General features: G+C 43.0%; 1 protein-coding gene across 2 annotated transcripts; it reads right to left on the bottom strand.

Moving 5' to 3' along the window:
* Nucleotides 1-24,195: 24,195 nt before the first annotated feature.
* LRRC1 (leucine rich repeat containing 1) lies at nucleotides 24,196-143,317 on the bottom strand. 2 transcript variants are annotated; one of them, XM_077811583.1, is made up of 14 exons: nucleotides 142,986-143,317; nucleotides 123,393-123,510; nucleotides 81,883-81,961; nucleotides 77,283-77,372; nucleotides 56,349-56,405; nucleotides 54,582-54,645; nucleotides 53,347-53,421; nucleotides 51,344-51,488; nucleotides 47,426-47,544; nucleotides 42,768-42,851; nucleotides 31,833-31,948; nucleotides 30,832-31,004; nucleotides 27,947-28,083; nucleotides 24,196-25,418 (listed from the first exon to the last, which is right to left on the bottom strand). In XM_077811583.1, exons 1-14 carry the CDS (start codon nucleotides 143,142-143,144, stop codon nucleotides 25,260-25,262), a joined length of 1,575 nt encoding a protein of 524 aa, XP_077667709.1. In that variant the 5' UTR covers nucleotides 143,145-143,317; the 3' UTR covers nucleotides 24,196-25,259. The 2 variants fall into 2 exon arrangements, with proteins under 2 accessions (XP_077667709.1, XP_077667710.1); XM_077811584.1 differs by lacking the exon at nucleotides 42,768-42,851.
* Nucleotides 143,318-144,179: the final 862 nt, after the last annotated feature.

Below are 144,179 nucleotides of genomic sequence, written 5' to 3'. Positions count from 1 at the left end.
ATAAACACAGGTGTAGGTCTCTGACCCCATTTAAAAGCTGAACAGCAGCTCCTTAAACACACACACAATGTTGAAAACACTTTTTCAGCATGACCAGAAAAAGTCCATTTTCCCAAATGAGTGCAAGTTGAAAGATGTAAACAGAGAATATTATGACTGAATGTGGATAGGTCTCAGTCAGTTACAAAAAGAGAGAGCTTCATTTCACCCTCACTGCTGGTGGTGCTGCTGTCACACACATATGGAAAGTGAGTAGGTTGTCCTCCATACAGGTTAAATTTCAATCTGTAACTTGGAAGGGAAGATAAGCCTGGAAGATGTAAGTGCAAGGTAGTCTGCGTTCCCTATTTGTATTTTCTTCTTTGGTACAATAAGTTTCATAGCATCAGTTTTTTAGGTTGAACTTTATGCTCAGGCCATAAATGGTGATAAATAAGGGAATTGGAGGCAAAAGCACATTAGGAATCCAGGATCTTTTTCACATTCATAAGCTTTTTCATCACCGGGGATCTTTTGCATATGCAAAATATGCATAAATAATTTAATTCCACCTTAAGCAGTTTTTTTCTATACACACACATTTAGGATCGCTGAGGTAGAGCTACACGGGCAGTTCCAGAGAAAAAGAGCTCACCATTCTATCAGGACTGTGCAATGTTCCCTCACGATCGATCACCAGAATGCGTTGCAAAGAGCCACAAAGTAAAACATAGCCAATGAAATCTTTGTGCCGGTGTGCTGATGTGAATGCAAGCCTTAACTTCTTCATCGCTTTTTATAAATCACTCCTCTTCCATAAAAGTTTTCAATGCAAAAATAGATCAATAAATAAATAATGCAGAGATGTAGGTCATGAACCTGAGTAAAGTAAGAATGGAGGGTGCTGCATGGAGAACAGGGAGTGTTCAGCATCTTGCAGGCTCAAAACCCAAAGACTGCAAGCTCCCTGGAGCACAGAACCATGTCTTTCTCCACATTGAACAAAACCAAGCATACAACCGGAGTACACAATGCTGTCCATTCTTAGTTATACTAATGACATGCATCCAGAAAAGATGCATCAAGATGTCTCTTGATGGTGTTGTATTATAATTGAATATTCGTTAGCACTTGAATCTTTCAACAGCCCCCATTTATTGACCAAATAGAATATATGTCTTTCTCTGAGACAGAGCCACCTGTTGGCACAATACTAGTATTAATACAGCAATTTTTGCTTTCCAAGCATTTTACAAACAATAGCTAACTTTATGACACCCAGGTAAGATAATCATTCACATCCCTATTTTACAAAGAGAAGAAACTCAGGCACACCAAGGTGACATGGCAAACCTAATGTGCCTAATATCAAATATGAATTTAAGTGCCTAACTTTTAGACCATAACCTCTGAAATTTTTGAAATAATCCAAGAGTAGAATTGGATACCCTGGTTCCTAATTTTGTATTCAGAACTTTTTAAAGAAGTGTTTTTAAAATAGCAAAGATATTTTGCTTATGGAATATAGTTCCATTCAGGAAATTTAAAATAAATTATTGAAACAAACATTTTTCTCATATCCATCAAAGTTTATTTCATTACAATGCACATAAATACAGTTCCCATTGCATGCCCTTCATCAGCATGTGCACACCACGTTGACGTACAAAACTGCTTTTCTACTTAATGAACAAGAAACAGGTTAGGTGATCCTCCTTTCCCCTGCAGAGGCTCTTAATCTCTGCCTCCTACCCTGTGCTGTCTTCATATGCAATCTCTAAGGATAAGATTATGTCACTGAGGTCATGGAAGTCACAAATTCTGCGACTTCCAGAGACCTCCGTAACATTTTTCGCCTCAGCCGTTGCAGCCAGTGGGTGGGTGGGGACCCAGAGCGCCGAGCTGCCGTGGGCATTGGTGGGGACCTGGGACTCCCACCTACCACCCCGGAGCGCCAAGCCACTGTGGGAAGCAGGTACTGCTTCCCTCCCACCTGGCTCTCATCCCTCTTCCCTTGGGCTTCAGTCATTCCCCATCAGCCCCCCCACCCCATTTTTAGTAAAAGTCACAGACAGGTCATGGGCTTTAGTGAATCTTTATTTATTGCCCAGGACCAATCCTTGACTTTAACTGAAAATAACTCTCAAAATCTTAACTTTAGCAATCCATATGGAACAGTATTTTTTGTCACACCCTTGTGTGTTAAGAGGACAAGCTATCCTCATGAGGGCACAAATAAAATGGTGTGCAGATATTAAAAAAAAAAATCTCTTTAATAAATCCTCTATAGGAATGAGTTTTCCACAGGCAAAAAGGTTTGCAAGTACCACATATCGCTATAAATCATCCGTGCAAAACAACAAAAAAATCCTAATCAATTACTCAAAAGAGAAGAATGGCTGATCTACTCATTTACATTTTAAGATTAAAGAGAAACAATCTTCATAGCAGTAGGCTAATTACATTGTATTTTGACTTGCAGAAGGAATGTTAACATGGCAGAATTTTCAGATGTGTAGAACTTGCAAAATGAAGCACATTTTGTTATCCATAACCTAGCTCATAAAGCCCAAATTTCACATTCCAACCTGCTTGTTCCCTGTTTTTAAAATAAGTTTATTTATATTTTAAAATATTTTTTAAAAATTGTGAAAATATGGTACTGGTTTTAGTTTTGCAAGGTGTTTTCCTAGAGTAGACTTCCTTGCCATTTTATGTATACAGTGCATGTAGCATTCTAACCAACCAAAAAGGATTGTACATTAATATAGCTCTTTTAAAGAGAGAAAGATTTCAAAGTGCTTTACAATCACAGATTTTTTTAAAAGTGCACAAATCTCTTAACCTGAACAGCACACACATCAACATTACTAAATCCACCAATATTCTCAGGAACAGGAAGAGGCTATTTCCAACAGATACTGAAGTTTCACAAGGTAGGCAGAATGTAATCACTCAAACTGGAATTTTGATTAGGTTCACAGGGTTAATGCTCCTACACTTACAAAAAAACAATAACCCAAAATGGCCACAAGATCATTAATCACCACAGATGATCAAGACTTCCAGGTTGGCATCTCATCCAGAAGATGGCAAACACCAACAGTGTTTTGCTCCCTACCCCATGGCTCAGCATCCAGCATCAGAAAGTCCTTCGGTTCTGATTAAGGCGACAGCCACACCAGTTCTACGGGTACCTTAGAGCTTATTGACTCAGTTTTTGCACCTATTTCAGTAAACGAATAGATGAACTGAAAATCTCCTATTGTGGATGCAGTTATACCAGCATAAAGGTGGTGTTTATCCTAAAGATGTTTATGCCAGTCTAATTGAGTCCACATTCTAGACTAGAGTTGTCCTGATTTAGTTATATCGGTGCAAAAGCTATGTGTAGACCAATGATCAGATCCTAAAAAAATAAAAAAAGTGCTGAAACACACTTCCAGTAGTCACTCGTAGGCAACAGAACCAGAAGTACCAGAGGCTAGAATGCAAAAAAGGCCGGAACGGAGTTCTGTGATTACTCAAGCCCTGGTGTAGACCAGCCCAGAGGGTTCCCTCAGTACCCTCCTATCAAAGTGACAATGCAGCCTAATCAGACCTAGGTTGTAAGTTGTGAAAGAATCATAGCACAAGATGGTATTGTTATTGGCTTGGTTCACATCAACCAGCCACACTAAGAACTGCAGGAAATGATTCACTCAACTCTGGTAAACATTAATATCTCCCTTTTTGCGATGGAAGAATGGAGGCAGAGAAGTTCAATGCTTTGCCCTTAGGGACAAAACTAGTTAATGGTAGAGATGGGAACAGAACAGGAGAGTGCAGATTTCTAGTCATCTGCTTTACTAGTAGAGAACACTTCCCATGACTGTTCAAATACTATGGTGAGGAGCCTAATAAAGGACAGCCCCAAAATAACAGCTGTTGTACTCTCATGTTGTAGGAAAGAGTAGCCTTAACTGAACATGTACATCCACAGTATTCCACTTACAGAACATGGCATCAAAGCTTACACATGTTGCCTGACCCTTTTTAAGGTTAATAATGTTTGAATTAATGGCCAATTGATCTGACTGTGATAAGGTTCTTCCTCCAGAATTGGGCTACACAGAACACACACTACGGAGTTCACTATTTTGTGGGGAATTTCGGGGTGGATGACAAAGACTACACTGAAAGCAAAGTAAAACCTTAGGTATCTTTACTAAAATAATGGATAAAGCTAGAAAAGACCCAAGCCACATAACCTCAGTGTTGTATTATCTCTATCTTGTTATCTGTGGTATCATTCTATGCATAAGCTCTTAGAATTACATACTCACACCCTTTGTTGAGGACCGAGTGGTAGGAGACAAAAGGACCAGCACGGTCTTTGGCATGCCACAGTGTCCAATGGTCCAAATTCCTCAATGAGTTGAAGGGTCAAACAGTAGAAAGAGCAGACAGCAATGGAAAAAACCCAGGAAAGATCAAGCCCCAGACCACATGGTGACTGTCCTGTTATAGGGCCCGAGCATCATCTTCTCATGCTCAGTCCTCCATGCCCATATTTAGCCTTTTCACCCACATAATACTGAGGTGTACTTATTCTATAGTAGGTTAGCATATTGATACGTGTAACTGCCATATCAGCTCCTGATCATACCCATCACTCTTTACTTAAGTGGATTTGCAGTTATTACTTCCATGTTCCTTGCGGTAGCACTTACTGAAACATGCTAACTCCTACCATTGAGCAAGCTCTTCTTAGTTCCCAAAATCTAAAGGTAACCACTAATCTATGCCAAGGGTTATGGCCAATTTAACCACACTTATACTAACTTATGCTTCAGCTAATATCTTACAGGAAACAGACCTGTAGGTTTCTTGTGTTACGGCTGAATATAATGAAAGCAGCTAAATATAATGAAGGCCAGGCAGTGAATATAATAGGCAAGCTTGCCCTATAGCTACACACAAAAAATCTCACAGTGCATCCGTGAGATCACAGCTGTGAAAATACAACCACACTTTGCACTACAAATACCTCAAGTGGTTGAAAAAAAATCTGTTATTGTACAAAGACCACAGAAAATATACTATTGAGAAATGTAGAATGCATTTGGTGCTCACACATGGGACTACTGAACTTAATAGGTTGAGCCTAACAAACTCCTTACCCCTATGACTACACATGAGCAGAATGGCAGTATTGAAATGTTAATATTAATCCACACCGCCATCTTGGTCAATTGGTCTCGTCAAAAGTTGGTATGGCAACCCCCATTTTTTCAGTTCTCTGTGTGTGTGTGTGTACACACACACACACACACACACACTTTCATGGGCTAAAGCCCACTTCATCAGATGCATGCAGTGGAAAATACAGTAGGAAGATATAGATATGCATGCTGCATGCATCTGATGAAGTGGGCTTTACCCACAAAAGCTTACGCTCAAATAAATTTGTTGGTCTCTAAGGTGCCACAAGTACTCCTCGTTCTTTCTGCTGATACAGACTAACACGGCTACCACTCTGAAACCTGGTTTTCCTTAGTTATGTATTCAGCTAATTTATGATAGAGGAAAACTGTTACAGGCACTAGTGTAAGAAATTAGACCCAGCATCAACTTGGTTTTCCTTTCTATTAAATGTAAATAATACTTACCAGCTATACTTTACAGTGGTGGTGTTAGGAGAAAAACACTATGTAAAGGGATGGCCATTGAACAGTTAGCATTTGCTATCTCCTATTTAAAGCACAGATTGTTCTCAGACAAGTGTAGTAACTTAGCAAATGCTGACTTTGTAATGGTGTCACTGTAATTCTTATTAGCTCCAGGTTCTGTGAGACTGGTTTCTGCCAGTCATGTCATCTCTTATGATATAAAACAGTCTGTGGACCCAGTGTCCATAAATTCAAGCTGACTTTTGCCATTTCTTAACTGTTTTGAAAGGCAAATTACTACGAAGGAAAAGCAGTAAGTTTTCAAATCACCATTTACAGCAGCTCTTGTATCATCAGCCACACTGTAGGCAGCTGTAACATAGCATTCACTAGCCCAGACAGTCTGCCGTCTCTGCTACCTTTCCAAACGTCCTCATCCCCAATAGTCTACATTGCTGCACTCTGTGGTGTGGTAAAATCCCAACCTGCTGCACAAAAGGTTTTAACAGGGCCCCTAACAAGACAACAGTTCCATTAGAAATTTTACCTTCCAGGGTAACAAACATGTCTAATACTCTTGCAGCCATGCTCTGGATTCTCACTAATGAAAGATTAGGGAAAGCCAGGCTGTCAGTAAACATTCAAGGAGATAGACAAAGTGAGACCAGAGTCCTAACTGCAGCCTAAAGTTACATTCCCTTCCACAGTGACTTCACTCTGGAGACAATGTCCAAGTGATTTGGAGTAAATCTACACTGCAATGTAAGCCCAGGGTTTGTGGGACTTGAACCACAGGCTCAGTGTTTGTCAGCCCAGGCTTGAGCAGTGACACTGAGTATGCAGGCTGCTACCCACAGCCTATAATAAAAATTGCATTGGGTCATAAACTGGAAATCCCTCCTATTTGTATATTAACAACAGATGGAGTCAGAAACTTACCAGGCTCTGGGGCTGCTTCTACAGTGGTTTCTGCGGCCGGCAGGCTGCCTCGGGGAGAGTGTCATAAAACAGCTCCTTCCTCAAGTATGGACCTGGGTTATGCTACAGCTTCTGTGGAGGCAAAGCCTCTTAGTGGACTGGCATGACCACCAAAGTCACTTCGCTAGCCTGATCCAGCAGCTGCCTACTCTCCCTCCAGTACTATATTAGAGTCAGGGTCAGAAGGTCACCATCCTGGCTGATCAGGCTACCATGAACCGCTCTTGGCTCAGTGCTCAGCGTAGTGCCCAGCAGTAGCCAAAGTTCTCAAAAAAGAGGCTGGATGATGACAAGTTCCTAGAGTGATGGTTCTCATTCCTGGCTTTCTATTAGCTGCTCTTGAGCCACTTACTCTGGTCCCCAATGCTGCCAATTTATCCACGATTTCTTGGTACACGTCATTTTTGGTACACTTACTGACGTTGAACATCTTGCTTTGCCTCATACCAGAGATTTATCAGAATCTGACTGCGGTCCCATGCCCAGGTAGTAGCATGCTTGGCAAAGGACTTCTTGTCTGTGGCCATAGCTAATGCAGGAAACGGTTCATTCTGTTTGTAGCTCAGTGGTCAGAATAAAATGGAAGGGTTAAGCACCAAGCTGCTGTACTCAGTGATGAGCTGCCAAAATCTTAGCAACTGGTTCCCTCCTCACCCCACGAGGGGGTTGTGGCCCACCCCTGCCCCCCGGGACTCCTGACCCATCCAACCCCCTGCATTCCTCGATGCCCCCCCCCCCGGGACCCCCGCCCCATCCACCCCCCTCCCCATCCCCTGACTTCCCCCAGAACCGGGAAGGAGGGTCTCGTGGGCCACCGTAGTGGGTGCCCACTGCGCCACGCCCTTAAGAGCCAGAGGGACCTGCCGGGGGGTGAGGTGGGGAGTCCTGGTGTTGTTTACTTGGGGCAGCTCCCAGGTAGCATCCGGCAGGTCCCTCTGGCTCCTAGGGGCTTGGTAGCGCAGCTGAGGGCGGGAGTGGCCCCTCCCCCCACTGATCACATCCAAAGTGGCACCTTAGGCACCGACTCCGTGGATGCTCCGCAGCTGGAGCACCCACAGGAAAAATTTGGTGGGTGCAGAGCCCCCACTGGCAGCTCCCCGTCCCGCTCCCGGCCCCAACTCATCTCCGCTCTGCCTCCGCCCCGAATACACCGCCCTGCTCTGCTTCTCCGCCCCGGCTTCCCACGAATCAGCTGTTCACGCAGGAAGCCTGAAAGGGCTGAGAAGCAGGCAGCGGCTTTGCGCTCAGGCCCAGGGAGGCGGAGGCAAGCTGGGGCGGGGAGCGGTTCTCCTGCAAGCCCCCCCGGGGTTATCTGCTGCGGCACCGGCAGCCCACCTCGAGCCCCCCCACCCCAGCTCACCTCCACTCTACCTCTGCCTCCCTGGGCCTGAGCACGAAGCTGCCACTTGCTTCTCAGCCCTCCCCAGCTTCCTGCGCGAAGAGCTGATTCAGCCCTGGAGCACCCACGGAGTTCATGCCTAAGGCGCCACTTTTGGCTGGTTGTTAAATTTAGAAGCCCTTTTAGAAAGGGCTTCTAAATTTAACAACCGGTTCCAGCGAACCGGTGCGAACCAGCTCCAGCTCACCACTGACTGTACTTGAATTACTGAGGTTGCTTCTGTTTCGTAGGAGTTGATTGGCTATTCTTGGGATAGAAAGGAAAGGAAAGGAACAGTGGCCCATGGGATAGTATTGGTGGACTCTCAGGACTTGAGTCCGGGGAGACTGACCCAAACTACATTCACACTGCAAAACGAATGAGAGTCCAATAGAACCTGGCTTGGATTCACCCCCAGATCCTAGGGGCTGGGTTATGCCAACTTATTGGCCTGAGTCAGACAGATTTGTGTGTAGATGGAAGGGAGTTTGGCGTGAGCCTGAACCTTTGAAGGAGTGTTGGACAAGACCCAAATTACAGCCCAACGTTTTCTTTTACGCTAGTAACATCTGCTGGGAGAGCAATACAGCGGTGCACAGACAATCCAGGAAGTTTTTGGAAAGTGTTGGGGACAACTTCCTGGTGCAAGTGCTGGAGGAACCAACGAGGGGCCGTGCTCCTCTTGACCTGCTGCTCACAAACAGGGAAGAATTGGTAAGGGAAGTAGAAGTGGGTGGCAACCTGGGCAGCAGTGACCATGAGATGGTTGAGTTCAGGATCCTGACAAAAGGAAGAAAGGAGCAGCAGAATACGGACACTGGACTTCAGAAAAGCAGACTTTGACTCCCTCGGGGAACTGATGGGCAGGATCCCCTGGGAGACTAATAGGAGGAGGAAAGGAATCCAGGAGAGCTGGCTGTATTTTAAAGAAGCCTTATTGAGGGCGCAGGAACAAACCATCCCGATGTGCAGAAAGAATAGAAAATATGGCAGGCAACGAGCTTGGCTTAACAGAGAAATCTTCGGTGAGCTTAAAACACAAAAAGGAAGTTTACGAGAAGTGGAAATTTGAACAGATGACTAGGGAGAAGTATAAACATATTGCTTGAGCACGCAGGGGTGAAATCAGGAAGGCCAAAGCACAACTGGAGTTGCAGCTAGCAAGGGATGTGAAGGGTAACAAGAAGGGTTTCTACAGATATGTTAGCAACAAGAAGGCGGTCAGGGAAAAGTATGGGACCCTTACTGAATGGGGGAGGCAACCTAGTGACAGATGACGTGGAAAAAGCTGAAGTACACAATGCCTTTTTTGCATCAGTCTTCACAGACAAGGTCAGCTCCCAGACTGCTGCACTGGGCAGCACAATGCAGGGAGGAGGTGAGCAGCCATCAGTGGTGAAAGAACAGGTTAAGGACTATTTAGAAAAGCTGGACATGCACAAGTCCATGGGGCTGGATGCAGTGCATCCAAGGGTGCTGAGGGAGTTGGCTGATGTGATTGCAGAGCCATTGGCCATTATCTTTGAAAACTTGCGGCGATCGGGAGAGGTCCCGGACGACTGGAAAAAGTCAAATAGAGTGCCCATCTTTAAAAAAGGGAAGAAGGAGAATCCAGGGAACTACAGACCAGTCAGCCTCACCTCAGCCTCACCCCTGGAAAAATCATGGAGCAGGTCCTCAAGGAATCCATTTTGAAGCACTTGGAGGAGAGGAAGGTGATCAAGAACAGTCAACATGGATTCATCAAGGGCAAGTCATGCCTGACCAACCTGATTGCCTTCTATGATGAGATAACTGTCTCTGTGGATATGGGGAAAGCGGTGGACGTAATATACCTTGACTTTAGCAAAGTTTTTGATACGGTCTCCCACAGTATTCTTGCCAGCATGTTAAAAAGGTATGGATTGGATGAATGGACTATAAAAGGTGGATAGAAAGCTGGTTAGATCATTGGGTTCAACGGGTAGGGCTCAATGGCTCAATGTCTCGTTGGCAGCCAGTATCAAGCGGCGTGCCCCAGGGGTCGGTCCTGGGGCCGGTTTTGTTCAGCTTCGTTAATGATCTGGATGATGAGATGGATTGCACCCTCAGCAAGTTTGCGGATGACTCTAAGCTGGGGGAGGGGGGAAGAGGTAGATATACTGGAGGGTAGGGATGGGGTCCAGAGTGACCTAGACAAATTGGAGGATTGGGCCAAAAGAAATCTGATGAGGCTTAACAAGGACAAATGCAGAGTCCTGTACTTAGGACAGAAGAATCCCATGCACCACTACAGACTGGGGACCTACTGGCTAAACAGCAGTTCTGCCAAAAAGGATCTGTGGATTACAGTAGACGAGAAGATGGATATGAGTCAGTGTGCCCTTGTTGCCAAGGAGGCTAATGGCATATTGAGCTACATTAGTAGGAGCATTGCCAGCAGATTGAGGGAAGTGATTATTCCCCTCTATTTGGCACTGGTGAGGCCACATCTGGAGTATTATGTCCAGTTTTGGGCCCCCCCACTACAGAAAGGAGGTGGACAAATTGGAAAGAGTCCAGAGGAGGCAACTAAATTGTTAGGGGGCTGGGGCACATGACTTATGAGGACAGGCTGAGGGAACTGGGCCTACTGAGCCTGCAGAAGAGAAGAGTGAGGGGGGATTTGATAGCAGCCTTCAACTACCTGAAGGGGGGTTCCAAAGAGGATGGAGCTCAGCTGTTCTCAGTGGTGGCAGATGACAGAACAAGGAGCTACGGTCTCAAGTTGCAGTGCGGGAGATCTAGGTTGGATATTAGGAAAAACTATTTCACTGGGAGGGTAGTGAAGCACTGGAATGGGTTACCTAGGGAGGTGGTGGAATCTCCATCCTTGGAAGTTTTTAAGGCCTGGCTTGAAAAAGCCCTGGCTAGGATGATTTAATTGGGGTTGGACTAGATGACCTCCTGAGGTCTCTTCCAACCCTAATCTTCTGTGATTACTCATCCAGAGTCTAGAGACGAAAGAATGTTTTTTAATCAATTGCCAACAGAGGATGGTACAGTCATCACAGGAGACTATGATGTCACTAGTTACCATTTTTGCTTTCCTCCAGTGCAAAAGGTTTATCCTAGAACAGATTTGCTGAGGTTTATCTGGACTCTAGCTATATAGCCTACCATAGTTTCAGATCTTTTGTAATATTTGGATTATCAAAACAATAAAATGGCACCCTATTCAAAGGCTATAGTCAACCCTGCCACAAACTAACAAATAAAATTAAATAGCAACATACCCATGACAAGCAAAATTCTGCCTCCAGCAAAACAGAACGTCTTTACTCCATGTAAACCTAATCCCTATCAAACCCCATTCCCTGTAGCAGACCATGCAAATAAACATGCTTTGAGGGTCAAACCTGGGCTACTTGGGACCAGATCAGACTATGAAATGCATTACCTATGTACTTTATATTGGAACTGGACAAATTATACAGAGTTCATGTTAAATTCTGAAGGAAAAGGAAAGTTACAGTAAGTGTTAACCTGATATACCCAGCATTTTGAGTCTGTAATACTGATTTTGTATAAACCTGACTTGGAGCATTTGAAAAAACCAGTATTGCAACTCACCACTCAGTGGGAAAATGCAAGAAAGCATACCCTACTCAAACCTTTTACTGATGTTTTAGTGATTTAAAATGCATGCAAAGTAATTATAATTATTACAAACATTTAATAATGTTCATAAAAAATGGTTACCTACCTGTAAGTACCTACCTACCTCAAAGTTGCTCTTTGAAATGTGATGAAGATACGATTCTATTTCAGTGCGTTTGCACCCAGTGAACTGAAGCCAGAGAACTTTGCCTAGCAGGATGCATAGGAACAGTGCTCATGAATCCCTCCCCGATCTCATAAGGGCTGCATTGCCCTGACCCCCTCAGTCCTTTCACACCAAACATCAGAAGTCTAGACACTGATGCAGTGGGGATGGAGGGTGGGTGCATCACATCTTGAAAAACAGTTAGGTAACAGTTTTCTCTTCTTCAGGTAGATGCAGGTGTGTAGTCTACTTAGGTGACTCACAAGCAGTACTGGCAGGAGGTGGTGTAACGTCTATTTCAACAAGGACAGCAGGACTCACTCCCAAAGTTTGCATCTGACTTGTAAAAATATGCACTGAGGACCAAGTGGCAACCCTGCAAGCGTCCAATATAGGACTGTCACTCAAACGCAGTCAACATTCCCCAGGCTCTGTTAGAATAAGCTAACACCCTTTGAGGAGATGTAGCCTGGGCTACTTTACGTGCTGTATGCATGAAGCAGGAAGTTATACACCTGGAGATCATCTGTGAAGAGACCCCTTGACGCTTCATTGGGTTTGCATATAAACAAAGAAGATGAGAGCGGAAAAGTTTGGTCATACCTAGATAAAAAGCTAAACATCGTCGGACATTCAATGTGTGAAGACATTGTTCCTCTGGGGTTGAATGTGGCACTTGGTTCGCATGCAAATGGGAAACCACTTTGGATAAAAACTTATGGTGCAGATGCAGGATTGCTTTGTCTCTTTAGAAAATTGCATATAGGGGGTTCCACTATCAAAGCCTACAACTCACCCATCCTCCTTGCACACGTTATTGCCACAAGAAAGGCAGTTTTCTAACACAGAAGGGAGAAAAGCTGTCAGAGCCTCAGAGGCCCTATAGGAGCCACTAGGACAGCATTACGGTCATGCAAATGAATTGTCTCTTTCACTGGCAGGTGGAGACGAGTGACTCTTTTCAAACCCCATGGCAGTGAGGTTCTTGAAAACACCAACTTCCAATGGATGGGCAGATGAAAGGCTGAAAATGCCAACAGGTGAGCTCTCAATGAACTAAGTGTAAGACCAGAAGACTAAACATGTAACACATACTCCAAGATGTTCTGGACGAACTTGCCAGGCTAATGACCATATTGAGAACTGCTTCCACTTGGCCAAAATAGATTGCTCTTGTGGAGGGCTTTTTTCTATTGAGCAAGGCTTGCTGAACCACCTCCAAAATTGCTCCCCCTCATCATTTAACTATGCAGCATCTATGCTGTGAGATGCAGGGAACGGAACACACCAAGATACTGGAGTCAGGCAATCAGGACAAGGAGGAAGGGATATGAGAGGCTGAACCAATAATGCGAGGAGGTTGGAGAACCAACATTGCTCCAGCGTGGCTGGGACAATGAGAATGAGCTTGACACAGTCCAATTTTAGCTTGAGAATGTCCTGCAGGATGATTGGAATTGGAGCAAATACATACAGGAGTGCTGATTCCCAGCTCAAGTGAAAAGGAGACCAAACTGAGACCCCCTTTGGAAGCAAAACAGCTGACGTTTCTTGTTGTCTCTTGTGATGAACAAGTTGATTGTTGGGATGCTCCAAATTGCAAAAATGAACTGCAGGAGACTGGGCTTTAGCAACCTTTTGTGATTCAGGGAGAAATATATGTTGAGGTGATTCACCAGGTGATTCTGGATCCAAGGTAAGTGATTGACCGTGCATCTTCCCCAATGCAAAAAACTGCCAGAGCCTGATCACTTCCTGACACAGCATGCTGGAGCATGCTCTCCAGTCCGTTCACATAAATACATCACCACAGTATTGTCTGTAAGGATGGGTACTGCCTAGTCTCTGGTGTGATCTCAAAGGGGCCGACAGGCAGCATAGATGGCAGGAGGCTCCAGGACATTGATATACAGAGAAGCTTCCAGTTCAGACCATAGGCCTTGAACTTTCAGTGACGCCAGATGCACTCCCCAACGTGTCCAGTCCAGGCTTGATGGAGGAAGTTGGACCAGTCTGTCCAAAAGGATGAGAACTGAGATGACAGACCAACTTCAGCCACATCTGAAGAGGATGCAGGTGCAGCCTGGTATCTTGGACCAGCTTGTGCATGCAGCTATATGCCCTAGCAATCTCAGAGATACTTGGACTGTGGTTGAGAATTGAGAGTGAAACTCCAGATATAGAAGGCAAATTTCCTGGAATTTCTTGGTCAGTAGAAATACTCTCAAATGCTCTCAGGGCCCCAATGGACTTGATTCTTGGAGCTGGAACCAGTGTTGACTTCTTGTCATTTAGGAGGAGACCTGAACGACTGAGTAGTAATGTGAAATGGACATGCCAGAGGACTTCCTCTCTGGACTTGCATCTCAGTAACCAATCGTCCCAATACAGGAAGATATGAATTACCCTTTTCCTGAGGTATGATGTTACCACAGTCATGGCATTTGGTAAAAACCTGGGGACCAAAAGACATGCTGAAAGTCAGCATGGTAAACTGGTAGTGCCGGCCATCTATGACAAACCCGAGGAACCTCCTATGGCTTAGAAAGATTACTACAAGAAAATAAGTGTCCTGCAGGTTGAGGGCAGAAAACTAGTCATGATTAAAGGTTGGAAGGATAGTTGTTAGGTTAGCCATACATGCTGAAATTGTAGTGGTCCAGGACAGCTCTCATCCCTTCCTTGGTCCTGCAGACCAGGAAATACCAATGCTTAGAACCTGCCCCCAGTGCTGCAAGGGAACCTCCTTGCCAGACTTCAGAGTCAGTAGAGACTGAACCTGCTGAAGGAGCAGTTTCATGTGAGACAGGTCCCTGAAGACAGATGGGGTGGGGAGGAAGGATGGAGAGAAACTATCTGGCACAACCTGATGTGACAGTGCTTAGGACCCAGTTCAAGTCAAGTCCCAAACACCACAAAAACAAGCCAACAAGTCCCTGAACAGAGGGGATGGAGGAGAGGCCACCAGTAGCTCAGTCCTGGACACACAAGTCAAAATGGGCACTTACTGGATGCAGGGGGTGGAGGAGAAGGGGGACACGGAGAGCTGGCTGGTTAAGCTCAGAACCAGAAGACCTGCTCCTCTGGGATCTGTGGCCCTTTCAGGAATAGTCCAGCTGCCTTACAGGAAGGTAGGACTGTCCAGAAAAAAATCTGCAGATGGTATTGCTGCTGTTGCTGACCGCTATCATGGCGTCTCTCCATGGCTGGAGTATAGGCTCCGAAAGAACAAAGTAGCTTGAGAGTCTTTTAAAAAAAGAGTGCAAAATTTTGTCAGTTTTCTCTAAAAACAAAACCCAGGCATCAAACTTTAAATCCCCCAATGGTCTGCTGCACACTGGATGCAATGACCAAATCCTGCAGCCATGAGGTCCTCCTCATGGTCACAGCCAATACCATAATTCTGGCTGAGACATTAAACTCTTCTATGGAAGGTTCTGGTAACTTATCCATGATCTTAGACATGGCCACCCAATTGACAAAATCATATTTAGAGAGCAATGCCTACCAGTCTGTGATGTGCATTTTCAGGGAACAGGAGATATAAATATTCCTCTCCATCAAGTCCATCCTTTTGGGCTCTTCATCCTTAGGCATGGACTTATACCTTCTCTGTTGTGCCCTGCCATTTGCCGTAGTTACCACCAAAGAGTTAGGGGCCAGGTGGGAGTAGAAACCCTCAGAACCCTTAATGTGGAAAAAAGTACCGCTTCTCCAAATACTTCACCACAGAAGACAATGAAGCTGGATAATTCCAGAAGGCCTTTGCAGACTTCAAAAGGAGCCTCATTTATTGAGAGGGTTACTCTCCCTGGAGCTAATAATTTGAGAATATTCAACTGTTTATGAGTAATTCTCCTGCAGGAATCTTCCTGGATACCCAAGCCATACACCTCTGGAGGTCTGAATATGGCTTAAAGTCTTCTGGCACAGAGGAAGATGATGATTCTGGCACAGTAGAGTTGTCCAGGTAGGATGAGGTGGTTTGGTGCACGAATGATGGATCCTATTCTTGCACCACAGTGGGAAGAGCCCCAGAGGTCCAGGGTGAAAGGGCTCAGCAGTCACTTGCAGCTGACATGGTTTGGGAGCAGGAGCCACCATCAGCGATCTCATTCTGCAGCGAGGCAAGGAGTAGGACCTCATAGACCAAGGAGCATCCCAAAGATTCCAAGAAGGCCACTGGGCATACAGACAAGGCATTGGTGACCACCAGGCACCAGGCCAAGAGCTCCTGCCTCAGCTGTGGGACAGATGTCAAATCTCGGTACCAATGGTGAGCCAAAGGTTATCTCTGGTGCCTATCTGTTCTGGAGGAGTCTTGGAGATTCTCTGGGGACAATGAGGGAACCAGCCCCAATGGAGCAAACAAATGGTCAGACACTTCTGATGTCCAATATGGGGTAGCATCAGTGCTGAAGAGGAATGGGGGGATTGGCACCTGTGGTACCAAATGAAACACACTCCCATCTGATTCTGGGAGAGGTGCCAGTACCAAGGCTAAGGACAGTACTTAACTCAAAAGGATCTGCTGCCAAGACAACAATGGTGCCAAAGGATGCACCAGCATCAATGGGACCTTTGGTGCCGGACCCTGCATCAGTCTCTACTCTACTGTCTGAGGCCCGGGCGGTGTGAGCTGTGGTGCTGGTGAACCCAAAGCTCTGTGATGCAACCAGAAGGTGACAATGGCACAACATAGGATGAGACAGTAGAAGCCATGGCACCAGAGAACTCCTGAACCAGTGTAGAGTCCAAGACTGAGAGGCAAAACAGGTTTGATGAAGTAAGTGCCCATGCTGCCTAGTATGTCATCAGAGTGGAGGTAGTCAGCGCTGGTGCCAATGTCATTGGTATTGGACTCAACAGACACCTCATGGCCAGAACCAGAGTTGATGGTACAGGCTCTTACCCTATCTTGGGAGTGGTTTTGGGGAGCAGCTGGACGGACTGCTCCATCCTGTGTGCCAGACAGAGTATGGTGCCTGTCAGCACTCCTCTTAGAAAATGCGGTGGAGTCTCCCTGAGTGGTCCTTATTTGTTTTATGGCACCTCTTCCTCATTGTACCAGCAGAGGGAGAATGACTCCTTCCTCTTTGGGGAAATGGCTGAGCCAAAGTGCAGAGTGACATCACTTGAAGGCGACTGCCAATCACACAAGGGCCTCCATCCTCATGGCCTGCTCCAGAAGGTACTGCTTCAGCTGCAAGTGTCTTACCACCTCAGTCCTCTCTGAATGACTTGCAGATGGAGCACAACTCTTTAATGTGTCTGTCACTGAGACACAAGCACCTTGTGAGAGAATCATTGTTGGGGATGGCCTCCCCCCACAATGGACAATGCTGGAACCCTGGTGAGGGCACCACACAGGACAACCAACTACTCTAATACCATACTAAACTTAACCTAATGTACTAACTAGTATACACAAGAAAAAAAATTATCAGAAACTGAGACCAAAAGCAGAGCTCTGACTGTAGCCATGGGCTGAAAGCAGGGACGGAGAGGGTCAGAGCAGTGCTGCCCTTGTATGGCTTGGGGAAGGGCTAGGGCTGTAAGCACCTCTCCTAAAGGTAGTGCTGGGCAAAGTTCTCTGGCCCCAGTCCACTGGATGTGCACACACCTAAGTAGAATACATAGCTGCATCTACTTGAAGAAGAAATTCTATTATTGTTTCTGCCTGCCACCCCCACTCCCCTTTCTGGGCCTGCTAAAGGAAAAAAAACCGATTACTAACCTTCTCGTAACTGTTGTTCTTCGGGATGTGTTGTTCACGTCCATTCCACATTAGGTGTGCGCGCGCCGCGTGCACGAGCTTTGGAAACTTTCTCCCTTAGCGGCTCCCGTCAGGGCCCCTGAGTGGCACCACTGCGCCGTGCATATATACCCCCGCCGGCCTAACCCCCTCCAGGTCCTTCTTGCCAGCGACTCCAACAGAGGGGTAGGAGGGTGGGTGGTGGAATGGACATGAACAATACATCTCAAAGAACAACAATTACGAGAAGGTAAGTAAACGTTTTTTCTTCTTTAAGTGCTTGTTCACGTCCATTCCACCTTAGGTGGATCACAAGCTGATCTCTGGAGGAGGGTAGGAGTCACGAAACAACTGCTCGGAGGACTGCTCTGCCAACTGCTGCGTCCTCTCTGGCCTGCTGGTTGACTGCGTAGTGGGTCGTGAAGGTGTGCTCTGAGGACCAGATGGCTGCTCTGCAGATTTCCTGGATTGGGCCCTGTGTCAGGAAAGCCGTGGAAGTCGCTTGCGCCCTGGTTGAGTGGGCTGTGACCGCCGGGGCCGGAACACCTGCGAGCTCATAGCACGCCTGGATGCAGCTTATAATCCAAGACGAGATCTGCTACGTCAACACCGTGAGGCCTTTCATCCTCTCAGCTACGGCCACGAACAGCTGCGTGGATTTAGGAAAGGGCTTGGTGCGTTCCAAATAGAATGCCAGCGCTTGACGGACATCCAGGGTGTGTAGGCTGAGGTGACTCGGGTCCGTATGGGGTTCTGGAAAAAACACCAGCAGACAAATGTCCTGGCCCAAATGGAATTGCGAGACCACCTTAGGGAGAAACTTGGGGTGCGGTCGGAGCTGCACCTTATCCTTGTGAAACACTGTATATGGTGGCTCAGAGGTGAGAGCCCTCAGCTCAGACACCCTTCTGGCCGAGGTAATGGCCACCAGAAATGCCACCTTCCAGGAAAAGTGGAGGAGGGAGCCGGTAGCGATGGGCTTGAACGGGGGTCCCATGAGCTTAGAGAGGACCAAGTTAAGGTTCCAAAGAGGGACTGCAGGGCATGAGTACGGAAACATCCTCTCCAATCCTTTAAGGAACCATCCCACCACTGGGAGGGAAAACACCGAGCCACCCAAAAACCCCGCATGGAAGGCAGAGATGGCCGCCAGGTGTACTCTGAGTGAGGACGGGGCCAGCCCCTGCTGCTTGAGGTGCAGGAGGTACTTGAGGATGGCTTGCACTGGGGTCTGGAACAGCCGCACCTGTCGGGGCTCACACCAACGCGAGAACCTTTTCCACTTGGCCACATAAGTAGCCCTGGTAGAGGGCTTCCTACTGCCAAGCAGAATCTGCTGCACAGGAAGGGAGCACTGGCTCTCCAAGGCATTTAGCCACAGAGCTTCCATGCTGTCAAGTGTAGTGATTGCAGGTTGGGGTGGAGAAGCCACCCGCCGTCCTGCGTGATGAGGTCCCGGTGTAGGGTCAGGACTACCAGGGCCTCCACTGACAGCTCTAGGAGCGTTGTGTACCAGTGCTGGTGGTGCCACGCCACGGCGATGAGGACCATCGTTGCCCTGTCCCTGTGTACCTTGAGCAGGACCTTGTGTACCAAGGGGAGCAGAGGAAAAGCATACTTCAAGCCCCCTCCCCCCGGGATTGTAAATGCGTCCGTGACTGAGCCCGGGCTGTGGCCCTGGAACTAGCAGAAGTGCGGGCACTGGTTGTTGGCCCTGGTGGCAAACAGGTCTACCCAAGGAAACCCCCACCTGTGGGAGAGCGAAAGTACGACGTCCGCTCTGAGCGTCCACTCGTGCATGCGATATGGATCTGCTGAGGTAGTCCGCCAGCTCGTTTCGCACCCATGGGAGATACGACGCCTAGAGGTGAATGGCGTGGGCTATACAAAAGTCCCAGAGGAGGAGAGCCTCGTGACAAGGCAGCGAGGAACGGACCCCACCCTGCTTGTTTATATAGGACATGGCAGTAGTGTTGTCTGTCAGAACGGTCACGCTGTGACCACTCAGAGTGGCATGAAAGGTCTGGCAGGCTAGACGGACTACCCTGAGCTCCTTCACATTGATATGGAGCGACCACTCTGCTCCGGACCACAAGCCCTGAGGTCCCCCAAGTGAGCCCCCCATCTGTGGTCTGACGCGTCCATCTCCAGCGTCAGGTCCGGTTGTGGGGAGGCAAAGGGGATGCCTTCGCAAACCACAGGCTGGGACTGCCACCACAGCAGGGAGTCCAGCACGTCTCTTGGGGCTGTCACTACCAAGTCCAAGGGGTCCCTGCCTGGGCAGTACACCCGAGCGAGCCACGCCTGCAGAGTCCTGAGTCTCAGTCTGGCATGCCTGACTACGTGCGTGCATACTGCCATGTGGCCCAGCAGCCGCAGGCAGCACCTGGCCATTGCCATTGGAAACTGGTGCAAGGAGGCCACCACTTGCTGGATAGCCCAGAATCAGGACACTGGAATGCTTGCCCTGGCCTGCACCACGTCCAGGGCCGTCCCTATGAATTCCACTTTCTGCATGGGCATGAGAGTGAGCTTGGGGACATTGACCAGGAGCCCTAGCTCACGGAACAATCTCAGGGACGCCTCCACGTGGCCCCGCACTTCGGCTTCAGCTCGACCCCCCAGGAGCCAATTGTAGAGGTACGGGTAAACCCAGATCCCCTGCCTCCGTAAGAAGGCCACCACCACCGCCATGCATTTTGTGAACACCCGTGGGGCCATGGCTAGACCGAATGGGAGAACCGCAAACTGGTAATGTTCTTGGCCCATGGTGAAGCGCAGGAACTGCCGATGTGCTGGGTGGATGGCGAGATGAAAGTATGCGTCCTTCATGTTGAGGGCAGCATACCAGCCTCCCAGATCCAGGGAAGGGTTGATTGTGCCCAGAGAGACCATGCAGAACCGGACCTTGACCAGGAACTTGTTGAGCCTGCGCAGGTCTAAAATGGGATGAAGGCCCCCTTTGGCCTTGGGGATGAGGAAGTACCAGAAGTAGAAACCTTTCCCCCTTAGGCCGTGCGGCACCGCCTCTACTGCCCACGACTCCAGCAGCGAGAGAACCTTGCTCTCTGGGAGATGCTCGTGAGAGGGGTCCCTGAAGGAGGACGGGGAAGGGAGGTGGGAGGGAGGGAAGGAAGAGAATTGCAGCGAGTACCTGTTCCGTACCATGCGTAAGACCCAATGGTCCGACGTAATGCTGGACCATGCTCGGGAGAAACGGACCAGGCGGTTCAGGAAACAAGGAGACAGATCTGGTGACTGGTTTGGTATGCTGTCCTTGAGCGCACCTTCAAAAGCCTGGTTTAGTGCCCGGCTGGGATTTGTGCTCACCATGGTTCTGACCTGGAGCATTATTGTTATTATTGCGCCATCGCCTATTATCCCTGTTATCCTAACCTACGGTAAGGTTCATGCCTATGACGAGGCTGATACTGGCGCTGAGGCGGAGGCTGCAGCTTAAAGGGCTTCCTCTGCGTCACCAGGGTGTGGATACCCAGCGACTTAAGTGTAGCCCTTGAGTCCTTGAGGCTATGCAGCCGCGCGTCTGTCTGGTCCGAAAAGAGCCCAGACCCTTCAAAGGGGAGGTCCTGAAGCGTACTCTGGACCTCAGATGGCAGGCCTGACTCCTGCAGCCACGCAGAGCACCTCATGACCACCCCGCTGCGATTGTTCTGGCCGCCGTGTCTGCTGAATCCAGGGAGGCCTGGAGAGAGGTCTTAGCTACTGCCTTGCCCTCATATACCAGGGCCTGTTGGGAACTCCTGTTGGGAACCTTGCAGGAGGTTGTCCTTAAACTTCCCCACTGCTGCCCAGGAGTTAAAATTATGCCTGTTGAGGATGGCCTGCTGGTTAGCAATCCTCAACTGAAGGCCCCCTGACGAGTACACCTTTCTGCCAAAAAGGTCCAGGCGTTTTGCCTCCTTGGCCTTAGGTGCCAGGGCCTGTTGACCAGGGCGCTCCCTTTCGTTCACCACCGAGACCACCAGGGAGCATGGACTTGGGTGGCAGAACGAGAATTCGTAGCCTTTGACGGGGCAAAGTACTTGCGCTCCACACCTTTGGCCATTGGAGCGCTGGACGCTGGGGTCTGCCATATAGTCTTATAATTCAATTGGATGGTGTTAATGAGTGGGAGCACTATTCTAGATGGACCTTCGGGGCTCAAAATGTCCACCATGGGGTCCTCCTGCTCAACCGTCTCCTCAGCCTGCAACCCCAAGTTCTGGGTGACCCTACGCAGTAACTCCTGGCGGGCTCTGTGGTCTAAGGGTGGAGGGCCAGACACCGCTGTTCCTGCCACCACCTCATCCGGGGATGATGAGGAGGTTAGCAGCTGCTCAGCCCGCTCTGGCTGGTCCTCCTGCTCCCCTTCTCCCATGGGAGGGGCCTCTGGCTCAGGCTGGGATACCTCGGGGTGACACCGGAGTTGGTGCTGGTCTCTCTGATTTATCCTGGGGGGATGCTGGAGGCCTGGATACTGTAGCTTCCGGTGCCGTCGGGCGTCGGTGCGGGGAACGGGACCGCTGCAACGAGTAGCTCGCCCTGGACGGGGCCCCTTGGCACTGTTGATAGGCCCAAGGAGTCCAGAAGGGCCAATGACCTGGCGGCTCCCATTGGGGGTACCACCCCGTCTGAGGGTCCTTGCTGTCCGGAGCACGGTGTGAGTAACTGTAACGGCTGGAGTCGGCGCCGGACTGCAGTGACACTGATTGCAAAGGCCACTGTGGTGCCGATGATCTGTGCTGGCGGGAGGTCAATGAATGGCTCCTAACGGAACGGGAGTGAGACTGGCACCGATATCCCCGGGACCGGCACCGGCGTCTGCGGGAGTCCTCCAGCAAGGGCCGTCTCAACTCCTCCCAGTGCCAGTCTCTAATCGGTGCTGGAGAGCGTCATGACTCTTCCGTTACTTCCTCGCGCCGACCCACTCCTGGTAACGCGACTTCCTTCTGAGCCGTGGGTAACTGGGAGTCCGCAGAGGCAGAGCTCGCCTGGGACCAACTCCGGAGCGATGCCGGGACGGTGTCCTCTAACGGCACACCATTGCCGGCTTACCTCTCGACAGCACCCGTGGCATGGGTGCCGGAGGATTCTCCCTATACAGGAGGGGGCTCGTTGCCAACAGCTCAACGAGGTCCTTTGCAGACTCAAAGGTGCGAGGCGTGGAGGGCTGATCCATTAAATCCTCGAGCCCATCGTCCGCATTGAGCTCACTTAGGCCTGGGCTCGGTGGGACTTGTGGTGCTCAAGCCACAGATGCCAGCGCCGGTACAGTGGCCTTCCCACTCTTATTGGTGCTTCTATGTGGGGAACATCTGCGCCTTCCTTTTGGCTGCGCCATGGAGGACGAGTGGTGCCGGGGCCTAGTCTGGCGCTCTGGGGCCGACAGCTTTCAGTATTTAGCCGGTGCCGGGTCTCCCGACAGCTCCGGGACACTACGCACTGAGGAACCTGGAGCCGGCGTCAGGCGCTCCGGGCCCGGTGGCTGCAATGCGGCTTCCATCAACAACTGCTTTAAACAAAAGTCTCCTTCTTTCTTTGTTCTTGGCTTGAACGCCTTGCAAATCTTACACGGCTCAGTTTAATGTTCTTCCCCCTGGCAATGTAGACACGAGCCGTGGGGTCACTAACTGGCATAGGCTTGCAGCACGTGGCACAAGCCTTCACCCCGTGGGCCTGGAGCGTGTGCTGGAAGCCCCCAAGCACCTAATCATTTAAGTGTCCAGAACAAAGGTATGCTAACTAACTGATAACAGCTATCTATGAGAAAGGCTAAAGGATTGCTCTCATCCGAGAGAGAGAGGTTGTTCCAACGCTGCCACGGACGGCAAGAAGGAACCGGAGGGGGTCGGGCGGCAGGGGTATATATGCACGGCGCACTGGTGCCACTCCCGGCGGAGCCTGCTAAGGGGAAAAGTTTCCGACACTCATGCACGCGACGCGGGCTCACCTAATGTGGAATGGACATGAACAAGCACTCGAAGAAGAACTGAAGTTTACAGTAGCCAGTTTCTTTGGCCTTCAAAATATTCTTGCTAACAATACAAACCCGACAAAGAATTTGCTCGCTGTAAGTTTCTCAAGTCTTCCTGTCAAACATTCAAACGTTTACAAGAAGGTTTAGTTCCAAATGATTATGTGCTGAGAAAGTAACAGGTTTATTTGGATCCAATTTAAGTCTGTTCATTTCAGTTATCGACTTGCATCTGAATGCACTAGGTATATTAAACCTGTGTTCTGAACCTAAAGGCTATTCAGTTGTCTACATGGGATAAGTTAGCAGTCTTGGTCCAGTTCCTAGTGGACACAATCAAAACTGACACCATTGTTTCAAGTCTCAGCAGAAGTGCCAAGAATTTAATATATATGGAGATTGAATTGGTCTGATATGTATGGCACAGTCCAGGAACATTGAGAGTGGCATCATGAGAAACCTTACAATGCAACTGTTCGTGTTGTATTTGCACTGCATTTGAGAGACTACTTTCTCCAACATATGTTAAATCTGGTACTTTCCACAGCATTATATTCAGTTTAACAGAGTTTACTTAACTTAATAAAGCCAGTGTTCACTTATTTAAGATGTAACACAATAAAATGTACAAATAAAGTCAATTCGAATATTTATCATAGCAATTTTAATGATACAATAAAAAGCTACTGAGGCTTTCAGATTTTTATTTTATTGTGGTTTTATATGTAGATATAAAACCGGCAAAGCACTTTAAAAGAATATCACTCTTCTTGTGTCATACATAAAACTAGTTTCATACTGTGCTTCTGAAAGTCTAGTGTGCATTTTGTTCTGTTTATTTTACAAATGGCACATTCAACTTTAAAAGTGGGAGCATGAGTTTCTATTGACTGCAATCCATCATTGCATCCAAAGCAAGAGGTTTCCTTATGATTAAGTTAAAGTGTGAGTGCATTGTGTAATAAACAGTAGCAGTCTGGTCATTTAATCTCAACTCAGCATACAATAAAATAAACAGTTGTGCTTCACAAATTTGAATCCTGTGATAAACATCAGTTTTCCTTCTTTTTGTAATACCCCAAAGGTTAATTACTGCTTGAAATGAACACTTCCAAACAGGCACGATTGTTTTAACCTTGCTCTGCCCAAGGCTTCTGTTTTCTTTTAAGACTGGTCTGACATACAAGACACATTAAGGCACAAGTGGGCAGTACAAACAACAAATGAATACGACTATCCATGAAACTCACGTTCTCTTCCACAAATACTAAAATATGTACCGATTAAGATAAATTTCTTTTTAAAAATGAAATACACCATTTTGTTATGAAACTCCTATACAAAATTTTAAAATTTACACCATCTGAGCTGCCAAAGAGTAAAAATGTATCCATTTTCCACATAAAACTATATTTCTCACCAGCATATCTAACAACTGGGAAGAAGATACCCCAGCACTTAGGAAAAATCATATTTCCCCACATGTAAGACAAAAATATGGCACTACCTATACAGTAGTGTACTCTATTTATTAAAAACAAACTAAACTATTAAAAGTACAATATTGATTTGTAGATTATTGGTTCAATGCCTGGCTGAGATAAGGCACTTTCTTCCAGTGATCAGCACCTTCCACATACAAGGAGATGATGAATCAGGTTCTGGTTAAAAACAAAGGGGTCTGAATGACGTCCCAGAAGACGACAGGAACATTTCAACAGCAGGGGAAGACACAGGAGGTAAAACCTGGAGATGTAACTCTACACAGAAGTGGTCACTCTGTCAATGGCATTAGTGACCTCGTTTTTGTTTGAATCCAGTCCTTTAGCAGCATTCATATCATTCCGTAAATTCTCCACTGTCTTTTTCATGTTCTTTAACTCTCCAGGATGTGGAGTGGCTCGCCTTAGAAGTGTTCTCTAAAAACAAACAGTGGAGTAAACGGTTTTGCTTTTGTCTTTTTGAACCACACACACTTTCAAGGTTTTAGCATTTAATACCAAATATTAGCTATAACATGATTTTTAAAAATCATAATGTTAATTTCAAGATATGTTAATTTCGTAGCTGCTTGTTGATGAAGTCAGTGAAAGAGGTCTTTTTTTGGGGGGGAGGGGGGAACAGACTCTGGGCACATAATTTTCCTAATCTGCCCTATTAATTTGAAATCCACATCAAAAGAAGTTCCCAGTTGTGTGTGTGTGTGTGTGTGTGTGTGTGTGTTTGTTTGTTTGGGGGGGTGGGGGGGGTCATTAAAAAACTATATGGGATTTTCAAAACCGCCGAAGTGATTTAGGAATTAATTCCATTAACCAAACAAAACAGATGCTTTTGAAAAAATCCCACAACACCTCTCTGTGATGTCTCTCTATATGGTCAAGTAAATGTTTGTGTGATGTTCTACTCTCCTTCCATCATCAAGACATGGATTAGATTATGTTTTGCCAAATAGACACTGAACTTGGAGGGAAAGAGAGGGAACATAACAGTTTATTTTCAGTAATTCTGTACCATCTGCTAGAGAAGGATATGTCCTTATGTTGGAATATGTGCAAGGAAAGTTGACAAAAGCTAAATGGAAAGATAATTTACTTGCATAATTTGAATAACCAGTGAATTAGCTTTTAATTTTCTTTTTAAAAAATCTATACCACATTAAGTATAACAGCATGAGTGTGTGTGCAGGTGCATATGTATATAATTTTTAAAAGTAAGTATTTTGTGTACTATTTACATTATTACAGTAGCATTAGTGAACTATAAGGGGCATACATTGGGAATTAACGACTAGCTGAATAAAACACTTTTTTGATTAGATCACAAAATGATTTACATACATATTTTTTTTCCAGTATCAAAAGTCGACTGCTTCAGGGCAGTCTGTAAATCCCCAAGTAATGTCCTGTACTTGAATTTTTAATAGTGTTTCAAAGTGCCTGCTGTTCCGAGTTCATTACAAGTGGTTCAATAAGAAGAGGTAGAAGTTTTAAGAGTTTAGTTAAAGATTCTTATTTCACAACTTTATGTGGTTCAGTTATGAAAAGTGACACCTTATTCAAAACGCAGTTCTGCTGTGTGCTGCCCCAGTCACATATGCTGCCTTCAGTGACCAAATTTAGTTTTACTACTTTTTACTCCAGTTAGCCCTGCACAAATGACACAACTGAAGAAAAGTAAACTAGATTATATTCCCCCTTGTGTATTCACAAAAGTTGCTTACTAAGTTTCCACCAGCTACCCCTGTGGAAACCAATACGAGGCAATCACAGCTGGCACAGATGTCAGGGGGACTAATCTGATCTGCTAAACCCTTTACTCCTGTTTCTGAGAAGGACAGACCCTAGCTTGTCAGATCCCTCGTTCAGTTTACAGAGCAGGTAGTAAGGAAAAAATATATCTGTGCACTTGTAAAATGAGCATATTTGATATGCAAGTGATTGTTAAAAATACTGTCTGTTTCAAAGTCACTCTTCAGAATAAAGCCATACTGCTAGCATGTCTGGAGTGTTATAATTAAGATGTTCTTGAGAGAGTACAGATATGAAAATCCCCATGTTTGGAGATTTTTTAGATTTGTGTTTTAATGCAGGCTCACTTCAAATTAGGCTGAAGGCGAAGACATCAGTATGCCTCTGAAAATATGCATGCAAAATTGGTACTATCAGCAAGTTTTGGGAGACATTTAGAAGTCTGCGGAAAGTTCTTTTGGCGCTAAAAGTCTCAATATTTACAAGTAGCTGCTGTTAGTGAAGCAACGCCATTACAAAAGAATGCTTTATTTCAAAGACCACCTCAAATTTTTTATTTCCAGGGAGTATGAAATGACCATTTAATGGAGGTCTCATAAGTACAGTGACAGATGCTCCCAATAGCCCTTCTTCATTTGAGTTGGAAACAGCATGCACCAATGTGCCACATGCCATCTGATTATGGACACTATGTTGGTATCAATACATATGGTCATGAGATGAAGGAGGGGTAATGAAAGTGGGGGAAAAGACAAACATGATAGTGGGGGTAGAAAACTCAATGTGGACGAATGTCGGAGTGTAATAACTCAAAGTTACTGCCTAAAGGACATAGAGTCCAAGGCTTACACCTTCCACAGAGCAGAAGACCCTACTCCTATCCTGCTTTTGGAAAACTGGAAGGAACCATCCTAAAAAAATAAAGAAAAAACAGACTAAAATTTTCACAGTAAGAGAGTCTTGTTTTAGCAGAACTGAAAGTTGTATTTGATTTAAGCAGATAAACAATACCAAATTTAAAAAGCCTTTTTAAACTACTATAAAACCAATGTTTAACAGCTCTGCTATAAACATAGAAAGTCTGCTACTACTGTTAGAAACTTGGAATGTTTAAGGCAAGATGTAGACAGTTCAAACACTTTTTACTCTTTTGCATTTTAGTCACTACATGTGTAATAGCGTATGTTTGAGAAACGTACCATTTCATTATCCTCTTCATCTTTTTCATCATCTAAAAAGCGGATTGAACTGATTCTGTTTACTGCACGCTCATTCCAGGTTTCATCTGACATTTCAGTTACCAAGCTCTCAAATGCACCACATCGGGGCAGGTTATCTGTTATAATGGAAACAAATAAAGCTGAACCTTCTCAAGAAAGAACATGTTAACATATATTATGAGGACTTTGGGGTTTAATTAATTTCATTTTGCAGGGTTTGTTTTTAGTAATTTTTAACTTTTATGTAGATGTCCAAAAATTGGGTGGGTTTTGGGGCTCTTTGTATATAATATACATTACTAATTACATTACTTGTTACACTGTATCCTACTGTAACAAGTAATCTCTTGGTAATGTTACCTAGTGCACTTTAACTTAGTACTGTTTCAAACAGCACAACATTAAAATGCACTGGGGAACCTTTAGTGCACACCACCACCTCTATACAGGCCAGTTAATGTGCAACATGTTAGTGAATTTTAGACATCACACCCTTGTCTGCATTAGTATTCCATATAGACACGCCCTTAAGTACAAGTAACCATTTCTGACATTTTTCCAATGAAACATTCATTTTTTTGTATTGAGGGTGTTATCAGCTAAAACTGAAAATTAGAAGCCCTAATTATTACCTACTCATCCCATGCAAAAATTCTACTGACCACTCACTTAGTCAAGCAATTTTATTTTTGACAGAAGAGAAAGCAGTTTTTCCATTATCAAGCATTCATCACGAAGGAATATGTAGAGTGTATGTGTTTGGTTAAAACTATAGTTTTGGATTAACTATCTGGCTAAGAAATGAGCCAAAAGGTTTGTAGTAATCAACAGGCAACAATACAACATTTATCAACTCTCTGTCATTGGCTGACATGATGTCATGTTAAACAAGTGGATGAGACAGTGGCTGGTAATCCAAGAAGCTGGACCCACTACACTTATTTTGTTTACGTCAGGACTATGGTCTTGTGTGCCGCCCAGTTTCCTACTGTGACAAAGTTCCTGCTCTATCTTGGTGGGTCTTGCGCTTATTGGTGGATTTGCTCGCCTTGGAGCTTCACGGCAGCCCTCAGCTTGGCCGTTTTTCTGAATTCACAGTCCAGGTCGACTCCTCCTGTGTCTGACCAGGAGTTGGGAGGATTTGGGGGGAACCCGGGCCCACCCTCTACTCCGGGTTCCAGCCCAGGGCCCTGTGGAATGCAGCTGTCTAGAATGCCTCCTGGAACAGCTGTGAGACAGCTACAACTCCCCGGGCTACTTCCCCATGGCCTCCTCCCAACACCTTCTTTATCCTCACCATAGGACCTTCCTCCTGGTGTCTGATAATGCTTATACACCTCAGTCCTCCAACAGTCCGTGTTCTCACTCTCAGCTCCAAGTGTCTCTTGCTCCCAGCTCCTCACACCACAAACTGAAGTGAGCTCCTTTTTAAAACCCAGGTGCCCTGATTAGCCTGCCTTAATTGATTCTAGCAGCTTCTTGATTGGCTGCAGGTGTTCTAATCAGGCTGTCTCAATTGTCTCCAGAAGGTTCCCGATTGTTCTGGAACCTTCCCTGTTACCTTACCCAGGGAAAAGGGACCTACTTAGCCTGGGGCTAATATATCTGCCTTCTACTACTCTCCTATAGCCATCTGGTCCGACCCTATCACACTACCTATCAGTGACACCCCTCCCCCCCCCCCCCCCCCCAAGAGTAGCATGCCTAAACCCCCTTCTCTAACCAGGCTATCTAGGTTCCACTCTTGCCACCCCCAAGCTTTCAAAAATCAGCCAGGTTCTCAAAAATCATGACATGGCTTTTTTGAAAATCATGATTTTTAAGCCAAACAAATAAAATCTTGGTGCTTTTTATTTGCCTTCGGTTTGAGATTTTAGCATTCAGATTTTCAATCTTTGTCTCTGCAACTATGGGCACTAAAGGGTTAGGGGTTTTTTGGTTTTTGCTTTTAAATTAAATAGATTCTCATGTAATCCACGTGCCTCTTGGAGTTGGCCTTTAAGACAGACACCAAATATAGAGAATCACAATAAAATTGTGAGAACCGACAACACTGAGCAATCACCACAGTATCTGAGTACCAATAAATAGCTGTTACTTTTGTGGGCATATCTGACCCTTCAGATATTGGGTTGCCACAGAAGTTCTAAAGACTCAACTGAGTCCCGAAGGGACTAGTTACACATGAGGGAACAAAGCAAAAGAGTTCATAATTTAACTGACCCCACCAATCCCTCACCTATTCTTTTAAGACTGAAATACCAAGTTACTGCACAGTATTTACATTTGAGAGAAAGCCTGTTGACCCCTTTTTGACAGAATGGTGACATTCTAGGGATGATAATGCCTATTTTTTATGACATCTGCTATTAACTCACCTGGATTTTTCGAGTCAAAACTCAATCTTCAGCTTCCAACTCTGTTCCATAGCCACATACACAAGATTGAAAAACATATATCCACTTTGTACACATGTGCTTCACTACCGAGCTCTCATGGATTTGGGGGGTAACAAGATAATTATGCTTGCTTACTTTGTATTTTCGTTAAATAAATTCACACTTATATAACTGATGTAGAGGGGAGGTAAATCAATTTACTTAACAACTTACCCACTGGAGTTAAAATCTTTTGAGACAGTGAATAGTGAAAGGCAAAAGAGAAGCTCTTTAAAGGTGAACAACGAAAATGTTATCCGTTACCAAATATTAACTGTTTTTGTTATGTTTTTTTAAACAAAAGCTAAATAAACTAAAGATAAACTAAAGCTTTTTGTACAATGCTGGGGGGGAAAGATACCAGACAGTAGATTTTTAAGATGACAGTTCTGCTGTACAAGAAATGATTTTCAAAATATACCATACCTTGGCAACTGGGCTCAGAAGGCATTTGAGGAAGTAAAACACATGTTAAAATTTTCTCTCCTGTTTCAGGGTCTGTGTCAGTCTGGAACATCAGCAAAGGTTGGGACTGGTTATCAGACAACCACAAAGCCTTCAGCTTCAAGGAAGTCAGTGACAGAGGAAGATGTATCAGCCTAATTTAAAAAGAAATGGAAAGTCTGAAATTTCAGGCCAGTTTCTAAGAGACTTAATAAATCAACCTGCCCAACTGGACAGCGAACCAGTTGCATACCTGCATATGGTTTGATTTCAAGTAAAAATAAAGATGACTCAGCGAACTGGCTAACCATCTCACTTTATACCTTGTGCCAGGCCTGTTCTACTCAGCTGTTTCTCATTATGCTTAGATGTAATTTGGAGCAGGGAATGTTTTTTCATTGTGTGTGTACAGTGCTCACCATAATGGGGCCCTGGTTCAGGCCTCTACTTGTGCAACAATATAAACAACAAATAAATGAATCCAAAACACCACTGCATGACATGAGATCTGTAAGCCCAGTTTTTATGCTGATAAAAAAGTATAACTTCTGTTGTCTTAACATTTATATGATTAACCTGATTGTCAAACTTCCCATTTAGAAGGATTCACTGGCATTAATGAGTCAATTCACCAGACTTCACCTGAAGCCAAGATCTCTTTGTTTTAATTTAAAGTCAGAAGAACATGAAGTGAAAAAGTTAGACTTTTCTGTTCCTGGCTGAAGAAAACCTGAAAGTCATGATTGGAATCCTATATTTTTATGTGTATTTGTCACAAAGGTAGTTTTGACACACATACATATTGGCAGGGTTTGGAATTACATTTGGCCAGAGAGCAGGAACATATTGCCAATTTCAAAGTATTGTGAAATTCGAGTATAAGCTTTTTTTGCTGCTTCATTCTAAGACATCAAATCTACATGTCTTGACTGAGTATGAAGCAAAACCAGCATGGTAACAGGACACTATAAAATCTCTCTCACCTGTTTCCAGCTACATCCAGGACATGCAGTTCAGTGGCTTGTGAAATCTCAGAGGGAATTCGAGATAATCTGTTGTCACGCACAGAAAAGACATTAAGACTGCAGCACCCCCCAATCTATATTAAAAAGAGAGGAAAACTATTTTTGTTGCAGAACTATATTGTAAGAAAGGCATGTCACATAGATTGCACAAGATGTCACAGCACATTCAAATTATAATGGCTTCAAGTCACAGACTGCAAATTAATAATATTAATGAGATAACAGATCTCTAGACAGTCTCTTTTAGTACTTTCATGAACAATAAGCTTGTAAAACTATAAAGTTCATTATTTAGAAACAAAGAGGTCAAGATTCTGCCTCACCTGTTCCTGCCTTCTGCTGCACAACCAATTATCTCAGCTGCACAGGTCATCTGTATGCATCTCCCAGCAAATGTTAGTTTTTACCCCTCAACTTTTTCTAACCTTATATTTCAGTGTTAACATTCTTGGATCGTTTTTGTACCTCACCAAGCACAACAGAGCTCTGGGCAATATAAAATGTTAAATAAGCCAGTCAGCTCTTAACGTTTGTTGAGATTGCGGTCACTAGAGTCAGCAACTAGCAACAGTGTGAGACAAAGTAATAAACATCTTACAAATAAATGTCTTTGGTATAGCTCAAACAGTGACACCATTGTTTTATTAGAAGTTTCCAAAACTCATCCCTTCTTTCCCATACAAGCTGCCCAATATACTCTAATATCCTCTGCCTCCAGCCTTTTTCCAAATGTGATCATTTAACTCCCTCCATCCTGCCAACTAAGCTTACCTCATCCACAGCACTCCACATGGGTAATATATCCTCTATTCATCACAGATACAAGTTTCTACACCCGGACTTTGATGCAAAATATATTTTCACATAAAATGCATAGTTAAAAATAGCATTAAATTGGTAAAATCCAGCTTCAATGACCTTTGCTCTGGATGGCAACTATTGATAACAAGAGTACTGAGGTTATTGAATTCACCCAGCAGAAAGCTTCTTCAAGCAATTCACTGGTTGTTCTCCTTCAGATGAGAACCTTACTTACCTTGGGTCTGCTAATCTTATATATGTTCACAAGAACAAAAATCCCTCTTACTTAAAAGTATATTTCTTTCCCCTTAATCCAGGTATTAGGCCAAAATATCAGAAGCCTTTTGAAACCCTCAGATCAAGTTGATTTAAAACCTGACTGCATTACTAAAGCAGAAGTTACAGATGTGGATCCTAGTCTAAAAAATAAGACTCTTTCTACACATATATACACACACACAATTTAAGTAGTTTAATAATATTTTATTATTCAATTAATTAATATTCCCTCTCTCAAGTGAACCAATATATAATTGATATTATCCAGGATGCCTCCCCTTTAGCAGCTTTCTCTCCAACATGAAATGTTTTCTATTGTCAGCAACACCACCAACGCCACTCTCTTGCTAAAAGAGTAGGCTCCTTTGTAAAGCAATATGGTTCTTTCATTACAAACAACATTCAAAGTTCTTAAAATCCTTGATTACGGATCTTCAAATTACTTGTGTTAGTACCAACTAGCTATCAGAGCAAGCTCTACCTTGGCCAAAGCTAGAAATTAATAATCAAAAATCCATCTAAAATTAAGCTGTGTGTTGTCTTCAAACAAAATAATATGTTTTGATCATATGCATTTAACCCACTACTCCCTTTCTCCTGGGTTAATAAAGGTTTTAACACATTGGATTAAAAAACCCTAACCAAAACAAAAGCATCCACCACCTTCATCTACATTTACATATATTTTCATGGACAAATGCAGTATTTAACTATACTAGAAATTGGCATTGAAAGCATAAGCAAAAATGTTAAAATTACAATTCTTCTGCTAATTACTTTATTTCACCACCTCTTTGCAGCATCAAGTGACCACTCACTCAAATTGTTAATTAAGTTGTCTTGACAAATTCACAGCATTTGAGGTGCCATCTAGAAAAAAAAAATCAAATCTATTCAGTGTCTAATTGGTGCATCTAATATGAGGAGCTGTGAGGACAACCGCTACAGTTAGTGAATGTTAGATGAGCTGGCAAGTGATGACTCACCATACACAAAGTGTTTGTTTTTCTATGAATGAAGTTTGAGTAATTCAATCTTGGGAGCATGAGGATCTGAACAATTTTGCCAGACAAACAGAAAAAGCCATGCAGTCCTGTTGGGATACCCCACTAAGCTGAAAATTTCTATACTTTGACAATGAAGAATGTGCAGTGGAGCCAGCTGGTTTGAGTCATCATGCATTTAAAGCACTTAAATGAGAGATAATAGAGCAACTGTGGACTGAATAATATTTAAAAGGTTACAAGTTTACCTGACTCAATTTTCCAAGCAGCTAACAATTAAGAAAACACAAGAGACATTCATTTGATTTATTCTTCATCATCTGTACTGGATGGACCATACTATGCTAAAAATGGAGATAAAACATAAATCTCATCTCCCCTAAAGAGCTGCCAAAATTCACATGTGGTTGCTGCTACCTCAATTACTTTAACATGAACTATTCATCAGAACATAGTCTAATAATAAACTCACAAGTCCAGACCATTTGTATTTCAAAATAAAAAATTACACAGACAAAATACTGGAAGCTGTTTATGAAGCAATGTTCTTCCATGGTGGAGATAGCATATATTGAGCAATTAACGTTAAGGGAAAACTTTATGACAGGATAAATGAATCATTTGGAAGATAAGCATTTGCTACTATTTCAAGAAAAGAATGCATCCACCCAGCATTGTAGGAAGACACCAGGACCGAAACACAAAAGCCATTGAGGTAGACTGCATGTACTAAACAGCATATTGAAAGAAAAATATGTCACTGTGACCACTATGAAGTAATGCAATACCAGAACACTGTACTTTACTTGGCTGCACGTCATTAATTGACAAAGAGCCAGGGACTCAGGCCATGCTTTTGTTGGTTTGGCAACATCTATTATGCACAATTTCAAACACATATTCAAACCATTACATGTATACTAAACATACAACAGTTCAGCCCTCATTCCACAAAACGTTTAAGCACATACTTAACTTTAAATATGGACTTCACTGATTTTAATGGGCCTACTCATCCGAGGAAAGTGCACACTTCAGTGCCCTGTTGAATTGGGGCTGCTTACAGTGAGGACATTTTCTAAACTGTCTTTACTAAACTATATGCCATGGAAAGTGCTGATACACAACCAATTTCAAAGTATAGTCTACACACAACTAAACATAACATAAGAAAATATATCTTAGTACGATACAAAAACAAGTTTCTAGGTCTGTTACAACAGCCTTGCATACCAGCCATGTTATATCACGTGTCTGTTTTCCTTTAAAAATTAAAAAAAATAAATAAAAACAAACAAATAAAATCAACCCAGCTGGTCAGATGGCAATTTGTAAGGTTGAATTACATATGTTTAAAATAAGATATCAGAGCCCTACAATTGATAGTTATGCAGTCTACATCTGATAATTGAAAGAAAATTAAGTGTTTAGGATTTAGAAAAATTACATACAAATCATGCACATGCTTATTATTTACATTAAAATGCAAGTGTTCTCGAAAATACACTTCATTGGATAACATGGAAACTCTTCCCTTGGCTTTTTTGGTACAATTTTTTGGTTTTCCTAAGTCTGACTGCTCTTCCAGCAGTGACTGCTCTTCCCTTATCCCACTGTGGATGACCCTTAAACCTCAGACATGGGTGATTCTTTCTACTTCCATGGTTTCAGCTCTCATCTCTATGCGGATAATTCAGCTCAGCCCACCACTGATCTTTCCATCTCTGCCAAACTGCACATTGCCATTTCTCTCCAATGTCTTCTACCAGATGATATTTCACCATTAATTAAAAGCGTAACATGATTGAAGCAAAGCTCTATCTTTTCACACAAAATTCTCCCACTCTTCCTCCTTTCCCGGTCGGTCAATACCACCATCCTTCACCTCACAACTTGGGGATCATCATCTGCAACTTTTATCTCATTCTCAACATATGTTCATGTCTTGCCATGTGTTCCTCCACAATAACGTTCTCTCACCCATGCCCTGATCATTTCCAGTCTTGATTCTTGCAGCCTTTCACTTTCTTGATAACCATGACACCCACTACCTATCCATCCCAAATACAGCCACACCACTTCCTCTTTTGACTTTTCGTGTCTCCAGTGGCTCTCCCATACCCTATTGCATCATGGACTGGTTTTATCCTTTAAGGCCCTGCATCACTCACCTTTTCTTGTTCATTTACTGAATCTTTTTTTGTGCTACTCCTCTGCAAATTTTGCAAACCTCAAGGCTCCATCTGTCTGCTTCTTCTCCTCTCCACTCCTCCCTGGCAACTTGTTATGCCCTTCTTGAAATGGTCTACAAAGCCAGTACCCTCTCCTCATTTATCCTTCCTGGAGGCTCACTTCTTTTCTTTTGAACAATACAGCAGGGGTAAATTAGAGTCATATCAGTTGGGACAGTTTAAAAAGAGATGGAAATAACATGACATAACTCTTACTACCTTTGTTACTTTGCTTGAATGCTGTATCCTTCATCCTAGTCAGTGTATCATCTCTAAATGACTAAACTCTTTGAGGTAGTGCTGCAATATCTACTTAATCTTTTAAAGGAACCAAGGATATCTGGTAGTTGCTTGGTTTCAGAGTAGCAGCCGTGTTAGTCTGTATTCACAAAAAGAAAAGGAGGACTTGTGGCACCTTAGAGACTAACAAATTTATTTGAGCATAAGCTTTCGTGAGCTACAGCTCACTTCATCGGATGCATTCAGTGGAAAATACAGTGAGGAGATTTATATACAGACACAACATGAAACAATGGGTGTTACCATACACACTGTAAGGAGAGTGAGCTATTACCAGCAGGAGAGCGGGGGCAGGAAAGAAAACCTTTTGCAGTGATAATCAAGGTGGGCCATTTCCAGCAGTTAACAAGAACGTCTGAAGAACAGTGGGGTGGGGGGATAAACATGGGGAAATAGTTTTACTTTGTGTAATGACACATCCTCTCCCAGTCTCTATTCAAGCCTAAGTTAATTGTATCCAGTTTGTAAATTCATTCCAATTCAGCAGTCTCTTGCTGTAAGGAGAATGATCACTTTAGATAAGCTATTACCAGCAGGAGAGTGGGGTGGGAGGAGGTATTGTTTCATGGTCTCTGTGTATATAATGTCTTCTGCAGTTTCCACAGTATGCATCCGATGAAGTGAGCTGTAGCTCACGAAAGCTTATGCTCAAATAAATTTGTTAGTCTCTAAGGTGCCACAAGTCCTCCTTTTCTTTTTGCAAATACAGACTAACACGACTGTTACTCTGAAACCTGTCGTTGGAGTCTGTTTTTGAAGTCTTTTTATTGTAATATTGCGACTTTTACGTTAGAAATCGAGTGACCAGAGAGATTGAAGTGTTCTCCGACTGGTTTATGAATGTTATAATTCTTGACATCTAATTTGTGTCCATTTATTCTTTTACATAGAGACTGTCCAGTCTGACCAATGTACATGGCAGAGGGACATTGCTGGCACATGATGACATATATCAGATTGGTAGATGTGCAGGTGAACGAGCCTCTGATAGTGTGGCTGATGTGATTAGGCCCTATGATGGTGTCCCCTGAATAGATATGTGGACACAGTTGGCAACGGGCTTTGTTGCAAGGATAGGTTCCTGGTTAGTGGTTCTGTGGTGTGGTGTGTGGTTGCTGGTGAGTATTTGCTTCAGGTTGGGGGGCTGTCTGTAGTCAAGGACTGGCCTGTCTCCCAAGATTTGTGAGAGTGATGGCTTGTCTTTCAGGATAGGTTGTAGATCCTTGATGATGCGCTGGAGAGGTTTTAGTTGGGGGCTGAAGGTGACGGCTAGTGGCGTTCTGATATTTTCTTTGTTGGGTCTGTCCTGTAGTAGGTGACTTCTGGGTACTCTTCTGGCTCTGCCAATCTGTTTCTTCACTTCCGCAGGTGGGTACTGTAGTTGTAAGAATGCTTGATAGAGATCTTGTAGGAGTTTGTCTCTGTCTGAGGGGTTGGAGCAAATGCGGTTGTATCGTAGAACTTGGCTGTAGACAATGGATCGTGTGGTGTGGTCTGGGTGAAAGCTGGAGGCATGTAGATAGGAATAGCGGTCAGTAGGTTTCCGGTATAGGGTGCTGTTTATGTGACCATCGCTTATTAGCACCGTAGTGTCCAGGAAGTAGATCTTTTGTGTGGACTGGTCCAGGCTGAGGTTGATGGTGGGATGGAAATTGTTGAAATCATGGTGGAATTCCTCAAGGGCTTCTTTTCCATGGCTCCAGACGATGAAGACGTCATCAATATAGTGCAAGTAAAGTAGGGGCATTAGGGGACGAGAGCTGAGGAAGCGTTGTTCTAAGTCAGCCATAAAAATGTTGGCATACTGTGGGTCCATGCGGGTACCCATAGCAGTGCTGCTGGTTTAAGAGCAGCATGGCCTCGAGTGCTGCCATGGCTGGGAAAGGGGAGTGAGCTGAAGAGCAGTGCAAGAGGAAAAGGTGGGCTTCAACTGCAAATTCTGACAAATCATGTAGAGGGAGTCCTGGCTTCAGCTGCCCCAAATTCACTTTCTCTCTTGCCAGTCTCATAAATTCGAGGTGGCTGTGGCTGAAGGGTTAAACTCTACAATTCCAGTTTATGAAATTAAGAAATAATTGAAACTGAATGATGTAAAACGAAAGGCCTTAAAGTAAACACATAACTGTTACCCAAACGAATCCACAGATTTACACCGGAGGTTTTACTTGTTTTGTTATTACAGTTGTCTGGAAAATAGGAATCCCTTCCCACAAAAAAATTTATGTTTTTGGAACAAATTTTAATCCCAAACTGAGAAGGAAAAGTCAAAACTGAGAAATATTTCAAGGGAAGGGATTTTAAAAAAAAACAAAAACAAAAGAAGCTATTTTGGGAGACTCTGAACAGCATTTTCCAGCTTCCCAGTGAAACTGACATAAGCCTTCCAGCCTGGCTTCCAGAGTTCAGTGCACACAGCAGCTGGATGGCTGGGGGAAGGCAGAAAGAGAAACTGACAAGAGCCTTCAACAGGGAAACTGTCCTTTTGATTTCTCCCCCCAAGGGAAAACTGAAGTTTTCCCAGGAAAAATATTGATTTTGCAAAATGGATATTTTCAGTCAGACAGACAATCATTCCAACAAAATTTTTTTGACCAGCTCTACTTATTATGCCAGGTAGTTCTCTGTGTCAGATTTCTGCAGATGTAGGCTCATTAATGAGCACGTAATTACACAATTTAGGATACTTTAAAGTATCCTAAACAGGTGGTTCAGCACACTAGTTTCGCTCATGTTCTAACCGCAGGATGCGATTTAAGATTAGAGTTAGTCACCGAGCAGGTCTTTCAAGTTTAAAGGAATAAACCATTTGTGATCATGAACAAGTTTAAACACATTCAGCTCTTCCTGAAGTTAGAGTTTTGCCACTAGCTTCAATGAGAGCAGAATCATCTTCAAAATACGAATACTGAATACATAACTTGTCAAGCGACTGGAGTATCTGGCAGCCATTCAGTCTTTAACATTTTCACATTATGAATTGCCATCAGGTTCAGAAGAACCTTTGAACCAGAAAGCATCTAAAGAATTATGATGCTAAAGGTTCAGAATAATCTTGAACCATACCATAATTATGTAATAAGGTGTCAATGTCACCTTACTGCAGTAGGGAAAGACTGGTTTTACAAGTGCGTATAGGTATAAGTACATAAATACTTGTTTCACAGGTTTACCCAAACCCCACACCTAAAATAAAGTTTTATTCATACAATTCATAGTTCTGTCAGAGCACTATATTTCATTAAAACAAACAGTTTCTGATATCACAGGTACAAGTTATATCTCTGCTGCAGGGAGACATTCTAGGGGGCCGGAAGGGGAAGAACACATGTGTGTTTAGCAGCTCACACTTGACTACTGACATTTAGAGGTCAGAGACCACCATCTTCCCAATGCCATCCCGACAGCCACCTTGAGTTCAATACACAGAGGGACCAAGTCACCAACGGCAGTTTTTTAAGTGAACGTTCAGACCTCCTTGCTTAACTTCTGTATCAAAATCAGCTTGAGATGGGAATAAATGGGAAAGTGGTAATGAACACAGTACAATCTCACTATTAAGTAGTCACAAGCAGGGTTCTTCCCTTCTCTTACCAAGAAGAATGAATGAAAAGGTCTTCAATATTTGTAACATTGTTTTGTTCAGTAGGGAAATGGACACAATCTTCAGCAAAAGACCAAGCGAATCTCCTCCATGATGAGATTCATCACTGGAGTCATGATCAACATCATCAGTATCCTTGAAGACACTCTTGAGCCTGGGTTGTTTGCATGGCCCATACTGCATGTACCATACCACCTATGAGGCTGGTCAGACTCCTTTTTTCTTTTAGAATTGTAGAACATATGAATCTCCATTCATTCCCCTCCCCGCCCCCCATCCACTTTAACATCATGAATTTGTGCCACAAATAAGAAAAAAAAAACTTACGATTTGCTTAAAGCTAGTGTCTGTGGTTAAGACGGTACTATACTAAGGGAACTGAACTGTTAATTACCCCAAGCACACACAGCATGAGCAGCACAGCAAGCTTCTCCACATGACCCCACGAGTGTTCCATAAGTCTTTTTTGGGGGGAGCAGAATCCAAAAAGGCATTCGTGTTGGCCTGTCTAAGCACAAAGAACTGAGGCAGCCACAGATGCTAATTCACAGCAGTTAGGCTATGGTTTCTGTGACATGTTATTTATGAAAGCAAGTGAAGCAAATGCAATCTACCACGTGGATCCAAGAGTGTAATTTATTTTCCATTTGCTACCATTACCAACTCTGAATTCAAACCACTGACTTTGAGGTGAAAGGCTATAATAGCAATGTGTAATAGAAAGTAACAGACTGCATTTCCTGAAGTTTCAAGGGCTAGCAAATCATGTACAAAGCAAATGCACTTAAGCAGAGTTAGTGTCCCAGAGCATTTTGTTAGTGGTGAAGACATAGATATAAGATTAAAGCCTATCATTCTGATTATAGTGAGCACTAAAACACACAAAAAACCTCGGAAATGTTTAGATAAAAAGCTAATTAAGTGCACACTGCTTTGTAAAGGTGACTATTAAGGGGTTACACATTTTGTAGCTTCTGTAGGCTGAATGCACTGTGCACCCCAAGGTCTCATTTCCTTCCTCCATCCCCACCCCTGTTCCCTGCATGCCACCCTCCCATCCCCCTCTATTTCAGGGACTCCCAGCAACTCCTTCCACTCCCATCCCGTCTGCCACTGCCAGGGGGCTGTGTATGCCCCATTCTCCCCCCAGGCAGAGGCACAGTATGGCCCACCCATGACATTCATCCCTTCCCTCCTTGTCCTCCCTAATGGCATTTCCCACTATGCCCAGATCTCTGTGTGGCTCCCTCATTCCCCCTAACCAGGTCTAGCTTGTCTCACCCCACTCCAGGGTCTGTGGTCCCCTCTTCTCCACTCACCATCTCGGTTTCCCCTGATTCCACACCCACATGCTCAGTTTCCTTCCCACCCCAGGGCCCTGGCTTCCCTCATCACCATTACTCTCATCTTGTAGGTTCCTGATTTGGCCCCCATCCACCCACTTCCTTCAGCCCCATTACCAAATTCACTTCCCCTCCCACACTTATCTCACAATCCCTGCCTGCCCCCGCAACTCTTTTTCCAGGTTCCTACTTCTCCCCCTGCCCCAACTTCCCCATCCACCCCAGGTCTCTGTTTCCATCACCACCACAGTCCCACCCTGGCTGCTTCCCATGACCCCACTCCAGGTTACTCTTCCCCTCTGCAGGTCCTTATTCCTCCCCTCTCCTTCCCCCAACAAACTATCCCTGTAAGGCTCTTATTTCTGCGAGTTCAGACTACAATCTCCCCCTGCAGCAAGCTTAGCTGTTACCTCTAATATGGGTAGGCAGCAGCAGGGGGTAGCAAAGAGGAATTAACACACTGAATCAGTAGCACAGATGGCATTAGAATTCAGGCCACTTAACTCTCTGTCCCATGCTTTAATCACATCACACTGGCTCTCTCTATTATACTCCCTGCCAACCCCAGCAATACCAACCTTTCCAGGTTTTACTGATGAGCTAGACCAACTTCTCAGACCACCATTACATTTAATCCTATTCTACCTTTGTTTTGCTTCATACACTGCTTAAGTTGAGCAAGAAGCCCCAGTGATCACAGCTATAAAACTAGGGTATCGCTAAGCTTAGTATTACATAAATCACTGCTTTAGGTCTGGCTGTTTGATGACACAAGCAGCCTGTAGAGACTTTCATAAAACAAAGATCCCAAAATTGCAGAACCCCAAATAATTTCTTCTCTCTCTCTCTCTCTCTCATATTAAAAAAAAAACAAAACAACAAAAAAAACCCCACCACCCATGTGCTTTCCAACCACAACTTTAAAGATCAGAATTTCTGGTGGTATCGTCATTCTACCTGCAGAAAAAATTACACCTTGGTTTAAGTGCACTGAGTTATAAGCAGACCTTAAAAACCTGTCTTCAAGTAGTGGTGGGTCTGACATGTACAATCAGATAGTTTCTAAGAAACTATTTAGGTCTTGGACCTCTTGTTCCATTATACCAGCCACTCACTAGCAGCCAAACCACCTCTACTTTTGTCCAGGCCTCTGCAATCCTATAGACAAAGCCTTGGTCATAGCCTGTTAGGTAGGAATATTTTCTAGTAATTTAAGTAGAACAAAAGCTGCTTACTACTTCCTACAAGCACCGATATTCACCATTTTTGTTTGTAACAGACTATCTATAATAATGCATATCTATAATCATAATGGTTGACTGCACACAACATACCTCTTTGGGCAAAGATATTAATTTGTTTCTGTCAACATTCAAATTGTTCAGCTTCTTTAGTTTTCCAATGCTCTTCGGCAATTTCTGTTTCAATAGAAAGTGACACATGAACAAGCTTTCTATTATCACAATGTCAAACAAAACTTTACCTCACTTTGAATAGGATCTAGGAGACAGCCCTTTTTGTAATAAAAAAGTTTACATATAAAGGACTAATTCTATTCATAGTCACAACTGTGCAACTCCACTGATTTCAGTGGCGTTCCAGAGTTGTAACTGAGACAGAATTGGCCTGCTTGTTTCAGCTTCTAACCAAACTGCACTCCTTACTTTATCTTTGTACTAAAATGACCATATACACAAGGTAGAAGATACATTATTTAAGTGTCCTTTTGAAGGCAGTTTTGAAGAAGTGGAAAAACAAATAAGTTCCCGCTATAACTAAGGGATTGTCTACACCACGCAGCTTTTAGCGACAAGGCTGTGTCGACACAGCCTTGTTGCTAAAAGTCAGGGTGTGTAAACACCCTTTGTCAGCACTTTTGCCAACAAAATACTTCAAGCTCCGCAAGCGTTCACCTGCCACTTGCGTGGGCAAAACTTTTGCCTTTTGTGTGTGGGCTTTTTTAAGTACCTGAGAAAGACAAAAGTTGTGTCAACAACTTTGCAGTGTAGACACCCTAAACCTCAGATTTTATTTTCATTCAACACGTGTAGCATTAAATCACTGGCTGAAACAACTGATTAACAAAGCAGGGAGTGACACAAAGAGCAACCACATAGCAGTGGGGCCTGCAATTTGACTCCACCATTATTTATCAAGATATGCACAGCACTAGTTGGCATCAAAAGGGAGCTTTGTCTACACAGAGAGCTATTCCCAATTTAAATTCATGTGTGGATGCTCTACTCTGAAATAAGAGCATCAACACACCAAATTGAATCAGGAAGTTAATTCATTTTAAATTCATGCTCCATCTTATTCCTACACAATGTTCATGTGTAGACAAACCCAAAGTAAAAGCTTCCTACACAACAGGCTCTCCAATTCTCTTATTAGTCATGGAAGACTTTAAAATGAATATGTACGTGAATAAATCTTCCCTTCATGTCAAGTCAGATCCTTCAGCGGTTAGAGGTAAAAGACAAGGGAATCTGTTTAGCTAGATACAGTATAAACTTTGGCTGCCACTTTCAGACATCATCTTCTTCCCCTGTATGAGACTGTAGCGGGGTGGCTACCCTGCTCCTAAAATAGAAGGGGTTAAAAGCAGCCCCAGAGAAGGCTGTGGCTGGGGATGGCTGACTGGGGAAACAGCCTCAGCTGGGCCATGCCCCAATCAGGCCCCAGCTGGCCTGTATAAAAAGGCTGTGAGCCAGAGGCCCAAGGAGTCTCTCTCAGGCTGGGATAGAGCAGGGCCTGGCTGCCTGCCTGACAGGGTACTGGGAGTGAAGGAGGGCTGGGGAAGGAGCACGTTGAGCGGGGCGCTCCAGGCTGGCAACTCCCCAGGCTGTAGGGCCTGGTCCAAGGCCCATAGAGGTACTGGGAGGCAGAGGAAGGCAAAAGGTCCGAACCCCCTTGCCTATGATGAGTGACCTTTACACTGCAGTCTGCCCCAGGGAGCAGGGGCTTGGTGATGACTGGCAGTAACCCAGACTGAGGCAAGGTGGGGATAGTGGGTTGGGGGTTCCCCAGGAATGGGAGACCCAGAGGTAGAGTGTGGGGATAATGCCAGGGGGCAGAACCCAGAGAAAGGGGCACCGGGGTCCGTGAGGTACATGGGGGCCAGAGCTGTGCGGATCACCGGCCTGCAGAGAGCGCTCCATGCTCGAAAGAGCTAATTTCCCAATGACCAGCAGGAGGCGCTGCAGGGGTGGGTCTGCTCCTTTACAGAGACTCAGTATGAATTCTCATTGGGGACACTGTGGCACGGACAAAGACATTAGGTTACTTCTTGTATTTATACAGGCTCCCGTGCCATCTGCTTCTGGATTACAAGTGCTCAGTTGAGCTCGTTGAGGCAAAACAAAATATCCTCTTGCTATCCAACACACAGAGGATAAACGATTCTTACTATATCTAAAAGAATCCTGAACTTTTCACTTACCCAAAAAGGTGCAGGCAGGGAAGCAAGCTCCTATTACTATACTCAGGTTATTCCTTGCCGTTCAATAAGCTCTGCTAACTCAACTAAAAGATGTATATAATAGGGCTGTCAAGCAATTAAAAAATTAATAGTGATTAATCAAACTGTTAAACAATAATAGAATATCATTTATTTAAATATTTTGGATGTTTTCTACATTTTCAAATATATTGATTTCAATTAGAACACAGAATACAGTGTAAAGTGCTCCCTTTATATTTATTTTTGATTACATGTATTTGGACTGTAAAAAACAAGAGATCTAGTATTTTTCAATTCACCTCATACAAGTACTGTAGTGCAATCTCTTTATCATGAAAGTTGAACTTACAAATGTAGAATTATGTTAAAAAAACCTGCATTCAAAAACAAAACAATGTAAAATTTTAGACCATGCAAGTCCAGTCTTACTTCTTGTTCGGCCAATCGCTAAGACAAACAAGTTTGCTTACATTTGCAGGAGATAATGCTGCCTGCTTCTTGTTCACAATGTCACCTGAAAAAGTGAGAACAGGTGTTCTCATGGAACTGTTGTAGCCAGTGTTGTAAGATATTTATGTGCCAGATGCGCTAAAGATTTGTGCTGCATCCACCATTCCAGAGGACATGCGTCCATGCTGATGATGGATTCTACTCCATAACGATCCAAAGCATGTTCATTTTCATCACCTGAGTCAGATGCCATCAGGGGGAAGATTGATTTTCTTTTTTGGTGGTTCGGGTTCTGTAGTTTCCGCATTGGATTGTTGCTCTTTTAAGACTTCTGAAAGCCCATGCTCTGCACCCCATCCCTCTCAGATTTTGGAAGGCACTTCAGATTCTTAAACCCTGGGTTGAGTGCTTTGCTATTTTTAGAAATCTCACATTGGTACCTTCTTTGCGTTTTGTGAAATCTGCAGTGAAAGTGTTCTTAAAATAAACAACGTGCTGGGTTACCATCCGAGACTGCTACAACATGAAATATATGGCAGAATGTGGGTAAAACAGAGCACGGGACACACAATTCTCCCCCAAGAAGTTCAGTCACAAATGTAATTAATGCATTATTTTTTTAACGAGTGTCCTCTGGAATGGTGGCCGAAGCATGAAGGGGCATATGAATGTTTAGCATATCTGGCACAGAAATACCTTGCAATGCCAGCTAAAAAAGTGCCATGCAACTACCTGTTCTCACTTTCTCTTGACACTGTAAATAAGAAGAGGGCAGCATTATCACCTGTAAATGTGAAAAAAAAAACTTGTTTGTCTTAGCAATTGGCTGAACAAGAAGTAAGAGTGAGTTGACTTGCAGGGTCTAAAAGTTTACATCGTTTTGTTTTTGAGTGCAGTTATGTAACAACAACAACAACAAAAAAATCTACATTTGTAAGCTGCACTTGCCCAACAAAGAGACTGCACTACAGTACTTGTATGAGGTGATTTGCAAAATACTATTTCTTTTGTTTATCATTTTTACAGTGCAAATATTTATAATAAATAATGTACACTTTGATTTCAGTTACAACACAGAATACAATATATATAAAATGTAGAAAAACATCCAAAATATTTAATAAATTTCAACTGGTATTCCATTGTTTAACAGTGTGATTAAAACTACAATTAATTGTAATTAATTTTTTAAATCGCGATTAATTTTTTTGAGTTAATCGCGTGACTTAACTGAGATTAATTGACAGCCCTAGTATATAATTTTAGATTAAGTCAGCAAATCACAAATTAAAGTGAAGCTCTACTTCAAAATATGGACCATGTAAAAATGGCACCTTGTTACTCAGCATCGTTGCTCTATACCTATTCAGTCATCGGTGCTTACTGTTCATACCATGGTCAAGAACAGAGTAAAAAGACTGAGGCTACTCACATCTGTTATTCTGATAAATAAGTTTTTACTCATTAGTATTGCAGAGCCAAAATAGCTAAAACTGAACAGGGTTCCATTCTGCTTTCTCCATCAATAAAACCGTGACCTAAAATCTAATTGCAGAGCCAAGTTCTGCCTTTAGTTACACCTGGGCAACATGAACAACTGTTGTTGTTGATAATAATGATTCGCATATTCAAAACAATCTAAATTGATTTTTCGCTCAAAAGTTGAGTCTACAGGTCTTGCCATTAGGTGAAGAAAATCTTTATACTTGTAAACAGAGCATACCTTCCATAAGAGTCAGTAAAACAAATCTGTAACCCCACAATGCCATTCTCTCATATAATCACTCGCAGAAAAACAGTTATTTAAAAATGAGAACTTTGATTTACCAATTTTATATTATGGAAAGTTCCTCTTGAATGTATTGTCATTTAAATATACAGAATATATTCTATATAGAAACAATATCACGACTGTTGTAACAATCATGCATTTACTTAATGCAAACTCCACTGTATTGTACTTAGCAGTAACTATAATAGGAGGAGAAATAAAATAAAGGCATTACAATCAGAATGAATCAGGGCATAGCAGCAGGCCTAATTACTGTCAGCTATTTGAGCAGTCAAGACTATACTCACCAGCAGCTGGTTTTCTGTTAGAACTAGTTCAGTAAGGCTTTCACAGTCTCCTATTGCTTCTGTCAACTGAACAAGTTTGTTCTGATCAACCTTCAAGATAGACAAGTTCTTTAAATTTCCTATAGATAAAAGAGAATTGTTAAGTTTGGTGGTTGGCTTCAACTATACCTGCATCAGATGTTCCCTTTAAGATTAACACAGTCTTGTTGAAATAATATTATTCCAGAACATCTGCAATATATGTGAATATCTAAATATTATTTTTTTTTTAAATAACATTTTTAAAATGTTAGATTTTGTTATTGCATTACAATTTTTTGTAAAACCAAATGCTACAATGCATTGTTTCCTCAGATAACCTAACTAGTTTTGTAAAGCTACAACAATACTAAATATTCTATAATTCAGAAAACATTTAATGTTTTGGATTGCATTGCTAATGGGGATTGAACACAAACAGTAAGAGCAAAAAAAATAAATAAAGTAAGGAACTCTAAGCATGTTCAACAGCAGACAATGGAGACTATGAAACTGCACATAACCTACAGTTTGAACATTTAAAATCATACAAAATACAGTGCAACTTTTCTTCTGTTGGGAAATTTTGGTTATTTGACAAGAGTTTTCCAGACTAAAGTTCAACAGCAAAAACAGGATAAGTGTCAGATATAGACAATGAAAGCTCACTTGGAATTAGACATCACAAATGTAAGACAAACAGGGGAATTTTCCAATTTGCAATGGCTGTGTTTTATTGAATATGTAATGCTTATTTCCACTTCGATTTTAGGTGCTGAATTGCCAGCACACTATAGTTCTTCTAGACAATGATAATAAAATATCCATAAATAAATTTTAACTGTAGGATTGCTATTGGTGGAAGAGGAGCTGAAAATCACATATCGTCCTCCTCAAATAGTGACTCCATAAAACTATTTGAAAAGGAAAAAAAGTTAGTTGTGGGGTGAACTCGAGAGCAAATGCTCCCAATAATAAATGCCTTTAAAATCCAAAAAAAAACCCTTTAAAAACTGAAAGGTTTGCTTGGGAGCAAAAGTGTTTTCAGTTATATTTCATGAGTCTGAAGTTTGACGAAGGGGTAACAGTATACCATATCAATGCGTTAAGAAATGGAAGTCCTTTTAGACAGGGAGTGTGGGATAATCAGGAGTTAAATATTTCACCATCCAAACATGACTGGGGAGATGCGGGGGGGAAGAGAAATCAAGCCATACAATATTTCCTGATAAGCATACAAAAGAGTTTGAAATTTTAAGCCTCTAGTAATCTGTATTCATTAAACACAGATACTAAAAAACAAAACAAACAAACAAGCAATCTAGTACTTAAGAAAACTGAACCCGCATTTAATTTTCTGTGATCGGAACATACTACATTTAGTTAGAATAGGCAGGTCCATGATATGGTGTAGGATGCCCTTCTCTATCCTTATCATTGTGCTGGAATACTATACGAACATGCTAGTTTTATACAAAACACAATTATAATCCCAAACATTAGGTTACCAGATCCTTCATTATATAATGAATTCTCTATGAATATATAAGATTTCATGTGATTTCCTTTTTTGCTTTGTTTCCTTCCACTGTGTGTTCTTATGACATTTAACGTAAAATTTTCAAGCATTTGCCTCACCTAACATATTCTTGGTGATTTTAGCCGGAAACTGAAATCACATGATAAAGGCTCCCAAGGAGGTTACACTGGTAAACGCTGCAGTTTCATATCCTGTGTGCATATTTACTGAAGAGGGCTAAGACCAAAAGGCATAGAAGGAAAGTTTGAACAACCCCATCTGTTGATATCAGTACATGGCTTGTAGCCTGAACTCTGCACATCAGCCTCAATGTCACCAAGTGGCACCAAATAGGAATTTTTTTTTTTTGCATTCTACTTTTTTTAAAAAGCTGACAAAAATTACCACATAAATGCCAGACTATTATTACTGTTAGTTTGTTCTAGCAATACAATCTAGAAGTAGTAATATTAACAGTAAACAGCCGTAGTTTGAGGTAGCACACCCAAAAGCCCCAAATAGGACCATGGCCAAATACACTAGGTGCTGTACAAACACTAGTTAGTCTCATACTGGCCTGGTCAACAAAGATAGACAGATGCAATAACTGATAAGGTCAGAATTCAAAGAAAATCATTCTGGGAGATGAGTTCAAGCCCTGTCACTGTCAAAGAGCTCTGTACCAGAATCACTGTAGCTCAGGACACAGATAGCTAGTATAAGCACTAAGTGCCACTCTGCTTCTTGGGGAAAGGACCACATCTTCCTCCAGGTCAGTGGTATCTAACCTTTTCAGCTGAAGAGCCAAACATTACTTTTAAAAAGGTCAGTGAGCCACAACTGATGCTACAGGCAGACTCTGTCCTGTTCTGGTCCCTTTGTGCTATGTACGATGGAGACCTCTGCCAGCTGAGGAAAGTTTGAGCATTTCCCAGGCTGCTCTAACTTGTTCTGGAGACAGAGAACCTGTGAGTCATCACTGGGTGCCAAGTTAAGTTTTCTTCCTTCTACCCTCTCCTGAGCTGCCCTGAATGGCTGTGCTAGGCTCGGCAGCATCAGTCAAGCTCCATTCCTGTTCTTCATAGGGTTCTAACAACCCAACAGGGAAGCAGATAATGGAACTGCCAGAGTTACTCTCCTCCCTCCCCTCAGATGCAAAAGGCAGCCAGTGGTGGAGCTGCTGTGGTTTAAAAACCACACAAAATGTTCTTTTAAAGACCTATGCTCCATGAATTTTACTAAATTTACTAAATAATTTTACATGTGATGTGCTACAAAATAGAATTTACAGATTATAAAACCTCCAATGAATCAACTTGTACACCGGAGTGTGATAGAGCAAGTTCCTGCAGTATCTTTGGGAGATCTTACTGTATTAAGTTTATGTATCATTGTAGGCCCAGGATTCCATGAATTCCATTGGGGAGGGTGACCAAAGCTCCTGCAAGAACTAACAATGGGGGGTGATTAGGCAAATTCACTCAGGCTGCAACACTTCCAGAGAGGTGTCACCACCTGGAGAGGCTCCCATGTACTAGTTCAAATAGGATTCTCCAGAGACCAGCAAAGAAAGGACTTCTGGATAAACTGAGTTTAAAATAACTGAGTGTCTTATTTCTGATCCATTCCAACCAACAGACAGACCTAATCCTTCCCTGGATGGGTTGGAAGGATTTGGGCCTACTGAGGTCCCATATTACTGATGGGTGACCTCTGGAAAGTTGTTAGCATGCATATAAGGAACTTTTATTGATTTTTAGATGTTTTCTCTGTAATGTTTTCATGTTAAGAATAAATGTGCATGCTTAGAAAGGGCCGTGTGGTAACTTGACTGCTCGCAACTATAGCTGTTTATAGCACTTGAAGAGAAAGATGGCGGCCTGTTTAGGTAGTCTGGCTTTCTGGGGTTATCACAATGTAGGCAGAGAATTGTGCAGCCTCAAAACACTCAGTCAAGAGTAAGAAAGATCCGTGTCTCTAACCAACAGAAATGACAACTGAGGAGCCGGGAGCCTTGAGTGGGTGCCATTGGTGGACCCCATGCAGAGGGAGCATGGGGCAGTTGCCCTGAACTGTGACACTCAACCCTCTGGTGCTGATGGTAATGTATCACATACGATGTACTGTCTCATACTCTGCTCAGCAAGTTGTTAATAAATTTAGGCAGCCTAAATGGTGAGGCATAAATTCCATAGTAGAAATAAAAATATTCAAAGTGCAAAATTAGCAGGACTGTGTGTATAATTAGACTTTGTTTAAAAAAATTGGGATAGGCTCATCTCTTACATAGGCAGAAATTGTAAAAGATATTCAGGACACATACGCTTGCTATTTAGACCAGATCCAATAGTTGTCTATTATGTTTATTTTATACTACTTACCAATACCATCAGGTAGCACCTCAAGTAAATTCTGAGAAACGAGCAAATCTGTTAAGGAAGTCAGACCATTGATCTCTTCAGGAAGTCTTTCCAATTTATTTTCAGAGACATCCAGACATAGCAGGTTTTTCAGATTTCCTATTTCCTACAACACATTTCACAAAACAAAAAAAATCCAAAATCATGTCCAAACTTGCAATACCAAGTCACTGACAGTTTCCTACCACATTTAAATTCCATGAAGAACTCAGAAGGAGGACGTCTTTTCTAAATGCTGGAAGATGACCATTTTCATTTTGTGTGATATTACAAATGACAACAGCAGCTTCTTATGATAAAAATATTGACTAGCACAGGCTAGGTAATTTAGACAAAACGTTTCCATCTCAAACATTGTGTACATAATAGGAACCACAAGCAAGCAATATAAGTGAAACATAAGCCAAAACAGTCTTTTTCTTGAGGAAATACTCAATCTAGTTGTTTCTCAGAGTTACAGAACTCAAATCCCACGTACAAAGTCTGTCTCTCCCAAGTAACTCAAGGCAAATTATGATCAGCCCCTCTTGGCTGATATTTCAACATACCATAACTATCAATATCTAGGGATTTCATATCTTTTTCCTCCCTTTGCAACAAATGGAGAAATACAAATCAGAAGTGCTGCACTAGCAAGCTTATAAAGCTATGAAATTATACTGAGGTCCTCAGCTCTTGTTACCAATTACTTAGTTTTGACAATGATATAGTTTATCTAAAGATCTGATTGGGAAAAATTGACACCTCTTATTTTTATATTTTTCAGTACACCCTCACTCTGAGTATACACCTACACACATTCTGTCACAGCTGACTTTAATTATCAAAACATTCAGCACTGCTGTACCAACACAGCTGAAAATAAAGATAAAAAATAGAACAGCAACCTTAATATTTCATATATAGACTTTTACAGAGTAGCAACAAGATCACTGAAAATCCGAAGACTGATCACGTTAGATAGCAAAGATTTTTCTCTCTATTTTCTAATATTTGAACAACTAATTACATAAAGTAAGTTGCTCATAAAAAGCTTTTTCTTAGGATTTTTCCATTGGACATGAACAAAACCCACTAATTATTCCTAAAAATGGCTGCTAAACTTCAGATGTCCACAGAAAACCTGATATAGCAGAGTCTAATTGGATCCTCTTACAAGTTCTTACTGTAGCTAGTCTAAATGACTATGAAAAAGGCATACACTAAGTTCAGTTGCAATCACTATTATTTTTGCATTGATTTTCAGCATGCAAGATTTCCACACCACCCACAGTGGACTCAGCATATAGAATACCAGTGAAATGGCCTGATTTTTTGGCTTGAATCTTAAAAAAAAAAAAAAAAAAAAAAAAAAAAAAAGCTGTTCTTAATGCACTAAGGACAGGGAAGCTTACTAGATTACAGAAATACCTTAGCTGTTAAGGCCCCTCATCCTGCAACTGAAGTCAATGGGGTATTTGCTTGCATGTATCCAGTTGCAGGACTGGGGTCTCAAAATTCTATTTATGGAGGAAATTTTATTATCCTATATCCTCTGTACACTGTATTTTAAACAGCAGAAGAAAGCTACAGAAGAGGACAGTTCACACACAACTTTGATTAGTTGCATTTTGACAAGTGTGAAGAGTGAGGATCAGTTGAACTGAATACTGGTCCCCTGATCCCTGGGCCATGAACACTACAGACAGAATAATCCATTTCTGGAAAGGGGAAATGTCCTGTCATTCATCACATAAATACTCTGAAGCCTATCAGCCATGTTTGGTGCATATGACAAAGGCATCATGCCCAACCTTCTAAAGCTGAGGGGCAGAAATCCTAAAGATACTCGCTGAACTTTTCAAAAAAGCTTATAAACTTCAAAGTTTAAAAACATATCCCCCAAAAAAGGAAGTTTGATATTTGTAGTTTAGCCGCAAAGAATTTTTTCTTCACACATACTTTTCACGAGAACACTACTTTACCTGAGGTATTTCAGCTAACTGGTTTCCATCCAGCCAGAGGTCTTTAAGACTGAAAAGTGCACCAATTGTTTCTGGCTGCAAAATGTAAACAAAAACAAAAGAGCAAAAGGTAGTTAGAGTAATACAGAAACAAGCAGTGCATGCAACAGAAGAAAAACTGGTTGCCCAGGAGACCAAACACACTGATTTTAGTACTATTACTATGCTGTAATGCTAGTTCTGATTTAGAAAATGTGACTACGTATGACCATAAGTTATCTGTATTCATTATATATTCTGGTAAGTATCCAACAGGTGATTTATGTTTTTGACTAAGACTATGTTAGTCTAACAAAGGGGACTCCACATTCTCAGACAGTTTTTAAACACCCTTACATGCAGAGGAGAGACAGGTATTAGGCTAGCAACTACAACCCATTAGACAGAATCAGAAAAAAATGTATATTCAAGTGACCATACAGGGTCCTCTTTCTTGTTTTGCTTACCTAAAGAATTAAATTCCAAGTTATAGCTCCCAAAACAACTCTAACCCATCCCCTTCCCACCCCCCATATACACACACAAAATACTATATATTATTGTCATATCTGAATGCCATAAGAATATACGGGAGAACACAGTATACCACAAGTGCGTAATTAGAGTTGTTGGTGGAACCATAATTGTGACATTAATATAATTTTAGTGTTTAGCGTAATCACTAAAATATGCTTTAAAAAGAGCAAAGTGTAAGCATTTGTGTTTCTGCACAAGAGCCTTATTTCATATTTTAGCACCCAAATGAGACCTCCGTTCAATCTTGAAATAAAAAAAAGGTAAGTACTGGGGCACAACTGAGGAACAGAGAAAACAATCTGTGCCCCTTGCTTTGTTTCTGCAGAGAGATCTGTGGGGATCCTTCCTTTTTTGCAGAAAAATAATTCTACCACAAATTAATAACATATGGTGAAGTGCCAGACTACAGATCACATCATTTTAATAGCTATAGTAATAGTTAGGATAGGGTCATAAAAGTATCAAGGTACATCAGCTGAACTTATTGTTTTGTATTGTACGATGATCGCAAGAAATAGGTAACATGATGGCAGCACGTCACTGCCAATTTTTCATTTATACGTATAGAAATGTTCCAGAAGTGTCACTGCTTCCAGTGTGCGACATTTCTGTTCTGGATATTTTAGTTCCACATGAAACAGCAACATTTTCAATGCCATATTCCACTGATAATATCTTACCAAGTTATAAAGTTCATTGTTTCCTAAATCCAGTTCTTCTAGTCTCTGCAGGTGGGTGAGTGATCTGTAAGCAGAGAAAGAACCCCATTAGGCTAGAACCCCTAGATCCCATCAGAACCCCTAGATACTTGAATGAGCTCTTTCCACTGTATAGCCAAACGTCCTTCTAGAAAAGGATTTTATTGGGCATAGATTATGTACATTAACATGATACTGAAGAGTACTGGGTTTGTCAGTATAATGTGCCTCTCAAGCATAAAATACATTATAACTGATAAGATCATAGCCCACTATGCTAATCACCAGTCTTAGCCATGGTCAATACCACAATTTAGAATAAGTTGAAAACCTCCACAAAATGGAGCCAAACAATTTATGCCTGGATGAAAACTTCTTACATTACCCTGCATTGTTCATGTTAAATGGTTTATAAAGATGTAGGTCAAGATTTAACAAGTCCCTCATGTGCCTACTCACCAAGAGCAAATAAAGATTTTTTTCCCTGATGAATGTCTTAACTCATTAGCTTGTACAGAATTTCACTTGAATTAAAAAAAAAAAAAACATTTGAGCATTTATGGCTTTAAAAGAAGCCTTCTGAATGTGAACAAACAACAGAGCTTTCCTGACACACTTCAGAACAGACCCCTCCTCTGGAGCTTCTGCTTACCTTTCCCCATGCTGCCTCAGCATGAAGACTAGACTAGCCAGTTTCACTACTGCTAGTCAGAACTCTGAGCAGCAGTAAGACTATCCATTTATAAACAGTTTTACTCTGATGCTGCATGGAAAAACTATCTATTCATACTCTATAGTTCATTGTGGCATTTGAAGCGCCATGAGGATCATGAGAGTTACGAACAGCAGCAACTGGGGAACTACTGGATATATCCGCAAGAGAGGAAGTTTCAAAAGAGGATGATACAGGAGGAGAGTATCCCCTGATAGTAGCAGCCAGGAAGCTAAGAGAAGAGACTCTTTACTCCCTTAGTCCCTCAACAGTGAGGAGACTCTGGGGTACTGGGAAGAAAGAAGGGAAAAATCTTCCTCTTCCAGTAGCCAAAAGGGAGAAAGGAGTTCAAAAAAAACAGATGTCCAAGCAGGGGCCGTCAAAAAAGAGACTTGACTCCCTGTACCTGGTGCAGACACAGCACCCCAATAAAAATCCTAGGACCTTCTTTCTTTCACTGAAGTAGTGGGGTTGAATTATATATTGCAAGGGGATGCCAGACGCTCTCATCTCCAGGTTTGCAAGGTTTCTGTAAATTACTCAACCTCTCATGTAACTGCTTATTTACAATGCTTTTTTAAAAAATGTAAAGCTCCACACAGGTTTAATACAGCTCACACAGTGAATGTTAAAAGTTTTGAACATGAGATCTACCTTCATTTACGTAATAATTAATATTGGTCATGTAATGATTAAAGCTTCCACCTCTTTAATAATTTGGCATTCGTTTACAGTATTTAGCTATTCAGTATATTCTGCACATTTCTATTACACAGATATGTTACACAGGTAAAACTGATTTGCACACAGCCTTCAGACTCCTGTTCCTAACCAGTGATGAATTAAGTTCCTGAGGCAACTTGCTATTTATGAAGGGAAAGCTACAGCCCGTAACTCTTCATTTATTATGCAGGAGACTGAAAACACCTTGTATTCATCCACAAATTACATGAGAGCCAGAGAAAATATTAACTTCAGACTTTTTTTTTTTTTATTAAAGCACACACGACCACAGACACACATGCAATGGAACTTACTCAGGTAAGTATGTCAGAAGATTCTCTCTTAGTTCCAAGGAAGCCAGGTTAAAAAGGCTAAAAATAGAAATGATAATTTTTGAAGTCATCTTAAGATATTTTCTTTAATAGTTTCATTAACTAAGGAAAAAGGAAGCTTTATACAGTGTATTCCAGTGATCTCTAATGGAAGTCATCCACCAATAATTTCTTTTTAAAAATCTCCTCACACTTCATTTCACATGATTACTTGATAGACTAAAGAGAAATTTTAAAAATTAGTTTTTTGTTTGTTTAAAAACAGTTCAAGGAAGGAAGGAATCAACATAGGAAGTAACACCCCACATTTCCACTTCGATAAAAAGGTCAGTGATATTAAGTTACTAAAAAGATAAACGTAGGTTTTTTTAGTCATTATATGAAAGTAATTTTACTGATTGGCTTTTAGATGATGACATGTGGGCTGTAAAGTTACAGCAGCAGCCACTAAACTCATCTCTGGCTATACCCAACTTGACAACTATGGCATGCTCATTATCATAAGTGACAGTATGTTTCTAAGCTGTTTGCTTACTCCAGAACCCAGGCTTTTACTAACATCACCATAGTAACATTCAGATTTTTCAGGGTTTTATTTATGACTCAATGGAACACAAGGAGTCAGACATTATCCCAATGCTATAATCTGCCTTAATCCTCTAGCGTCCCAGGAAAAATAAAAACCAGATATTGTATCTACAAATAAAAAACAGTTCTCTACAACATAATATGCTCTGCCTTGAGTGCTAAAGGTTTAGATTTTCTTTTTGGACAAAGTGAGGTAAAAATATAAAGTATTTATAGCTACTACTGCAAAGAGAAATGCAATCACACTCCTATTCTTCAGCCAAATCTGAATTCAAACAAAAACTAAATTTAAAACATTTCTAACATTGACCATATCCAACACTGGAGAATTTATTACTAGAATGAGAATACATGAAGTTGAATGGGTACCTTAGTATAAAAACCCACCAAGGACAAACAAAGTTGCAAATAAATATTTTTCTTCTGAATCAATACAAGAAACTGGATTACGATCAAGTATCCACAATGATGAGATGCTGGTACCTTGACTAGGATAAACAGTGTATGAGTTTAGAATCTAATGTAACTTTTTAAACAGAAAGAAAAGGAGTACTAGTGGCACCTTAGAGACTAACCAATTTATCTGAGCATAAGCTTTCGTGGGCTACAGCTCACTTCATCGGATACATTCAGTCGAAAATACAGTGAGGAGATTTATATACACAGAACATGAAAAAATGGGTGTTATCATACACACTGTAAGGAGAGTGATCACTTAAGATAAGCTATTACCAGCAGGAGAGCGGTGGGGGGAGGGGGGTGCAGGGGAGAAAACCTTTTGTAGGGATAATCAAGGTGGGCCATTTCCAGCAGTTAACAGGAATGTCTGAGAAATGGGGGGGAACTGGGGGGGGGGGGAATAAACATGGGGAAATAGTTTTACTTTGTGTAATGACACACCCACTCCCAGTCTCTATTCAAGCCTAAGTTAATTGTATCCAGTTTGCAAATTCATTCCAATTCAGCAGTCTCTCATTGGAGTCTGTTTTTGAAGTCTTTCTGTTATAATATTGCGAACTTTAGGTCTGCAATCGAGTGACCAGAGAGATTGAAGTGTTCTCCGACTGGTTTTTGAATGTTATAATTCTTGACGTCTGATCTGTGTCCATTTATTCTTTTACATATAGAGACTGTCCAATTTGGCCAATGTACATGGCAGAGGGGGCACTGCTGGCACATGATGGCATATATCACATTGGTAGATGTGCAGGTGAACAAGCCTCTGATAGTGTGGCTGATGTGATTAGGCCCTATGATGGTGTCCCCTGAATAGATATGTGGACACAGCTGGAAACGGGCTTTGTTGCAAGGATAGGTTCCTGGGTTAGTAGTTTCTGTTGTGTAGTGTGTGGTTGCTGGTGAGTATTTGCTTCAGGTTGGGGGGCTGTCTATAAGCAAGGACTGGCCTGTCTCCCAAGATTTGTGAGAGTGGTGGGTCATCCTTCAGATAGGTTGTAGATCCTTGATGATGCATTGGAGAGGTTTTAGTTGGGGGCTAAAGGTGATGGCTAGTGTCGTTTTGTTATTTTCTTTGTTGGGCCTGTCCTGTAGTAGGTGACTTCTGGGTACTCTTCTGGCTCTGTCAATTTGTTTCTTCACTTCAGCAGGTCGGTACTGTAGTTGTAAGAATGCTTGATAGAGCTCTTGTAGGTGTTTGTCTCTGTCTGAGGGGTTGGAGCAAATGCGGTTGTATCGTAGAGCTTGGCTGTAGATGATGGATCGTGTGGTGTGGTCTGGGTGAAAGCTGGAGGCATGTAGGTAGGAATAGCAGTCAGTAGCTTTCCGGTATAGGGTGGTGTTTATGTGGCCATCATTTATTAGCACCGTAGTGTCCAGGAAGTGGATCTCTTGTGTGGACTGGACCAGGCTGAGGTTGATGGTGGGGTGGAAATTGTTGAAATCATGGTGGAATTCCTCAAGGGCTTCTTTACCATGGGTCCAGATGATGAAGATGTCATCAATATAGTGGAAGTAGAGTAGGGACGTTAGGGGACGAGAGCTGAGGAAGTGTTGTTCTAAGTCAGCCATAAAAATGTTGGCATACTGTGGGGCCATGCAAGTACCCATAGCAGTGCCGCTGATTTGAAGGTATACATTGTCCCCAAATAGTAAAATAGTTATGGGGGAGGACAAAGTCACAAAGTTCAACCACCAGGTTTGCCGTCACATTATCGGGGATACTGTTCCTGTTTGCTTGTAGTCCATCTTTGTGTGGAATGTTGGTGTAGAGGGCTTCTACATCCATAGTGGCCAGGATGGTGTTATCAGGAAGATCACCGATGGATTGTAGTTTCCTCAGGAAATCAGTGGTGTCTCAAAGATAGCTGGGAGTGCTGGTAGCGTAAGGCCTGAGGAGGGAGTCTACATAGCCAGACAATCCTGCTGTCAGGGTGCCAATGCCTGAGATGATGGGGCGTCCAGAATTTCCAGGTTTATGGATCTTGGGTAGCAGACAGAATACCCCAGGTCGGGGTTCCAGGGGTGTGTCTGTGCAGATTTGTTCTTGTGCATCACTTGCCCCATAACCTCAGCCGTACAGAACACAATGCCATCCGCAGCCTCAGAAACAACTCTGACATCATAATTAAAAAGGCTGATAAAGGAGGTGCTGTCGTCATCATGAATAGGTCGGAGTATGAACAAGAGGCTGCTAGGCAGCTCTCCAACACCACTTTCTACAAGCCATTACCCTGTGATCCCACTGAGGGTTACCAAAAGAAACTACAGCATTTGCTCAAGAAACTCCCTGAAAAAGCACACAGTGAAAGACAGCAAGCCTTCCTCCAACACCTCAGAGATAGCTGCATACCTGTCCCTCTCTTCAGCACCAGGGCCGCAGAAAAGCAGCCCCATGAGGTGCGGAACAAGTCTGCAAAATCATTGGCACCTCATTGCCAAAGGGCTAGGGGGAAAACTTGTCCCATCGCATCTCTGCATGGCAGAGCCAGGCACCTACAAAAGAGTACAGTGGACTAAGACACTCCAACACTAGGGGGCAGTACATCTAACAAGGCTATACCTCTTCCCTGTCTACAGAGAGGCAAAGGGGACATAGGCACTGATGCCAAGTGATCGTATGTGGGAACTGATCAACCCCTTGGGGCCCATTTGTCAAAGGATATTATAGAAAAAAATTGGAAAGGAGAGCATGTGGACATGTTCACCCTTCTCTTCTGTGCAAACCAGATTGAGGAAACAGGTGGGGAGGGAGGGAAAGAAGACGACAGACTGGACAAGCTCAAGATGGTGAGAACACTAGAGAATTGGACTGCAGCCTTTCATACATATATACACACACACACACACACACACACACACACACACACACACAGTGTAATGTGCAAAACAAATTGAGCCAAGCATCCCAATTTTCATAATATTTAGATAGGATATCCAGAACACATGCCACAAATGGGAGAGAGGCATAGTTAAGATACAATGAAGTTCAGACTTAGGCAGCAGAGGAGCCAAATCTCCCATGGGGTAAGAACCACCATGCCATGCGGGCCAGCATGTTTATACAGACAGTAGATTACCAGTATCAAACCCACAAGCTTCAAAAGCAGATATCAGCTCTAATATCTGTTGTGCATTTAATAAAGCAAAGCATTTTTGTTCCTACTGCAAATATAAACATTCATATAAGAAATGTGGAAGTCAAGACAGTGCCCTCGTTTGCTATAGGGGCAAAGAAAAGGCCTGATATGTCAGAAAGAGGGGCTGTTAGCAGGGGGACAGTACTCCAACAGGATCAGTGGAAGGAAGGGGCAGTTCTGGAAAAAGCCCCAGCCCCAATTATTTAGAGGTGTTACTACCTTCTTATGTTATCCTAACAAGACTGTTATACATGGAATGAATTTTGGCCAGGTTTTACAATCCCATATGAGGCAGCAAGATTTCATGTGTGGGTGGAAAACTTGAAGTCTGTTAAAGGATTTGAGCAAATAGTTCAGGAAAAAAATTCAGGTGGAGTTAGCAGCTAAACAGGTAGTTGGCCCCTTTTTGAGTTTACTAGTGCCTAACCAACAGATACAGTTCTTGGATGTGGCGTGTAAGACACCTGAAGGAGAGTGTAGGATTACCTACCATTTATTCTACTCTCAAGTCTCCTCTGTGTATCACAATGTAGACCCTCAATTGTGTTCAGTTTGGTATTCCTCATTTAAAACGGTAGTAAGCAATGGTTAGAGAACGTGTACCTGGGCACAGTCAGCAGGTCCAAGCATGCACTAAGCGAGCAAATGTGCTGTTTACTCAAACAACAACGGATGCCCTTGAAACTGATGAAGTGAGCTGTAGCTCACGAAAGCTCATGCTAAAATAAATTGGTTAGTCTCTAAGGTGCCACAAGTACTCCTTTTCTTTTTGTGAATACAGACTAACACGGCTGTTACTCTGAAACTTGAAACTGAGGTATTCCAAAACTGATAAAACAAGATAAGGGGCCACAACACAGCTAAGAGAATGCTTGGCTGAACTAGTGTGTCTGTAAAAGCTGTCAAAGCCTTTCTAGACACATGAAACCGGGAGTCAGACCCATTATTTGTGCACAGTGATGGTGGCTACCTGACCAGACAAGTTCACTGAGGTAACGAAGGCATTAGAGCTTATTTACGTCTCAACTCAGCAAACTTTGGCACGCATTCCTTCAAGTTTGGGGCAGTGACATCTGCAACATGAAACAGTTTGACTCCTAGAGGTCCATGCAAAAGGCTGCTGGAAACTGGACATATGTTTACGCTACAGATGGTATACTGGGGCAGGCAAAGACAAGGTGATAAGGGGTGTGACCAAGCTCATAGGTGGAACACCCAGTGGCCTTTGCGGATAAAGGCTAAAAGGGCCAGCTCCCAGAAACAGAGACTCAGGATTTCGCTGTTAGACCTTGGGCCTCTGGGAGAAGGGGAGATCTGAAGCCTGCACAGACCAAGTTCCCTCTTGGGTACCCTAACCCCTTGAGGTGGAAGAGGTCAAAAGGAATCAAAACTAAGCTGAGGCCTAGAAGCAGCTGAGGAGGGTGTGACATTATCTGATTAAAATATGACTATGTAGAATATTGTTGCTACCACTGTCATATAACTGCAATAAATCTCGTACAAAGTTTGTTAAGTAAGGGGTCTATGGAAAGGTTACGATTTGCTGAATATGATGTTACTACAGTAACTCCTCACTTAACGTTGTAGTTATGTTCCTGAAAAATGCGACTTTAAGCGCAACGATGTTAAGAGGATCCTATTTCCCCATAAGAATGAATGTAAATGGGGGGTGAGGGGGGAGGTTCCAGGGATTTTTTTTTTTTGCCAGACAAAAGACTATATCTATCGCCATACATATATATACACACATATACACACACACACAGAGTATAAGTTTTAAACAATTTAATACTGTATGCAGCGATGATGATTGTGAAGCTTGGTTGAGGTGGTGGAGTCAGAGGATGGGATATTTCCCAGGGAATGCCTTACTGCTAAATGATGAACTAGCAATTGGCTGAGCCCTCAAGGGTTAACTCGTTGTTAATGTAGCCTCACGCTCTACAAGGCAGCACAAATGGAGGGAGGGGAGTCAGCATGGCAGACAGAGACACACACCCTGTGTGTGAGAGAGAGAGAGAGATGTGCATTTCCCTTTTAAGTTGACCCCACTCTTAAGTACACTGCCTTGTTAAGTTAATCAGCAAGCTGAGACCGCAGCAGCTGCTGCCAGGAAGCTCCCTCCATCCTGAGCCTTGTCGTGTGTGCCCCCTGCTCTATAGGGATGGGGTAAGAGGGGTGTAGGAGCAGGGGTGAGGGAGGACACCCTGACATTAGCCCCACTCTCCTCCTGCCCCCCTGCAAGCAGGAGGCTCTGGAGAGCAGCTCCAAGGCAGAGGGCAGGAGCAGCACATGGCAGTGGGGAGAGGCACAGCTGAACTGCCGGCAATTGATAGCCTGCTGGGCGGCTGCTGCACAGGGAACTTGGGGGAACAGGGAGTTGATGGGGGGGCTGCTGGTCCACCCTGGTTCTAAGCCCCCCCCCAGCTAGCTAGAGCAGGGGGGGCTGCTCTTCCTGCAAGCAGTGGACAAAGCAGGTGGCTGCTAAACGATGTTATCAGGGAGCACTGCACAACTTTAAATGAGCATGTTCCCTAACCGATCGGCGACGTAACAACGAAACAACAGTAACCGGGATGACTTTAAATGTGGAGTTCCTGTATTGGTGTGAATGAGTTGTTGGTTGTAGGATAGGAGCTTCGTAACGTTACACTTGACTCGGTTAAAAGCCTAGCACAGGAGTCTTGGGTGGATGAGCCTATAGCACTTCAACCCAGTATTAAAATTCAAACTACAACCTGTCACTTAAATCCATCCCTGTGTCTGTCTTCACTCACCTGCACGTACTGATCAGTTACTACTTAGAAGCCTTGTTCTGCAAATGCCACAAGCTTAGCATTTACTGAAGTGTTTGAAGAACTGGGCTCCTAGGCAGTTTTGCTTTTTGGTGTAATCAGATTTACCTTAACAAACCAATTAACATTAGGATTTTAAAGGATTACATTCCAAGCATTTCATAAAAGTTCTCCGACTATACAGCCCACAAATTATACTATTATATCCACTGATGTACTTTCCTGCCATGTTTTTCCTTTAAAAGGTTGAATACTATATGCTTATTTACAGTTGCAACTAGTGCTTAATGTCATCCTATGTAATTATTGAAAGTTGCATATCAGACTCAACTTTAAATGGTCATAAAATGAATTGATGATTCATATGTATTATGTGGTACACTGCAAATGATATATAATTTAAATTAAATTTCATTTTCCCAGCAGATTGTTTCATAAAGCCGTGTTTAAGCAGAGATTTTTTTTTAAATGGGGTTTTGATTAGGGAGGGTTTGGGGGGCCTTCAATTGGGTAAATATATATTACAACATGCATAATAACAAACATAAGTGTAAGTAAAATTCATTCTGTGACTATGAATTAGTTATTCTTTTTACTCTTCTTAATGAAGAGTCTTATAGAATTTAACTAGGTTGTAAAGCCTACAGAATTTAACAAAAATATTTTATAGGTTTTTGGAAGCATCCAATAGGATTCAATAGTAGCAGGGACAGAATAGTCGAAATCCACAAAGATTAATAATTAAGTCAATAGGATTTTCCACATTATGAATATGAAAATTGTAAATAAAAAATAAAGGCTCTTCCACCTTTCCAAACATACATTATAAATTATACATATTATAAAAAAAAAAATAATGAAGTGAGGCAACTAGAATTACACTAGTCAGTTTTGATGAAGTATTAGTTTTAAAGGAGTTGTTATATCTACTGACCAATATGTTTAAAGATCAATTTAATACTTTGTGGGGAGTTTTTTCTTTTCTTTTTGGAGGCCCAATAAGCTGAGGGTAGGGATTTATCCTTATATGTCCAAGTTAAATGCTATTTTCTTTTCTTAGTGTTCAATGTATCATTTTTTGGGGAAAGGAGGGAACAAGATAGAAAATGGCTTAGAATCATAAAAGATTAGGGTTGGAAAAAATCTCAGGAGATCATCTAGTCCAACCCCCTGCTCAAAGCAGGACCAACCCCAACTAAATCATCCCAGGCTTGGTAGATATTAAATCATAGAAATGTAGGAATGGAAAGCACATTGAGGGGTCACCAAGCCTGGCCCCCTCTGCTGTGGCAGGACTAAGTACACCTAGACCATCCCTTACAGGTGATTGTCTGACCTGTTCTTAAAAACCTCTAATGATGGGTGTGACACTGCACCCCATATTCTTCATAGTGATATTAGTAGGATATAATTATACCACAGTTATGATGTATTTTATGCAATAAGGCATCGAAGGTGTCATTAGAAAGGGTATGCTTTGTTGAATAGGATTATCCTATTTGTATGCATGTATCATTTTTGTATCCAAAGTTATGAATATTGACTATGTTTCTATTTCACACATAGCTATTCCTGGGCAACGCCCACTAGGCAAAATGCAGTCAGTCTACATGGCTGGCTGGAAAGGGTCCATTCAGGTTAATGAGCCATGAGGAAGAAACAATAGGCCTTAGGAGAGGCCTCCCCACCTGGGAAGCCTTCCTGTGAAGGCTCCAAACAGCCAGTGTGGGATGGGTATTGTGACTCTACAGGGACATGTAACCAGGTGATCTGGTGCTGGATTCCATCTTGGGATGTCAGTATTTTTCCAATGACTGGCACGGGATCCAAGCTTTGAAACAAAGGGTTCCTGCCATATGCAAAAGTTATATCAGGCAGAGGAGTGACATTATCTAGGTTCTTCATTGACTCCCCATCCAAGGAGACTCCTGGAAACACCTGAGGAACAAAGACTGACCTGGAAGAAGTGCTGGACCCAAGCTAAAGGGATTTTTAGCCTGTGAATGGAACACCTAGGGATTCCAAGCTGGCAGCAAGTGCAGCTTGCCCCTTAAGAATCTGCAGCCTTCTTGTATCATCACTTTGGATACGTAGAGCAGATTCTCACCCTATTTAGTATATTAAGCTTAGTTTGCATTTGCTATTCCTTACAATCACTTAAAATCTATCTTTTGTAGTAAATACGTTTGTTTTTGCTTGATCTAATCCAGTGCGTGGAAATCATAACTGAAGGGCAGAAAGCTGTTTGCATATTCCTCTCCAAATTGAAGGGTGTGTGTATGGGGGTGAATTTTAGGCACTTACATTGTACAGTTCCCTGTGCAGCGCAAGACTGTATAATTTTGTGTTTACACTCCAGAGAGGGTGTGTGCCTAAGGAGCTGGGATTTGCCCTAGCAGAAGCCTGCCTATGCAGGAGCTGGTTAAAGAGCCTATCTGCATGTAACTTTAGCTGGGTGTGTCCCTACCTGTATGTATGCTGGTGAAAGTGCAGACTAGAGAGAGGGCTTTGCAGCTTGTCACAGCAGTACAGTGTAAAAGGGAGCCCAGGCTAGTGGGTTGGGGGGCTCAGTGGTAGCCCAGTTCCAAGTGGTACCCTGGGGAGAACCAGTCACAATGGGGATTCCACAACTTTCTTTGGAAGCCTATTCCAGTGCTTAACTACCCTTTCTTCCTAATATCTAATCTAAATCGCCCTTGCTGCATATTAAGCTCATTACTTCTTGTACTACCTTCACCGGACATGGAGAACAAGTGATTGCTGTCCTATTTTTAACACCCCTTAACATATATGAAGGCTTATCAAGTCTCTCCCTTCCCCCCCCCCGTCTTTTTTTCAAGAATAAACAGGGTGGGTTCCAGGGTGGGTTTTTTGTTTTGTTGTTGTTGTTGTTGTTGTTGTTAAGAAAAACCATTCCTCAGAGGTTAAGTTTTCCATCTTTTATCATTTTCGTTACTCTCCTCTAGACTCTCTCCAATTTGCCCACATTTTTGGGACAAAATCCTAAAGTGCAGCGTCCAGAATAAGACACAGTCTCAACCAACACTGTTGAGGAGAGTGGGACAATTATCTCCCTCATTTTACCTTCAGTACTCCTGTTAATACATTCCAGAATATTAGCCTTTTTTGCAACAGCATTACATTATTGACCCATATTCAAACTTGTGATCCAACATAATCCTCAGATCCTTTTCAGCAATACTACCCTTTAGCCAGTTATTCCCCATTTTGTAGTTGGGCATTTGATTTGTCCTTCCTAGGTATAGTACTTTGCACTTAACTTTACTGAATTTCATCTTGCTGAATTCAGACATGTTCTCCAATTTGTCATGGTAGTTTTGAATTCTAATGCTGTCCTTCAAAATGCTGGCAACCCCTCCCAGCCTGGTGTCAGCCACAGATTTTATAAGCACACTCTTTGCTCCATTACCCAAGTCATTAATAAAAATATTGATTAGTACCAGACCCAGGACTGACCCAGGTGGGACCCTACTAGATATATGTTCCTAGTTTGAGAGTGAACCATTGATTATTATTCTGAGTACGCTCTTTTAACGAGTTGTACATCTACCTTTCAGAAATTTCATCTAAATCACATTTCCCTATTTTGCTTATGAGAAGGTCATATGCAACTGTATCAAAAGCCTTACTAAAATCAAGATACATCCTGTCTACTCTTCTCCCCAATCCATGAGGCCAGTAACCCTCTCAAAGAAGGAAATTGTGTTGGTTTGCATGTTTTGTTCTAGACAAATCCATGCTGTCTATTCTGTATAAACTTATTATCCTCTAGTTCTTTACAAATTGATTAATAATTTGTTCCAGTAGCTTTCCAGGTAACAAAAGTTAGGCTGATTGGTCTATAGCTCCCCAGATCCTCTTTGTGAGCTCATGGAGGACTGGAGAAGAGTGAACATAGTACCTGTCTTTAAAAAGTGAAACAAAGATAATTGCTAAAGATTTAAGATGGTTTCAGCTAGTTCCTTAAATTCTCTAGGATGAATTACATCAGGCACTGCAAACCTGAATATATTCAACTTATCTAAATATTCTTTTACCTGTTCTCTCTCTATTTTGGCTTGTGTTCATTTCCCCTTGTTGTTAATATTAATTGTGTTAAATACATGGTCACCATTAACTTTTTTAGTGAAGACAGAAGCAAAATAGATATTAAACATCTGAGCCTTCTTTATTAAGAGTCTTCTTCAGGTCATCAGTTATTGCTAAGTAGAGGACTACACTTTGCCTCCTTTTCTTGCTCCTGATTTATTTAAAGTAACCTCTTCTTATTCCCTTGTATGTCCTTTGCTAGATGTAACTCATTTTGTGCCTTAGTTTTTTCTGATTTTGTCCCTACACACTGTGTTTTATTTTTGTTCTACTCTGTAGCCATTCATCATTTTTCTACTTTTTGTAGGATTCCTTTTTGATTTTCAGGTAATTAAAGAGCTCCTGATGGAGTCATATTGGCCTCTTACTATTCTTATCTTTCCTTCACATTGGGATCGTTTACAGTTGTGCCTTTAGTATTGTCTTTTATAAACTGACAGCTCTCCTGAACTCTTTTTTCCCTTAGATTTTCTTCCCAGGACCTTACCTATGATTTTTGAGTTTGTTAAAGTCTGCCTTTTTGAATCCAGAGTCCTTATTCTACTGCTTTCATTCTTTCATGATCCCTTTCACATTTGCTAACACTTCCTCCCTGTTGGTTAGAATCAAGTCTAAAATTGCTGTCCCCCTGGATACTTCCTCCACTTGCTGAAACAAAAAGTCTGTCCCCAATACTTTCCAAGAATGTATTGGAAAATTTGTGCTCTGCCATATCACTTTCCTAACTGATATCTGGAAATATCCTTTGTTGCAGGTTAATTTCGGAGAACTGTCAAATAGGACAGTGTGCCAATAATGGCATTAGTAAGAGAATGTGAAAGCAGGAAGCACAAATTAAGAGTATGAGCCACAATTTTTTTTTTGTAATTCATGTCAGGTAACTTGATCTCACTTCGCTATCACACTTGTCACTTTCTGATGCATGGTCTACATACTTTGGAAGCAGGATTTCTTGTCTGACAAAACCATTTATATATTTGCCCCAGTTGTTCATACCTTCTCCCTCCATCCCCGCAAAGACAGTCACTTATTGAGGGAAAAGGAGCTGGGTCCAGGTGTTTGTCTTGAGCTTTAGGAGGAGTCCAAAGAATGTTTCCCCTCTCTTCTCAAGCCAGGAGGAGGAAGTTAGGCATCTCCATCTCACTAACAAGAATTTTTCTCCTCTCCCCCTCCACCATATCCATGACAGGGGAATTTGGCCAGAAATTTTTATCCTATAGAGAAGGCTATAAAGGATGCTAGCCCTTCCCTACTAGCTCAGCATACTGGGGTGTCCCAGAATAGGGAACATACTGGAAGCCTGTTTTGAGTAGTAATTTTTCAGAGATCTATAGGTTGAGAATGAAGAGGATACAAAAAGTTACTAGCATGGAATGGCTCCCCACACAACACAGCAGGAAAGAAGAGTTAGGGGGAAACACAGGTGCCTCAAATGTTCTAAGAAGCCCAACATTCAGAAAGTTTTAGTAACAGGAATTTTAACTGCATGTAGTTTTACTATGTCTCTGGTAGTTTATAAGTATTTCTGCCACTGAATATGCAGTTTGGGGTTCCCTGCACACTTATTCCTCTTCAAGTTTCCTTTAACTGGCCTTTATGGATTTCACCACAGTATACCAGATGGTCCCTTTTGCACTAATATCTCCAAAAAAACATAAGCAAGAGTGGGCACAAGTATTAGAAAGCATCACTATCTACAAGCAGATAGTAGATAATTAGGATTATATTTAACTTTTACATTATCATCGTTACACTTCAGAGTTAGCAATGTTAACTGTTTCATAGTCCTAGGGCCACAAGCTGGAAAGGGGCCACAGGACAGACGAGAAAGCATTTAAATGATTAGTTTTTGGTATTTTCTAAACACAAAACGCATTATATATTTTCAACTGCCTTAAGAACATAAGAACAGCCATACTGGGTCAGACCAAAGGTCCATCTAGCCCAGTATCCTGTCTTCCAACAGTGACCAGTGCCAGATTCCCCGGAGGGAATGAACAGGTAATCATCAAGTGATCCATTCCCTGTCACTCATTCGCAGCTTCTGGCAAATAGAGGCTAGTGACTCCATCCCTGCCCATTCTGGCTAATAGCCATTGATGGACCTATCCTCCATGAATTTATCTAGTTCTTTTTTGAACCCCATTATGGTCCTGGCCTTCACAACAAAGATATTAATCCATGGTATGCCCACAACTTGAATACTACATACAGACGTGGTCTCCATCTCAAAAAAGAGATATACTGGCATTAGAAAAGGTTCAGAGAAGGGCAACTAAAATGATTAGGGGTTTGGAATGGGTCCCATATGAGGAGAGATTAAAGAGGCTAGGACTTTTCAGCTTGGAAAAGAGGAGACTAAGGGGGGATATGATAGAGGTATATAAAATCATGAGTGGTGCGGAGAAAGTGAATAAGGAAAAGTTAATTACTTGTTCCCATAAAGTAAGAATGAGGGGCCACCAAATGAACTAATGGGAAGCAGGTTTAAAACAAATAAAAGGAAGTTCTTTGTTACTTATCACCTGATTATCTTATCATGATGTTTGCAAATTGATTGCTTAATTATTTCCTCCATTATCTTTCCGGGTATAGAAGTTAAGCTGACTGGTCTGTAATTCCCCAGGTTCTCCTTATTTCCCTTTTTATAGATTGGCACTATATTTGCCCTTTTCCAGTCATCTGGAATCTCACCTGCCTTCCATGATTTTTCAAAGATAATTGCTAATGGCTCAGATATTGCCTCAGTCAGTGAAGCTTGGCCACTTAACGCAGATTCTTTAGATGACTAATTTTGCCAAAATATTTTAATCAGAAATACACAAACTGGTCTGAAGGTTCACTCTTGACTATTCAGATTTAGATAAGGATCAGATTCCACCCTTCTCAGCTCGGCCTTGGCTCTCCCAATCTTTAGGTACAACCCTCCAGCAATCTTCCCCTCCCATGAATTTCCACCCACGCCAAAGTTTACTGAACCCTGAAGAAAAGAGCTGCTGGGTCTAAGCTACTGTTGAAATCTAATTTCACACACACACACACACACACACACACACTTTAAGAGAGAGCGTGACCAAATTCAGCAGTAGATGGGGCCCAACAAAGACATAGCTACTGGACTCCACTGTGGAATCTTCAAAAGCATTGTTGGGGAGAAGAATTAGGATGCTTAAAAATATGTGGATCAATATATGTGATTTTGGATTTCCTAACTGAACATTCTACAGTTTACTCAGGAATATTACTGAAATAGGGGTAAATGCTAAGACAATTCATAAGATGAGGTAAGAGTTTCAGCTATTTTCAAAAGCTATTCCATTCAGAATATTTTCCAGGTTGCTTTTCCACTGCCTCCATTAACAAAATAGCTCAACAAAATTCAGTATTTTATTTAAATATGGAACTTTTAATATTAAGTTAACACAAGACAAACATTTGACTTATACACAAGTTGATAGATCTATTAACATCAGAGGTCACTCTATTCATTAGAAGTTTTAAATTGCTATAATAGTGCTCATGAAATACAGTGTAAACACTTTCAAATTCATGAACATTCAGTTTTACTATTTAATGGAGAGCAGTCTGCATCACACAGAGCCCCACCTAATCAAAAGTGCAAAGATTTCTAAAGCTAAGCTTATCAGAGTTTAGTAAACAGAGTCAGACAGAGAACCCATAGCATTAACTGAGTATATCTAGCAGTACAAGTAAAAAAATTCCACTTTCCATATCACTATGAGTTAAGCCTCGCTATCTCATTTGTTGCTTCTGTAACACTGCACTTTAACAAGTTTGCATTTTAAAGTACACTCATTAAGTGAACTCTTCTTCCTTGTTCCATACAACCCGCAGAACTATTTTTACTCCATGTGAAGCCATCAGATGTCTCAGACTGCAAGTTTATGTCTGTAAAAAAGTGCACCCTTGCCCATCTTACATCAGTCTGACATACACCAACTCTCTCAGCCACACATCTGTTCATGAAGCCATAAGTGAAAAGTAATAAGCCTAACATTTGGTATGCATTTCTGAGACTTTCCATTGCCTCTGTAAAGTCTCAGTCCACAGATATCAATACAACTTGACTCAAATCACTGCCATTTTAAGCCTACAACTTATAAAAAGTACTTCTAAAATCAAAATTATGTTTTGGGACTTCATCTTTCTGACCAGATATCGAAGGATATTTAGCTTTCCATCTACTCTGGAAAGCATGTCTAGTTACAAGTTTCTCAAAAGTCTTATGTCTTGTGGAATGTTTTAAGTACACAAGACCTGTCAATACAGACAAATCCTTATCCCCACTAATCTTTCAATTCTATTAGTCATAAAAGCGTTACTTGTAACAAGAGGAAAAAATATACCTGTGCTTACCGGAATGTTTTCTTTCTTTGAATAGTAAGATCCACAGATCTGTTACAGTAACTACTTCAGCCTGCTTGCAGCTTTGGGGCAGAATCAGACCTCTCAGTCACTAGCAGTAGGTGAATACCCCACCCCTGACACCCTCTCTGCGTGAAACAACTTTCACAGACATGATAATTCCATTCTATTTTCCTAAACTTACCTGACTGGAGATTAGAGTTATCAGGAAGTCTACTTTAATGGGAATAGTGAATATAATAAAACCTGGTACAGGGCTTCAATGGGGTTGTCAAGGTTCCTTCCCCACTCTGAACTCTAGGGTACAGATGTGGGGACCTGCATGAAAGACCCCCTAAGCTTATTCTTACCAGCTTAGGTTAAAAACTTCCTCAAGGTACAAAAACTTTGCCTTGTCCTTGAACACTATGCTGCCACCACCAAGCGTGTTAAAGAACAGGGAAAGACCCCACCTGGAGATGTCTTCCCCCCCAGAATATACCCCCAAGCCCTACACCCCCTTTCCTGGGGAAGGCATGATAAAAATCCTCACCAATTCGCATAGGTGAACACAGACCCAAACCCTTGAATCTTAAGAACAATGGAAAAGCAAACAGGATCTTAAAAGAAGAATTTTAATTAAAGAAAAAGTAAAAGAATCACCTCTGTAAAATCAGGATGGTAAATACTTACAGGGTAATCAGATTCAAAGCACAGAGAATCCCTCTAGGCAAAACCTTTAAGTTACAAAAAGGCACAAAAACAGGAATATACATTCCATTCAGCACAACCTATTTTACCAGCCATTTAAACAAAAGGAAATCTAATGCATTTCTAGCTAGCTTGCTTACTAACTTTTTACAGGAGTTCCGAAGAGCATTCCTGATCTGTTCCCTGCAAAAGTATCACACAGACAGACAGATCCTTTGTTCCCACCCGGTCCAGCTTTGAAAGTAACTTGTCTCCTCAATGGTCATTTTGGTCAGGTGACCGTGAGGTTATCTTAGCTTCTTAACACTTTACAGGTGAAAGGGTTTTGCCTCTGGCCAGGAGGGATTTTATAGTTCTGTATACAGAAAGGTGGTTACCCTTCCTTTTATATTTATGACAGGGGTAAAGTGCTGGAAGGAGCAGAATGAGTTTCCTAGGTTGGGCTCTATAGTCTTGGAGTGGACCCAGGGAAGCTGCTCTACAGAAGCATTTAGTGTCAGGGCTTGTACAAAAAACTCTCTCAACACCATGCTGAGAACATTATAGTACAGAGATGTTACCTTTTGCTTGGACTGTCTCATACACCTACATTAGAGCCCCCCGGAGGAATTTAAGGCTCTGCACTGCTTAGGCCTTAGCTGAAGTATTCTGTCCGGTTCTGGGCACCACATTTCAGGAAAGAGTTGGACAAATTGGAGAAAGTCCAGAGAAGAGCAATAAAAATTATTAAAAGTCTAGAATCAATAACCTATGAGGAAAGATTGAAAAAAATGGGTTTGTTTAGTCTGGAGAAGAGAAGACAGAGGGGACATGATAAGAGTTTTCAAGTACATAAAAGGTTGTTACAAGGAGGAGGGTGAAAAATGGTTCTTGTTAACCTTTGAGGATAGCACAAGAAACAATGAGTTTAAATTGCAGAAAGGGACGTTTAGGTTGGATATTAGGAAAAACTTCCAAATTGTCAGGGTGGTTAAGCACTGGAATAAATTCCCTAGGGAGGTTGTGGAATCTCCAGCATTGGAAGTTTTTAAGAACAGGTTAGACACACCTGTCAGGGATGGCCTAGTTATTACATAGTGCTGCTGTGAGTGTCAATTTCTTTCTAGAATCCATGAGAACGATGATCACTTCATCCAACCATCCATTTTGAACCTATCTGTTCCTGGGTCAAGGATTGCTTTTTCAATAACAGACCTCCTCAGGCAGACACAGCCAATGGTCCAATGTTCGGTTAATCAAGCCCAAGAACCAGTAAGACATAACCAACATCACTGCCACACTCTCTTTCCTATCTTTTGTCCTGGGAAGAAGTGGAAAAGAGGTGAGTAGGCAAAGAGCAGAGACCTTACCCAGCTTTGCAAGGGATCATCCATCACCTTGAACCCAGAACCTGACATATGGAGAGGCCACAGGGCACTTAATGGCCATTTCCAGATGCAAAGAGATCAATCATCAGCCCATCAAATTGACTTATAATCAGCAAGAATATTTCTGGATCCAAATGCCACTCTGCTTGATCTGGACTTCTGCCACGTAAGTCTTGGTAATCATCCTCCTCCTCCTCCTCCTCCTCCATTTGATGGGAAGTGCACATCAAGGCAGGAAACTCTGGTCTGTCCAGGACAGAAGCTGATTTTCTCTAGGGATGGGCTTACTGTGTTCTACTTTACTTATGAAAATCCCATCAGATAGAGACTGTCACAACCAGAACAAGTCTGTTATCAATGGGAAGAAGAGTACACCGAGACCTCAAATCATTGTGTTCCAGCCAGTGGATGCTATGCTTTCGTTCTAAGACCTATTTTCCTGGATAGAATTGGGACCTGAAAGAGTCCTCTCCACTAACTCCTGCTAACATCTGACAAAAGATTTCTTTGCCTACCACACTAAGAGTGGACCCTTTTGGAAAAAAAAAATCTCATTATCTGCACTCCCCAATTCAGAGAGCGGAGTGGAAAAAAAGACAATGGGACCTTGACCTCTGTCAAAAAACGTTATTTCAAGTGAGATGCGGAAGAGAACACAAATTACTGGGTAGGGCTCATGTGAACTCCGATTCATTAAGTGTCTGTGCACAGCATTCCCAACAGGCTTCACTAAGAAATAGGTTATTGTTTCTGACACACTAGTTTTCCCTTATGACCATCTATATCTGATGTTAACATTCTTTGCCATAAGACCTTTTACTAATAGAATTCATTCTCAGTCCACACCAATGACTGAGTCCCTGGCACCACACATCTGTTTTATGTTGAATCCACAATACTCCAGAAGCCGTATCACTACAGGTTTGTCTCAACTTTCTAAATAGAGCCCAGACGAGCAGAGTTTTTCAGGAACAGACAAGAGTGAACGCCCTTTTTCCTTAAAGCCAATATTAATACTCTCATGATCTTGGAAGAGACCTTGGAAGCATCTGTCAGATCAAAGGTAACAATCAGTTTTGAAGAAAATAGTTCACGATCCGTATGCCAAGCTGGAGAGCTGTCTGACGAATGATAACATTAGAATGTGAGCCTTCTTTAGGAACTTCAGGTGTTCCAACTGGGGTCAGTCTATTTCTTCCCAATTCTCTAAAGCTAGACACAGTACAAGGAACAGCCATGATGGAGAATGGTGATATTGCTCTGATCTGAAGTAGATTATGTAGGATTTTATTCCTGCCCTGGCATTCCCATAGACTACTAGAGACTAGAAAAGGGACAAACCTGTGCTTGTAATTCTAGCACAGCTCCAAGGAGTAGCCCTTCTCGACAATGTCCAGTGACCTCATTTTGAGGAAAAGCTATAGGCAGCCATTTATTCTCAAAATGAAAGAGCCCAGCACCAGTCAGGAGTCTAACAGATTGTTCTGAGGCAACTGAGGGCAACTACTGACCTTGCCAGAGCATCCTATATTTGTTCCAGGTACCCCTTGCAAAACAGCAATCCCTCTTGTTGTACTTCAGGGGCTGCTTGTCATGTTATCTGTACTCCTTGCAGTAGTGTCTGGCAGCAGCCAGGATTGTAAGTCTATTTTTCCCCAAAAACTCCAGAGTTGTCTCAGCTTTTCATCAAGTTTTCCCACTACAACATGATGAGAGTGGAGAACTGACTTGTCCAAGTGTCTGATCTCAATGACAAATGCCTACATTAAACAGATTTGTTTCCCCACTATCTATTCAGGAAGAACTCCTTACAATAGGGAATATTTCGGGTCAAGACAGGTGGTCAGTATGGGAGGTATGATCCAAGTTAGCATGGTTTGTGAAAGCATAAGAAAGGTGTCTAAATTAAAAAAAAAAAAATAAAGTATGAAGTTCTTTTTTGGCTGATGCCAACTGAGAGCTTTCATGCCCATAAGAAGGAGCTGAGGTGACACCTGCCTGGACTTGGCTGCCTACAAAAGGCTTTTATAGTGAGGAGGCCACTCGATTAGGTTAAAAAATATCTTCCCCAGTTTGAAATGCTGAGTCCCTGACCACCATGAAAGACAGTTAAGTTTAACTTCACAAGTGACACCAGGTTGAATTTGGACTGGTGCACACTAAACGAACATCATGCCTTTATAAAATGGAAGCCGGGAGACCAGAAAGTAATAAATGGCGCTGTGATGTTGCACTCCATATTCTTTATGGAAATATGCTTATGTTACAGATATGACATAACTGAGATGTACTTTATGCGAGATGGATTTTGTAAGGTATCAGTGGAAAGGTTATAATTTACTGAATGTGATTATCCAATTTGTATGCATGTATCAATTCTGAATCTAAAATTAGAAATATGGACTATGTAACCATTACAACTGGGTGTGTATTGGTAAGACACCCATCAGACAACAGGCCATCAAATTTGATGAGCCATCAGGAACGAACAACAAAAGCATGAAGATCCTAATCAACCCTGCCTGGACTAGACTGAAGAGATGAACTGCACTCTACCCTCGGAGCCAGCTAAGCTCCCCAGTGAGACACACACAATAGAGGGAGACACAGGAGAAACAGACTTTTCCTTTTGCCTTTTTCTTCTCGGTGTAGCACTCTCCCTGAAGCCTGCAGGGCACCAGCTGCTGCAAATATCTCAGGGGGGGAGGAAAAGCTGGGGGGAAGTCTCCCCAAAAAGGCAAATGCAGCAGTGGGACACTGTTGGGAACTGGACAAAGACTAACCCAGACTGGTGGTCGGAAATTTGTAACAGAAGTTTGCAATTTCCCTCAGACAAGCTCTGTGGCAGGGGGAACGGTCAGAGCCACCAGCCACTGCAGAAGCACATAAAACTGTGTGGAACTTCAGCGGGTGGGGCATTCTCCTGCTGCTAGGTCTGGGTCTCTCTGTGAGCTGCAACAAGGCTCAGGCACTCACTGTAATAGATCTGTGGCTCTCAGCATGATGAAGAATTGTAGGTAACAAGTTTGAACAGAGGTGCAATTATCAAACTGATAACATCCTTTTAGTGTTTTATCCTTTAATCTGTCCAGCTTCTCCCAACTCCCTAGATTTGTACCTCCCAAAGACTAAACATATGCACATATACCCCAAGTTCAGCGCAGTCACCTCAATGGAGTGACTGATAGGAACACAAGAGAAGGTTTTTAAACAGACTAAAAAAAACGTATTACCCTGAATCAATTACTAATTTGTGTAACATACTTGTAAATTTAATCTTTACATTTTTGCATACACCTGGTGTACCACATCTAAGTCAGTGAAAACAAATTAAATATCATATCTTGATTAAGAAAAAACAAAACAAAAAAACAAACAACTTACTTCCCAATGTTTTCAGGTAGTGCCTGCAGTGAGATGTCATTTACAGAAAGACAAGTTAGATTCTGTAATTCCGGAAAGCTTTCAGGCAACCTATGGAGATATTAATTCGGATAAATCAAACACTTGTACTACAATAACTATTCATATTGGCACAGTCAGATTGTATATAGTTGGTGGAAAAGGATATGAGGTGGCTCTTATATAAAAAGCTAAACAATAGTACTAAGAAAAAGGGAAAAGCACTAGAAAGAAAAAAGTTAAAAGTAAACCAAATGGGTTTAATTTTCTTCTTGTTTGTATGTATTAAGGCAACGCATATCCCATATAAGAAGACCACCACAAAAGATACATTCAAAAGCTGTTGAAGCAGCATATATTGTGAGGGAAGAAGAAAAAAAGAGTACTTGTGGCACCTTAGAGACTAAGTGAAGTGAGATGAAGTGAGCTGTAGCTCACAAAAGTTTATGCTCAAAATAAATTGGTTAGTCTCTAAGGTGCCACAAGTACTCCTTTTCTTTTTGCGAATACAGACGAACACGGCTGCTACTCTGAAACCTGTGAGGGAAGAGTTATTGTTTCGGAAGCATGGGAAATTTATTTTTTCATGCCACCTGTTTCAATATTAGGTTATGGAGCAGCCTCTTTTGTATTTTTAACTATTTGTTAAAGATGTCTAAAGCATGGAACACATTGCGCAGCCATCCTAGCCATCTCATACTGCTAAATACCAAGGGGCTTGATCCCAGCTATGTGGGAGATGGATCACGCTAAGGAAAAGGCGACCTAATGTAGAACAGGCAGAGACCTTTTGGCCTAGTGATCAGATAAGATTTGTTAACATGAGCTATCTTTAGGGCATGCAGCAAGAACTATTTCTTTTCACAGATTCAGGGGACATCAGTGCATTTTCAAATGTCAACTGATTTTTTTGGTTTCTAATTGTTTGAAGACTGGGGTTAAACTGCAGGCTTATTTAGCTGGTAGAGTTTACCTTTTTTAAAAGCTAGTCAAAATGCCTAGCCTGAGATAGATTTATACATAAAAAAAGGGCCTAAATAAATAAAAATCTAATGGAAAAAAATTGGTTGACAGCCACTTTTAAAACTGAAGATTATTACATTGGATAGTGTTATAAATACTGGAAATACAAATAGAAAACAGGAAAAAAATTATCCAGAAAAAACTGGACTAGATGACCTCTTGAGGTCTCTTCCAACCCTAATCTTCTACAATCCTCCAAAGATTCCATATGTACTGAGCATACTCAGGCCCTGGCTGTGGGGGCTGAGCAGGACTTTCCCTGCAATTGCTGCTCTGACCTGCTGGGCTGTTATGGCATCAGACCAGAAATGCAAGGAAACTTTTTCCTGTTCTCTCAATGCTCCTGCTTGCTGGATCCCAAGCAGTGCTATGGAAGAAGCCACCTAACTTCAATGCAGAGCGGACAAGAATCTGACCTGAGAGGGGATGCAAGGAGTTGATCAGGACTGGCTAGACTGAAGGAGACAGGGCAGAAGGATGTGTGACCACTACAGCACACTCTCCACCAAAATCCAGATTGAAACCCAAGATTCCCAAGTCTCAACATTTCTCTGGTGTCAGCAAATAGCTGAGAGACTCACTGGCAAAATGTGTCCGACTCCCTCTAGTGCTAGTCCACCAACCAGTAATAAGTTGTTATCCTCTGTCAGTTTACTCTGTTAATTCAAGTGGCAGAGGTCTGTGCAATGGATCTAAATGTTGCAACCATTTGAGTGTCAACATGGTTCCATGGAATTGAATTTCTGCTGGTTTGTTTTTTACACCTAGAAAGCTACAAATAGTCAAGCATTCAGAAGTTAGAAAATTGCCTGTGCAACCTTAACTCAACCCCTTTAAAGACTGTATCCTAATGTGTACACAAATTACATGATCCCATACTATATTTTCCACATGATCCCTTCCTCATTCAGTGCACAGGATGACCTATGCTCCAGGGTTTAATCAGGACTGTATAGTAAAAGAGGCTGTTGTCTATAGGACCTCTGTTTCATTTGTTGCAGAAGTTGGAAGGTGAGTAATTAATGAGGCAGGGAATTGCAAGAAGACAGAGGGTGGTCTCGTGGTTAAGACAACTGAACATTGCCCAGGAGAACTGGATTCTATCCCTGCCTCTGCCAGAGTTCCTGTGTGATGCTTGGCAAGGAACTCAGTGGCCAAACATGAAAATTTTGGTCATGTGTGTTCTTCAGCTTCTGGATACCCAATTTGATACCTTGGAATCTAATATGCAGAAGTGCTGAGTACGCATAAGAGCTGTCCTGGAACGTATGAAATGCTATAAAATGCTAAATAATCTCAAAACCAGTTCTAAGGCATTCTCAATTTGGGCATCCAAGAGAAGGGGACAGTTTTTACCTTAGTCCCTCAGTGTCCCATTTGCTTTCTGTAATCTAGGGATAATACCACCACCTCACCTCACCAGGGTTTTGTGAAGGTAAATTAATAAATATCTGAAGCACTCCGATTCTATTGTGATGATCACCATACTAAAACCCACAAGGAAATTAATAATTTTGTCTTCAGAGCAAGACTTCAATACTGTGCAGTAAATAAAACTTGGGGCTACATGTTGAACAATGAGAAGAAAACAAAATATTGAACAGCTGCTCATTCTGTGAGCACCCATCCATCCAGTGCACTGACAGAGGTATGGGTCCTGTGGAAAAAGTAGTGTGTGATATAACTGAAGGTTGTCATAATGCATATGCACAAGGAGACAGAATTAAAAATTGTACCAAGCAACCTTAAATTGTGACATTTTACAGCTTTTGAACCCTGGATTTTGAAACCTTACAGTTCTTTTCATGTAGTTGTTTTGACTGCAATATAATATATATTAGACAAAGACCAATACATATTTATTTTCAGTAAATCATTTTAAGTGGCTCCCCCCCCTCCCCAATACAATACAACTGTTCTCCCTTCATCAAGAAGTGTGCTGCATATTGCTCCTCATTTTAAACCCCAGCAAATAGAAGGTTATTGTTATTTTCTAACACCTTGTGACTTTCTTTACAGTTTAGGAAATAGGGAAGGATTCAGCTTACGAGTAATCCTTTTAAACATGGTTACATGAAATATAGAAGGATCAGAAAACTAATTCTTTGCTTGAATAACAAGAGCAGCACAGGGCCTAACAGCACAAGTGTAACAAGCCAGAACACAGTTGTGATATCCACAACAATGCTTTTACTGCTAGCATGGACACGACAACTATTACTTAGTTAGAGAATGCTATGGCTTAGGCCATGTTATAGTCCCATCATATTAGGCAACATTAGCCTAAATATTCCAGGGTAGGAAGAGGGACGGCTACAGGCAGAAGGCCCTATGTCTATGCAATGTTGGATTGGTGCCCTCTCTACATGACAAACATGCTACTCTGTTCCATCAGGGAAGGATCACTTATGCGGATTCCCTCCCTATTTCTAAACCTCTAGAGACAGTCACAATGCATTAGAGGCTTTCCTTTTACCCCCTTCTTGCTAGATGCAACCAGCCAGGGCAAAGGAAGTTATAGTAGGTGCTGCAGCACCTAGTAGCAACTCAGCACTTGGAGGCTGAGCTGAGCCCCACTTCTCCTAGCTGCTCCTGCACAGAGTCCCTGTCTATCATTCATTTGCCACCTATTTGATTTCTCTATCAATCATCTTGATTGTCCAAGAGCCTGTCCTTCTCCTTTGCTATGTGGAGTGGTGGGGTAAAGAACACTAATTCATTAGGCTGAATCAGAGTCACAGCAATCAAGCGAATCCTGCCAAACTGAGCCAATTAAGAGCCAATCAAGAAACATCTAAAGGACGCTTTCTTAAAATGATCAGTTACAGTTTATTTGGTGCTGTACAGAACATGAGACGAAGAACTACCATCAACTATTACTCTTTCCTAGGCCAAAACAGGAAGGAGCAGTGACTAATGCCACTATGAACTGCTTTCACTGCAACCATGCAATTGCACCAAGGGGGGGAATACGGATATTAGAGAAGCAGCAGTCACCATCAGATGGAGAACAGTTTGGCCACATGGCACGTATAAATAAATATATTGGATTAGCCCTAATTCAGTGGCTAGGGATACGGCATGGGTGCAAGCCTCAGGCGTAGTCAAGGAGAGCCATTATTTGCACCTGCTGAATTAACCCTAATTTTAAGCAGTCAAACTATGCCAGTACAGCTACACTGGTTTGCTGGTCACTGACTGCTACATCCCACGTATAGACAAAGGCTAGAGATGAAAGGAACAGATGACAGTGGAAAAATATAGCACCATAGCTTTGCTGGTTTATACTGCTGGCCCTACTTGCCAGGCTTTTTATCATTTGGATTTGCGTTCTTAAGTACTGACTAAATTCACATTTGTTCTGAGTAGCCTGTAATCTTCAACCCCTGGGAAGAAAGGGTGCACTTGTCCCTGTAACTCTGATCTTTGGCCACCACCCTGTGGAAGAAATAGACCCTGCATGACTCAGACACACACTATATTTACTTTAAGAACTGAGCAAGTTAAATAAGATTGTAGTGCTGGCCTGGAAAGCACTTAGCATAAGGGGGAGTGTTACCTGGTCAGTGGGTTCCCACTGAAGTCTGCTACTTGTAATGCTTTGCAAAAGGAGATGCTTTCTGGAATTTCAGGAATTTCTGCAGAAACAAACAAATGCATGGTTAACAATTGTGATGTAGAAGACCACCTTTTATTTGGAAATGGTCACAGCATTACATACTGTATCTAGTCATTTCAAATCAAGGAAGTTATCTTGCTGTGTGCTGTGACTTTTTTTAAATGTAAGACTGTTTTTTAAAAAGTTACCGATATTTCCAAATACAATTCAAGGTGTTAGTTAACATTTAGAGAGCCCAAAATTAATTGGGACCCAGACATTTTAGAGACTATTTATCTCTCATGCCCTGCTCAAAGGGCGTGGAATGCTCACTTGTCCAAATGAGGGTTGTCTGTAAATCAGCAGAAGAATCTCTGGAATTCAGTCTCTCTGTTTAGCAAAAGCCAAAGTCAGCCACTTTAGGGACACAGTCCTAGATTAATCATCTAATCCAGGGATTTGGAAATTTGGGTCAATATAAGGACAAGCATTTTTTTTAGAGGGTGTGTTGGCAGGGTGTGAGGGTGGAACAGAAAAAAAAAAGAGTAAATATCTCTGCCCAAATGTACACTCATGGGCACAGTACCATCCCCTCTTACTACACTAAAATCTCACACCTTATAGCAGTGGTTTTCAAACCGTGGGTCATGACCCACAATTGGGTCACAGAATGGAAGGGACTGGGTCGCAGCAGCTCTGGTCAGCACCGCCGACAGGGCCGTTAAAAGTCCCGTCTGTGGTGCTACATGGCAAAGGCAGGCTAGTCCCTACCTGTTTTGACAATGCGCTGTACCCCGGAAGCGGCCAGCAGCAGGCCCGGCTCCTAGGCAGGGGGAACCATGGTGCTCCGCACACTGTCTCTGCCCCGAGCACTGGCTCCACACTCCCATTGGCCGGGAACCAGCCAATGGGAGTGGGAGGGGTACCTGCAGGCGAGAATCCTGCCTTTCCTGTATCCCAAGCCCCTCATCCCCGGCCCAGAGCCTGCACCTCCAACCCAGACCCCCCTCCCCCATCCCAACCCACTGCCCCAGCCCTGAGCCTCCCCAAACCCAGAGCCCCATCCTGCACCCCAAACCCCTCATCCCTGGCCCCACCCCAGAGCTTGCACCCCCAGCTGCACCCCAACTCCCTGCCCCAGCCCAGAGCTCCCTCCCACACTCTGAACCCCTCAGAGCCCTCACCCCAACTCTCTGCCCCAGCCCTGATCCCCTCCCACATGCCAAACCCCTCATCCCCAGCTCTGTTGGGTCATGAACATCAATTTTCTTCAACTAGGTGGCCAGAAAAAAAGTTTGAAAACCACGGCCTTATAGTACTACTCTCTTGAATCTAGGTCACAAATAAATGCAAAACACTGTTAGTCAGGCTTGGTCTACATTAGGAATTTATGTCAGCATAACTACATCACTCAGGGGTGTGGAAAATCCACATCCCTGAGCGACATAGTTATACTGACCTAACCCCAGTGTAGACAGTTACTGCCACCTGGGGAGGTGGAATATCTACACTGACGGGAGAAGCTCTCCTTTCAGCATAGGTAGCACCTTCACTAAGCAGACGTGAAAATGGTTGTAAGAGTAGACAAGCCGTCCGAGGTCTGGTTTAATATAAATGAAGTTAATCAGCTATTTGTAGGTAAACAGGAAGTTTCAAATACTGTACAGTACATAAGTAGAGCTTTAAAAAGATGTCTGCCAGGTTTCATGCGTCAATGCTATTTTCATGAGCAGCCTACGTTAAGGGTCCTTAAGTTCTTACATTAAATTACAACAAGAATAATGCCCACACTGGTAGAATGTATTTGCTTTCAAAGTTTCAGATTTGTGATTCCAGTCATTTACTTTGAAAGGAATAAAATTTATATGAATACTTGGATAGAGATATGCACAGAGGAAAACAGCATGTTCAAATATTAACAGCAATTAAACCTTTGTACATACGTCCCTTCGTTTCAAGCATTCTCTTTTGAATAAGAGCCCCGCTTTCATCTGGGAATTGTTTACGAGACGAGACAGTAGAGAGCACTTTCAGAATGTTTATCTCTAGAAAACCCCTAATTCTTTGTTACTGCTATTAAACTGATCTTAAAATGTAGATGCCACTGCTTCATCCTTGGAACACTTAGTTCAGCCACTTTAACAAGAGGCAAAATACACTCATACCAGGCTCAGTGAAAACGTGAAGGCTAGAGGAGTTTGCCAGGGACAATAATGTAATTAGCTTGATCTAGTGTTTTAAATCTACCAGGTTGAGATTTATTTTGTGTTTTAGTCTCCTATTGGTCAAAACAATGACAACAACAACAACAAAAAGGTAGTTATCTACTTCCTCAATTCTTCCAGAACCTGCGTAAGAATATTACGCATTTAAAACAAGCGTAAAGCGCATAGAAACATCACACTAGATCTAAATTCTCTCCAGTCAGAAGAAACCAAGGTAAATCTAAAAAAAAGTAACAGCAATTGCCCAGTCATAAATTTTCTTTTCAGTTCCCTTCCATCCCCGCCTCACATTTTTCCCAGACCACATCCCCTGTTTAAGTTTGTTAAATATATTCCTCCAATTCTAACCACACAGGAAACGTAGTCAGGCAGTGATCCGATATACTTACTCACACAAATAGTTCCCTGGACTTTATTGGCCAGCAGGACTATATGGCCTGTGTGTAGTGGGAGGTATATTTAGTTTAAAAAATGAATTTGGAAAGTGTGTTCCAATCTGATCCAATAACTTTGGAGTTTCAACTCTAGAAACCTGATTTAGGTATAGCAGGACTTCCTCCCTCCTTCCTTCCCCCCGTCCCCCCCTCGGAAAAATAAGCTTTCCCACAACTATATTGTGAAGCCTGTGGGAAAACGTTTCTTTTGAATAACCTCCAACTGCAGAACTGAAGAGCAAGCAAGCAAGACCATCTTCAGAAGCAGTGCTTAACTAAGTTTAGATGCTCAATGAGGGGATTATATAGGAGTGTTTCCCTGGAAACCTCCTCTGCTTCCTCACACAACTGTACAAAAAGCACATCAACTAGGGTTACCTACGAGACAAGGTCATCCTGCTGATATAAATAATATACATAAAAAAGTGTTCGTCTGCATTTCTTTCATTTTTAAAACTGCTGTCAGGGAGAGAGAGGCAAATGACCACTAAAAAATTACTGGTTTCAGAGTAACAGCCGTGTTAGTCTGTATTCGCAAAAAGAAAAGGAGTACTTGTGGCACCTTAGAGACTAACCAATTTATTTGAGCATGAGCTTTCGTGAGCTACAGCTCACTTCATCAGATGCATACCGTGGAAACTGCAGCAGACTTTATATATACACAGAGAATATGAAACAATACCTCCTCCCACCCCACTGTCCTGCTGGTAATAGCTTATCTAAAGTAATCTTCAGATTAGGCCATTTCCAGCACAAATCCAGGTTTTCTCACCCTCCACCCCGCAACACAAATTCACTCTCCTGCTGGTGATAGCCCATCCAAAGTGACAACTCTTTACACAATGTGCATGATAATGAAGTTAGGCCATTTCCTGCACAAATCCAGGTTCTCTCACTCCCTCACCCCCCTCCAAAAACCCACCCCCATACACACACAAACTCACTCTCCTGCTGGTAATAGCTCATCCAAAACTGACCACTCTCCAAGTTTAAATCCAAGTTAAACCAGAACATCGGGGGGGGGGGGGGGGTAGGAAAAAACAAGAGGAAATAGGCTACCTTGCATAATGACTTAGCCACTCCCAGTCTCTATTTAAGCCTAAATTAATAGTATCCAATTTGCAAATGAATTCCAATTCAGCAGTTTCTCGCTGGAGTCTGGATTTGAAGTTTTTTTGTTTTAAGATAGCGACCTTCATGTCTGTGATTGCGTGACCAGAGAGATTGAAGTGTTCTCCGACTGGTTTATGAATGTTATAATTCTTGACATCTGATTTGTGTCCATTTATTCTTTTACGTAGAGACTGTCCAGTTTGACCAATGTACATGGCAGAGGGGCATTGCTGGCACATGATGGCATAAATCACATTGGTGGATGTGCAGGTGAATGAGCCTCTGATAGTGTGGCTGATGTTATTAGGCCCTGTGATGGTGTCCCCTGAATAGATATGTGGGCACAATTGGCAACGGGCTTTGTTGCAAGGATAAGTTCCTGGGTTAGAGGTTCTGTTGTGTGGTATGTGGTTGTTGGTGAGTATTTGCTTCAGGTTGCGGGGCTGTCTGTAGGCAAGGACTGGCCTGTCTCCCAAGATTTCTGAGAGTGTTGGGTCATCCTTTAGGATAGGTTGTAGATCCTTAATAATGCGTTGGAGGGGTTTTAGTTGGGGGCTGAAGGTGACGGCTAGTGGCGTTCTGTTATTTTCTTTGTTAGGCCTGTCCTGTAGTAGGTAACTTCTGGGAACTCTTCTGGCTCTATCAATCTGTTTCTTCACTTCCGCAGGTGGGTATTGTAGTTGTAAGAAAGCTTGACAGAGATCTTGTAGGTGTTTGTCTCTGTCTGAGGGGTTGGAGCAAATGCGGTTGTATCGCAGAGCTTGGCTGTAGACGATGGATCGTGTGGTGTGGTCAGGGTGAAAGCTGGAGGCATGCAGGTAGGAATAGCGGTCAGTAGGTTTCCGGTATAGGGTGGTGTTTATGTGACCATTGTTTATTAGCACTGTAGTGTCCAGAAAGTGGATCTCTTGTGTGGACTGGACCAGGCTGAGGTTGGTGGTGGGATGGAAATTGTTGAAATCATGGTGGAATTCCTCAAGGGCTTCTTTTCCATGGGTCCAGATGATGAAGATGTCATCAATATAGCGCAAGTAGAGTAGGGGCTTTAGGGGACGAGAGCTGAGGAAGCGTTGTTCTAAATCAGCCATAAAAATGTTGGCATACTGTGGGGCCATGCGGGTACCCATAGCAGTGCCGCTGATCTGAAGGTATACATTGTCCCCAAATGTGAAATAGTTATGGGTAAGGACAAAGTCACAAAGTTCAGCCACCAGGTTAGCCGTGACATTATCGGGGATAGTGTTCCTGATGGCTTGTAGTCCATCTTTGTGTGGAATGTTGGTGTAGAGGGCTTCTACATCCATAGTGGCCAGGATGGTGTTATCAGGAAGATCACCGATGGATTGAAGTTTCCTCAGGAAGTCAGTGGTGTCTCGAAGGTAGCTGGGAGTGCTGGTAGCATAGGGCCTGAGGAGGGAGTCTACATAGCCAGACAATCCTGCTGTCAGGGTGCCAATGCCTGAAATGATGGGGCGCCCAGGATTTCCAGGTTTATGGATCTTGGGTAGTAGATAGAATATCCCAGGTCGGGGTTCCAGGGGTGTGTCTGTGCGGATTTGATCTTGTGCTTTTTCAGGAAGTTTCTTGAGCAAATGCTGTAGTTGCTTTTGGTAACTCTCAGTGGGATCAGAGGGTAATGGCTTGTAGAAAGTGGTGTTGGAGAGCTGCCGAGCAGCCTCTTGTTCATATTCCGACCTATTCATGACGACAACAGCACCTCCTTTGTCAGCCTTTTTGATTATGATGTCAGAGTTGTTTCTGAGGCTGTGGATGGCATTGCGTTCCGCATGGCTGAGGTTATGGGGCAAGTGATGCTGCTTTTCCACAATTTCAGCCCGTGCACGTCGGCGGAAGCACTCTATGTAGAAGTCCAGTCTGCTGTTTCGACCTTCAGGAGGAGTCCACCTAGAATCCTTCTTTCTGTAGTGTTGGTAGGGAGACCTCTGTGGATTAGTATGTTGTTCAGAGGTATTTTGGAAATATTCCTTGAGTCGAAGACGTCGAAAATAGGATTCTAGGTCACCACAGAACTGTATCATGTTCGTGGGGGTGGAGGGGCAGAAGGAGAGGCCCCGGGATAGAACAGCTGCTTCTGCTGGGCTGAGAGTATAGTTGGATAGGTTAACAATATTGCTAGGTGGGTTGAGGGAACCATTGCTGTGGCCCCTTGTAGCATGTAGTAGTTTAGAAAGTTTAGTGTCCTTTTTCTTTTGTAGAGAAGCAAAGTGTGCGTTGTAAATGGCTTGTCTAGTTTTAGTAAAATCCAGCCACGAGGAAGTTTGTGTGGAAGGTTGGGTTTTTATGAGAGTATCCATTTTTGAGAGCTCATTCTTAATCTTTCCCTGTTTACTGTAGAGGATGTTGATCAGGTGATTCCGCAGTTTCTTTGAGAGCGTGTGGCACAAGCTGTCAGCATAGTCTGTGTGGTATGTAGATTTTCAGACAAAGAGATCACATGAATCTGAGCACTAATCCCAGGATTCTTTGAGCATCCAGGAAATATCCCACAATCTGCTGTGAAAGTTACCTAGAAAGTGTAGCACCTAGAAGTAGCACTTAGTACCCTGAGATGCCTACTCACAGTGCAACATGCTTTGATCAACACAGCAGAGCACAGTGTGGATACAGCTTCAAAGGCAAAGTAGCTTAAATCAGCGTGTGCAGCAGTGTGGACACCGCTCAGGTAGCTGTATCTATTTACCTTGATATAAGCTATACTGGTATTTCTGTTAATGCCCGAGCCCTGGTGGAGTACGATTTGACATTCGGAGAGAGGCTCACAAGCTAATTGACAACGGATGGCAAGACACTGTGTGATCCACTTAAGAGACTCCCTGTGGTTCACAGATTCCAAGGCCAGATGGCACCATTGTGATCAACTACTCTGACCTCCTGTACAACGCAGGCCATAGAACTTCACCAAAATAAGTCCTAGAGCATATCTTTTACAAAAGCATAGCTTGGCCCTTTGACAGGCCAGATATAGCCACAGAAGTGGGGTGATAATCTAAAATGCTCAGTCCTGTCAAGATAATAAAGCAAGGCTCTTGAAACTTCCAAAGTAAGCAGCTTCTCCCCTGGCATCGCATGTGGTTTTGGAAAGACAAGTAGTAAGTTAATAGACTGATATAGGTGAAATTTCAAAACCACTTTAGGGTGGAACTGAAGGTGTTACCTTCGTACCTCCTTGCCCCTGAAGAGATCCAGTCATAAGGGCTTGGAGCTTGCTGACCCTCCGTGCTGGAGGCAACAGCAACTAGAAAAATGGTCTTGAGGGTACAATGATGAATCAAACAATTGAAGGGCAGCTTGAAATAGGCTCTGTCAAGGTTCCTCCCCCACTCTGAACTCTAGGGTACAGATGTGGGGACCTGCATGAAAAACCTCCTAAGCTTATCTTTACCAGCTTAGGTCAAAACTTCCCCAAGGTACAAAATATTCCACCCGTTGTCCTTGGACTGGCCGCTACCACCACCAAACTAATACTGGTTACTGGGGAAGAGCTGTTTGGACGCGTCCTTCCCCCCAAAATACTTCCCAAAACCTTGCATCCCACTTCCTGGACAAGGTTTGGTAAAAAGCCTCACCAATTTGCCTAGGTGACTACAGACCCAGACCCTTGGATCTTAAGAACAATGAATAATCCTCCCAACACTTGCACCCCCCCTTTCCAGGGAAATGTTGGATAAAAAGCCTCACCAATTTGCATAGGTGACCACAGACCCAAACCCTTGGATCTGAGAACAATGAAAAAGCATTCAGTTCCTTACAAGAAGGCTTTTAATAAAAATAGAAGTAAATAGAAATGAAGAAATCCCCCCTGTAAAATCAGGATGGTAGATATCTTACAGAGTAATTAGATTCAAAAACATAGAGAACCCCTCTAGGCAAAACCTTAAGTTACAAAAAAGATACACAGACAGAAATAGTTATTCTATTAAGCACAATTCTTTTCTCAGCCATTTAAAGAAATCATAATCTAACATATACCTAGTTAGATTACTTACTAAAAGTTCTAAGACTCCATTCCTGGTCTATCCCCGGTAAAGACCAGCATATAGACAGACTATAGACAGACACACAGACCCTTTGTTTCTCTCCCTCCTCCCAGCTTTTGAAAGTATCTTGTCTCCTCATTGGTCATTTTGGTCAGGTGCCAGCAAGGTTACCTTTAGCTTCTTAACCCTTTACAGGTGAGAGGAGCTTTCCCCTGGCCAGGAGGGATTTCAAAGGGGTTACCCTTCCCTTTATATTTATGACAGGCTCTATGAGCTTGAAGACAACGCCGAGATGCCACACCGGACTAGTATCTCTAGCAGGTGGATACGTAGGTAGGACGCCCTTGAGAATTCTGATACCGGATGAGAAAAGAGAATGACTGTATCAGAGAGCAACACCAATACTGCCGCAAGGTGGACTTCAACAAATCAATTGCCAGTCCAGCATATTTCAAGTGCAGTACTGGTGAAATATTAGGTCCATGATGGATTCTGCAGCAACCACTCAAGGTTGTTTACCACATGTCCGTTTAAGAAGTCTTCCAGGTCACTGCTGGCTCCTAGAAGGTACAGAGCAAATGGGATTACTCTGTAATAATGGCACCATATCCACATCCTGATTGTTTCCTGATAGGGAGGGGATGACCGAGAGCCTTCTTCCTTGTTTACATAGTGCATCAGGGAAGTGCTGTGTCACAATTACCGGGCAAACGGCACCTTCTGATCGTTTTAGTCCCCCACTTAAGTGCACCCCTCTCACTTAAGAGACAGGCCCGAATTTCTGCACCTTACCCTGGGCAGTACCATGGTCCAATAACTCAGACTGGAGGGATGTATACAGTGCAATTGAAGGTGTGATTGCAACTCATGTAGACCTAGCCACACTAGCTTTAAGCTAGCTAACATGGCTAAAAATAGTAGTCCAGATGTGGCAGCACAGACCCCAGTGTAAGCTAGGCACACAAGTACACACCCAGGGTTTTGGGGGGAGTGTGTAAAGCCCACGCCGCTGCATCTTCACTGCTGTTTTTAGCTGCGCTAGCTAGATTTAAAAAAAAAAAAAAAAAAAAAAGTCACACCTTTGTTTGCAGCAGTGACACACTGGATCTCTGGCCTGCAGTACCCATTTTCCAAAAGTGGGAATGCTACAGGCCCAACTGCATTTGGTACCTGTGAGCCCTTTCCCTGTGGGGACCTGTGAACAGCAAACTGATTAAACATTCCAGTGACTCAAAAAACAGCACCTCTACAAAACAAAAACAAAGCATTATATTCATTCCCCCAAAGGTGCAGAGCACACAGGGCAAAGCGTATAAACAGTGGGTGGCCTGTGCGTTTGGATCTTACTGTTACCTTAATCTTTCCTTGACAGCTTTTCTAAGTTCCCCTGTGGCTAGCATTCTCCCCGGGCATGGCTGAGAGAAACAGACCATTCTGCTTGCAGCATGCACTGTCTGTGTGTTCCCTCAGTTGCATGTCAACTTAACGAACACTCCCTGGGCAACCTTCCTTAGCTCACCCAAACTCACTCCTTTTTTTTCCCCCCTAGGCCCAGGATCTTAATCAATTTAGGTTGTATCAACGCCACAGCTTATGTCAGCATAATTTATGTCGCTCAGAGGTGAGTAACAAAAGTTATTCCGACATAAGCACCGGTAGGAACAGCGCTATGTCGGCAGAAGAACTTCTCCCAATGATACAGCTTCTGCTGCTTGCAGGGGCTGGAGTGGTTAAGCTGACAGAAGAGCTTTCTCCCATCGGCTTAGAGTGGCTACATAGAGTTTTTAATTGGTGCCGCTGTAATGTCCCTAGGGTAGCCATGCCCTTAGTGTTCCCTTTGATATCTCTCTCTCTCTCAGCCTTGGCAAACCAGTTATATCAGCATGTTGGGGCCAAGGAGTCGCTTCTTCACACTTTTAAACCTGGCAATTATGCTTGATTGTTGGGATGCTCCTTATCTAGGCCCATTTTACCTTTCCAGCTTGATTGCAACGCCTTTTGATCTCAGTCTATAGCAAGTAACCCATCATGAAGAAACAGAGAAGCATGCACCAGATTTATTTAAAAATTAAAAAAAAAAAACTACAGATATTTCCCAGTGCATTACATCTTGTTCGTCAAGATCTGCATTGTGGATTTCTGCAAAACAGGCAGGAATGCTACACAAGCCAACCAGATGGCACTGAGCTCCAGGCAGTTTCAAGTTGCAGTTTCAAGTTGTCCTGAGACCAAGTTATTTGCATCTGCAGAAGGTTTAGGTGAGTACCCCATCCTATCCTTGAGGAGTCTGCCTGTTGTCAGGCAGGGAGCACAAAACAAGAGAACCCCCTTTCATATCCTCTGCATCCAGCCACCAAGTGAGTTCTCACAGAATTTGAGACAGGAGCACGACTCTTTTTCACGTAATGTTTGGACAGGGTGTACACAGACCTCAGCTGCAAGGGCTGAAAATGAAATCAGATAAGCCAACACGTGGCCTAGAAGCTCCAGACATGTATGCACAGCCAACAGATTTGACTGAAGGTGGTCTGTCAGACTGGAGAAAATGGAACTTCTCCTCTGGGAGGTAGACAAATCAGTCATGGCTATGCCATCATGGGACTATGATGGCATGATTTCTTATAGTTCACCCAGAGTACTAGTTGGGAGAAGAGAGAGGAACACACTGCCGAGCTGCTGCAGTTTGCTCCTGGGACCTGCCTCTGATCAGCCATTCATGTAGGCATGAGTAAAAGTGGATTCCCTTTCTCCTTAAATGTGCTGCGACCACTGCCAGGCATCTTGTGAAAATGGTGTTGCTGAGAGTTTGAAGGACAGTACCCTTTACTGGCAATGGTTGGGTCACACTGACTGAGACACTTCCTGTGGACTTCACTATGGGGAAGTATGCACCCTGCAGTCGAAAGTCATGAACCAGTCATGAGTGTGAAGAAGTGAAAGTATGGAAGCAAGAGAGTTACCATCCTGATCCTGGGGCAGCATATGTATTTGTTGAATTTCTTCAGCTGTAGTATAGGACGAAGACCTCCTTTCTTCTTCGTAATAAGGAAATACTGGGACTAGAAGCCTCTTCCCCTGAACTCTCATGGAACCTCCTCTATGGGTCCTAGACAAAGGAATGAGACACTTCTGCTTGTAACAGTCTCTTGTAAGAAATGTCCCTTAAGAGGGCAAAGGAAGTGGGGGACTAGAGGGCAAAAAGTGGAACTGGATGGAAGAGCCGTGGGCGATCTCCAGCACCTGTCTGATGTTACCACAGATCATGCCTTCTGGGCTGGCTCTGTTGTGGCTCCCAAAAATCCTGTCAAAATTTGCTGATGCCCCATAGATGCAGGGGAGAAGGAAGGCTGGCACCAAGAAGAAACGTGGGTTCAACAGGGCCATGGTAATCAGGTGGTCTGGTGTGTTAAAATGTCACTGTCTCATCTGGGATTGATGACTGTATGGCTTGCAAGACGGGGCTGAGATGTGTATCTCCAAGTGGCCTTACGATCTTTTTAATGGAGTGCATAGCATTGTCTATCTGCTCACTGAATAGTTCCACATCTTCAAAAGTCAGGTCCTCAATTGTGGCTTATATGTGTCCCTGCTAATGCCCAATCCTTGAAGCCATGACATTCCGCACATAGTCATCGCTGTGACCACAAATACAGCCATTGCCCACCTGTAGGGCCATCTGGCCACCAATTGGTCATCTACGATTATCAAAGCTCCCACCATAGAACAGGGAAAAGCTCAAAGAAATAAAAGAGGGAATTGTTCTACCTAGGTCAAAGAATCATAGTTGGCCAGAAGGGCTTGATATTTTGCCACCCACAGCAGGGTCTAGCAGTCCCTCATTTATTTGGATAGCAATTCTAACCAGGACAGAAGTTGTCAATATGTTGAACAACTTTTGATTTTTTTTTTCTTGTATGACAAATGTGTCTATTTCTAGAGAGTCTCCACAATTCTCATAAGAAATTCCTGAAGTAAACCAGCACCGAGGATACCATTTCATCAGCTGACAAGGATGAAAAGTCCTTCGGTGGTAAAGTAGGGTGGAGGTGTTGCTCTGGTCCCAGGTCTCCTTCTTCCTGATTCCTTCCTCTCCCCCTGCCCTGGAGTCAGTGACCTAACCATGGATGCCACTGGGGAGAGTGATCTCTCTCCTCCTGGAGTGTGGTAGACATTGGCTCTTAGAAGCACATGGAGGTTGGACCCCAATATGTTCAATAGGGCCACAGTGGCATGTCCTATGGATGTGGCTGGCTCATCTGATATTGCCCAGTTCAATGTCAATCCTGATGTGATGGTCGCTGAACCCTGTAGGGTCAGCCAAGTGGTCTTTCAGTGGTGTCACCCACAGATCTCAGAGGAGAAGATTCTCTGCTCAAAGCCGGTGAGAACATGTGCCCTAATGAAGGAGTAAATCTGTAGGAGCAGTGCCAGGGCCTACAGAACTTTCTGTACCAGGACTGTACTGAGGACATGCCTGGTTCTTCTGGGGGCACATCAAGTGGTCTTTGTTCAGCTGCAGGCATCAATGCCAAAGGTTGTGCCACCAATACCAGGGTTGACACTAGATAATTTTTCTCTCTATGCCACAGGCTGTTTTTTGTCACTAGCCCTCAATGTCACACATGAGGCTTAGTGGTTCTCTCCTGAGGCCTTATGCAGTCTGTCCTTGTGGGAAGGCCATGAGCTCCATTTAGAATATCTGCCTCTGTGTTTGGGGAAGCTTCGCTCTAGGTCTGAAGCAAGACACTGATAGCATTGGTACTGCCACCTAGTACAATGTTTTTTCTCTCTCTGCAGTCTTCTCTATGCTGATTTTAGGTGTCATATCTGTTAGAGCGGGCACATAAAGAAGTCAGTTTGCCTGGTAGCTGGGTTCGGATACCTGTTTCCTCAGGGTATGAAAAGACCCTCAAAGATTTGCAGGACACATGCACCCCTTGTGCATCCTCAAAGAGAACTACCAGCATTCCGAGAATTTATCCAGTATATCAGTGCTCCCCCAACTTTTCACATTGCATCCCCGTCTTCCCTTCTACTCCCAGAAGCTGCAGTCAGGAGCTGGGGCCAGGAGCAGGGCTGTGGCTCCCAGAGGTGGGGGATGCATAGACAGGGGTAAGGGGGCTGAGCCTGGGGCTGGAGTCACAGCCGGGCCAGGAGCCAGGGGCCAAAGCCATAGCCAGATTGGGAGCCAGGGCCAGCAGCCAAGAGCGGAGCCACCACTGGGAGCAGGCTGGCACTCCCTCCCCACGCCCCATGGGGGCAATCCAGGGCCCCGCCGCACTCTCTTCCCCCCCTCCCCGAATGTTCCTCCATGCCACCCCCAACCAGGGTGCAGCTCACAGTTTGGGGACCACTGCAGTATATGGAAGAGGCATCTGCTGTGTCCACCTTCAGTTAAATTCACCTGTCACAGAAATGACAGGGTTTGTAGCCCACAAGTTTACAATTCGCCACATTAAGATGCCCTGTACAAAGGGAAATGTAAGATTCTACCCACCCCCGCACAGAAATATAAGTGCTAAGTTTGACTTTTGAATTAGACAGCTTTCATCTCATTCCCCCATTTGAATGTTGCTCATACAGGACTAAACTGGGCACAGTACAGGAGTAGAAAGAAGGCACCAGTTGGCATATGTAGTTAGCTACACAGTGCCTGTTGTATTTCCCAAGTAACTTCCTGTAGCCCTTTGCTATAGCATACTCCTTTTTGCTGGCCAGCATGCAGGATGGTTGACCCATGGGTCTGGATCTGCCCATACTTCACTCCTTCCTGCCTCCTTACCAGACAGTTGTCCAACGGATGGGGAGAGAACAACCATATTTGCCCCTGCACTTCCTTGAGTGTTTGGGCTTTCTTTTGACATGTCTGAACATATTTCAGTTAGCATTAGATTTTAGCTCCTCAAAGCAGGGACCTCATCTTCTCTTTGTAGAACACCAAAGCATACTGTCGACACTATCTAATATCTACCTCAAGACAGATGCTACAGTGATAGGCACAACAGTTTAAAAACTAATCAGCACCTAGAATCCTGTCTCGCTGCAGCCCAAACACAGTTAGTACCTATATTTCCCTCTTCTCCAAAATAGAAGGAGGAACTATTTTCAATCTGGTCTGCCGAGCTTTGGAGGAGGCATATAGAAACAGGACATTGTGGCAAGGCACCCCTTCTGCCTCACCGGACTTAACGCTCCCTCCTCCTACAGGGACAGTGCCTGGGGAAATCAGTCCCACTCTGGAGCGTGTTCGTCTTCCCCCTTCGGGGTTTGTTTCTCAGGGTCTTCCCAGTAGGCCTTGGAGCAGGCCTGAGGAGTGCTCCTCTGCCAACCAAAGGGAAACAAGTCTATAACGCACAGAAACAAAAAGGAATACCTTTCTCTGGCCCCCTCATGGGGAAGGTGTTGTTCTGTTGCTGGCCCTGGGGTGTCAGTCCTTCCCCAGGCACTGGGTTTGGGTGTCTCCCCTATGGGAAGCAGCACAGACTCACATGCTGGAGAAGCCTATCTTCCTGCTACTGCCAGCCTTGCAGCAGCTTGTCTTCTCCAGCCAGGAGAGAGGATTTAAACAGGTTTCAGGCAGCCCTTAATTGGACTCAGGTATTCCTAACTGACCTGAAGTGACCCCTTCCCAGCTTGTAGGAAAAAGGGCCTTCAGCATTCTAGGGTTAACATACCTGTTTTCCCAGACCCTCCTGCAGCCCTCCGGCCTGACTTTGTCACAACATATAACAGAAACAGATTTAAAAATCCACTCAATAAAGCTAAGAAATAATTTCAGGAACTAATCATGCCCCTAAATTACCATGCCACTTTGTGGTTTTATAACCACATTTTAAAGAAATTCTCTTCTCGTTCTGTATAAGAGACCCACACAAAAACAGAACAAACAAGTATACTGAAAATATTTTTCACTGAATCTTTCAGCTATCTTAAATGTCATTTGTAACACCAGTAAGTAAAATTAAGGCCAAAGACTGATTTTTTTAATTTGACACAAAACCCCTGTGTTTTCTTAGTATGCAAAGTTTCCTGTTATAAAGCAGTGCAGACAGCCTGTTTAGATCATTTATAATTCACAGATTAAAAGAACATGCCCTCCTGGCCCACTTTCTCCTATTTCAGACCCATGTAAAACCCAAGGATTATGATTTCACGACAGGAGCAGAAATGTCTTCAATAAGTGAAAACAAATCCTGAGGGTGTTTGCAGAATTGGGGGAAAAGGAGACTTGCCCACAAAGTGTCTCTTCTCTCCTTCCATCTACACTTTCTTCCACACACGCCCCAACAAAAACATGAATTTGATATTCACTTGAGTCACACTATCACAAAAGTAGATTAAAAAAAAAAAAAATCAATCAAGGCTGACGCCAAACTTCATTTTTCTTCATTACATGATGACATCAGGAAAGGATTATCAAGGGAGCTGGAATATCTGCCCACTGAAGGTCAATTTAAAGCAGATGATTTAAACAATATTTCTGAACTCCTTTTACTTAATGCTTAAAGAAAATTACAGGATATAGGTGAGCAGAGAAAAATATGAAATAAAGTCCAGGATGAAACACTGTACCTATCAAGAATCATCCTGAATTGATAATTATAAAAAAAGAAAAAACCATAATGGAAGAAATGACAACGACCAGTATAAAATACTGAGGTCCCTGAGACAGTGTTAAATTTCAGTGGGTTATGCAGCGTCTTCCATTTCTGTTCATTATTAGGTTTCATAGCTGATATTTAAACAGTATATCCGTGCCAAAAGTAAAGCTAGCCAGGTAAGACACTTTTCACTGTTGCTGGATAACAGACTGAAATCCTGCTTAAATATCCCAGATTTTTCTAATGCTGCACATTGATGAATGCTCTGCATTTACACATGCTGCCCCCGATGTTCTGGCATACACAGACTATGTGCAAGCACTGATGAATAGGAAGGCTAAAGCACTCATAAGCTCTATGACGTATGACAATGCAGCCACGCTGACAGCAAGCGAAAGTTGTACCAGCACACAAGCGGATAAAATCAGGCTCAGCAGTCATGTAGGTAAGAGGATATACCTTTTTCTAGGCAGGGTTGCTCTCTGGTAATTTATTACCCTTGTTTAAGAATAAATTATGCTTGTCGCTTACAATTTAGCAAGCTTGCTATATTTAATGTACACATAGCCTTGGGAGAAAAAAAGTCTGACTACAGAATTCCCTGCATTGTCTACCTCAAGCACTACTTCCTTCAAGGTTTTAACCAAAAACCTCTATGTATCTCATGTTCAGTTTAGCACTATTTTACCTTTTTCTCCCTAGTAGGTTTTCACCATATGGTAAAAACAACCTTGTTCTGGAAACCGCTTAAAATTAAGTCACTCAGTTCTACACAGAATAAAATGTGTTTTTATGGACTGCTTGTGCTCCATGCCCCCCAAAGCACTTAAAAGTAACAAATTAGTTGCTTCATTTGCCTACCTAATGGCTGCATTGCCAGTATCTATTAAGCACTCTACTACAATTCACACAGCTTTCAATAGCTGTTTTGCAGATACAAAAGTGGCTGGCTAAGACATGGAAGTGGCACTCTAGTCACTATAGAAGGTCAAATTCTGGCAGCATTTGCAACCTATGAGTACCTCAGTTACTAGCATACATGTGGAGGGTGCCCCTCTGATCTAAATACATTTATTCCGCATTTAAACCGACAAGATCCACCACCAATAGCTGCTCTGTGAACGCCACCAACAACGTTAAATCGGTTCTATGTCCCACAGCAATCTGTCCTCCAAGAAATCATCATGTTCCACGCCAATTCAGGTTTTCTTACAAGCTCTGCAAATACTGGAGGACCGTTTAGCCTGTGCTTGCAATGCTTATGGACAATAATCCAGAGATGTGTCAGCTCCACGCTTCCATTAGAAATGGCAGACAGCGAGAAGGACCGCACACATTTGTGAGATTTTTTAAAAAGGTGCAAAAATTATGGAATAGAGATGACACTATGGGATGGAGACCGTTGCATGCTGGGAAGTTGACCCCTTGCTCCCGGTCACCCCTGCGTGACTCGTTTCTGCCCCGCCATGCATTGCCAAAACAATGTGCTTGACAGTTCCAGGTTGCACGCTGGGATATCTAGCCACAGTGCACGGCCCTGTGCATCAAAACAAGCAGCATGACACAAGCAGCCACGCATGACCAGCACAAGCGATATACTAACTGTGGCTGCTTTATGCCAATGTAACTTGTGTCAGCAAAAGTCTGTATTGCAGACATGCCCTAAATCACTTTTGAAAATGAGACTTAAGCTCCGATTTTTTTAAAAGGTATTCAGGAGTTATTCCATTCAGTGGTGTGATGCCTTAGTGCCTACAATCACGCTGAAGTTCCCCACAGCTGGGCCAAATCTTTCCTGGCTCTGTTCACTTACCAAGATATTGGAAATGTTCCATGCTCCCCTGTAAAGGGGAGGGTGGGGTTGTTTTTAAACTTCTGAAGGTGTAGTCAGTCTCTGGATCAATTTTCAAGCCCAAATCAGAAATGGAGTACTGTGATCAGCTGGTTAATCTTGTCAGCTGATATTTGCTAATATTCAGCAGTTTTACTCAACATTTCTTAAGTGGTACAAAAGCTCTGCCACAGCTCCTCTGAGATGTATCTATGGAACAATCTTGTATCCCTCTGGGATGGTCTAACTGCCAGTTTTAAATTTAGACAGTGGTTGTGTGGGGCAGAACGGGGGAGGAGAGAACACTTCAGTTTTTATAACTCTCTCCCTGTGCAGTCCATCTTCCACTTGCCTCTGGACTACCAGCTGCTGGCTACACTGATAGGAGACAGGCAAAGAGTTCTGTGGCACCTTATAGACTAACAGACATATTGGAGCATAAGCTTTCGTGGGTGAATACCCACTTCGTAAGATACATGTCATAGGGAGCAGGGTATCCATTTTGTTTGTACCCTGTTCAGTTCAGTTCTGTGTGGCATGCTAAAGTGAAACGTTACAAGACACGCTTTGTGCGGGTGAAATACCATGAGATTTTAGTCAACACCAAGCACAGACTGCAAAATGTAACATCGCCTGGATTCTTCCAAACTGGAATGAAAACTGCAGTCCATAGCCGAACACTTCAATCTGGTCAGTTTATCTTTGTAGAGAGCAGCATTCAGGTCTCTGAATAGTCGACTTGGTCTGCTCAACTTGCATAGTCAGATAGAGAACTTTGCCTGTAGCTCAGTGTTGCAGATTTTGACACATCCGCATATAAAATACTCATTCCCTAGATTTGTATAAGGCACTCTTTTCCTCAGAAGAGCAGCAAGTTAACAGGCAGTTACATGCCCTCTTCTCATTAAGTTCAGTCTCTGAGCTCTTTACTCAGACAGAGTCCCTATTTAAAGCGGGTAACTGTTAGCCAAATGTGACTTTGTGACAGGGTTTAGTAACTGCTGGGGCACCCCCTTGTGGCTGCATCTGGGGATTGGCTATGCCCAGTCTGAGGCCCACTTCCTTCTCTTACTCATGCCAGGTCCCCTCTTGCTCTCTTGATGGAACAAAAGCTGGGCGCCACTCTGCACCTGCCTGAGGTTTGCCGTTCAGAGGGCAACACTGCCACGAAGCGCAGCCCCTATCGGCACTGCTTTGTGTGTGCCCAAAGGCTTGCAGTTTGGGGGAGCAATGCCTCCCTCTGCCCCCCCCCAAACTATGCCCATGTTAAAAAGTGGAGGGCATGGTCCCTGCCGCCCCCGGTTCCAGCACCGGTGGCCCCCTCACTTCTACAAAGGTTCTGGCACCATTGTCCCCAGCCCTGCCCCTCCCTGCTCTAGGCCCAGTGCTTAGGGATTAAAGGAGCCGTGAGCTGGCTGGGGGGGCCACAGTGCCTCCCAAACACAGGGCCCTGCACAGTCGCCCGCCCATAAGACTGGCCCTGCCCTCCTCAAGTGATAACACACCCTTATAACATGTGACCCTTTCATTTCTGCGCTGCCCAGCTCTGAAGGTAGTGCCTCTGTCCGCAGCTGCAGCGCAGAAGTAAGGGTGGCAATACTGTGACACACACACCCCCAATAGCCTTGCGACAGCCACCCCCACAACCCTCTTTTGGGTCGGGACCCCCATGGTTATAACACCATGAAATTTCAGATGTAAATATCTGAAACTGTGAAAGTGGCCATTTAAAAAATCCTATGAGCTTGAAATTGACCAAAAGGGACTGTGAATTTGGTAGGGCTCCCTATAGCTCCCTCATGTGTAATATTTCCGTCCATGAGCGCTGATTAACTCAATTCTCAGGTTGAGGATGTGTAAGACACTCAGAACTGCTGCACAGAACAGAGGCTATCTATACAGCTTTGAGTAAAGCTCCAAAGCATGTTCATTTACATTTATATTAGTCTAGTGCAGTTGTTCCCAAACTTTAAAAACCTGTGAACCCCTTTCACTAAAATGTCAAGTCTCGCAAACCCCCTCCTAAAAATGAGGATTTCCCAGGATTTTCTCCTTTACATGAGTATAAAATTAAAAAACAGTGATCTTTTGTTTTTATGACATGCTTATTACACACTATTCAATATTATTAATCATTACAGTATTTTTATTACATTATGAAAATGGCAACACTCTTCCAAGATCTCACTTTCGTAGCTTGTATCACTTTGAATAAACCTGTTATAAGACAAGGCTCCTATGTTTCATCAAGGAGTATCAAATATGAAACAGAATGAAGGTATTTAAGAAGCCAACTCAAAGAGTTCCTCCTATACAAACATTCAGGTCTTGAGCAGTCCAGGCAAACAACGCATGTTGTACAACACAGCTTAAAAACTTGTTCTTGATAATAATTTTAAAAACAATACTAGCTGCCTATTTAATTTTAAAAACACCAAAAAATATCCACCTCCCTTTCCATTTCTTATAAGGAGTTTTGAAGTTTACATCTCCTTAGTGTGATAGATATGTTTGCTTTGATCTGCTTAGCTCTTAGAAGTCCAGGGGCTCCGGGCTGCTGGCCCCGTGCTGCCCGGGGTCCCTAGGGACAGCTTTGTGCACCCCTGGAATTCTCTCCCCCCCCCACCCCCCGAGAACCCCCTGTAACATTTCACAAGCCTCCAGGGGTTCATGAACCCCAGTTTGGAAACCATTGGTCTAGTGCCTACGAGCAACTCCACCAGGGCCAGTCCCAAGCCCGGATCAAAAAGGAGGAGGGCTGGTTGATGAGGTGGCTTCACCGTAAAATAAAGTTCTAGCTACAGAAATTACTCACATAAACCATACAAACCAAAAATCATGGCCTGAGGAGGATGGAAAGCATTCAGATGCACATATGACAGTGGATTATCAAATCCATCAGGAAGTCACTCACTCGATGATTCAAATTCTGACGGTCAAAAAGAATACATCCATAGCTACCTGGAATGTATGAATTTTAAATAGTTCAGGAAAATTAGCACAGGTCATCAAAGAAATGGATAGATATAAAATTGACATCCTAGGACTTCTTGAAGTCAGGTGGAAAGATCAAGGTATATAACATCTGGAGAAAAAACAAACAATGTTATATTCAGGTAGAACCAAACATGAAAGAGGTGTAGGGATCATCATGAATAGCACTGCAAAGAAATCACTTGTGAACTGGCAGCCAATATCAGATAAGCTATGGCAGCTAGACTCCACTCTCAGCACATTAAGTGCACCATAGTCCAGGCATACACTCCAAACAACGATACAGATGAAGAGGATAAAGAGAGATTCTATACAGAATTGAAAGATGTGATGAAAGAAATACCAAACCATGATCTTGTCCTGGTTATGGGAGGTTTAAATGCCTGGATCAGAAATGAAAGAAGAGATTGGGAAACAAACAGTCATTGGCCCACATACAACTGGAACAATAACAACAGACAATGGCACAAGACTTCTCGATTTTGTGCCGAAAACAACTTTAGCATCTGCAATTCTTTCTTCCAACATAAAAACTGTGATACAGCATGGCCAGAAGGCAGCAGGAAAGTAATGTAGGAGAGATATGTAAGTCCCAGGATGAGGAGAAGCCTTATTCCCTGTAGAGGGAAGAAAGGTTTCTATAGATTAATTAAAAGCACCTGAAGCCAATTAGAGCACCTAAAGCTAGTCACCTGATAAAAACCACCTGCTTCAATCAGCCAGGGGAAGGAGTTAGAGCAGAGTGGTCTGGAGTTGAAGCAGTTTGAAGGAGTTGAAGTAGAGGAGAGAGTTTGGAGAACTGCCGTGGCTGGCTAGAAGACCAAGACCCCAGTTAAAGAGACACCCAGCTTGTGCGGGGGGGGGGGGGGAGAGGGAGCAGGAAGCTCCACAAGCTGAAGAACAGGAGAAGGAAGTAGCCCTGGGGAAGGAAGCACTAGTTCAAGTGGTTTACCACTATCCCTAGGGCCCCTGGGCTAGGACCCGGAGTAGAGGACAGGCCCAGGTCCCTCCCTCTCCACTACCCTTCTCTGAGTTACTAGTGGGACAGTAGATACCCTAGTTCAGGGGCAGGAAACTGTGCCCTGAACCCCCCCTCCCAAGAAGAGGAAGAGCAGGACCCATCATAATTGTACCGGCAATTTGCCACAAAACACACAAAAAAACCCATGGATTTCACCAGATGGCTGTACGCAAAATGAGATAGACTATATCTGTGTTAGTCAGATGTGGAAAACATCAGTGTTAGACACAAGAGTATTTAGAGGAGCAGATATAGGGAGCGATCATTACTTGCTGAAAGCAAACATCAAATTGAAGTTTAAAGCACTCAAAGAAAGAACACAGATTCAGATTATTCAATACACAGAAACTACAAGATTGCAGGATACAAAAAGAGTACAAGAGAGGTCAAGAACAGGTTTGAGGCTCTTAAAGATCTTGAAGAAAATGAAGTGGAAAAATACTGGGATCTTTTCAAAACAGCTATGTTAGAAGCAGCTGAAAAGATAATTGGTAGAAAGAGAGGAAGCAATAAAGAACAGTGGATCTCGGAAGAAACAGAAAACTATAGACAAAAGAAGAAAACAAAAAGGCTCTAATACTACAATATGCGATTGAAGAAACAAAATAAACCTATAGGAACTTTGACAAAGTAGTAAAGAAACAATGCAAAAAAGATAAGCAAAACTGGATAGAAAGTAAGGCTAGTAAAGCTGAAGAAGCAGGGGAAAGAAGTGATACAAGAACAGTCTACAAGATCCTGAAACTGTTAACAGGATATGGATCAAAATTCAGACGTGTCCCAGTGAAAGGGAAACAAGGAGAAATTTTGAAAACACAGAAGGTACAAGAAAATAGATGGGTGGAACACTTCAAAGAAGTGCTAAACCAACCAGAACCAATTATAAGACTGGAATTTAACAATGACAAACTATTAGAGCTAGATATAGATGTATCTGAGGTAAAAATGGAAGTAGTAAAAACAGGATTGCAGAAGGTGAAAAAAAAAAAAAAACCAAAAAAAACAAGGCACCTGGTTTGGACAGCATTCATCCTGAGATGCTTAAATATGGAGGCAAAGACATGGAATCAGTCATCTGTTCACTATGCAACAAAATATAGATGGAGGAGAAAGTGCCAGAAGAATGGACCCTCGGTATAATAATCAAGTTACCGAAGAAAGATGATCTACACAACTCCTCAAATTGGAGGAGAGTAACTTCTGTCTATCAAAGGAAAAGTATTAGCAGCATCCTTCTGAACAGAATGAAAGGAAAGATGGATACCATCCTACATAAACAACAATCTGGATTTAGACAAGGGAGATTATGCACAGATGCTATTTTTACCCCGAGACGGATTATTGAGAGCACAACTTAATTCCAAGGCAGTCTTGCCATCAATTTGGTGGACTTTCAAAAGGCATTCGATAGTGTAAACAAAAACAATGTGGAAAATTGTAGAACAATATGGAATTCCAACAAAATCAATCAACTTTTGAGTTGGCATAGAATGCCTTCATAAATGCCGCATTAAAATTAAAAGTGGATTGAGTAAGCTATTCAGCACCAAGACAGGTGTAAGGCAGGGGTGTGTCCTGTCTCCTTTTTTATTTATGCTAGTCATCAACTGTGTATTAAAACAATGTGACAGTGATACATATGGCCTAAAATGGAACAATTCAAGGCCATTTGATCTATATTTAGACTTTGTTGACGACATCGCTCTTATAAACGAAGATGCCAACAGACTACAAAAATGCACAAACCAAGTAGTAATGGAGAAGACAGGTTTGAGATACAATGCAAAGAAATGTAAAAAAAGTCATGCTAATAGGAACTACAGGGACAGAAATCAGAATTGAAGAAGAGAAACTAGAGAAGGTGGACAATTTTACGTATCTTGGAAGTACCATCAGCCAAGATGGTACCAATTCCGAGGCAAGAAGAATAGGGAAGGAAAACACTGCATTTGGAAGACTCAAAAACATCTGGCAACTCAAACATCTCCTCAAGACAAAACTGAACGTGTACAAAGCAACTGTTATTGCCATCACAATATATAGCAGTGAAACATGGCAACTTACCAAGAAAGATACACCAAAACTGGATGCATTTCATCACAAACGTCTGATAAGAATACAGTAACTTCTCACTTAACGTTGTAATTATGTTCCTTAAAAATGCGACTTTAAGTGAAATGATGTTAAGCAAATTCAATTTCCCCACAAGAATTAATATAAATGGGGGGGGAGAGTTAGGTTCCAAGGAAGAAAAAAATTTTGCCAGACAAAAGACTATTTCATTTATATATATATATACACATATACATATACATATACACACACACACATACATATATATATATACACACACATACATACACACACACACATACACACACACACACACACACACACACACACACACACACACACACTATAAGTTTTAAACAAACAATTTAATAGCGATGATGATTGTGAAGCTTGGTTGAGGTGGTGGAGTCAGAGGGTGGGATATTTCCCAGGGAATGCCTTACTGCTCAGTGATGAACTAGCAATTGGCTGAGCTCTCAAGGGTTAACTCGTTGTTAATGTAGCCTCACGCTCTACAAGGCAGCACGAATGGAGGGAGGGGAGACAGCCTGGCAGACAGAGACACACACCCTGTGTGTGAGAGAGATGGGCATTTCCCCTTTAAGTACACCGACCCCACTCTTAAGTACACTACCTTGTTAAGTTAATCAGCAAGCTGAGACGGAAGCTCCCTCCGTTCTGAGCCCTGTCGTGCGTGTCCCCTGCTCTTTGGAGATGGGGTAAGCGGGGTGCAGGAGCAGGGGAGAGGGGGACACCCTGATGTTAGCCCCACTCTCCTCCCCTACCCCGCCCCCCAGCAAGCAGGAGGCTCTGGAGAGCAGCTCCAAGGCAGAGGGCAGGAGCAGCACATGGCAGTGGGGGGAGGGACAGCTGAACTGACCGCAATTGATAGCCTGCAGCTGCCGCACAGGGAACTTAGGGGAGCGGGGAGTTGATGGGGGGCTGCTAGTCCACCCTAGTTCTAAGCCCCCACTAGTTAGCTGCAACAGGCTGCTCTTCCTGCAAGCAGTGGACAAAGCAGGCGGCTGCCGAACGACATTATAAGGGAGCATTGCACAACTTTAAATGAGCATGTTCCCTAACTGATCAGCAACATAACGAAACAACGTTAACCAGGATGACTTTAAGTGAGGAGTTACTGTATTGAGAACAACATATAGAGATAGGAAGACAAACGAAGAAATCAGAAAAATTACTGGACAAGGCACCCTCACAAATAATCTACAAAAGGGAAATCAGCGTCTGGAACATGTGCTGAGAATGGAAAGAGAACGCTTACCAAATACTGCCTTGAATGGAAGCCACGAAACGCAAGAAGAAAGAGAGAGGAAGACCGCAAATAACACGGAAACGAACAGTTCTGAATGACATCAAGCACCTCAACGTGAAAAGGGAAGATTTGGAGAGAAGGGCAGTTGATAGGCAAGGATGGCAAATGTGGGTAGCCCAATGTGCAGCAAAGCATGGGATGGACTAAGGTCTAAGGTAAGTGCCTACAAGCAGAGACATCAATTCAGATATTTGGAAGCAGGGGCAATTCCAGTCCCCACCGACCCCACAGAAGGGACCCCACCCTAGTCCTACTTGTCCCAACCTCCTCCCCACCACTGGGGTGGCAGGTCTCCCTCAGCCAAGGAGCCTCAGTCTCCCCTCTCTCTTACCCACTTGCTTCATTGTACCAGTGCTGCCAGGAGTAGAGTTCTCAGCAGACTCCCCTGTGCTCCACTGTACAGGAACAGACTCCCCTTCATCTGGATGATGGGGCAGCAGGGCCAAATTTGAGTGATGCTGCAACCTCATGTGCCAGGTTGCAATGCTATTCACTAACATCTGATGCCCCTCCGTCTGTAAAAAGGGGCAGCTGGGTCAAATTTCAGTGGTGTTGCAGCCAAGCAGCCAAAATGATGCTCCGAATGGCTCTGGCAGCAGCTGTACTGATTTAGCATGGGACCAATACTTAAAGTGCAAAAACCTGGGGGTGGGAGGGCATTCGCCACTTCCCCCTCAATTGATACCACTGCCTAGGATCCAGGACCCGGTTGTGCTAGGTGCTGTACTAATACAGAACAAAGACAGTCCCTGCCCCAAAGAGCTTCCAATTTTCCAGAAAGGCATGGCAATCTTATAACCATGTTCCCTACTCCACTGCACGCACAGGTGAGGAAGAGATGCAAATGACTGATGTTTTTCTTCCTTTTTTGGGCTTCAAAAAAAAAAAAAGTCACCAAGATACTACTTTATAAAGCACATGGGTTACACATGCAGAACAAGGGAAGCTATATAGACAAGGAAGAAGGGGTGAGATTTAAAAGCAAAACACTAGACTTGCAGACTAGTTAGTGATGAATTTAAGCCATCAGTAATGTCAGGAAAGAATGGATAAGTAGAGGTGATCAATTATAGGCTAACGTGAAACGGATGGAAGGGTTCCAAGGTGAGATGGAAAAGAAAAAAAGTGTCCCCTTGAGGAGGAGTTCCGGGTAAATCACACAGAGAATCCCAAGTGTAGTGAGTCATACTAAAGGGGCAGGAGGTAAAGGCAAGTGGAATGAATGAACAGAGGTGATGACAAAGTAGGAGTTGAGCAAGTCCATGGAGAGCTTTTTGGTCAGAATATTTTGTGCGTCTTGGATCCAGAGATGGGTAGGAGTGAAATGGTCTCAGTTTCTGAAGTGACCAAGTAGTATGGCCCTATTCTTCTGCAGCCAAAACTGAAGGATTTAGGAAGACTAAGATGATTTTTGCAGTAGCACACAGATGAAATACAGTTACAGGCTTACAGGTTTCACAACTGAATAAGATTAGAAGCTACTTTTTGGGCCATCTTGTCCAATACAGAGATTAAAAAAAAAAATCCTTTAGCCAAACTCTATTTGTTGGAAATCCACTCCCTTATTTAACTTCCTTAATTATATAATTCCACCGCAAGACCTCACTGTGAAGATGATCTTTTCCATCCCAGTCACTAACAAAAACTTACATTTCTATCTTCACTAGTCTTGTATACCGACTAATTCATTCTTGTCTTTCATTTCTACGGGTATTTGTAGCCTTATCTCTTCTAAGCTGTGCGTATCCAATTCATTTAGTCTCTAGCGGACATACCCTCTGACCCGCTAATTATTTTTACAGGAGGTTGGGGTTTTTTTTGGCAGCAAATGAATAAGGAATTCTGCAGGGTCATGGGAAGAACAGAACGCTGCCAGAATTCAGAGACTAAAACCAAGCATAATATGCATTTCTTCTTCCATAACTCCTTCGTCTAAATGTTGGCTCAAAGACGAGATCCAATCTTGAATACAAATATCTTTAAATATCTGATTTAAAGACTGATAGTCACATACTTAAAGCCACAAAAACCACACTTGAGTTTAGTATATTTACACACCAAAAGAGATATTAGTACAGAGGGTGATATTACTTTCCCTATGAAGATTCTATGGGCTACCCAGTATTCTATGGGCTTCCAACTGCATTTTTCAACAGATCCCTCTTTACTGTGTGTCCATCATCTCTGTCTGAAAGGATGGGTACCACATTACTATCTACTGTTGTGGTCACTGTTATGGATGGCCATGAGCACCCAATCTGAACAGGAATCAGAGTTGCCTGACCTGCTGTACGCCATAGAAACAAGCACCACCAGATTACTTTTGGCATTCATGGAGCAGCTGAACACAGTGGACCATTGCCTTTGGGTTTGGGAAACAAGCACTGAGTGGTCAGACTGCATTGTTATGCAGCCTGGGACGACAAGCACCTGCCTGGAACCATGTGCAGAGCTCGCCCCAAAACTGTTGCACAAGGGCTCCAAAATGAGAGCTGCCCTCTCAGTGGAGAAGCACGTGGCGATCGCTGTGTGGAAGCTGGCAACTCCAGACTACTATGGGTTGGTCACGAATCAGTTTGGAGTCAGGAAGTCAACCACTGGGGCTACGGTAACGCAAGTGTGCAAGGCCATTAATTGCATCCTTCTACAAAGGACTGTGATTCTTGGCAATATGCGTGAAATAGTGTATGGCTTTGAGGCAATGGGATTCCCAAACTGTGGCAGGGCAACAGATGGCATGCATATTCTAATTCTGGCCCTGGACCATCTTGCGATGGAGTACATCAGTAGAAAGGGGTACTTCCCTATGGTATTGCAGGAGGTTGTGGATCACGGTGGGCATTTCACTGACATCAACATGGGATGGTCTGGAAAGGTGCATGACACACACATCTTCAGGAACACTGGCCTGTACAGAAAGCTCCGAGCAGGGACTTTGTTTCCACACCATAAGATGCCAGTAGGGGATGTTGAAATGCCTACAGTGATCCTGGGAGGCCCAGCGTACCCCTTACTCCCTTGGCTCATGAAGCCTTACACGGGAAACCGGGACAGCAGCAAGAAGCGCTTCAACAATAGGTTGAGCAGGTGCAGAATTACCATAGAATGTGCCTTTGGCAGACTAAAAATGCCCTGGTACTTCCTTAATGGCAGATTTGGCCTAAACCAGGAAAATATTCCCATGGTCATAGCAGCCTGCTGCGTTCTCCATATTTGTGAGGCGAAGGGTGAAAAGTTTCCCACAGGGTGGAGCACAGAGGTGGATCTCCTGATGGCTGAATTTGATCAGCCAGATACCATGGCTATTCGGGGGGCACAATGGGGGGCTATTCAAGTCAGGGAGGCTTTGAGGCAACATTTTGACAATAAGCACCAGTAATGTGTTTTCTACATAGCATTCTGCCATGCTTTGTTAACTTGCCACCTTGCATGAAAATTGTGATGATTCCTGACTGGGATTTACAATCAGCAAATGATCAAACTGACACTATGTATTACTATTATGACCAACCACTACATGTATGAAACAAAGATTGCTTATCTTTTTGAGAGTTTGTTTTTATTAAATACCAATTAACACCACAAACAAAAGGCTTGGTAGGATGGGAGATAAGAGTGCAGGGCACATAGGCTCTTATAGCTGTGTGTAAGTCCAGCTCTTATTCTGGAATCTGTCCAAAGGGATGGAGTGAACAGAGTACTGAGACTTTCCGGGAAGTTGCAAGGTATGTGCGGGAGGAGTTTTGAGAAGGCAGTTCTCTATCAACCGGCCGGGGGGGTGAGGTGGCGTGGGGAGGGGAGGGGAGTGAGCACACCCGTATTCTGCCTGGAGCACGCTTAGGGATTTAAACATCTCTGCTTGTGTCTCCATCACTTTTATCATCATCTGCTCCTGGCCCTTTACAATGCGCTCCTCACGGTCCTGCCTTTTTATTTTAAATTTTTCCTTCAGGGTCTCTCTCCACTTCCTGCATTCTCTTTTTTCAGCCTCTAAGGATTGGAACACCTCTCTGAACATGTCCTCCTTGCTTCGGTTAGCATCAACCCAAAAACAGCATTTAAGAGGGCTCTCCTCTCCTGCATCATGTGCGCCAGAGACAGACTGCTGGAATGGACTAGACCCATCCAGAGTGGAAAAGAAGTCCTAACTCGCCACACCACCAAACGACCCTGCCTTGTGCTCCGCATCGTCCTCCAACTCAACCAACCACCTCGTCCACAACTTCGTCCACAGGGTTAAATCCACTGTCCACTCCCACCAGAGTATCCACAGGTCTCTCGACAGTGGAGGTGGGGTTGCTACCAAGGATAGTGTCCAGCTCCTTACACCAATCCATAAGTGTTTCCTAATAACCTTTAAAATATTCAAAGATCCGCTATAAAAATCAGCCTACCACATCTTATCTGTTCTTTGACATTCACATCCCTGACTGACTCATTCTTCCTTGGTACCTTCTTACAACCTTCTTTACACGAAGAAAATTTACAGATGAACTGGGGAGGACACTGGTGGGAATGATTTTGGTAAAATCCCCATGCAGACACAGCCTTACAATGGAATAACTATTACTTGCATATTTATGCTCTCTCAGACATAATTTGAGTTAATGCTGCTTACACGGTTTACTCAAGTCTCCTCCCCCATCCCCGGCGCCAGGAAGGTTGGGGGAGAAGTAAAGCAATGTAGAAAAGGAAACAACGTCACACTTCTATACTGGCAAACAAACAATGACATTAAGAGGTTGTAGGGCCTGCACCTGCTGACGATTTCAATCTAAGGCTTTTTCTAAGAGGGAAATTCACTGTCTTATATTCAGTATTAGCACAACAGAATTTGAGAGAAACTAAATATGTAGCAATGAATTTCCCTTACCAATATACCTAATTATTTAAGAAAGCACCATCACTCAAATACTTTTCTGGTCACCTTTTAGTGAGGGCATCTACAAATAAAGTCCAGGGTAGACTTCAGATTCTGTTTTTAACAAACCGTTCTCAGACAAAAAGCTATTTAAAAAAAAAAACACAATTAACAAAAAAAGCTAAGTTTAATACTTGGCAGTATTAAGACAGTGAGGGGAGAGTTGGAAATAAGAAGGTTACTCACCCTGTGAAGTAACTGAGATTCTTCAAGATGGTGTCACTTTGGGTACTCCATTTTTGGTGATTGTACATCCCTGCACCTTTGATAGATGAGCACTGCTACTGAAATTCTCCTGGGTTCTGCATGTGCTCTCCCCATCTCATGCCATTGTAGATATCTATCTTGCACTGCGCAACCAGACCCCTCTCAGTTCCTTCTCTACCACAGAATCCGGAAATTGAAGTCTGAAGAAGAAGGAAGAGGGCGGGTAGTGTAGCACGCACAGGAACACCGTCTCGAAGAACCTCAATTACTGTACAGGGTGAGTAAACGTCTCTTCTTCTTTGAAGAGTGTCCCTGTGGGTGCTCCACTTCACGTGACTGTCAAGCAGTGCCCCTCAGTGGATAGAAGGGGCTTAGGACTTGCATGGGTAACGGATGATAATACACTAAGTCCTACCAATTTGTCCAAACTTGAGCTCGGATCTATTATATAACGTTTTCTGACCACGTATGCGGACGCCTAGGTGGCCACTTGACGTATGTCCATGATTGGTAATTGTTGAGAAAGGCTACTGAGGTTGATAAGGACCTGGGGGAATGGGTTCGGATTTCTGTTTGGGGTTGTATATCCTCCTGTTAGTAGCAAAGGTGGATGCATCCAGAAATCCATTTAGACAGTCTCTGCTTGGAAAGGGTGGAACTTTCAGATCATTCCAAAGTTAAAATAAAAAGTATCAGTGACTTTCTGAAGGTCTTAGTTCTCTCAAAGTAGCACACTAGTGTGTGTCTGATGTCCAGAAGGTGAAATATTGAGTCCCGTTTTCTCCCATGAGGTTTAGGGAAAAATGAGGCAAGATGGATTGGTTGGGTAAAAATATAGGACAAGGTTTTAGAGTGACCTTGTCGTTGAAAAAGATGGTATATAGTGGGTGTGCCAGGAGAGCCCCTAATTCTCCCACTCGTCGGGCAGACGTGATAGTGACTAAGAATGCCACCTTCATTGACAGATGTGTTAGCATGTTGCTAATGGTTCAAATGGGGCCCAGGTAAGGCAGCATATTACCAAGTTCAAGTCCCAAGGAGGGGAAGGTACTCATATTTCAGGGTGGACATTTCTGATATCCCTAAGAAAGTGTTTGGTGATAGGATAGGAAAATACAGATCTCATAGAGCTTGTGGTCTTCTTTCTTCTTCTTTATGCCACTTTTCCTGGTGAGGGTTTACCTTGTGATGAAAGGCGGTAATAGCTGCGAGATGGACTGTGAGCAAGCTAAGGGATAAGCTGTAACTAAAGAACTCTGGCCTGTATTCTAAAATCATTGGTAAGTGGGCGGTAACAGCTCGGGATAGTTTGTTTTTGCACCAGGTATAGAATCTCCTCCATTTATGAAGTATTATGGGTGGTAAATGGCCCAACTTGATTATCATTCACATTGTAAGGAGAGTGATCACTTTAGATAAGCTATTACCAGCAGGAGAGTGGGGTGGGGGGAGAGAAAACCTTTTGTAGTGATAAACACCCATTTTTTCCATGATTTGTGTGTATAAAAAGATCTTCTATACTTTCCACAGTATGCACCCGATGAAGTGAGCTGTAGCTCACGAAAGCTTACGCTCAAATAAATTGGTTAGTCTGTAAGGTGCCACAAGTACTCCTTTTCTTTTTGCGAATACAGACTAACACGGCTGTTACTCTGAAACCTGTCCTTCTACTGTTCAATAATATGTTTTTCAGCTGTTCTGAGCAGGTCAGTTCGTCATGATGGAACCGTGTAGGAGCCATGCTCTCAGGAGAAGCCTCTCCAGGTTTGTGTGATACACCTGTCCAGCATCTTGCAATAGAAGATTTGGCAGAAGTGGAAGAGTGCATGGTGCACATACCGCCATCCTCAAAAGGTACAAGTACCAAGTTTGTCTGGGCCATGTGGGGACTATCAAGGTGACTTTGGCCTTGTCTCCTCTTATTTTGTGTATTACCTTTGATAGCAGGGGGATGGGGGAAAACGCGTATAGCAGGGAGACATCCCATTTGAGAAGAACGGCATCGCGCAGGGATCAGCACGCCAACCCTGCTCTCAAGCAGAATTGCGGGCATTTATAATTCTGGGATGTCACAAAGAGGTCTATGAATGGGTGACCCCGGTGTTTGAATATGTTCTGCAGAACCGTGTTGTTTAGCTTCCACTCATGGTCCTGAGAGCATTCCCTCCTCCTTGTATCTGCTGCAGTGTTCTGACATCCAGAGAGAGAGATGAGGCATTGTAGCGGATACATCAGTTCCATAGTTTCCTGGCTTCACTGCACAGGAAGTGTGATCTTGCTCCCCAGTCAGTTTTATATAAAACATTCAGGCAATGTTGGTTTTGCTCCTGATCAAGGGCAGGAAGTGCAAGCATGCATTGCGGATTGCGCTATTCCAGGAAGTTTATGTGTAACAGTGTCTCAGAGGGAGACCATCTTCCCTGAATTGTACGATGTGTACGTAAGCCCCCCCATCAAGGTGGCATTTGTTGCGAGAAGCATTGAGGGTAGATTCTGTCTGAAAGGGACTGCCACACACATGTTGTGGGGTTGGGTCCACCAGCGTAAAGAGTCTGACTTTGAGCAGCACAGTGAGGTGCCTGTTCAGGCCATGTTTGTGTGGAATGTAGACTGTTCTTAGCGAACCCTGACTGCAGAGCATGTGAAGTCATGTGTGTCGTACTACGGATGTGGTTGCTGCCATGAGGCCTAATGGCTGGAGACAAGTCCGCACCGACATCTGTGGGCTGTTCAGTACTGTGAAGATCAGACTGATTATAGTAACTAATCTGGTCGGTGGGAGGGACGCTTTGGCCTCTAGAGCTTCAAGATGGGCCCTGTTGAAGTCCAGTTCCTGCATGGGTGTCAATGTTGATTTTTCTATGTTTACTTGGAATCCCAACCGCGAGAAGAGGGTGATTATCCTGTGCATAATGTCTATGGCATCTACTTCTGTGGGTACTTTTAGAAGGCAATTGTCCATATAGAGAAAAACTGTCACTCCCTGCTTGCGGAGGTGTACTGCCACTACCGCAAGAATTTGCGGGGGGACTCACGCTGCTGTCGAAAGGCCAAAAGGCAGAACTTTTTATTGATAATATTCTGTCCCCAGAGTAAACCTGAGGACCTCCTGTGCACAGGATGTATGGTTATGTGAAAATAGGCATCTTGTAGGTCGAGGGCTGAAAACCAGTCCCCCTGTTCCAATGCTGATATTATTGTTGTTAATGTGACTATCCCGAATCACTGGTTGAATCTGTTGAGTTTTCTGAGGTAGAAAATAGACCCCCCCCTCCCCCACATCCACTATTCTTTTTCTGGGTTAAGAAGTAGTGGGAGTTAAAGCTTTTCCTTGTGTTGTGATGATACCTGTTGTATGGCACCCAGATGGAGGAGGTGGTTTACTTCTTGCCATTGAAGGTGTTCATGAGAGGGGTCCCTGAAGAGGGACAGGTCTCTCAAGCCCTTGACCAAACCCTCAAAACTGTTGTTTTTCAGAGGATTGGTGGGATGCTGATGATTGAGCTGAGGGTGGTTGATGCTTTGGAGGTCTCGGTCTGTGCCTTTGTGTGTCATATTTCCTCTGTTGTTGGGCATATGGGACAGACCTTGTACATTGTGTGGCATAGTATTTACCCTGTTTTCTTATTGATGCAGGCGTGTATATACACCAAGGGAGCGAAGAGTCACCAGAGAGTCCTTCATGGTGTGAAGGGACTCATCAGTCTTTGCCGCAAACAGCTTCTGGCCATCAAATGGGAGGTCTTCCACTGTGGACAGTATTTCTTTTGGGAAGCCAGACAAGTGAAGCCACGAAGCTTGATACATAACTAGGACAGTGGCCATGGAGTGTGCCGCCGGGTCAGCAGCATCTAAAGATACCCGTTAGGTGATTTGGCTGGGAGTTGGCCCTCTGAAATAATGGCTTTAAATTGATTTTTTTTGTCTTCTGGGATTATGTCAATAAAATCTGAGAGTTTGGAATAGTTCGTTTGGTCATATTTTGCCATTAAAGCAGCATTACTAGCAATCCAAAATCGAAGAGTGGCTGATGAATAGGCCTTGTGTCCAAAGAGGTCTAACTGTTTTCACTCTTTGTCATTCAAAGTGGATCTGGATTTGTGCTGCCTGTTTCATTGGTTGATGCCATCAACCACTAAGGAATTCGATGTAGCGTGAGAAAATAAAAAGTCCATTTCCTTTGAGGGGACAGTACTTTTTATCCACTCTCTTGGAAGTGGGCAGTATCATAGCCGGGGTCTGCCATGTTTTTAGCCGACTTCATGAGTGCGTCATTTATCAGAAGCACAATTTTTGATGAAGAGAATGCTTGGAAAATGTCAGTAATTTGTGTTGGAACTCTGGGACTTCCTCTAGAGGGATCTCTAGGGAATCAGGGATTCTTTTAAAGAGCTCTTGGAAATATTTGAAATCGTCCGCAGCTGTGGGTGGCGGTGGCATTATGGCCTCATCTGGGAAGAAGAAGAAGAAGAAAGAAGAAATATTAGTGGCTGGTGTCATGTCCTATTCCAGGGTCACCTCCTGTTCTTCAAAGCTTTCTTCAAGGGGCTCTGATGGTGCAGTCATTGAGGATGGTGGGGGAAATCTAATCCTCTCCCCACAGGGTGCTGGGGTACTGTCTCCTATATAGCCCCTAGGGGTCCCAGTAGGGCCACTGAGTGGGGAATGGCATAGGCAGTGCCATCCTTCTCACAGCAGAAAGCAACCTCCTCCTCATCTTTCTCCTCGCTGGAAAATGGAGGGGCCAGAGATGAAATGGGCTCCCATGGTGCCGAACATGCCAGAGAAACATTGGTACCGAAGAGAGAGGTTTCCAGCGTCAGTGAAACAAGCAGGTCTTTGTGGTATAGAAAATGGTGTGGTGCCAATGATTTTGGTACAAAGGTGGTCGGTGCCAACGATGCTGTTGCAATTGCGGCTGTCAGTGCTGACATCTGAGCACTCTGTGCTATTGGGACAGGAGGTGGTGCCATAGCCTGGGTGCAGCATCCTGCTGCTGCTTATTTAGGCGGCTCGGTCTGTGCCATAGCAGAGGAGATAGATGTCTGTTTGCCCCTCGACACCGAGCTTGCCCACTTTCACGGTATGCGCACTACTGGAGGTTCCTGGTGCCTTGTAAGTACTCAGCTGCAGTGCAGTTGGTACCAAGGGCATGGAGCGGGCCGGAGAACCACTTCTTTTTTGGCAGCTCTTTAGGATAGGATAGCTCTTTTCCTCACTACCTTTTTGGAGGAGAGAGCCTTCCACTGTGAGAAGGGTGAAGTTGCTGGAGATTGTAGTCCAGAGGGAGTCTGTGGACCAGGATCGGATGCCAGGTGCAGAGACTTCTCCATTAGTAGAAGTTTGAGACATAGGTCTCTGTCCTTCCTGACGCAAGGTTTCAAACTGGTGTAGCGAGAGCACTTCTGTGGGACATGTGTCTCACCTAGGTGCCAGAGGTACTCAGTGTCCATCCAAGACTGGGATCACCTCCCACCAGGAAAGGCAGCACTTGACGCCCGGTGAAGTGGGTCAAATTATAGTGGTTCAATCCTAACAGTGAACACAAACTATGCTAAGGGATATACAAACTTGGAAGAAAGGGGAGAGGGAAAAAAAGGTTTTGTTTTCTTTTTTTAAGAAAATAAACAGGGAGAAAGGGATAAGTAAACCTAATTAGGGTACTTAAGACCACTCTAAAAGACTGTTCTAAACACTAAGTATAGTTATCGGTTTTAACACTACTGGGAGCTCAGTCTCAGGCAGAGGACAGCTGAGAAGGAACTGAGGGGGATCTGATTGCGCAGCACTAGATAAGTGCTGACAATGGCACAAGATGCGGAGAGCGAATTTGCAACCGAGATGAGCACTGCTGCTGAAATTCTCCGATCAAAGGCGCAGGGATGCACAATCACCTGAAGTGAAACACTCACAGGGACATGCCTCAAAAAATCAAACTTAAGTTAATCACTCTACACAGCAGTCTGTACACAACAGATTCCGGGGCCACCCCAGGAAAGAAAGTGATCTACAACAGCAGACAGAAATATAATGGGACAGAAACACAAGGGGAGTAGGAGAGAAGAAACAAGGCCAGAATGAAAAGGCAGCAAGACACTAGTTGCAGGACAGCCCTTAAAGTTTTTCTTTTAGAATTCCTTATTTCATTGGGAAGATAATATTTATATACCACAACTATGGGTGCAAGGTAAGTCTTGTTTTCAATTCAGGCTGAAGCAGGCCAGGTGCTATTGAAGAGGAGATGGGCAAAGAGAACATTTAACCCCTCCTCTCCCCCAGCAATGGTCTTCACAAGGCTCCAAATTATTATCCGAAAGGCCAAAGTTACGAATGTTAAGCAATGGAACAACAGCAAATTGGAGAGTCTTCATCCTTTATATAAATTATAAAGCACAACAAAATGCTGGCTTTTTAGCCAAATTCTACTTTACAAATAACTCCCCTAATAATGGGAACCTAGAATCGCTCCTGAGGTGAAGGTAGCTTTTTTATTTCACATGTAATGGGAAGGAACTTCAGTTGCAGGAGAATAGTGCACACACAGAAGTGACAGCTTACATTTCCCTCTGGCCATCAGCTCTTTGCACCTCAATCATGTGAGCACACAAGCACGATAGAAACTAAGATGGGTAAATTCTTGTCCCCTCAGTTTGATTGAAGTGGTTGGTGGAGGAACTACTGATTGACAAGGAACAGTGAACAGCTAGGATAGAAAACGGGATAGTTGCCATCATCCTCACTGCTACAATCCCCAGACATTGCCAGTGTTATATTAATGCTAAAACAGTTCACATTAGTCATGGTAGGGCTAGCATCTCCAGAAGCTGTTTTTGAGGCCAGAAGAAGTGCTGAGGCCTGGTCTACATTTAAAACTTATACAGGCATAGTTACATTGGTTAGGCATGTGGGGTTTTTTTTGTTTGTTTATTTGTTTTGTTTAAACAGACATAGCTATGCCAGTATAAATAGGGTGACCATATGTCCCATTTTGACCAGGACAGTCCCATTTTTAAGCCTGGTCCCGAGCTTCCAGACTCTTCTCCTCCACCCCCCCCCGCCGCCAAAAAAGTAGGCATTTGTCCCGTTTGCTCTTGCCAACTTGATCAGTAAACGGGACAAATGCCTACTTTTGGGGGGGGGAGGAGGAGGGGAGAAGAGTCTGGATGCCCACTTATGTCAACAAGTGGGGTGCATTGTGGAGGAATCTTTGGTGGGGGCAAGCGGAGATGCCAGCCTCCTCCTCCCGCCAGGGAGGGATACAGAGCTGGGGCGGGGGGGAGAATGTTGAGGCAACATTCCAGCACGGGGAGGGGGCCAGCAGGGTGCCAGCAACAGGCAACAGCCTCTTGGGGGAAGGGGCCTCAGGTAAGAGGCTGGGAATGTCCAGTTTTCTCTTTGGGAAGCTGTGGTCACTCTAGTTACAAGTCTTAGGGGTTGTCTACACTTGAAACGCTACCGTGACACAGCTGCAGCTCTGGAGTTAATCCAGTGACAGGAGAACCCCTGTGGCGGTAGCTAGGTTAACGGAAAAATTCTTCTGTCAACTGAGCACTGTCTACACAGGAACTTAGGTCGACCTAACTACTTCACTCAGCGGTGTGGATTTTTTCCACACCCCTGAGCCATGTAGTTGGGTCGATCTAATTTTCTAGTGTAGATCAACCCCTAGTCTACACACACCAGCATAAGAGAGTGCTTTTGCAGGCATAGCTTATGTCTCTCAGGGGAACTGGTGTAAATTATGCCAGCAAAAGCACTTTTATGCTGACATAAGCTGCATCTATGCAGGATACTTTGCTGATATAGCTATACTAGCATAGATATAGCAGCACAACTTTCCTAGAGTAGACATGGTCTCCTCCAAGCAGTTAGCCTGTGCCAGCTATTCAAGCTGGAACCCCTGCCCACACCAGGAACAACTTTTTGGTCAGTCAAACTCAAGAATCCTAAAGGCTTGTCTACAGAGAAATTAAACCAACTGAACTAAAGGTGTGAATTTAAAGTGTATTACTTAAACCACATTAGCGCCGATCTACAACGGGAACCTACATTGGCATAGCTACATCTCTCAGGGGTGTGAAAAATCCACACCCCTGAGAGATGTAACTAAGACCACCCAACCCCCGATATAGACAGCACTATGTTGATGGAAGAATTCTTCCATCGACATAGCTACTGCCTCTCGGGGAGGTGGATTACCTATGCCAACAGGAGAATCCCTCCTGCTGGAACAGGGATTGTTCCCACTGAAGCGCTATAGCGGCACAGCTGCAGTTCTGTGGCTGTTGCAGTTTAAGTATAGACATACCCTGAGACTCCTGTGTGGATGCACTCAGTCAGAAGTACAGTGGACTGAGTTTACTTTAGCTTAATTCCTCGTGTAAATGTCCTAAATTTCCAGTCCCATATGCAGGGATAACCCACACGTACAATGATTAAGTTTGCACAAACATCTTTTCTGAAGTACTGAATGTGTCCTTTGTTGGAGTATATTATTATTTCTCCTTCTCAGCTGCTGCTACCTCAATGGGGAACAGAAGATGTCCCTCAGTCCTAGAAATCCTGGTACCATGTACACTGAGTTAGGAGATCAGGCACTTGGGTAGCAAGCACAGGGCTGGGACTTCTGGGAGTAATAAAGAGCAAGTAGCAAAGGCGGCAGGGAATGGATCTTCACCATCCCTGACAAAGCTTTCACTGGGTAGCATTCCTCCCTTCATGCCAACATAAGAGACACACTCACTCTGCTGACAGCATGATGAAGTGTTGCCTGCATTTAGCAATTCACTTATATCTTGGAGTTTAAAATATACTGCAAATTATATTTGTTGGTGCTGGGGATGCCACTGGCTCTTTACACACTTTTTTCGATTTGCAATGCAGTTCTGTAGTCTATACATCTGATAGTGGCCTATGTAAAGTTGCCCTCAGCTTATCACTTGAAGGGTGGGGAGAAAGGAAGAAACATTAGCTCTATGATAGAAGAATGGGAGCATTCTGTTCATTCAGTAACTTCTCTTCCACCTCATCCTGTGATAGAACATTCAGAGTATCCCATTTTATATGTGGGGAATAGACAGGTACAAGGGGCAGTGGTGGTAACTGTGATTTAATAACGGGTATTAGTATGCCATCTCTGAAGGAAGTAGGATGGTCAGAAATGAAAGCAATTAGTGCAGTAAGTAGACAGCTAGGACAAGAACAGAACAATGATCTCTTGTGCCCAGAGTTAAGATGTCACCACCACACTTCCCTATGCACGCAGCAGGTCATGTTTTGACAAGCAGAGCTGTTTTTCTTGGTCTGAAAGAAACACACATGATTGTAGTTTTTGCTGAATACATAAATAGCAAAGACTGATTAATAGAGAGTCACCGGGTAGGAGGAACCTTAGGCATGTTGAGATTCTCTCCTGTATAAAGCTGTTCTGAAGAACAGAAGTAGGAACCGCACAGAACACTCTGATATTTAGAATATTGTGAGAATCCTTACACAAGGTTTTTTTTAGATTGACAAAAGCAACTAAGTTGTAAGCAGTTACATGCAACTGTATTAAACTGAAGAAAGTTAAGCCAGTCATTTTGGGTAATGAACTTGGAAGCAAGAAAATAGCACAATAAAATGGGTGATTAAGACTGGACCTTGGATGTACAAGAGAAATTGCTTCCTGCAACCTACTTTAGTCCAAGTCATCACTTCAGAAGTTATTGCACAAGGAAGTATTTTATAAACCACCACCACCCTCCACACACAAACAGTCATTCACACTATCCATTCTTGTTAGAATTGAACTCTCATGCCAACTTCCAAGTGAAGTCAGGCTGCCTAAGGTCCAATGGCTCTGCTCCATCGGTTCTTCATTTGCAGGGAAAAAACAGAGTTGAGCCAAAGTACTGTTTCTTTTGGAATTAAAGGGTTGCCATCTCTTGGCAGACCTACACAGCCAAAAATGCTGTACATAAAGCCAGTGGCATTAACACAGAGACGTATACACCATTTTTACAATGCAATTTCTTAACCAACTGAATGCATTCTTTCTGGCTCCCAGATAATTCCTGCTCAAATCACACAGCCTTTTCCCTACAAAGCTTTGTGAATATGAATGAAATGATATAGTACAGTGGAAGTCCTGCAGTAATTCTTTTGGGAATGGGGGTCAGAAGTGGCTGCATTTCATTACTGAATGTCCAAAGGAGGGGTCTGGTGAGAATGTAATCACCTGACACCTTCACATGAGGATTCAAAGTTTAGATAGATACGGAGGGAAAGGAAGGGGAGAGGAAAGGTTAGGTGACTCTACCAATGGAAACAAATACAAAATTTCCCTTACAGTTTAATGTCACTTCTCTAGCTCTTCAGTGTTCTCTCTCCTTATATTCGGGTACATTTTTATCCCCGTCCCCCCCATACATGGCAATTTTCAGGAGTATACACTGAAGCAACACTCCAGACCTAAAAGGATAGACATGACTGCCTCTGTATTTAACTGGCTCTTGTTCCTTCACTAAACCAGAAGCATATCACTGAGTGTGACCCCTCTGCCCAGGGCTCCTTGTGTGTTGCTTCTGCAGCGTTCCTGATATTTGCTGGCCCAGGCAACAAGAGACCATGCTCCACTCCTAAACACTAATTTGCTGTTCCTAACCCATCAGGGCAGCAAGCTGCTGCAAGGGGGCCCTGCAGGTCCTAAACATCTCCCACAATTACCAACGGATCACCAGGCTACAAAGCTAACAAGTCACACCAATTTCACTGTCACTGCTTAGAAAAGCAGGAGCAGTAGTTGAAGCAAGCGCAAGACCTGAACAACAAACGGCATGCTTTTTACTTGCAGCAAGGAACAACAAAAGATTAGGCGAAGAGAGACAGAAAAGGATGAGGAGTGGAATGGACATCTAACTAGGGCATAGCCTTTGTACATCAATGGGCTATCTGCCACATCTTTCATTTTGGTCTCTGCCTTCTAGGTGTATATTTATAAACTGTGCTTGAAAACTTTACCAAACAGACACACACACAGCAAAACAGGATATATAGATTAGTATTCCTTCAGCCAACAGTATTTAACCTTTCAGAAAGGAGTGGGTAGAGAGAAGAACAGTACTCTAATGCTATAGTTGTACTGCTGGCTCCCCTTAGCATTGAACCATAGCACACACAGTCTAGCACTCCAGAAAACTTTGTGCATTATCTAGGAGCACATTCTTCATGGTGTTTAGAGGCTTCAGAGCCATACAAAGACCCCCAGTAGCATATTGAGAATCACAGTACAGTGTAGAACCTCAGAGTTACAAACACCAGAGTTACAAATTGACTAATCAACCACACACTTCATTTGGACCTGGAAGTATGCAATCAGGCAGCAGCAGAGACAAAAAAAAAAAGCAACCAAAAAACAAGTACAGTACTGTGTTAAACTACTCTAAAAAAAACAAATGTCAAATTTAAAAAAAAATTGACAAAGTAAGGAAACAGTTTGTGCTTATTTCATTTACATTAAAAAGGTTAAAAGCAGCATTTTTCTTCTGCATAGTAAAGTTTCAAAGTTGTATTAAATCAAAGTTCAGTTGTAAACTTTTTAAGAACCGTAACGTTTTGTTCAGCGTTACGAACATTTCAGAGTTCTGAACAACCTCTATTCCTGAAGTATTTGTAACTCTAAGGTTCTCCTCTGTACAATAAATAGGGCAGAACCAAACAAGTCTGTGAATACTCTAGCTTACCATTTCGAGACAAATCAAGTTCCACCAGCTGCATAAAGTTTGCTATTTCTGGAGGGAGCCGCTGAATTTCATTATCACTGAGTCCAAGTTTCCGTAATTTTACAAGCTGGAAAAAGGGCTGAAAAAGAAAATCCCATATTATTATTCACATAATGCATCTGCAACTTGGTTAAGTTCACATATGTCAAGTTTCTTGGAGGGACAGCAGCACTGGTTGATATAAACATCTAAAGTCCCAGGGACTGCCTCACAAATCTTCTTATTCAACTAAGCCCTGGTCTACACTGGGGCGGGGGGAGGTGGGGTGGAAATCGATCTAAGTTATGCAACTTCAGCTATGTGAATAGATCGACTTAGATCGTACTTACATCGACTTACCGTGGTGTCTCCACCACGGTGAGTCGACTGCTGCCGATCCCCCGTCAACTCTGCCTGCACCTCTTGCGGTGCTGGAGTACAGGAGTTGACGGGAAAGCGCTCGGGGATCGATTTATCGCGTGCAGACTAGACGCAATAATCAATCCCTGCTAGATCGATCACTGCCTACCGACCCGGTGTGTAGTGAAGACATACCCTTAGTATGATAAAAATCAAGTACAGAAACAACTTAAAAAGAAGTCAGATTCTTTTCAGAACCACAGAAAACAATTTCCATCTAGGTATTTGTACTGACCTTGCTATGAAAGGTGAGTAGACCTTGCAGCACTCTTTTGTGAAAAATAAAGTTCAGCGTAGCTTTTAGAACATTTATAAAATTCTAGCCATTATGAATCACAGCAGATTCATAAAGTCTAGACAGTTACGTAATTGTTACTTAGAGGCTGGCTTTTAAGCAATATAGTTTGCTGACTACACTTCTAGATAAATACTATTTTGGTATTATTTATTCAGCAACTCTCTCAGAGAACATCTCAGCATTATTCTGATCTCACAAAGTAGAATATTAATTATAAAAGCTATTCACATACACAGATATCCACATCCCAGTTATGATGGTTAGAGCACAAAGAGAACTTGCTACTCTAAAAAGTCTGTAAGTTCCATTCCCATAGTTTTAATACTATAGGGAAATATTGTGCTCACACAAGTCAATAAAACATCATCTATACGACGATCTTGTGATAGCTTGGACTTGGATATCACAATTTTCTACTTTGAAAACTGCTTTTCAGAAGAAGGCATTACAAAAGAAAAACAGTGTTGCCAACTCAAAATTATATTGCAAGTCTCATGATATTTAGGTTTGGAGGGGTTTGTTTTTGTTTAAGCCCCAGCTCCTGGACTCAATCTCAGCTTTCATTTAGAAAATTTTCTAGCCCTAATGGCTGCAGTGAAAATATGGACGAAGTGTTTTCTAAAGGATTTAAAAATAAAAAAATCCACAGATGGCAAATAAAAAGAAGCCCCAATTTTTATTTTTTAAAATCTCATTGGGGGGGGGGGGTCTGACATGTTTTTTTTTAACCCTTAAGGTTGACATTACTAGACTCATCACTAATAAAACTGACCTTTTATTACTCACTAGGAAGTCAAGAAATATGCAGAACTCCCTTGAAATACAACTGTGCAACAATGAAGGACTAAAACAAAAATGATATTGGATATCACTTGACTCCAAGCAAATGGGAAGGGATATAGTGCACACAATTGCAAATGGAAGGGGAGATGGTTCACAAGACACTATTAATATACAGCGCAGACTAGGAACATTTGAGAACTCCTCATCCACACAGTGTTGTTTATTACATATACAGCATGTACACATGTCTGTAATATATATTGCAAACACCACATAAAAATCTATAAGGACCAAATAGGACCAGTTAAACCTGAACAAGTTACAAGATATTTAGCCAGGTTACTATTCCCAAAGTGAACTAAATTTCTTACATTTAAAGTTCTCTAAGAATTGTATGTCCATTTTATGTACCAGTTGAGGAGGCAACACCAATATGTAGATAAATGATAAACTGTAGAAATGTGAAAAAAGTCTTAAAGTTGTTGTAATCTTTTTATACAGGCCTAAATCATTTTTCAGTTCCAATTTCAGTGGATCCTATTCCAATTTCAGATAATGCCTATTTATAGTTAAGCAAGAGCTACACTGTCAATGCTCACTGAAGCCTTGAGGTAGTCTCTGAGCTACGCTTACTTCTACCAATTGTTTGTTAGTGGCCAAAACAGCAGTATTTACTAGTTAAAATATCTATATTTATATCTATATGCATGCACACGTTACACTCATCAAGAGAGCATACTGCCTTAAATATTTGCTACATGTAATCTGATAGACCTGGCTCATTACTAAATTACCATAATAGTCGGACTCTATTCACAAAGCACTCTGGTAGGAACCTAAGTGCAACATAATAATTTCTTGATATTTGAATGGGGGCCAGACCAGAGTGTCTACCCAGCATTCAAAATATGCTGCAACAGCATGGTTTTGACTGTAGATCCAACTTCTTTGCATGTGTTTTGGCAACATTTTTTAAATACAGCTTCTTTAGTGAAAGAATTCTCAGTTTAAAAAAGAAAAAAAGGGAACATTACCCATTTTTCTCAGCATTGTGTTTAAGGATTTATATTAGGAGGAACACTTCAAAGCTCAATGCTGTTCATTTTGCTGCAAACGAAGGGGGGAGGGTCACTTGTGACACTGACTAGCTACAGTCCACAAATTAAGACCTTGTAAATCAATTTTTATCCTTATAATGTTCATGACCAAAAAAAAAAAATTATACACCACACATTTCATTCCTTAATGAAATCTTTCATGTCAAACATTATAACTGGTCCTCCTGAATCTGGAAACAAGCAAACCAAAAAATAAAGTCAGTCAGTCTCTAATAAGGATTGATGAAACTCCAACTTCTCTTCTGGGCAACGGGCCAAACACACACACGTTGCTGGATTTCTTTGACTGCTCCCTTCTTGCAAGAAGGCAGAGCATTAATGCACTAGAATCCTGCATGAATATTTCAATCCCTTGCCTGACCAACAATAAGGAGCAGATGAAAGCAAGAGACAATAAAAAAAACGAAGATCATGGAGGGCTAAAGAACACTCTTGAAGCTAGGCTGCTTTAAGTGTTCTTTTCAATGATACAACCACACTGAAGCCATGTGAAAGTCAGTTTATAATCTCCCTTTGACTCAGCAGATTGACCAAAACGCTTAACATCACAAGCCACATCTTCCTTCAGGAAAGCCACCACTAACAGCAGGAGGCTCAGAAAGATAATTAGGGCCTGATTTTCTAGAAATGACAACAGTTACACCCACAATAAGTTGCCATGAAGAGACTATGAATGAGTTGCAAGCTCAGTGTTGTATCTGACGAAAACTGAGGCCTTATGGGGGGGGGAGGGGGTTTGAGGGACGACAAGCAGTTAAAAGTCTATTTTAAAATAGCCCCTTAAGCATTTTATACATAACATAGCTTTGGTGTCAACTTCAGATAATAAAGGCTGGAATTTCAAATCCAAGAAATAAACATATCACTGGGGATATCTGAAAGTCACTGGAACTTTTATTTTACTTACTGTTTCATATAGTGCCTATAATTAAAGTATCAAGGCACAGAATAACTGAACAGAGATCAAAACTTCCCCTGTCTTAAGGCAGCAACAGCTTTTAAAAAGGAAAAATAGGTATATAGGAGTTACAGATTTAGGAAGAAAAGTTTGAGAATAAAAAGCCTCACGTATAGTAAATTGATAAACAATCTGAACAAGAACTTTTTTTAAAATGTAGGCCTTTAGTTAAGCTCATAAACCCACACTTCTTTTCAGACAGAAGCCTAATTTTAGGCAACAATTTTTAACACCAAAGTATGAAAGCCACCAAAATGAGAAAAGCCCTCGGGTTTTGAGAGAGTAATCTTCCATTTGCAGGTTATGTTTCTGTAATTATCAGGACACGGATTAGAATCATTTTCTTTAAAACTGTTTTATTCTTCTCTTGTGCTGCCCCAGAAAAAAAGGGAGGATTTGAAGCTCATTGTCACAACCACAAATATTTCTCTGGGCAAACAGGCAGAAGCCAAAAGAAGTTTTGGTGAACTCTCCGAAAAGACAGCTAAAAGGAAAGGCATTTGTTCCAAATTATCTCACAAATCTTTGAGATTACAGATACCATTAAATGCATGTTTGTCATAGCATAGATATGGTATAAACATTTCGTATAACCCGTATGAGCACCTTTGTACTGGGATGGTAAAACATCTAGCATAGCTGACATTTTTTGCAGTTCTAGCTAAGACCATTGCCTCAGCTTGCTAGGGGGCTGAAGCTGGAAAAAATATACATATAAATCCTCTCCCAAACAGTGAAATGCAGCACAGTTTTAACATATCATTGAAGCAATAAAGTGTGAAAGAGCAAGCATCACTTTGAATGAGGATGATGGAAACCAAACTGCAGAATGATTTACTCCCGAGGGCATTCTGCACAAAAAATTTAAATATTCTACACACGATATTTTAAAAATCTGCAAAATTCCGCAAATTTTATTTGTCAAATAAATATGGAGGCTCCAGCATGGCACTGGGAACACAGGCCACCGGCTGCACAGAGATGGGAGATCACTGTGCGGTTCCCCCCAGGGACATGGACTCAGCGGAGAGGCTGCACGCAACCCTGACACAGTGTGAAGGCCAGACCTGCCCCAGGAACACCCCAGAGCCCTGCCTCTCCGTGCCAGGTACACCAGGTATGGGCAGATAGGCTCAGCAATGCAGGATCCAAGTGCGGAGGGGCTTGGCAGGGGGAGGGGAGACCCAGGTGTGGGTTGAGAGGGCTCTGTGTGGGGCAATCTGGATGAGGGCAACTCAGTGCGGGATCTAGATGCACAGGGGCTTGTTGGGGAGTTGTGGGTGCACTGATAATGGGACTGTGCAGGGCGGTCCAGATGAAGAAGGCTGAGGCTCAGTGGGGCGGGGGGTGTCTGGGTGTGGGGGTATAGATGGCTGGGATTCAATAGGGTGGAGATCCGGGTGGCTTGTTGGGGTGGTCCAGATGCAGGGGGAGTGGGGCTCGTTGGGGGGGGGGGCAGGGTTGGGTGAAAGGGGATGAGGCTTAGTGGGAGGGTCTGGGTATGAGGGGTTCTGAATGCACGGGGGTTTGGTGGATGTGGGAGCAGCTCCCTGTATAGTGATCCCTTCCCCTGCAGCTGAGGAGCAATGGGTGCAGGAAGCGCAAGAGGATTGGGGACAGGGGGAGAAGACAGTTTGCCAAGCTTCCTACAGCTAGGGGAGAAATCCGAAGGTGGGTCTGACATGGCCTCAGATGCCATGCAGGGGAAGAGAAAGTCCCGTCCTTCCTAGCCCCGCTGGGACTAGCAGGTGAGCCCGGTGCAAGATAGGAACCACCAGCCAGGTCTTCTCAAGTCTTGCCCCCTGCTCCACAGTGATTTACCTCTCTGACACCTGCCCTGGACACCCGAAACATACTGCTGAGGAGGGTAGTATGACCACTCTTACGCTTTCCATTGCTTCCTTGTCAAAGTCATTTTTCTGCGAGGAAGCAAAGAACTCTGCGGGGTACATAAATTCTGCACACACACAGGGGCACAGAATTCCCTCAGGAGTAAGAATGTTAAAATAATCAGAAGAGGTGGGTTTACTTCAGATGTTTTTGATTGGACATTGGAACCCTCTGCTGCTGGCGTCACAAGTGATGGCATGCCAGCTCAAATGTAAAGTTTAATTAAATAAATCTTTACCTTAATACACAATTTTCACAGAAGAAAGCAATGCTCAGCATGGAATCTTTCATAACACTGCACATACAGTTACAAATTATACTGCATGCAGAAAATTCAGACTAACTTTATAAGCCTACATATATTATGGGCTGGAGAGTCCGTCTAAATATAGTTTTAATAAATGGTGTATGTTTTTCAAGATTACTGGTCACCAATTTTAAGTCAAAGAGGATTACATACATTTAAAAATATGACAGACCGCGAGACTGGTGCTTTGTGTATATATTCATATACTATGCAACCTATGCCATTGATTAGCTTTGCTAAAAGCAGGATTTAATCTGTAGAATATGCAAGGATAGTGTCATTCCAAGTGCTTATTTGTCCTAGTAAGAAAATGAATATTAACTAGTAATCCTCGATAGAGTAGTTATTCTTGAATGTTAAGTTCTAAAAGCGTGGGGAGTTGTGCCAACTGCACTTACCATGTCCAACCTAACCTCAGATTTGAATTCTAGTTTTGGAGTTTATTCCAAGAGCAGAAACTAAACTGAAAAACATAAAAAAGACTTTTACAGCAAAAAGAGACTGCCAAACCCATAAAGGCCAGTAAAAAACCTAATGTGTAATTTAAATTCTATTGAAAGAAGTCTCTTCAAATTCAGATAATAATGGATCAACAGTCTGAAAGTTATAGACTCATTCTTCTTAAAAGTCAGTTTACAGACTACCTGTGTAGCTGCACGGCTGAAAAAGCAACTGAATGACACCTGGCAATTTTCCACGATATGTCCAGGAGGAAGTCTCCAGCCAATCAATATATATCTCAGGAGCAAAATAAAAGGAAGGCAAGAAAACCGTAAGCCAGTATTATGGATGTAGGATCCATCACAACCAAAGATAAGAGTCTGATCTTCCCCTACATAGAGGGCAGTTGGGCCTAAAGCAGTGAAGTACTCAACCACTGATAGATTACCAGCATCCTCTATGAGAAGGATAAGGCCTCATCTCTTAAACTACTATGAGACTTCACTGTTTCCCAAGAAACAAAAGCTCCAAGTTTATTTCTTTCTTGAAGAAGACTTTTCAATCAACCCTGTGGACCCTCTGGTGGTAAATTTGAGTAAGTATAGCTAGATGGCTTATATTAAGTTTAAATAACTTTCTTTTACATTGGAAAGACAACCAAACTTCAGAAGAAACACCTAATTTAACATGTAAGAGATACTGCTAATATTGAACAGCAATTGTTTCAGCTCTGAACACCTGCTTGGTTAACAGATGCCTCCCATGTGGAAATCAAGTCACTGTATGGCTATGTCAGTACTTATCACTAATTGTTTCACAGAAGGGATATTTCTGTGGTATATTAATAGTCTGTTTTAGAACATCATTAATGTATTAGCCACATGCCTTAGTTACTGTCTTTGCTGTACAGACACTGTATATATCCAACTGCCTTTTTGCTTTAGGGTTTGTCTTCATGGCATTATTATGCTATCAGAGCCACATCTAAAGTTTCACCCCCATAATCTGACTCCTATCCCCCCCCCCACACACACACACACACGTCTCCAGCTCCCCCCCCACACACACACATGTCTCCAGCTCAAGTGGTGCTTAGAGTTCAAACTAGCTAGTCTGTTGGAGGGGGTGTGAGGCAGAGGGTTGGTTGGACCTTGTATGCAGTGGAGATGCAGGAATTCATTGTTATAAGTCACCACCAGTTAACCCAGTCACTGCGCTGCTAATCCAATCACTGTGCATTATGAGTGCTGTTTTGCAATATGGCAGCTTTCAATAACACAAGGCTTGCTCAAGTGGAGAAACTTGAGTGTACTACCTCAAGTTAACTGTTGCAATGAAGCCCTTAAAAGAGTTTATAGTCATTGTTTGGGATCAATGGGGACCTCTGAGCAGGAGTATGTGGGAACAATGAGGAATGACAGCCCAAGAGATCAGCAGAAAACAGCCAACTGTCTATTTAACCATGGTATAAACATCTGGAGGAAGTTAAGCATTTGAAATAACTATGAAGTTTAATTGGTTTGGACAGGTATAAGTGTGAAAAAAATTAAGTTGGAGTCTCATGTACTGTAGGATAGTCAGCAGCAGCTTTGTGTACAATAGAACGCCAGTTACTATAACATAACTGAAGTCAGGATCTTTCAGCTACCCAAAGGCCTCACCATTAGCAAGTGAGCAAATCCTGCATTCTCACTACTTACTGGGATAGTAAGTGGGGTGCAGAACAGAATGGGATCTGACAAACACTGCTCCCCTCAATTTATTCTGGACAATAATCAATTTAGAAAAAAATATTATTATAATTTTTGGGGGGCATGGACTGTTGTTTAACTGTTTGTCTAGCACAACAGGGCCTTGATCTGGCTGAGGCCTCTACAAAACCCCCAACAACTACTGGACCTCATCACAACCAGCTGACCTCATTTCTGCAGCAGAAAGTAGTGGATGGCCCAAAGAACCAGTCACCTTTTTGTACAATGAATCAAGTCTGTGGATGCCCCACAAACAAAGTCATCTGACAGTATTTATCACAGTGAAAAGGAGCCTGCCAGAGAGTTTTTTTATGGTTTTTTTTTTTGTTTTTTTTTTTGCAGAGGGATGGGAGTGAGCATGGGTAAGGATTGTTTCCAAACATCCACCCCAAAATTTTACAGCTGGGTTAGAGTAGTGCTTTCATCTTTCTGGAGTCATTCCGTAATTTTAAGACTTTGAATAATGCATGAAAGAATGTCATGCTTCTGCAATCCATCTTTTCCTTAAGCTTCACATACATGTGCAACTCACACTAAAAGGAAGGGAAGGAAAAAAGCCAAATTTCAGGGCAAGAGAAAGCCCAGATCTACAGTTCATGATGCAAACTCCGCTGGCATGCACTCTAAATGACGTGCTTGACAAGACATAAGAAATGCAGCATGCCCCTCTTCCCTCCAATGGATGCGCTGAAGTCTGAGATACAAAATCAGCAAGGCAGAAAGGGAAGGGAAAAAAGAGGCCAAAGAGAGAGAGAGCGAATGGGATAACTGAAGCTACACTAAAGTTGGCACACCACCACCACCAATTTAGTGTTTGGCAGCTGTGCTCAAAAGACGTGCCATCCCTAACCTACAATCAGTAACTGGCCAGTTTTGAGTCCAGGACTATGCTGCTACAGCTCACTTTTACAGAAACAGAGGAAAAAAAAGCACAAGGGGTTATCTGGGCTTACAGATTCACACGCTGCTGCATCTCTACTCACATGCCCACTCTGTAATGCAACACACTGAAAAGGTTGCTTCATTTTGTTTTCCTGTAGGCAAGGATTTACTTTTTCCTTTATGTGGACTAAGCAGCAGCAATAAAGATTAAAGAGCATCTGGTGCCACAGACATAGGATCACAGTAGAGGGGGGGGGGGGAAAACCATTTTATTTTAGCTGCTGCAAGGGAGGCCAGTGATCAAGCATTACAACTGGTGCTGCTGAGACTGCAATTAAACTGCCCTCGAGCACCTTAAGCAGGGCAAGGCAACCCCTCCTCTCAATAGTGAATTTGTAGCATGCACCAATCTGCTAAGCAATCCATGTTTTACAGTAAAACATAATGAACACTGTGTTTTGAGACATGTGCCCTCTTTCTTCCTCCGAGATAAATGCCACTGTAACTGCCTCTCTACAGGACTGTAGGCAAGGGGCTCCCAAATTAAAATAAAAGGAAAAGAAATATTCAATCAAGAGGACCTCAAAGAAAATCCAGATTTTTGAAAGCATTTGTATTCTGCCACATTCTCAGAGGCACCAACAGGGAATTTACAGGCTCTGCAGAAGCTATCTAAATATTCACTTCTGCTGAACTTGTTTTCTTCTTTTGTTGGCAGTTTGTTTGTCAGTCCACTAAAAATACATTATTTTCTTAATGCCTCAACCAGCAAAAGACAAAAACCAATTTTAAAGGAACATTGTGCATTAGTAACCTACTGCAATTTGGAGCAATCAGCACACAGTGTTCTTGTATACTTACACTAGTTGCGTTAACATAATATCCCAGTATAATTCCTCTACAAGGCATCATTTATTTGAACTGTCAGTGCAAGTGTATTACAGACTTTAAATAGGGAGGGTGAAAGAGTGGAGACATTTATAAAATATACATTTAGTATCATATATAATTTTAGCTGGGTAACAAAAAAATCTTTTTTTAGTTCAACTATCTTCAGAGCATATGCATGCTACTTGAATTTTGTGTAAAGGAATGCACAAAATTTATTGAAATTTATTTGTTGTATAATCTATATTTCTAGCTTGAAATACAAGCAAATTTAAAATTGCATTTGACATGAATGTTTCCAGGTGCTAGTTCTAGAACAGTATTTACAGCAAGATCCATTAACCACTACTGATAGAGATGTAATTTGTGGAAGTATTAGTGTTGTAGTTTAACTTTAAACCCTTGTATATGCCATCACCACACTGCTAGTCACAACTGTTTTTATAATCCCATCCATAGCATGCTGGACTATGTTCCATTGGACATCTCCCCTCTCCTCCCCACATATGACAACTTCAAATGCCGCACATATTTTCTACAAATTTAAAAAAATTCTATTTAGAAATATGGCATCATAAATGAGGATAATTATAATGCATAACATAAGGGGAGAAGCTAAGCTTCATCTTCCATATAACTAAACAGTATACTTAAGTGTCTCACATATTCTAAAGAGAAGGAAAGACCTATGTTTAAAGAGTTTTCATAGCACTTTATCCTGAATGAGGAGGATTTTGATCAAGACATGGCACACACACTTTATAAATACGGGGACTAGAGCCGGGTGAAATTTTTCAGACAAATAGTTTATTCACCAAAAAATGCAATTTTCTGGGTTGACAAAAATCTATTCGTATATTTCGCAAAAACCATTCACCAAATTCAACACAAACAAAAAAAGAAAATATTTTTCCAAAAAAGTTTCAAAATGTTGTGTTATGACACTTTCAAAATGAAATATTTATTTTTAAATTTAGTTCAAATTTAAAAAAAAAAAAAAAGTAAAAATATCTAAAACCAAATCAAAACTAAAATGAAAATAATTCATTTTGTAGCAAACAAAACATTCAGTTTGACCCAAGAACTTTGAACATTTGGGTTTTTTAGTTCACCCACCAGTTCGGGGGGAGGAAAGGAAAAAAAATTACTCATTCAGTTTACAAGGACTCTACAAAGAGGTACTGTACTAATATACTATAGCAATTACAAGACATTTCAGTGGGACTTGACAGATTACAAAGGGAGGACACACACCACTATGGGCTTGTCTACACAGAGAATTGCACCAGTTTAACTAAAGGTGCAAATTTAATGTAATGCACACACCAATGTGGATACACATTTCATTTTAGGAGTGGCTATTTCGATTTAGCTTAAACCTGCTCTCAACAGGCTAAACTGAAATAAGCCACTCTAAAATGAATGAGGAGTATCCACACACAGGTTTGCATTGGTTTAAGCCACTCTAATTTTCTGTGTAAACAAGGCCTGTGTCAGTCTCTGGGAAAACGCTTGATCTAATGAAAAACTGGAACATCACAAGGACAAAAACTGAAAAGCCATTCAAAGAAGTTATGGAACCTTTCCGTTACTTGCTAACATAATTGATCCCAAATACAAAGATCACAGGTTGTCTGCAAAACAGGAAGAAAAGCTGAAATGTAATCCTCCATTAACTCCTTCGATTTTAAAAGCTACAAAAGACAACCCAGTTTTCTACCACAAATCTATACAGAAGCATTTGTGTCACAGTTCGTTGCATTAAATGTTAGAAGTAAAATGACAAGACATGACTGCCGAATTGAAAATTTGCAAAAATTCTGAAGGACCTGCACTTCTGTCCAACCAGCTCAGCGATGATAGGATGTGTTTTTAAACATTCAGGTTGGTTTGAATGAAACTTTGTAATAGGTCAAGTGCTGAAACATAAATAAGTTGATAAAAATGTGTATCGGTAGTTAAGGGCCAACACACAAAATTGGGAAATGCAACTCAGTTGACTGGAGACTTATGTTCAGACTTGAAAGCTTTTAACTTTTGGTGTGTGCCTTTTCATGTTTGAGGAATATAAATATGTTTATGAAGTGAATCACACAGCATGTGTATTTGCTTCCTTTCAGAAAGCTTTGAGAGCTTACTCGATTTGTCTCTTACCCCACTAGCATCTTCAGATTTGGAGTGAAAGAGGAATTTAAGAAAAAGAAAAATGAAGATAATCCTAAAAAGGCCCTACTCTTCAGTGAGAGTTAGTTTCTTTACCATAGCAAATGATATCTAACTATAAATTAAGTTGAAAGAATAAAAATCTATTTCCACTCCCTCCAGCAGGTGAGTAAAGAAGGGACATTTAATGAAACGTGGTTTATAAATAAAAGGTTGTAAGTGACTAAGAACACTGTTGCGCCAATGCATTGTGCTTTTCCGGTCAAAACTAAATACAGTCAGTCAAATACTGTATGTTAAAAAGAGGCACTAGGTGAAGACTATAAAGGTCTTTTTCTTAACTACTAGATTTTGGTCAATCAAATCAACTTTTTCTTTTTAATCTTAACCCTATGAGTTATAGGAGGCTGAACTACATAAGGACCGGGTGAACAAAGAGCAGATATCTTAGTTTACACACAGGGAAGTTATGCTGCTCAGCTGGTTCTTTACTCAATAAAGTCTTCTCCAATCAAGATCAGATACTATACAATACTATAAAGACTTCTTAGGCGACCAATTACCAGAACATACAGTAGAGTGCATGTTAGAAACAAAGAACCTATAAATAAGTTAGTGACTGTTGGGGGATAAATTCCATGACTACTTTTGTGTTTTAAATAATTTGAGTGGAGCAATGGAAGGCTACCGCCACCAACCATCAAGTTGCCACCACTGATTTACACTCCTGGCGTTCACCACCTGACAATGCTTTGACTCAGGAATGGGTGGGTGTTTTGGGGGGAAATGCAGGATCCTGGACTGTAGGACGGACGGAGAGCGCGCGCCAGCCCTGTAGTCTATGATTTTCTACAGAAATCCTTGCAAACACATTCAGAGCTTGTCTACGCACAAACTGGAGCTGAACTAACTAAAATCTAGTTTAATTCACATCTTTTGTTATTTCTATGCAAGTCTCTGTGTGGACACATTTCAAATTAAGAATGTCGTACTGTGATTTCACTTAAGCGGATTACGAAAGTGACTATCGCCTTAGAGCAAAGTCTACAGAGGCCAAATTACCATCCGTGCCTGAAGCAAAATGACACAAGTTTGTATACGATGAGTGTGTAATTATTCCACCAACCTGCAGCCAAAGCATGGACCAGTCTTTCAGCACAGCCTCTAGACCATAGCAGTGCATGACACTGAGATTTTGGCCAGTGTGTCAATGTATTTACGTGAGCCTACGGCTACGTCTCACTCATTCCCTACACACTGCTTCCCTCCCTCCTGTATCATCAGTAGTGATGTTACAGAAACACCTACAGGCCCCAAGATCGGGGCCCCATCGTTCCAGGCACTGGACAAACACAGTAACGCACAAAACGTGTCCCACAGAACAGAATATTTAAACAGACAAGACTGGTGATGCGTGGGATGGAAAACAGAGAGACAGGCAATTACTTGCCCAGAGCCACACAACAGGTCCATGGCAGATCTAGAAATAGCACTCACTCAAAACTGCAGGACATCCAGTCCAGTGTTGTATCCACTGGACTATGTTGCTTCTTGAGGCTCTCTCCCTAGCCCAGAGGTGGAGAAACTATGGCCTGGGGGTTGGGCCCCTGCCCGGCCCCTAAGCCCCCGGCCCCTCCCCTGCTGTTCCCCCTCCCCCGCAGCCTGAGCTCACTGCGCCACCAGTGCAATGCTCTGGGCAGCAGGGCTGCGAGCTCCTGGGGCAGTCCAGCTACAGAGCCCGGCCTGACCTGGTGCTGCGCGGTGGCATGGCTGGCTCCAGCTGGGCGGCATGGCTGTAGCACAGCCAGCCACCAGTGCTCCAGGCAGCGCGGTCAGGGGGCAGGGAGGTTGGATAGAGGGCAGGGGAGTTCGGGGGCGGTCAGAGGGCGGGGAACAGGGGGGTTGAATGGAGGCAGGCGTCCCGGGGGGCAGTCAGGAAGGGAGGGGGTTGGATAGGGTGGCAGGGGGCAGTCAGGGACAGCCATTTCGGGGGCAGTCAGGGGACAGGGAGAACGGGGGGTTGAATAGGGGCAGGGGTCCCGGGGGGGGGGGGGGCGGGGGACAGTCAGGAAGGAGAGGTGGGGTTGGATGGGGCAGCAGGGGGCAGTCAAGAGCAGAGGTTCCAGGGGCAGTCAGGGGGTGGTGGATGGGGCAGGAGTCCCGGGGGGGAGGGGGCGGCATCGGGGCGAGAAGCAGGGGTGGTTGGATAGGGGTCAGGGGCCGGGCCACACCTGGCTGTCTGGGGAGGCACAGCCTCCCCTAATCAGCCCTCCATACAATTTTGGAAACCCGATGTGGCCCTCAGGCTAAAAAGTTTGCCCGCCCCTGCCCTAGCCCCTCCACAGTCAGTCCTTCAGCACAACAGAACTACATCAGCTCTAATGCATGGCAGCAAGAGGCCTCAAAAGCTAAGCGCAGACTTTGCCCTCTAATAAGGAAGTAGCAGGTGGCATGAAAAATCTGTCTACAGAAGTGTAACTTCTTACTCTACTGACAACCTCTACAACTCTGAGCAGCACAATCAAAAACATTTCTGTCAAGTATGTAATTTCCTTAGTTCCTTGAGAACTGCCTTAAGTAATCCCATTAACCAATCCCAAGTACAGACATTTTAACGAGGACACAAATATTTGTGTGTGTTGTTGCAGAGTAAGTTCACTCCGTGGTCTGCAATGATTTCACTTGCGCATTTCACATAATGAACTTTAGGGCATGTCGCAGGACCCTTACTTCCCACAGCTTTTCCTGGGCAGGTGTGGTGAACGCAAGAACTGAGCAAGAGGAGTTTCTAACTGTGGACTAAGGAGGGTTTTGCTGAATTCAGGAGGTCTTTGGGAGCTTTGTTTAAGAGTTGTTTGCTTTGTGTGTTAAAATGAGAATTTGTTTATAAAAATATTGTAGTGTGTTTAGGGCACAATATAAAAAATAAGACTGGTGACTATTTAGGTCCATATTGTCCCATCAGTTCATAAACAGAACTCACCGACAATTTCAATGGCATCTTCTGCCTAAGAGAGGGTCACAACATGCCCCTTTACCAATTCTTTGCAAAATTTGTGCCTCACTCTTCTCTTAATATAAAGTGATGACTACAGCATCTTGTGTGCAATGTAAAGTTCCACATTTAAAAAAAATATATATTCTTAAGTTCTTACATTACCCTGCCAAGGCAGTTTTATTCCAAACAGCACAACTTTAAAACTTCCATTACAGTAAATGTTTTTAGAGATGTGATCTCTGATCTCAAAAGATTAGAAGACCACTATAACACACACTTTGTTGTTATTATTTCTTATATCTATTCAGACACTACCCCTAGCTGAGCCCATTTATCAGAAGTTGTTAATGGACACACAGTAGAACAATGGAGAAGAAAAGTCCATAGAACACTACGAAAGGCACACTAGTAAATGTGTTTATGTGCTTCTGATAAGCCAGGCAGCATAAGGATAGATATCATGACAGACAGTTTGCATAAACTGTATGCATTGGACACAAATACAGTACCTCTAAAAGCCCATGCACAAACTTCAGACAAGACTGCATCTGTTCTCAAATACATCTTTTTACCTACCAAGATTTATTGTTTAACTCTGATTCTTGCTATACTGCAACCCCAGCACACTTGTCCTTATCCATCAGCTATTTTCTATACCTGGGGGACTCCCAATACACTGAGTAGAGAAGGATTCGGGAAGGAATTTTCCTCCAGGGCAGATTGGAAGAGGCCCTGGAGGTTTTTCGCCTTCCTATGTAGCATGGGGCACGGGTCACTTGCTGGAGGATTCTCTGCTCCTTGAGGTCTTTAAACTACAATTTGAGGACTTCAATAGCACAGATATAGGTGTGAGGTTTTTTTTTGTAGGAGTGGTGGGTGAAATTCTGTGGCCTGCGTTGTGCAGGAGGTCAGACTAGATGATCATAATGGTCCCTTCTGACCTAAATATCTATGAATCTATGAATCTATGATTTACATGCCATCATTAAGCAGGCTGAATGCAGAAGATCGCATAGGGAACAGACAGAAAAATTATTGTATGAATCACCTGACAGACATCAACAACACTGTTCAGGAAAAAGTAATGACTGCAAGAAGTGCATGGATCATTCTGCCTCTATCATTTATAGCACCCGAGCGATTTTACATTTATTCAGAGCCTTAAGTCTCAGTAGGATCTACAACCCCCTCATGCACTCTCACTGCATCTCTGAAACAAGGTCCTGTCTGAGGTAGAGTGACAGCAGTTACAGTAAGCAACAAGAGCACAGTATACTGCACAAGGACAGAGTTGAGAGGGAGAGGAAATTTTGGTCAGATAGCCATACTCTTACAAAAAGTCATAGGGTGTTCAGTCCACACAGAGCAGATGACGCTTTAAGAGAGGTCCTATTCAAAAGGCAAGGTGAGTGAGGTAATATCTTTTATTGGACCAACTTCTGTTGGTGAGTGAGACAAGTTTTTGTGCCAAACAGAGCTCTTCTAACTGCAAAAGTTTGCCTCTCTCACCATCAGAAGTTGGTCCAATAAAAGATATTACCTCACCCACTTTGTCTTTCTAATATCCTGGGATTGACACAGCTACAACTACACTACATACCTGAAAGGCCTCACACAAGCTAGAGTTGTGTGAAACTAGATTTATCTACCTCATAAGGATGGAGAGTTGAGTCAGGTATGCCCAGATTCAAACCTGTTGTTCCAGGAAGTCTAATTATTTCAAAAGATGATACTTGGACCAGTAAAGCATTCCCTTCAGTTAAAAACACTTCTAGTTTCACTAAGCAAAGTCACGCCTTACCATTTCATAATTACTCTTATTAAAAAAGAGAGTCAAAAAACAGTCATAGCTCCTGTAAGAAAACTTGTTTTAAAAACCATCATTTATCTTTCAGAGAATGAATTATACTCCCCTGATCCCAGAAAAACAATACTGGACACCTCTGAAAGTTCCTCCTTTCTGGTTTATCCATTTCTGTTCAGTTACATAGGCTGTTTTAACTGAATTCTGAGTTAACAGAAGTTCAACTGCCTATTAAATTCAGTTTCCAGTTAAGCATGTTTCATTTCCAGCGTTAGATTTTCACCACTGCAATTCACTAGGGTCCAAAGTTTGCACCTGAGAACGCTTTAAAAAAAAAAATAGCACACCATCACCCACAAACAACTAAACACACCCACAATTTACCAACTGGCTAATCATCTTCCCATGCTAAAACCTTTTAAAAAGTTTTTTGTTGTTGTTTGTTTTGTTTTGTTTTTTTTTACAGTTACTCATTAAAATTACTCTGGATTGTAGCTTTTTCAGAATCACCAAATGCTCCTATGCCATTCATGGTAGCAACACCTAATGTTTCACAATAGATTAGTAGCAAGTTTTAATTTGTTAGAAGTTGTACAGGAAATGTTGTCAAACACGACAAACTATGCCAATGAAGTACTACACAGAAAGTTCTGGTGAATGCTTTCTGTAAATGAAGCACAACACTGATGACCTCACAGAGTTCATATCAACTTGAAGAGCAAATCTACAGTACAACAAAATAAGAATCAAACATTTTCAGTTTCCAGAAGCAGAATACAAGAAAGGAAAGATCATCAACATCATGGGGAAAAAAAGAGAATTTGTCAGCCCAATAGATTAGTATATTAAAAAAACCTGGCTAGATACAAAGTGTACTTATAACTCAGCAGCACAAAGATAGATGTGAATAGATGTTGTCACGGGCATTCACACCAGCAAGCTTTAGGCCTTTCATCTCCCCAGTTCTCCCATAGCAAGTACCGTACTACTTCCACACCACTAGGATTTTGAAATATTGTTTCTGAAAGGCCACTTACACCACTATGAGCCACGGTGAAACACTGAAAACTAATGCCACATTATGGTTTTCCTCTGCTACTAGTATTACCAAAATCAGTATATAGTTTGATAATCCATTATAATACATTAAATGGGCATTATCAAGCAATCCTAGACCCAGAATTTAGAACCAACATCAATAAAAATATTGCTATTGGTTTAAAAAGCTTAAATGAAGATAGTTGGCTTAAACGTAAATGGACAGTGACAACTCACTTAAGAGTGTTTTACATGTAACACCTAACCTCATCACAGCTGTAAAATCCAGTTTGTTTACTTTGTACTGTACACTCTACAGTACTTCAGGTTATTCCTTTTGTTTATTTGGACTGGTCACTTCTTTTCAGATACAGCAGAGTGTTATTTAAACCCACAATATTAGCATGTAGTATCTGAAAATCACTTTTAACGCATGTTCTGACACTAACAAGATCTGAAATGGAGTGCCCCTTTAGACATTTGTGACAGAATGTGAATGAAAGCCAGAGAGCCAAACTGATTGGTTTATTTTTTTATACTGCAGACCTGAGAAAAGTACCAGAAGTAAACAAACACTGGTGGTGTAAACTAATACATTTTTTAATTTCCCCTCCACTTGCAATTATCTACGGTGCTATTAGGAATAGTAATTAACTTTAAAAAAAATAAAAAACTTTATTGTGTCCCTTTAATTAGACAGATAACAGTTGATTGTAGGCAGTACCATTGATTTAGGACTATATTAATTCTGACAAGCTTTCCTCTTCCAAACCAGAGAAAGTTGCCCAGATCTTATGATCTATTGGGTTTTTATTTTTATGGAGGGGGAAGGGAGTTGTTTGGTTTTTTAGATGACACCCTCCCTAGGCAAACATTGCTACCACAAGTTTATTCTTGTTTAATTGGTGAACTGCACCAAGTCACACCAGAGGTTAAACACGTGTATTAGGTCATTAGTACTAACAGCCTCAGCAAATAACTCTACGAGGGTGAACACCAAACTAAAGCAGAAGTAGCTACGCTTCTTCCCCCCGCGGTTCTCCTTGGGGGACTGGTAGGGGAGGAGCTGCACTGTTTCAGATGGATCGCTCTAATGTGAGGAGGGAAACTCACCCACCACCACCACCGAGCCGCGTGCCTCGCACGACGCTACAAGTAGGGTGACCGGACAGCAAGTGTGAAAAATTGGGGGTAATAGGAGCCAATATAAGAAAAAGACCCCAAAATCGGGACTGTCCCTATAAAATCGGGACATCTAGTCACCCTAGCTGCAAGCCTTGGGGGGACACGCTGTACTTGAAACACCAGCTGAGCGAGTGGATTTGGATTCAAGGTGGAGTCCAGTACATTCCCTTCTGCCTTACGGCTTGCCTGTTTTAGCAGGCAGCTGGCTCTCGAATGGATGGAGCTGCAGGTTTTCGGAGGAGCTGGCCTGGGCACAGTCGGGGGGAGGGGGGGGAGGAGAGAGAAAAGAGAACTGGCCTTCCTTGAGCTGTCACCCCCCATACGCCCCTTTTCCAAACACCTCTCGGGAGCCTGGCTTGTGACAGCTCATAGAGAGCGGCCAAAGCACGAGCACTTCTCCCGGCTCAGCCTCAGCAGGCACCGAGGGAGGTAATCCGGGCCACGGGCTCCTGCCGGGGCTGCTCACCTGGCGCAGCCCCTCACCGGGAGGCGGCTACGACCACGCCACAAAGCCGGCACCTGTAACCCTACACTGGAGCAGGCTGTAACAATAGCGGAGGAGGGGGGAGGAGCCCCAGCCCAGGCAAATGAGCCCGGCTGGGCAATTTAATCCCAGGACCTTGCCTTGCTTCCCCAAGCCCCCGCGCTCACCTTGGGCAGCTCGCGGAGCTGGTTGGCGTCCAGAAGGAGCTCCTCCAGGCTGCGGCTGTAGCGGTAGATCTCCTCGGGCACCGAGAGCAGCGAGCAGTGCCGCTTATCGATGGACTCCACATGACGGTTGCACCGCCACAGGGGGATGCAATGAAACATAGCAGCAGCCAGCGCCGCCCACGAGGGGTCCGGCCGCTGCAGGGCTGGCAGCAGCAGCGCCTCTCCCTGCCGCCGCCTTCCCCGGCTACTGCCGGCCGCGCCAAGAGCGAGCCTGGGAGCGCACCCCGCAGCCCGGCCGGGTCCGACGCTCCTCCCCGACCAGCCCGCGCCGGGCTGCGAGCCCCCCTAGCAACCCCCGCCGGAGCCGGGTTCCAAAGCGCCCGCCCCCCTCCCGCCTAGCAACCCCCGCCGGGTTCCAAAGCGGCCCCAGCCGCCAGCAACCCGCTACGGGTTCCAAAGCCTCCTCCCTCCTGCTCCTCCTCTTCCCACTGCGAGTCCCAGCAGAGGCAGCAACAGGAACCCGCATCCAACACGCTGCTGGAGAAGGAGGAAACTCTTCCCCCTAGACCAGTCCCAGAAAGCCCAATGAGCAGGAGCAGCGGGGGAAGTCCTTCTTATGGTCTCCTGTGGGGCCCCTGCTCTCCAATCACTTGTATCTCGTTAGCACGGGTCCCTGGGCGCTCTGCTCTTCTCTCCCTCCTTTCATTCCTCTTCCTGACCCGGAACACTCGCTCTCGCCCTCCCTCCCCCTCATTCCAGGCTGACATCATCACTCCCTGGTCCCTCCCCCTCTCCCTTCCTGACTCTGGTCTCTGACCCTGAGGCTCTGGGACACCAATCCAGAGCACCTCTTCTGCTGCTGCTCCTTGCTGCAGCAACAACACGAGGCAAGAGGCAACGGCAGTATTGCACCCTTCAAAGTTTCCTGCCCATTAAGAAACGGGATCAACTTTCCCACCCTACCAGCAAAACAAAACAAAACAAGCTGAATGAGGGGTTACACACCCCGGGGGGAGAGGAAGAATCTGATGGATTATTGATTGATTTGGATGGTTAAAATGAGGGGTTCTGTAAATATAGACAGTAAAAACAGAAGTTTGTACAAACACTAATATTGCTTTAAAATTGTAATTTTTCCATTCTCTCTCTACTTTTAATAGGTGATGGAGTCTGACTGTCCTCTTCCGTGTCTGA

This window comes from Eretmochelys imbricata, chromosome 3, assembly GCF_965152235.1.
Source record: "Eretmochelys imbricata isolate rEreImb1 chromosome 3, rEreImb1.hap1, whole genome shotgun sequence".
NCBI classification, from domain to species: domain Eukaryota; kingdom Metazoa; phylum Chordata; order Testudines; family Cheloniidae; genus Eretmochelys; species Eretmochelys imbricata.
Note: the sequence above shows the minus strand (reverse complement) of the source record. Positions and strands in the feature narration are given on the sequence as shown.

Coding starts and splice junctions, on each gene's coding strand:
- LRRC1 (XM_077811583.1), bottom strand. CDS start 143,144: ATGTTTCATTGCATCCCCCTGTGGCGGTGCAACCGTCATGTGGAGTCC. Junction 42,852..47,425: donor TAACAGAAAACCAGCTGCTG/GTGAGTATAGTC, acceptor CTATTGAAACAG/AAATTGCCGAAGAGCATTGG. Junction 28,084..30,831: donor TTCTGAGCCCAGTTGCCAAG/GTATGGTATATT, acceptor CCATTATAACAG/ATAACCTGCCCCGATGTGGT.